Source organism: Mobula hypostoma, chromosome 12 (assembly GCF_963921235.1).
Source record: "Mobula hypostoma chromosome 12, sMobHyp1.1, whole genome shotgun sequence".
NCBI classification, from domain to species: Eukaryota; Metazoa; Chordata; class Chondrichthyes; order Myliobatiformes; family Myliobatidae; genus Mobula; species Mobula hypostoma.
In genome coordinates, this window is record NC_086108.1 from 33,827,776 (window position 1) to 33,971,954 (window position 144,179).

General features: G+C 41.4%; 1 protein-coding gene across 2 annotated transcripts; it reads right to left on the reverse strand.

The window, feature by feature from the left end:
- Positions 1 to 4,349: 4,349 nt before the first annotated feature.
- On the reverse strand, positions 4,350 to 54,680 carry uap1 (UDP-N-acetylglucosamine pyrophosphorylase 1). Of its 2 annotated transcripts, XM_063063828.1 has the most exons (10): positions 54,008 to 54,680; positions 38,904 to 39,108; positions 35,070 to 35,245; positions 34,330 to 34,502; positions 18,802 to 18,995; positions 18,565 to 18,705; positions 15,932 to 16,120; positions 13,173 to 13,220; positions 11,461 to 11,527; positions 4,350 to 5,796 (listed from the first exon to the last, which is right to left on the reverse strand). In XM_063063828.1, the coding sequence occupies exons 1-10, from the start codon at positions 54,303 to 54,305 to the stop codon at positions 5,704 to 5,706; spliced, it is 1,584 nt and encodes a 527-aa protein (XP_062919898.1). In that variant the 5' UTR covers positions 54,306 to 54,680; the 3' UTR covers positions 4,350 to 5,703. The 2 variants fall into 2 exon arrangements, with proteins under 2 accessions (XP_062919898.1, XP_062919899.1); XM_063063829.1 differs by lacking the exon at positions 13,173 to 13,220.
- Between the last annotated feature and the right edge of the window lie 89,499 nt (positions 54,681 to 144,179).

Sequence of the window (144,179 nt, forward strand, 5' to 3'; positions counted from 1 at the left end):
GGACTTCCAGAAGGCCTTCGACAAGGTGCCACACATGAGGCTGCTTACCAAGTTAGGAGTTCATGGTATCACAGGAAAATTACCAACTTGGTTAGAGCATTGGCTGATTGGTAGGAGGCAGCAAGAGGTAATAAAAGAATCCTTTTCTGGTTGGCTGCCAGTGACTAGTAATATTCCGCAGGGGTTGGTGTTGGGACCACTTCTTTTTACGTGGTATATCAATGCTTTAGATGATGGAATAGATGGCTTTTTTTTACCAGGTTTGCAGATGATACGAAGGTTGGTGGAGGGGCAGGTAGTGTTGAGGAGACAGGTGGGATGCAAAAGGACTTAGACAGATTAGGAGAATGGGCAAGAAAGTGGCAAATGAAATACAATGTTGGAAAATGCATGGTCATGCACTTTGGTAGGAGAAATAAATGTGCAAACCATTTTCTGAACAGGGAGAAAATCCAAAAATCTAAGATACAAAGGGACTTGGAAGTCCTCGTGCTGAACACCCTAAATGTTAACTTGCAGGTAGAGTCGGTGGTGAGGAAGGCAAATGCAATGTTAGCTTTCATTTCAAGAGGTCTAGAATACGAGAGCAGGGATGTGGTGCTGAGGCTTTATAAGGCACTGGTGAGGCCTCCTCTTGAGCATTATAAACAGTTTTGGGCCCCTCATCTTTGAAAAGATGTGCTGGCATTGTAGAGGGTCCAGAGGAGGTTCACAAGGATGATTCCAGCAATTAAAGGGTTATCATAAGAGGAATGTTTGATGGCTCTGCGTCTGTACTCACTGGAATTCAGAAGGATAAGGGGGTACTCACTGAAACCTTTTGAACGTTGAAAGGATGTTTCCCATGGTGGGAGAGTCTAAGACAAGGGGGCACAGCCTCAGGATAGAGGGTCGCCCTTTCTAAACAGAGATGCGGAGAAATTTCTTTGGCCAAGGAGTGGTGAATTTGTGGAACTTGTTGCCACATGCAGTTGTGTAGGCCAGGTCCTTGGGTGTAATTAAGGAAGAAATTGATAGGTTCTTGACAGGACATGGCATCAAAGGTTACAGGGAGAAGGCCAGGAACTGGGGTTGAGGAGGAGACAGAAAAAAGGATCAGCCATGATTAAATGTCGGAGCAGAGTCTGGGCCAGATGGCCTAATTCTGCTCCTATGTCTTATGGTCTGCAGTCAGTTATGAGTTTGGAACGAGCTGCCAGGGCAAATGGTGCATGTGAGCTCAATTTCAATTTTAAAGAGAAGTTCGGATGGGTACATGGATGGCAGCAGTATGAGGGCTTTGGTCCCTATGCAGATTGATGGGAATAAACTGTTGAAATAGTTCAGCACTGACCGACATTTCCTTCCGTCATAAGGTCTGAAGTGGGGGTTGTTTGCAGATGACTACGCAATGTTCTGCACCATTCATGACTCCTCAGATAGTGAAGCAGTTCATATGCAAATGCAGCAGGACCTGGACAATATCCAGGCTTGGGCTGACAAGTGACAAATAACATTCAAGCCATGCAAGTGCCAGGCAATGACTATCTCAAACAAGACAGGCTCTAACTATCATCCCTTGACATTCAGTGGCATCACCATCGCTGAATCCCCTGCTATTAACATCCTGGGGGTTACCATTGACACTGAACTGGACTAGCCATATAAACACCGTGGCTATCAGAGCAAGTCAAAGGCTAGGAATCCTGTGGTGCATAATTCATCTCCTGACTCCCCAAAGCCTGTCCACCATCTACAAGGTCAGGTCAGGAGTGTAATGGAATACTCGCCACGCGCCTGGATGAGTGCAGCTCCATCAATACTCAAGAAGCTTAACACCATCCAGTACAAGGCAGCCAGTTTGATTGGTACCGCTTCCACAAGCATCCAATCCCTCCACCATTGATGAACAGGGTAGTGTGTACTATCTACAAGATGCACTGCAACAACACACCGAAGTTCCTACGGCAGCACCTTCCAGACCCATGACCACTACCATCTAGAAGGATGAGAACAGCAGACACCTGGGAACACCATCACTTGGAAAACCCCCTCCAAGTTACTCACTATCCTGACTTGGAAACATATCGCCATTCATTCCTTCATTGTTGCTGGGTTAAAATCATGGAATTCCCTCCCTAACAGCACTGTGGGTGTACCTACACTTCAGGGACTGCAGTGGTTCAAGAAGGCAGCTCATCACCACCTTCTCAAGGGCAACTAGGGATGGGCAATAAATGCTGGCTTAGCTGGCGATGTCCACATCTCATAAATGAATAAATAAAAAAAATGGGCCAAAGAGCCTGCTTCTGTGCCGTACTTTTCTATGACTATTTGATAAAGTAGATGATTAGGAGAGAATATTTCCTTTCAAAGTGGGATTTAAAATTAGTTGCAGTTTCAGAATAATGATGAGATAATGCTTCTTGAGATTCATAGATGATGGCTGAGTTGTTGAGTTCCTTCAGCGTTGTTGCCCAAGGTGTTTGAAGGCCTAATAATGCATTAATTATTGTGACCGTATACATGTTTGTTCTGCATTTTTGAATTATAATGAGTTGTACCATTGAATTTAATAATGATATTAGGTATTCTAATAACTCACCCAATCTTACATGTTAAGTATTTTCTCATCTGCTTTTGAAAAATATTGTGTAAAGGTGTATACAAATGAATGCATGCCCAATTCCGATCATATGGGGACACTACTGTTACACCTTGGGTTACTGTTGTTCCTCTCTGCACCTTGTGGTGCACTGGGCAGCTACCATGCCATTTCTTCAGCATTCGTCTGTTTCTATTATGAGGCCAAGTTGCTGGCTCGATGCTCAACCCTGTACAGATGGAAAACATGCAAGGAGCAGGCCAGAGTCAAACCCAGGATCTCTCGCCTTGAAGTCCAGTGCGGATGCCACTACCCACCTGCTGGCACCCTTGCCCAATTATAGGTAAGCATTGCAGGCACAAATTAGCTAGCATTGCTGAGCAAGCATGTCCAAGGTACAGCTCTGTTAACTGACACAAACTGAAAGATATACAACAGTAAGAACTCCCAGTGCAGTTACATATCATTTATGATACCTTAGCATATTAAACAGCATATTAAAACATTCCTTTAAATTTTTAAAATATACGCAAATAATATTGGATGCACCAGTTAAAAGATTATTTCCTATTTGATTAGAAGTATGGAATAAACAGAGGAAAATATATTGATGTTCCAAAATTCATCCAAACACCCTAGTGCATCTCATCCCCAAACTGTCTATGTTTGTAAATAGTAGGGGTGAGTGAATTTCAGGAGTCCGGGCAGAACCAAAAATCATAGCACCACTGCAGTGGAGGTGGGGTGGAGTAAAAGTCCAAGAGCAACAGTGCTGGAAGACACAAGAGGGAAGAAAACAAGTGCTTCTGTGGCTATAGAAATGAACCTGGAATTGCCTTTTACTTCACTGATGCCAGGGTCACAGATATTGAGTGGCTTGTCATATGGAGAGCATTTGATGGCTCTGGGCCTGTATTCAATATAATTCAGAAGAATGAGGGGTGACCTCATTGAATCCTATCGAATGGTGAAAGGTCTTGATAAAGTGGACATGGAAAGGATGGTGGTAGAGTCTAAGACCAGAGAACAGAGCCTCAGAATAGTGCTTTTAGAATGGAGGTGAGGAGGAATTTCTTTAGCCAGAGTGGTAAATCTGTGGAATTTTGCCACAGGTATCTGTGGAGGCCAAGTATATGTCTATTTGAGGCAAAGGTTGATAGATTCTTGATCGGTCAGAGCATGAAGGGATACAGGGAGAAGGCAGAAGATTGGGGCTGAAAGGAAAATTGGATCAGCCATGATAAAATGGCGCAGAAGACTCGATAGGCCAAATGGCCGAAATCTGCTCCTATATCTTATGGCCTTCAATTAATGAACAGTTTCAGGGCATTCTAAAGGGGATGGTAAACAGCCAGGGGTATATCGTCTCAGCAAAAAGAAAGATAAGAGAATGCTCAAGATGAATAGCGATTTTAGCCAGCTTCCTTGCACAGCATTACACTGTCCAAGAAGATATCTTTAAGAAAATGCACAGAACATGTATCTGAGTGCTTCGACTGGGGGACCAAGTGTGCCATAATAGATCAGTACTCTGAAGGGTAGCACTAAGTGGAGCAGCAGCATGTGACCATAACTAACTAGTTGTTACTCAGTCTCCAACATCACCATTTCCAGCTCCCCCACACATTGCTGTCCATGTTTTGACAAGGGGGAGTCCACTGACCAAAATGCGAATTGTAGAGTGGGTAAATTAGAAGCTGACTTATTTATAAATGATGAACATCTATATTAAAAATCAATATTCAAATGAAGAATTACACCTGATTTTATTTGGTCATGTCAAAATGATCACAAAAAAAGATTGTAGAATAAATAACAAACCATTCTAGTGAAAGCCACATTTACTGAGTTTATCTTTGACAATACATTTTAAGGTCCATGGATGTAAACCAATAGTACCAAGATCCCATTAATAATAATAAAGAATGAAGAAAATTAAATTTTGTGCCAGTCGTGAAAATTATGAATCGTTTTTAAAACACTACAATAGAAGGTCAAAATAGTTCAGTTTCAAAAAATTACACCTACTTAAGCTAAACTTCAAAGTTTCCTGTTTTTCTTCCTTTAAGGAGCTCTCAGATTCATACAGCATGGAAACAAGTCCTTTTACACTAAACCACCCATGTACACTAATCCTACACTAACCCCAGTCTTTATTCTTCAGCATTCCCATCAAATCTCACCACTATGAACAACTCATTTTCACATTAGGGGCAATTTACAGTGGCCAATTAACCTTACCAAACTGCACATCTTTGAGGTATAGAAGGAATCCCAAATGCTCAAAGGGAGAAAAACAGCAGCCAAGTTGAGGAATGATTCCAAACCTCTGGTGCTGTGAGGCAGCAGCTCTGGTAACTCATATCATTCTCATTTTCTAAGTGCAAATCAATCACTGAAATATCTTTAGATTTAACCTGCAATAACAAACTTGGGCAATGCTCAACCTAAAGTCATACAACTTGGGACATGCACAATAGACAGGAATAAAAATGAGCCTGCAATATTTTAAGTTCAGCAGACCAGGGTCATTATAAGAAAACAAACAACAATTCACAGAAATTAATCATAAAAAGTTCAGTTCAAATTATAAACCTTTGTATCAATTAAAGCTCTTCATAAAAATATGTAGTGATTCAATATCACCGTTCAATCGTGAATGGGAAAGAAAAGGGTTGTAATTTTAAAAAAATACAATTTTCCCATGATCCTTCACTCTACACGTTATTTTAATTATTGCATGGGAAGGGTTTGAACAACTTCAATTACTGTCAATGCTTTTTTTTATTACACACTGTATAATGAGAGGTAATATTTTTAATATGTGAAATAATATTTTAGATCTACAAAAACCGTACCCAGAGAACAAATCTTATCTATAGAAAAAATAATCTTTTTTTCTGTAATGATGCAAGTAATGATTTAAATACCAAAAACTAAAATAGTTTACTAAAATATTCTTTCAAAGAAAATAATTCATTTTAAATAATTTAAGAAATTCAGATAAAACTATGACCTCCAATGTTGAACAATGTACAAATGGTGCTAACTGGATTTTGCTCCAGTGTTCAAATCCTGTACAATGATAACTTCAAAAGGATCTTCACGGTCTCATTTCTTCACAGCCCATTCTTGATCAATTCTTGGGCTCCATTTTCATCAATAATCAGGGGAGTACGGAAGTCTCGATTTGCAACGTATTTATCCAGACCCTGAAACACAAATCTGATTTAGTTCCACCAATACAATTGTGCATCAATGAACAAAATATTGCCAACATTATGGAACTAAAGAAAAATTCGCAGGAAGTTGTTATGGTTCTATTATTTTTGATTTGAAATTAAGCAATTTCAGAAGAATACATCCTTTTAATATACTAGCTGAAAAATCCCAGTCCCAAATAAATCAAACGGTGGTGCCTCAATTGTGTTCCTGGCAGAAGCAGGCTTACAGTATATTTGAGTTCATAAGAACCGTTAATGCATTCATGTAGTAAGTAAAGGCCAGTATTAAACAGCCTCAGTGGTGGTGGAGAGCTGCAAAGGGAAGGCAATACATTTTCAACTCCAGGAAATTGCAGGGGAGTCAAGAGATATTTTCCTGTCATTGTCCTTCATAGCAGTGGAGGTTTGGGACATGCTGTCAGAATAGGCCAGACAAATCAAAAAGCTACAGAACCTATGCCTCTATATCTCCCTCTACAACTAGATCCTTGACTTCCTGACGAGAAGACCACAATCTGTGCAGATTGGAAATAACATCTCCACTTGGCTGACAATCATATCTGGCACACCCTAGGGGTGTGTGCTTATCTCACTGCTCTATTCTCTCTACACTCAACGACTGTGTGGCTAGGTACAGCTCAAATGCCATCTATAAATTTGCTGATGATACGACCATTGTTGGCAGAATTTCGGATGATGACGAAAGGGCGTACAGCAGCGGGATATACCAGTTAGCTGAGTGGTGTTGTAGCAACAAACTTGCACTAGAAGACAGAAAGATCAAAGAGCTGACTGTGGACTTCAGAAAGGGAAAGACAAAGGAAAACAAACAAATCCATATAGAGGGATCGGAAGAGGAGAGAGTGAGCAATTTCAAGTTCCTGGGTGTCACTATCTCTCAGGTCCTAACCTGGACGCAACATATTATTGCAGCTATAAAGAAGGCAAGACAGTGGTTGTATTTCGTTCGGAATTTGAGATTTGGTTTGCCCACTAAAACACTCGAAAACTTCTACAAATGTACCGTGGAAAGCATTCTGACTGGCTAATATGCGGGGGGAGGTGGGGTGCTACTGCACCAGATTGAACTAAGTTGCAGAAATTTGTAACATTAGTCAGCTCCATCATGGGTACTAGCCTCCATAATATCCAAGACAGCTTCAAGGAGCAATGCTTTAGTAAGGCGGCATCCATCATTAAGGATCCCCACCACCCAGGACATGCCCTCTTCTCATTGTTACCATCGGGAAGGAGGTACAGAAGCCTGAAGGCACACACTCAGCAATTCAGAAACAGCTTCTCCCCCTCTGCCATCTGATTTCTAAATGGACATTGAGCCCACGGACACTACCTCACTAATTTTTTTTATTTCCGATTTTTTGCACCTTATTTTAACTCAACTGCTTAATAGACATATATATATACCTACTGTAATTCAGTTTTTCCCTGAACTTATTTATCATATATTTCATTGTACTACTGACATAAAATTAATGAATTTCACGACATATGCTGGTGATATTAAACTTGATTCTGATTCTGAAATATCATGTATTTTGTAGATTGTACCTCTTGTAGTTGGCAGTGCATTTGTGATGGAGTAAGTACACATTTAGATCAATTGACAGTCGTCAAAAATCAAATTGCTTTCTTCTAAATGGTGTGAAGTTTCTTATTGCTGTTGGATTTCCATTCTTCCAAACAACTGGAGTGCAGCACAGTGAACTCTCAACCTGTACCCCATTGATGGTGGAAAGACTGTGAATAGTCAGGAGATAACTACTCATTGTAATTGTCCGGTTTCTGAGTGGGGTTCCTGTTGCTACTCCGGCTTCACTTATTAAATATCTGGGCAATAGCGATTTCCAGAAAGAAGATAGTGAAGGAATTAGTAATTGGATGTCACTGCAGTATATATAATAGCACATGCCCAAATGTGTAACGTCTTTTTATGTGCAGTCATACACTATGTTGTTATGTGTAGAACTCTGAATGGAACAGATCACAGAATCAGACATCATCACCATTTTCAAACATACAATGGAGGATAAGTCAAAGATGAAGCAACTGAAAATGGATGGTCTAAGAACGGAGGCGGGGGGGGGCACAATGACAATTGACTTCCATTAATCACAACACCTTCCTTTATGCAAGGTTTGACAATGGTCAGTGCAGGGATAGTTTTTCCCTTTGCTTCGCACCGACTTTGCACATTTCAAGTTCTATATAGTGGACCACTACTAAGAGCAAAAAAAAATTATTTTTGAGAAATATGCATTAAGAAAAAGAATAAGGAGATAGTGATAAATAGAATAAGCTTTCTAGGGGAGTGCTGGGGAGTGCATGTTATCAGGGACAGAGATTGAGTTCGATGAATGGGAAGTCCAGGATATACAAGAAGTCAAGACTTCGAGGTTCAGTTAAGGAAAGAGGAAACAGGAATTGGGGTGGTACATTCATTGTACAGAAGCCTCAGGACCCACACCACCAGATTCAGTTCAGGAACAGTTATTACCCCTCAACCATCAGTCTCTTGAACCAGAGGGAGCACTTCACCGCACCGCATCACTGAACTGTTCCCAAAACCTATAGACTCACATTCAAGGACTCTTTTATCTCATGTTCTTGATATTTATTGCTTATTTATTATTATTATTATTTTCTTTTTTTGTCTTTGTATTTGCAAGGTTTGTTGTCTTTTGCATACTGGCTGCCTAATTTATTAGGTACGGTCTTCCATTGATTCTATAGTGTTTCTATGTATTTACTAAGAATGCCCGCAAGAAAATTAATCTCAGGGCTGTATATGGTGACATATATGAACCTTGATAATAAATTTACTTTGAACATTGTATTAAGATAATGTTCTTGGGTATTGAAGCCAAGAGTAAGCTTTGGTTCAGGGGGGAATGGGGTAGGATGGTATAAAATGAATACTAAACTAAGTGAAGGAGGAAGTTTAGTCTGATAGGAGAAAGCACAGACTTTTTCAGCAGACAGGATATACGCCTCTGCTGCCATCTCATTCTAGTAAAATTATCCTTTACCCAACATGGATCTTAGGAACAACTTATAAATTTGACATTGAGTCAAAGTTGGTATAAGCCATGACTCCAATACACAGTGCTGATGAATGCCCTTGCTCTTGTTACCCATGCTATTCTAACCTGCCTACCTGGATCCCATTTTCTTTTTTTTTTGTAATTTATTTTTTTATTGAATTTCATCAAACGTTTGCAAAAGATGTATTTCAGATACTGTACATATATATCATATAATCGTATTTGTCACAAATCTCCACATAATATTTATCTGAGGTATACACTTATAGAAAGGAAAGAAACAATCGAAAGAAGAAAACTATGTACAGAGTAGGGAGTGTTCTTTTTTTACAACATATTTGTTGACTAGTGAGAATAAACATAAGATATGTATTTTCCAAAATACTTCACAAGTGGATGAAACAAAATAGGATCGAGAACAGGATAAACCTAGGGAGTTCAGGACACCAGATGAACCTTCCCAGCCAGAGTTCTTCACATTGCTTCACCTGAGAAGCACTGCATAGCACAATTTTTGTAGGAGTGGTAAGTCAGCCAGTAATAAGGTTACATAAGTATTTATTTATTATGCATTCTGGGGGTAACTGAATCAAATGACATGCATCATAAATGTGCTGGATTTTGTTGGCTACTCAGATGGACAAACTGGTCATTTTGCCCTAGCAGCAGAGCAGTCTTGCTGGAATTTCCCTGAACTACCCTCCAAAATCACACAGCAGATATTACCTGCATAAGATTCAAGACCCCAAAGGTCAGGAGACAATTTTGCTTCTGCTCTAAATGTTTTGCGCATATAAATTTTACAGAACTATTTGTAGTAATTACAGCTTTATATATTCAAAGCACCATTCAAACTTTCCTGGCAATAAAAAGACAGTGGGGCAATATTAAAGGAGCAGCTTCTTCCCTGTATTATCAAAAAACTCTATTCCCACCCAGAAATGCTGCTTTACTTTGGGGTGCAGAAAGTCAGTGAAAATGCTTTTCCGCATCCAGACCATATAGGCTTAGAAGTGGGAGAACAATGGGCCATAAATCCAGTACAGAGACTAGGCCATCACATGCTCAAAAGTAGTGACAATGGCAGATTCCATAATGAACAATTCCCTTCAGAGTTCATCAGATAACAAAGTAGTATATGGCTATGAAAAAAAAACAGAGCAATTGGGCATGGGTTAATAAACAAATTGCAATGATATTCGATTGCCAACACCTCCAGTCCTGGAATTCCCCATTGAGCTGAAATTTAACATATGCATCCCAGCTGACGCAAGAACCAGCCAGAAACTGGATATCTTGCAAGGAGTGTCTTATTTCCTGACTACTCCCTGTCAATGAAGTAAAAGTTAGGAGCATTGTTCACAACCTTCCCATTGTCTGGAAGTGCAAATCCAATAACCGTATGGCAGCTTACACCATTTAGAACAAAGCAACTTGATTGATTGACAGCCAGTCCACTGCTCTGTAGATTTATTTATTCCATCATCAATGCACTGCTACTATAGGTATTGTTTATGAATGACACTTCAGAAGATTGTCCAGCCAATTCTGGTCTAGTTTTATATCTCCAGCTTTCACTGAGATGTGTAATTCATCTTAATGAATCACCACAATCAGACAGCAAAAATAATTTTCTCATAAATCCTTTAGGCAAAAAGCTCCAGAATTCTGACTGTGAGGCTAGGAATAGTAATTTAAAAGTCAGGTTGGTGGGCAATTTTCTGGTAATCTTGGAAGTGGTGAGTATCTCTATACCTGCTACACTGATTTTTCAATTGTCTTTTGGAGCTGATGCTAAAGACTCAGTGAATTAAAGGGCATTCTGAAGCCAAAGATTCAAAGCCTTTTCACCACTTCACCAGATACAAATGGGGAGTATCATGGAACACTTGTAACTGAACTGATGAGTGCAGTTCAACAGCAAATGGGGCAAACCAGCCCCCTTCCACCATCCTAATCATTCATTGACTGCACTCCTGGTACACTATCACTGGAACCTGCATTACTTTTGGAATACACCACAGTAACTTGCCACGGTTTCTTCAGCAATATCTCCTAATTTCAAACTTTACCACCCGAAGGGGCAAGGGAGTGATACCACATGCAAGTTCTTCTTCAAGTCTACTGCTAGCATTCACTGTTAAAGCTATCTGCTTAAGTCCCTCCATGATAGCACAATAAGGGTAGCTTCACTACACAGATTGTAACAAATCAAGATAAAGTTCACTACCATCTTCAAGGGCAAATTGATTTACTGGTTTTTATAATTATGCCCATGTCCAGTAAATTAAATAAAACATCACAAAAAAATGGTCCCAAACATGAAGCAAGCCACAGAAGAAATAAACTATACTTAGCAGATATCTGTCCATTGTATGTTTGGAATGTGCTCTTCACCACAATAAATATTTACTAAGTTAATAGGTCATTGAAGGCTCACTGATCAGAAATGTTTTCAAATCTGGAATTTCTCAGCCTTAAGAATCTTCTAGACTAAATACCATACTGTTTGTAGCAGCTTGGAATAACTGACCAACAATGTCACTGCAGGATCTGAAGGACCCCCTCTTCCACACTCTACAAGACTCACCTCTCCAGCATAAGATACAAGTGCAGAAATTTCACATTTGATTGGAAGATCTGTCAACTCCTTCAGACTGAAAAGTAAAATTCAATCTTCAGCAACTTAAAAAACATTCAGTCAGCAAATGCAAGTCTCCTTAGAATCTATTCACCACCCTACACAAAACAGCATCAATAATTCATAGTGAATCTCAATAAATTTCATAATACTTTTGGTCAAATTAAGATTTAAGATTACATTTTTTTTTAGGTTAGTGGTTGTATTACCACAAAATGTCACTTGTTTCATGTGATGTGACAATGAAGTATCTATTGTGAAAGGCAAGATTTAATCTAATCACTCTGGATCAATTGCAGCAAAATTGGCCTATAAGGTTCAAAACTCATGTTGTAGATTAACTGAGATCTTCTACATAATGGACCAAAACCTCAGAATAGTGAATAGAGAAAAAATTTTGCATGGAACATATCAAATCAGCTAACATTTTATAATAATGTCCAATAACATTGTACGTCATTTAACCTAAGTATTCAGTTACAATAAATATGCCTTGTAGGTTGAAGGTATTCAAGCCAATTTCTAAACCTGGAAGTAAAGATTGTGATTGGAAGAACCATCAGCACATTTGTGAGCAAATTCACTCTCAGTTAACTTTGTAATCAATGTGCTCTAATTCAGTTTTCTATTCTATTATCCCTAATAATAATGGAATAAAAGACAACAATTTTAAAATAATTTAATTAATAGTGGATAGATTCTTTAGAAGACATAGCACCGCTTAATTAAATGCCCCAAACCATCCACCAATACTTTAGTTAACATGCTAAAGATATTCATGCATGCAAACCTTGTTTTGTGTTAGTATGTGCCTTTTCATCACTCATCTAATAAGATTAGTATTTACCTGAAACTGCCAATGTCTAAACCCTGACGATACTTTTAAGGGATACAGACATGAACTATTTCTTAGGCTCAATGACATTGTGCAGTCAATTAGCATTTCAGATATAGGAAAAAAACGTTTTGGAAACAATAACACAAAAAAAAAATCAATGAAATATTTCCATGGTTTTAGGAGTGAGTGTACAGTATATCCAGAAATGGATCAATATTAAACAGCAAATTAAAAGAAAACTAAAGTACAAAAATTCTCAAACTTAGAACTAAATGTAAAATGGAACTAAATTGGTTTTTATCTCCTAATGTTTTAAAAGGCAGTCTGGCTAAGTACAAAGCAACTTCACATTATTTTTGTTTACAAGAGATACAATGACCTATAAAGAATACAAAATCGGATCAGGTGGTGACTAACCCTCACATTCCAATTCATTTATAATGTAGCTGCAAGAAAACCTCCATTCTACTGCTGTTAAGAGTTCTTTTAAAATTTCCTTGAAAGCTAACTTATATTGGAGGGACAATACATTTATGCTTACTTAACAAATAAATTAGACTCTATACAAATAACAACTACAATTCTAACTTTGATATGTTTCCAAAGTATAATATTACTAACTATTCCAGTGAACCAAAATACTACATTTAAACATATAACCCCACCTCCCAAGAAAACTCATGTTTTCCATTGAGCTTTTACACACTGGCAGTAAGTACATAGTGGCAAGTATTCCCCTTCAGTCTACAGTGTTTTGCTTTTAGTCAGTAGCAAAGCAGCAATGACCCATCACCATGCATTAAACTGAACCCAAAATATTTACTTGTCATTGACAACAGCAGTGACTGCCTCTGACATTCCAGTTGCCGAACTGCCACATGGGAAGAAAGAGCGAGTTAATGGGAAAATAAAATGCAACAAAACCATAAAAGTTACAAATGAATGTGGGACCAAAATAAAAATAAACAAAGCTACTATGTATAAAATGCATTTAAATTTTAGATGTGAATTTTTATAGATTTTAAAAGACTGATGAAAGATGGATAACATCACTTTTCAATCTACAAATTTCTCCTCTATTCAAATAAAAGCAAAACAGGATTATAAGATAAACTGGCTCGTCTATTTTCTAAATCAACATTAAATTAGTTGACTCACCATACACAATTCATAGAGACCTCGAACATGATGTGGATATCATAACAATCATGACATCATAACATAAATAACTAAATAGCACTTTGTTTTCTATGAATGCTCTGTAATAACTATTATTTTTTCGAGATTATACTGTATTAATTTTTATCAATTAAATCAGGAGCCAAAACATGCATAAATATAAACATTTGGGGAAACAAAACTAAAAATGTTTTTGTGTTCACTAACATAACAAAATGGAAATGTGAAATTTAAATTTATATGAAAACACAAGGAAAATCTTAAGTAAAAACATACATAAGTATTGTATTATTAATTTCTTTCCTCTCTTTAGTAAAGTCATGAAGGCTACGACATTGAAAATCTACTTTCAGCTCATTGTTAAATTGTAATAAAAAGCAGCCAGACATCACATGAGAAACATTTTATATGATAAATGAAAAATAAATGGGAAATTAAACATAAATAAATTCTGAATGTAATTATTTATTTCAATGTCATCTATAACAATTAGACTTTATGTGAGAACTACAGCGATGACAAATACTTAGGAAATGGAAGGGAGCAAAGCATAGTGGAAGATTTCAATTAGGAGCGAAGTTGTGGTAAGCAAATTGATGGAGCTGAAGACTAACAAACTCCAGGTCCTGAAGAACTTCATCTTAGAATCTTAAAACGAGTGGCCAATGAGATGGATAATGTAGTTACAAGAGATGGCAGACGCTGTAATTTGGAGCAAAAAGGAAGCTACTGAAGGAACTCTGCAGGTCAAGCAGCATTTGTGCAGGGAAATGGACAAGTGTTGTTTCTGGTTGAGATCCTTCATCTGCACTGCAAAGTTAGAGGGCAGATAGCCTGTATAAATGAGGTGAGGAGAAGGCTTGAAGCAAGAGCTGGCAAGCAAAAGGTGGATCCAGGTGAGAGAGGATAACTGGCGGTGGCGGATAGGGGAGGAAAGGGTGGTCATAGTCAGAGGGGCAGAAAGGTGATATGTGAAAATAAGAAGATGCAGGTTATGGAATCTGATAAGAAAGCAAGGTGGAGTGGAACCAAATAAGGGAGATCTGTGATGTAGTACAGAGCTCTGCAACACCTTGGCAAAAATAAATTTAGTACGTTAGGTACTTGAGCAGTCAGGGTAGCTTACAAAATGTTATCATTTGTTGCTAGGCCAACTGAATACAATTAAAAGTAGAGAAGTTATGCTACATTTAAATAGGACATGGTTGAAACCACATCTGGAGTACAATATACTGCATATGGTGTCCTTAATTAAGGGAGGATGGGAAAGCACTGGAAGCAGATACTGTTTCGTACTGGAATGGACGAGTTGCCTTATGAGGCAAATCTTTAAACACATAATCAGAAAATAAAAGATGCTGCTAGATTGGACAAGGAGAGGATATTTCTAGGGATCACTGTTCAAAAAGATAGAAATGGCCCATATAAAATAGAGATGAAGCTAAAGTTTTTACTCTCAAAGGATCATGAATCTTTCAAACTGTTCCTCAAGTGCGATGGAAGAAGAGGTAGAGATAAACAAATACTTACTAAGGCTATAGGTAGGATTGGGAAGTTGAGGTTATAATTAAGTCAACCATGATCTTATTGAATATTAGGGCAGAAAAACCTGCTTCTATTCTACATGTTTGCGTATTCCTACCTTAAATTTTCCATTGCTGACATTTTAAACATATTTATTGCCATTTATTTCAGCTGTTAAAAGGTAATGTCAATCAGAAAACCTAGATTACTAACTATTCAAATTATTTGTGGTACATAACCAGTGAAGCTAACTGAAAAGCAGCAACTCAATTTCAGGGGTTTGATTTGAGCTACAAACTAATTAACTTAAATTTCTACTTTTCACATTCCATAAGTTTCTGCTTCAGATAATGAAATGCATGTATTGAATAATCCTGTTGTTACAATAATGTGATGACATGGCAACACAATATGTTGGGTGTTTCCTTAAGCCATTTGGCAGAAAACCCAGAAAAATTCTTGTTGCTTCTTTTTAATTTTGGGATCAGCAAATGAGAAACAAGTTTAAAAAAAAACAGAATTTTAAAAATCATGATCTTTAACTTTAAAAATGTTGATTTTTTTCTCAGAATGTAGCATTGCTGATGCTAGCATTTATTGACTCTCCCTAAATAGCCATGCAAGAACTTGTCAAATCACTGCAATCCATCTGCAGGAAGTCCTTCCAATCTATACTTGAATTGGCTGATAAGAATTTTGACCTAGTCACAAACTATGTAAACTGATGTATACCTACATCAACCTGGTATGTATTTGGAAAGAAACCCAAATGTGGTATGTAGACTTAGTTTGCATCTTCTTGATGGTAGAACTTGTAGATTTAAGAACTGCTATTAAAGAAAGGTAAAATTAATTGTAGATCCTCATTTAAATGCATACCTGGGAATTGCAGGAATCCTTGTTCCATTTTCATCAACGAAGTGACCACCTGCATTTAGAACCCAGCGATGGTGGAGAGACATCAATGCATGGCGAGCCGTTGTTGGTGTATCTTTCCCATCCTGACTATCTGCATTCTTCAGTGGAGAAAACTCATCCTCTCGTAAGACTTCAAATGTTACAAATTTCCTATGAAAATATATGCGATTATATGACTCTGAAACTAAAGATACTAAATTCCTACACAGAAAATGAGCATAAATATATCCCAAAATATCCAGTGGTAATACTGCATACATTTCTTGTTAGCTTGCTTTTATCCAAGCAAGTCATTTTTCTCCTTTATTTAAGAGATTGATAAAACTTACAATACATTACTCAACTTATTTGGTTTGATGAGGAATGGATGCTTATAAGTTTCAAAGAGTAACCAAACAAAAACTGTATTCCTGGTTATCAATCCTGGACCTCAGTGGTTAATATATTCCTTTAAAAAAGTAACAGATGAAGTCTGCATCCCTCAAGCTAAGTGGAACATAAGAATGGAAAAGAATTCCAATAAAATGATAGATGAGATGTATATATTTGCAACACACTGATGCAGTTAAAATGGTGGCATGACAGCGGCTATACAGTATTTCATTAGAAGTTTGAGGAGATTTGCTAGGTCACTAAAGATACTCGTAAATTTCTACAGATGTACCGTGGAAAGCATTCTAACAGGTTGCATCACCATTTGGTAAAGGGGAGGGGGGCTGGGAGGAGGGCACTGCATAGGATTGAAATAAGCTGTAGAAACTTGCAAACTCAGTCAGCTCCATCCTGGGCACTAGCCTCACCAGCATCCAGTACATCTTCAAGCAGTGGTGCCTCAGAAAGGCAGCATCCATCATTAACAACCCCCATGCCCCAGGACATGCCTTCTTTTCATCACTAACATCATGGAAGAAGCCTGAAGGAACACATTCAATGATTCAGGAATAGCTTATTCCGCTCTGCCATCAGATTTCTGAATGGACATTGAACCCATGAACACTACCTCACTACTTTTTTCTCTCTTTTTGCACTACTTATTTAATATAACTTTTATATATTATATACATTTCTCACTGTAATTTATAGATTTTATCACGTATTGCAAAGTACTGCTGCCACATGCCACATAACAACAAATTTCACAACATATGCCAGTTATATCAAAACTGTTTCTGATATGCCCTGGATAAATAACATCCTATAAAAGGCTAATGCTACACAAACAGAATGCTAGTGGTTACTGCAGACACCAGTATGATCTCCAAAAGTAAACTCGCATCATAGTGATACAGTGTTCCAAGCAGTAAGAAAAACACATTCACTTCGGAACATTAACCTTTGAAATGGGAAGAGCAACATTTGCCCAAATGCTAATTACCTTCTACCAGCAATAAGGGTGGTTAAAAGAAATCTAGATTGAATCACCAAGCGGGAAATCCAAGAAAGGGTTATCATATTCCTCCCACTAAAAGTCTGCTTCCCCATCTGGAAGCAAAAATTAATAGTTATGGGAAAAAAGTAATATTTTAAAATATCCCTGGTATATTGTACAGCAACATAAAGATGTGGCTTTGGATATACAAAGACACATAAACAATAGTGCATCACAGCATTTGGCTGGTGATCTAACACTGGAAAACTACATCCATATCCAGAATGGATTCTCAACACCAGTGAGAATAGTGGATGCAGGAGTGGAGAAAGGATTTAAGAGAGATACGCCTTAAATCTAGCATGAGAATCATGATGCACCGTATATTAGCTGCTGCCAAGAACTTTGTTTACATGTGCTACACCAAATGTTGGCTGTTTACCTGATTGCTTGAGTAGCAAGCCCAATTTCTTGAATAGTTAAAGCCAAGCTGCAATTTGGAAATTGGTGCTGGCAAGTAATCAATATCTAATACTAACCAAAAAGATATTCATGAAAGGTACAAGCCAGAAGGTGGATTAAAGTCCAATTGGTGTTCTCGTGGGGGAGAGGTATCTTTTAATAGGACTAATATTCTAATTTAACAGTGCACATTTCAAATAAGTGCTGCATTCAAATAGAGGTTATTTGCCCAGTTCCGGCAAAAAAAAACATCTAGTGCACTCAATCAATATGAAATAATGGCTGATGAAATCTGCAATACAAATCTGTGCAAGCTCCAAAAGCCTAAATACTGTGTGTGCCAAGGTAAATTCTGCAGGCTTTGATATCACGAGTGATTCAGCTTTTTGCATAAATCTACTCAGTGAAATAGCTTATATGATGAAAAGTTTTTAACTTCTTTTGGCAATGCACAGTTCGAATCCTGGCATTGAACTCTACAACCATATTAAACTCTTAGAGCTGCTCCTAGATCTGGCTCCCTACTTCTGCAAGACATTTCTCCAATTTAACAGTTCCAGAAACCTTGCAGTCAGCTTTGTCAATAATTGCACTATTCTTCAGCTTTTTTTTGTCAGATTCTTCTCATACATTATCTAGTCTCAAATGAAAAACAGCTTTTCAGACAAGTTATTATATGAACTGTACTAAACTGGGAAGCCCTCTTTACAGGAAACATAAAGAAAGAAAATACATTAGAACATTCCCTACAAAGAAAACTTACTTAGAAAATTGAAAGATGTCAAACACAAATTTTTCCATCTTAATTCCATTAGGCTTGTCTGGTTTAATCTGTTGACCTTGATCATTAACGTAAGGAATTTTCTTTCGAGCAACGTGATGCTGTAACTTAGGCTCATGGATTCTAAAGAAACACAAGATGTAGACTCATTCAGCAAATAGCAAAATAGTGACACATTTGCTTGATGGAACTTGAAGGCAATTATGTATTTTAACTCACTTCACAACATCCTTTAAGAACTGTAGTGTAAAGAAATGGTTACATATGTTCCCTGCATTGAATGTTAAACGCCCATCGGCATTCCTTTTCTGTGCAGTAACCAGAGTGATCTCACTGTACTCCACAACTTTATACAGGCCATTCACTTTACACACGACACCGACAGCCTCCGTTGGATGTGTCTTTTCTACTACCTGAAATTAAATAAAAACAAAATATCTGAAGTTACTTAATAAAAAAAAATCTAACATTTTGTTGCAGAGAAAGATTAATAAATTCTAGAATTCTAGCCACTTAGCCAAATGAACACCATGTAAATTGACGCCGGCAGGTTTTCCACTTCAAAAACAAGTTGGTGATTATTTCTCCAAAGTCAAAGGAGTATCAAGAATATTGGAAAAAGCTGTGAATGGAGATTGATTGGGACCTAATATATGCACAGGTCGATTCATTATATCTATTAGCATAAGTAAAACTGAAATCATGATCAAGATGTTCTTTCCTAATCATTTGCCAAACTTCAGCTGGGAGTTCTAAGTTTACTAGTGCTTTTCTGGGAGGTTCAGGCTTGAGTTGCAGGGAGATATGAACCAGAGCGCCAGCACAGATAGTAGAGTAGTTATGAGGAAAGATACTGTGAAGAAGGGGGCGAAGAAAAGTTATAATGGCGCTAAATGATGACTCCTTTGATGCATCTTCAGAAACAGCTTATTTCTATCTTTGATATCTCTTTTTTCCCTCTTCAAGGTTCTTTTGAAGACCCTGACCTGGAGTTACACTCTGACTTAGGTTCTTTGAGGGAATGGAATCCGCTCTCAGGGGCCTCACGACCAGCCGCCTTTTGATATCCCAAGGGCGTGGCCTGGAAGACTAACACGCCTTCAGGGTGCCAGATTTTCGTGGCTCTGGAGATGGGCTGATTCTAGGCCGGTGCCCCTGACTGAGGTGTCGTGGGAAAACGTGGAACATCAGGAGCAGCAGGTTAGCTGCCATGGGCTGTGTGTCCAGAGACCTGAGCCTTTTTGGGGCTGACTCTCTGGGCGCAAAGCTCGGAAAAAGCGACACGACAGACTTTTAGCATCATAAACCAGCGAGTTGTTTGTTATGTCTACCCTCTCGCTATGAAACAGGGACACCTCTTTTTCCCTTATTAGGGAGAGAGAGAGAGCCTGTGGTATGTAGAATTACCAGGTGAACGAGTAGTCTTTGGGATACTGCAAGTCTGTCTTTATTGATGCTTTGCTGCATGCTTGAGTGCTCGGTGGGGGTGGAGGGGGATGTTGCCTTGCTGCTGCTTGTTCGTGGGAGGGATGAGCTGGGGGGGCCTTGGGGTTCTAACGTTTAACTGTCATTCATTCTTTGGGTCACTCCTCTGTTTTCATGGATGTTTGCAAAGAAAAAGAATTTCAGGATAGATATTGTATATATTTCTCTGACATTAGATGTACCAATTGAAACCCACATACTGTTACATATATGCGAAACAAGAATAACATTGGAGCATCAGGATTAATACTTTTTACTGAATCATGCTAGCCACTGTACACGCTGTGCAACAGTGCAGGAGGTACGAATCAAGCCTGCTGAGATGAAAAACATGCGCAATCAGAAACCCGTGCCAAAAGAGAGCCCTCTACATGTAGGAAGCCCAACCAATCAGTTGTCTACATGCACATGCCACTCTCTCACAACTGATCTGAAATAGTTCACAAGTCAGGAATCGAATGGTTGAGCATGGAATAATTTTCTCAGCTGCATCTATTTCAATACAAGGAATATTGTAGGCAAGGCAGATGAGCTTAGAGCATGGATCGGCACACGGATTTATGGCATTGTAACCATTACTGAGTCTTGGTTGCAGGAGGGGCAGGACTGGCAGCTCAATGTTCCAGGGTTCTGTTGTTTTAGACATGATAGAGTGGGAGGGATTAAAGGGAAAGAGAATCCAATTGCTAGTCAGGGTAAACTTCACAGCAGTGCTCTGACAGGATAAACTAGAGGGCTCGGCTAATGAGGGTATATGGGTGGAATTGAGAAACAAGAAAGGGATTTCCACATTAATGGGATTATATTATAGCCCACCCAATAGTCAGTAAGATTTAAAGGAGCAAATTTGTAGAGAGATCATAGACTGTTGCAAGAAAAATAAAGTTGTAATAGGTGATTTTAACTTTCTCCCATTCTGTAAACGGGCTGGATGGGATAGAGTTTGTCAAATATGTTCAGGCAAGTTTCCTTAATTAATATATAGAGGACTCTACTAGACAGAGTGCAATACTGTATCCCCTATTATGGAATGAGACAAGGCAGGTGACAGAAATGTGTCCCAGGAAAACCTGGGATCCAGTGATTATAATTCCATTAGTTTCAATATAATTATGGAAAAGGATAGGTCTGGTCCTCGGGTTGACATCCTAAATTAGAGAAAGGCCAATTTTGATTGTCTGAGAAAGGATCTGGCAATTGTGGATTGGGATAGGTTGTTTTCTGGCAAAGGGATGTGGGAGGCTGCCGAAAGTGAAATTTTGAGAGGACAGAGTTTGGGTGTTCATGTTAGAATAAAAGGCAAGGATAACATGTTTAGGGAACTTGGTTTTCAAAAGATATTAAGGCCCTGGTTTAAAAAAAAGAAAGAGATAAATAAAAGTTGTACGCAGCAAGAAACAAATGAGGTACTTGAGGCCCTCCATTGGTCAGCGTCAACTATGGATGTTGTGTCTCAGTTGTTTACATGATACGCAAGCCAGGGCAGTATGACATGGAGAGCAAACTGTTGCCCTTGTAGCAGGCTACCCCGCCCCATGATATCCAAAAGACGGCAGAGACTGATACAGTTTGGCACCAGTGGCGTCGTCAGTCAGCACTGAACTCAATTCAGGACTGCCTTAGGGGCTCCACTTCAGATTTTTCCTCGGGATTTATGTCTAAAGCCTTCTCCATGAGTGGGTATAGCCTCAAGGCAGCAGAGGTTTGTGATCAGAGTTTTCCTTATCCTAGATGAGCTGTCAACCACAGCTGACAAGCCCACCTGTCCAAAGTGATTGGTTTTAAGGCAATAATCTGCCTTCGCCACTTCTCCTGTCAGTAGAAATTATTCTGCTGGGCTTAGTTGCTAAGGCCACAAGTGAAGGCCAGGAGCAGGACTTGGTTGTTAGAGGCTACTTGAGGTGCATGCCCTTGGGAGTATTTAATAGGTAATGGGAGCTTATTCTCACTACCATGCTCATCTATAACAACCTGAAGGAACCTGAGGTACTTGAGAGTAAGAAATACAAGAGGGCATTTAAGAGGGAAATCAGGAGAGCTCAAAGAAGGCTCGAGGAGAAAGAGAATCCCAAAAGCCACTACAGATATAGTAAGAGCAAAAGGATGGCAAGGGACAAAATAGGTCCTTTCGAAGATCAGTGTGGTCATCTCTGTGTGGAAGTTAAGGTAAGGCAAAGAGTCACCTCTGCTTACTAGTCAAGATAGGTGGGGGTGACTGTAGCAATGTGTGAGTGAAGCCTCTGTAGTGAGACTTTTCTAGAAAGGTCTTCCTAAATCATAGCGTCCCTTTACACAATAGGGGATTCCAGAGACAGGTGTGATAGGGATAATGGAAGGATGTGAAATACACCCAGCTTCAAAGTGTCAGCTTATAGTTTCCATTGACTTTTAACATCTCTGTTGTAAATGGTGATTGATCCTGCAAGTGTATGTAAGAAATTCAAACATATACAATTTACTAAATTGTCAATAGCTAAAACTGATAAACCAATTCTGTATAAAAATAGCAGTTTCCTGTCCTGACTTCTGAACAGTGTGAGTGACAAAGGCCATGCAATTCTCCTTGTGCACAAGTAAGATAAAAATACATTTGAGTCGTAAGAATGCATGTGTTCTGGGCCCAGTTAATTTAATTATTTTATTTTATTATATTATATTATCGGTGATGGATTGGAAATAACATCTCCTCACTAACAATCAGTGCTGGCACACCTCAAGGATGCGTGCTTAGCTCACTGTTCTACTCTCGTTACACTCACAATTGTATAGCTAAGCACAGCTCAAATGCCTATTATAAATTTGCCAATGATACAAATATTGTTGGCAGAATTTCAGATGATGATGAGGCGGCGTACAGGAGCGAGATATTTCAGCTGGCTGAGTGGTATCACAACAACAACCTTGCACTCAACATCAGTAAAACCAAGGAATTGATTGTGGTCTTCAGGAAGGGAAAGTCCAGGAACCACACACACTAATCCTCATCGGGGGATCAGTAGAGGAAAGAGTGCGCAGTTTCAAGTTCTTGGGTGTCAACATCTCTGAAGGTCTAACCTAGGATCAATATATTGATGCGAGTACAAAAAAGCCTGGACAGAGATTATATTTCATTAGGAGTTTCAGAAGAATTGGTATGTCACCAAAGACTCTTGTAAACTTCCACAGATGTACCATGGAGAGCATTCTAACTAGTTGTATCACCCAACAATGTTGCTGGTGAACGCAGCAGGCCAGGCAGCATCTCTAGGAAGAGGCACACTCGATGTTTCGGGCCGAGACCCTTCGTCAGGACTAACTGAAAGAAGAGCTAGTGAGAGATTTGAAAGTGGGAGGGGGAGGGGGAGATCTGAAATGATAGGAGAAGACAGGAGGGGGAGCGATGGAGCCAAGAGCTGTACAGTTGATTGGCAAAAGGGATATGAGAGGATCATGGGACAGGAGGCCCAGGGAGAAGGCAAAGGGGGAGGGGGGGAAAAAAAACCCAGAGGATGGGCAAGGGGTATAGTCACAGGGACAGAGGGTGAAAAAGGAGAGAGAGAGAAAGAATGTGTGTATATAAATAAATAACGGATGGGGTACGAGGGGGAGGTGGGGCATCAGCGGAAGTTAGAGAAGTCAATGTTCATGCCATCAGGTTGGAGGCTACCCAGATGGAATATAAGGTGTTGTTTCTCCAACCTGAGAGTGGATACTGCCTGGCCTGCTGCATTCACCAGCAACTTGGATGTGTGTTACTTGAATTTCCAGCATTTGCAGAATTCCTCATGTTTGTGTAGCTGTATCACCATCTGGTATGGAACGGCACTTTACAGGATCAGTAAAAGCTGTAGAAAGTTGTAACTTCCGCCTGCTCCAACATGTGTACTAGCCTCCCCAGCATCGAGAGGCCTTCTAAAGATGATGCCTCAAAACGGCGGCATTCATCATTAAAGACCCTCATCACCCAGGACATGCTCTCTTCTCATCACTACCATCAAGGTGGTGGTACAGGAGCCTGAAGGCACACACTCACATTTCAGGAACAGCTTCTTCCCTTCTGCCATCAGATTTCTGAATGGACAATGAACACTACCTCACATTTCCTCCCTCTCTTTTTGCACTACTTATTTAATTTAGTGTTTATATATATTTCTTATCGTAATTTATAGTTTATTATTATTATTATTATTATGCAGCAGTGCAATGTACAGATGCCACTAAACAACAAATGTCATGACATATGCCAGTGATATTAAACCTGATTTTGCTACTTTTTTCCTTGGAGCATTAGGGAATGAGAGATTTGATAGAGGTATTAACAAAATTTATGAGAACTTAGTCCTGACGAAAGGTCTCGGCCTGAAACGTCGACTGAAACTCTTTCAATAGATGCTGCCTGACCTGCTGCATTTACCAGCAACTTTGATGTGTGTTGCTTGAATTTCCAGCATCTGCAGAATTCCTGTTGTTGCTATGAGAAGTATAGATTGGTAAATTCAAACAGGCTTTTTCCATACGATTGGGTGAGACTAGAACTACAGGTCATTGATTAAGAGTGAAGATGAAATATTTAAAGAGAAATTCTTCACTCAGAGGGTGGTGAGAGTAAGAAACAAGCCACCAGCGGAAGTAGTGGATGCAGGTTCAATTTCAACAGTTAAAATAAATTTGGATAAGTATATGGACGGGAGGGGCATGGAAGGCTTTGTTCCATGAGCAGGTCGGTGGGACTAGGCAAAGTAATAGGTTGGTAGACTAGTTGGGCCGAAGGGCCTGCTTCTGTGCTGTAGTGCTTCATGACTCTAAAGGCTCACTGAAAATTAATAAACTCTTTGGAAATAAGCTAATAAACAAGTCATGGAGAAATGTGAATACAAGATCAATACTGAGGACTCAATATATTGCAAGTTCAAATATCTCATATGGTGAAAATTAATAAACATGTCTTCAAATATCACATAGCAACTGTGCCAGTATACTAAATTTGTCACAGACATGATATTCAGCTCCCCAGATTTATTGGCACAATTGGAGGAAAATGTAAGCATTTATCTATCCCTTTTGCTTTCTTTGCCCTGTCTACTTCATTTTTACCTGGAATAAAAGATAGCCACATCAGCCTGCAGATTTCACAGAACCAGCTACATAGTAAGACTCAAATGAGGTGTTAGGCATGCCTCCAGATGTTGGAGATCATTCTGATCCTACTGGGAGTGCTGAAACTATCATAATACCTGATACTCACACTCTCCCCTCACTCTTTCCAGAATTTCTTCTAATTTGCAACATACAAGATACAAGCTAGGTCTCATTTTGGGTATGTTTAGTTAGATGCTGGGAAACATTGTTCAATGTCAAAGTAGCAAACACTAACTTTGCTTTGCTGTGCATATACTTTCCAGTGGGAAATATGCTTGTGGACCCAACCATCATGCAGCAGCATCTGAAAGATCATTTTGCAGCATGTTTGGCTGCACCAGCCATTAATTATATGAATGATACAATGCAAGTATTGACTGTTTGCCTGTTTGGAAACAAGGAACATAACATAATATCATAGCAGTCTTGCAAATTATCCTCTAGTTTTATAGGATTGTTTTGCATCCCCTCCAGTGTGTGGGAATAATTCTGCAGAGTATATTCAGCGTATTTATTGCCCTTTATCAAAATGACATGATTTTTCCTCCCATTACTGCCATATTGCTATTGCTTTTGCAACTACCTGCTAGTCACTCAGCCCAGAGTTGTTGCTGAAGGAATTCTGAGTCTGTATCAAGATCACTGCTAACTCTAATCTGCGTAGGTGCCCAGCCATGCAGTAAATGAAATGCTCCCGCACACATTGTCTTTGTTGCTGCGCAGCTTGAACTTTCTATACATACTGTTAATGTAATTTTGAAATCTATGTTAATATAGTCATGAACTACCCTGTAATTGTGTTCATGAATATAATCCATAAATTTTCCAAATAATAAACATATCACCTTTACTTTGAAACATTTTAGAGTTTCAATGTATTTACATTGTCAGTATTTACATCACTGTTACAAATTGTAACAATAAACACAAAATGGAATTCAGCAGCTCATCGTCAATAAACTACCAGTCCGCTGAACACAAACATTTAAACTTTTAAAGCCTGTGTAGGTTTCAGGCCATGTAAACATTTCCAGCTCAGAGCAATGGTTAGTCCATGCAGCTGTAAATAAATCAGAGGGAATGTTGATCAAGCTATTCCGAATCTAGATTAGTTCGTGGTTATCTTTATCATGCATCTGCTAGGCATAAGAGGTACTTGCAGAATCTGGAAATCTAGAACAATACACACAATGTGCTGAAGCACACCTCCAGCACATTGTGTATCTGCTAAGCATACCTAGCACAATGATAATGAATTTTTCATTAGGACAATGACCCACATAATACAGCCAGTTAAAAAAAAGTGCTCAACGTGCACTAGACAAGCAAAGAAAGGCAGATGACAGGCACCAAAGAAGTTATACTACAACTACATCGACCAAAGAAGTTATACTGGTGATAAAGAACTTTGTTTACAAGGTGGTGTAGTTAGTATTTACAAATGTGATATGGAATTTTTGTTATGTTTTTATTTTTGCACTGCAGTCAACTGCACACTGATAGGTGTAACAGATGTACACAGGTGTAACAAAGGCAAGATGTACAACTACTAGTGCATGAAATTGCAAGATTTTGGAATTCTCTAATAGGAATGTGGATACTCAGTCAAGGAATATATTCAAAGTTAAGAATCAGAGGATTTTGAGATCTGGCACAAAAGTAGAATTCAGATACAGTATCGGCTACTCTCTTAAATAGAACCAACATTTGAGATTCATACAGACTACTTCTATTTCTTCTACTGTGCACCACAACCAGTTATTAAGGTAATGGAATGGCATTGGGTTCTGGTATAAAGACAGTTACCAAGCTGTGCCCTCAAAGACAGCAGCCTGTACTAAGAAGAAAGCAACAATCCTAGAGAAGTCGGGAGCTCTCTTCTGCAGCTACCCTTTAGCAGAAAGAATTTAAGTATTGTAAAATCTATTTTAATAAAGAACCTCAGTAACTATAATCTGGTTTATTATAACTAACTTATGTTGTAAAATGTATTGTGTTGTAGCAGCAGTACAGTGCAAGACATAAAAATCATAGCTACAAAATAAATAAATAGTCCAAAAGACAAATAACAAGGTATGGTTCATGGACCTTTCAGAAATCTGAAGGCAGAGGAAAAGACATTGTTCTTAAAACATTTGCGTGTGGGTCTTCATGCTCCTCTATTTCCTCTCAATGACAATAATGTAAAGAGGGCATGTCCTGAATAGTGAGGGTTTTTAGTGATGGATTCCACCTTCTTGAGGCACCACCTCTTGAAGATGTTCTGGATGTTGATGGTGGTTGTGGGGGAGGGCGTTCTTCCCATGTTGAAACTGGGTGAGTCTACAACCTTCTGCAGCTTTTTGCAGCCTTCTCTGCTTCGGAGGTTCCACACCAGACTGTGATGCAACCAGTCAGAATGCTGTACGTCTATAGAAATTTGTAAGTCTTTGGTGACATACCAAAGCTCCTCAAACTCCCAATGACGTAAAGCCACTGGCATGCCTCCTTTATGATTGCATCAATGTGTTGGGTCAGGATAGATCCTCTGAGATGTTGACACCCAAGAACTTGAAGTTGCCCACCCTTTCCACTGCAGACTGTGGACTGCTGTGTGTTTTTCCGATTTCCCCTTCCTGAAGTCTACAATCAATCCCTGAGTCCAAGGTTGTTGTTGCAGCAACATCACTCAACCATTTGATCCGCCTCACTCCTATAGGCCTCCTCGTCACGATCTGAGATTCGGCCAACGGTAGTGGCATCAACGAATTTATAGAAGGCATTTGAGCTGTGCCTAGCAACGTAGTCATACATGTAGATCACAGCAGTGGGCTAAGCACATATCCTTAAACTGCACCCTTACACAAACTGCAGAAGTCTGCATATAACACCAGCTAAAAACTGTAAGAGCTAAGCACGTTGTTATGGTCACTTTGATGGCCACTAGCAATGAGGTCTTGCTCTGCTCTGAGATTGCAGCAGTTGCCAACTTTCAATGAACGCATCTTTACTGAAGCATAGATATTAAGGAACTTCAAATTATATAACTTCTTGGACAGAGGACACAAATGGCAAACTGAAAAGAACCCTTTTCACCTCCAACAACACATTCTGCATGAGTATTCTCTGTTCATTTTCCCAATCATACTATATTTCAAGGGAAATGCCTGTTAATGCACTCAGGAACAACCCAGGAAAAAAGATTTCCTGCATCTGTCACATCTCACTTCAATTCTTATAACTTAAAACAACATTAAAAAGTGCTAAACACTTGTGGAGTCAAAGCGTTAGCTAATTTAAAAAAAAAGCAATCTACAAGCGGCGGATGATGTGATCAATTAGAAATGGAGATGATAGGTTATTTTACCCAATGTTGAACAAGTTCATGTTTGCAAATTTGGGAGAATTAGCTTACCTATACTCAAGGTGATATCACTTATATTAAAATATCACTCATGTCAAGTGCCGTCTGCTCTGCCAACTTCTGGTCAAATGGGATGATATAGTATTAGCAATTATGCTAACATCATATCAATCCAATTCATCTCACAAATGTGCATATGCACAGTTGATGCCATTTTTCAGCTCCAAGGCCATGCACAGCAGCCTATGAGGTGTTTTAATCAGTTTACTCAGCCAGATCAGGTCCAAACAGGTCACCTTCAACTCTTTAACATAATAAATCAATTTTAATTTCTTGGACTACAGCAACAGATGAGTTAATAAATTCCAACTTATAACTTATCTGTTCACACATATAAACATAAGTCATACATATAAATCAAGCTGTGTATTCCACACAAAAAAAGAAAACTAAAAAAATAAACGAAAAGGATAAGCTCTAAGTGAGAAATAAAATTCAGCTGGCAATTCGTGCTTTATAAATAACAATAACCAAAACAACACTTCAAAAATTGCTGAATATGAAGAACAGCGTTATTTTAACATAAACATGTTTTATTTTCATCAGTGAGAGAAAATTATTGTCACCAGATGTTGATCTGTTTTCTTTGTAGACTATTTTGAGTTTTGAATGCCTTTTGGAACCTTTACATTTATTAACTGTCCCATCAACTTATGTCACCTTCCAGTCACAGCCAATTTGAACGGCAGCTCTAGCTAACTCTTCATATATTCAATACTCAAGGTACATTTTAGAATCAGTAGTAAAAGGAGGATTTCCCCCCTCATTCTGTCTGTGTAATTTAGCAATTTCCAATGAATACATTTAATGTATTTATTCTCTTTGTTCCTGCAATTAACTACTTTTAAATAGAAAACTTTTCTTTGACAACTTATCACATCATCACATCGGGCATTGCATCCTATAATCATAATTTGCTATATTAAATAATGTTACAATAGCTTTTCTTGGCATCCACTAGCAGAAAGAATTTCTCCTTAATCATTTCTGCCCAAGGAGAACAAACTGGTTCCAAGATCTCTCCTAACAGCTGAAGTCAGTCACTTATACAATGTTGGCAAATCTCATTTCCTCTAGTAGGTTTTAACATTCATCCGATGAAATTACAGTACAAACTATTTTATAAATTTATCCATGTGATATACCTCATGAATGGATGCAAAAGATGCTACAGTATCCAGAACAGGTGAGGGTAGCTGGTGTTTAAATGCTGGCTGCCACTACTACTACGTCAACTCAGGCCTAGGAGGCCGGCGTCGGGCACGATGGACTTTCCACTTCTCCCTCTCCCTCAGTGCGTTCAGTTCATCTGGACAAAAACTGAGCTACTGTCTAGCCACTGATTTGAAAAGTTTCAAAGTTCAAACTAAATTTATTACCTAAGTACGTACATGTCACCATATACAACCCAGAGATTCATTTTCTTGCGGGCATACTCAATAAGCCCATAGTAGAATAATTATAACAGAATCAATGAAAGGCCACAGCAACTTGGGTGATCAACCAGTGTACAAAAGTGCACATACAAAAATAAAGAAATAATAATAATAGTAAATAAATAAGCAATAAATATCAAGAACATGAGATGAAATGTCCTTGAAAGTGAGTCCATAGGCTGTAGGGACAATCTAATGATGGAGCAAGTGATGGAGCTCCTGTATCTTCTTCCTGATGGCAGCAGTGAGAAGAGAGCATGACATGGTTGGTGGGAGTCCCTGGTGGTGGATGCCGCTTTCCTACGATAATACTCCAGGCAGATGTGCTCAATGGTGAGGAGGACTTTACCCATGACTGTTGACCCATATCCACTACTTTCAGTAGGATTTTCCATTCAAGGACTTTGGTGTATCCATACCAGGTTGTGATGCAGCCAGTCAATATACTCCCTGCCAAACATACATAGAAGTTTAGCAGTTTTCTGATGTCATCCTGGCTCTTCGCAAACTCCTAAGGAAGTAGAGGTGCTACCGTGCTTTCTTTGTCATTTCATTTATGTGCTGTGCCAAGGACAGTTCATCTGAAATGATAACACCAAAGAATTTAAAGTTGCTGACCCTCTCCATCTCTGATCCTTTGATGAGGACTGGCCTATGGACCTCTAGTTTCCTGCTCCTGAATCCAATGATCAGCTCCACAGTCTTGCTGACACTGAGTGAGAGGTTGTTGCTGTAGCACCAGACTTTCAATCTCCCTCATATATGCTGATTCACCACGGGCTTTGATTCAGTCTATGACAGTGGTGTTGTTAGCACATCTTGAATATGGCATTGGTTGCTTCCGGTCAAGATGACACCAGTGTACGATGCTCCTTTGGTTGACATCTTCCAGACAGCTCACAAAAATGTCTATTTTATTTCTTTTACGTCTACTTTTCACCTAACATGTGTTTCTGGGACTGTTAGAGCCTGTGATTTACAGTTTAGAGATTGTTAGAGTGATTCAGCGCTTTGCTGTCTCCGAGAAGATTCCGGGAAGCGAGCACATACTTGAATGGCTTCGATGCAAAGAAACTTCGAGACAAGACATGAGCCAATGTTCGACTCCATTTTGCCGATTAAAGCGACCATTAATCGCTGATTAAAGCAACGAGGAAGATTGAGACATTGAGGCGAATGCCGAAGGTGAGCCAGAGTTCATCGTTGATTGCCTTCCTTTTGATTGCTGCTGAGGAGTCTGTGCGCAGCCTATTGCTGTGTGGCTCACTGTGGCAGGTGGGTAGGCCTCTCTGCCTCGAGTGGTGATATCGAAGGATGGTGTTTATGTGTTCTGTGTTTATGGATTGTGTTTATGAACTGTGGACTTTTTCAAACTTATGGTTTTTAATATTCAGTGTTTCTTTTAAATTTCCTTTTCCTTTACCATTTTGTTGTATGAGGGGAGGATGCTTGAGGGTTAATGTTCTGTTATTTTTTTGTGGGAGGGGTTTGTTTTTTGGGGGGTTGATGTCCCTGCTCTGTTTTGTGTGAGGGGTAGGGGATTTTGGGGGTTGATGATCTGGAGAAGACAAAATTTCAGAGTGTATATAGATACATGGTTTGATAATATATGAATCTTTAAACCTGTGAACTGCGCTTAGCCACACAGTCATAAGTGTAAAGCAAGTAGAGCAGGGGGCAAAGCACACAGTTTTGTGAAGCACCTGTGCCATTAGAGATCATGGAGGAGATGTTCTTACCAATCTGAACTGACTGGGAAATTAAGGATCCAATTGCACAAGCAGGTATAGAGGTCAAGGTCTTGGAGCTTACTGATTAGTTTTGAGGGGATTGAATGCTGAGCTGTAGTTACTAAAGAGCATCCTGATATATGAGTCTTTGCTGTCCAAATGTTCCAGGGTTGAGTGAAGAGCCAATGAGATGGCATCTGCCGTGAACCTGCTGTGCTGGTAGAGAAATTAAAGCAGATACTAGTTGCTTCTCAGACAGGAATTTATATGTTTCATCACCAAACTCTCAAAACACTTCATTACAGTGGATGTATGTGCTACTGGATGATAGTCATTGATGTAGGTTACCACGTTCTTCTTGGGCACCGGTATTGACCTTTCAAAAAAGAACAATAAGTACACTGCATATGCTCCCCAGAACTATTCCCACACTCTGGAGGGGATACAAAGTTATCCTATAAAACTACGGAGGGTAATTTGCTGGACTGCTATGACAATATACAACATTCCTAGTTCCTTGTTTCCAAACAGGCAAATAATTGATCAGCACAGGTCTTTAGTACTTGGTGGTACCCCGTCTAAGTCGGATGCTTTTCATGGGTTCACCATCCTGAAGGCTACTCAGACACTGGCCTCGAAGAGACTGAAATCACAGGATCATCAGCGGTTGTGGGGGTTTGTGGTGGTTGCTCTATGTTTTGACAATCAAAGTAAACATAGAATGGAAGTAAAGCCTGTAGTCATCTATGTTACTTGATTTTACTTTGTAAGAGGTGATAACATTCAAGCCTTGCCGCAACTGTCCAGTATCCTTTGTTGATTCAAGTTTAGTCTGGAATTGCAAATTCACCTGTGAGATTGCTTTCCAAAGATTGTACATGGGGCTCTTGTAAGTTTTTTGGTCACCAGACTTGAATGCCTCTGATCTGGCCCTCAGGCTGCAGATCTCAGGGTTCACCAAGGCTTTTAGTTGGGGAAGACTCTGAATGGTTTTGTGGGACATGTTCATCTACAACTGTTTTTATAAAGTCCATGATAACCACTGTTCATATTCTTTCCGATCCACAGATGAATGCTTGAACATGGCCCAGTTTACTGACTCGAAGCAATCCCATAGCCACTCCTCTGCCACCCACGACCACCTCTTTGTTGTCTGAATCTCCGGAGGTTTGCTCTTTAGCTTCTGCCTGTATGTAGGTAGAACAGCCAAGTGATCAAATTTCCTGAAATGTGGTCTGGGCATGGAATGATAGGTATTCCTTATTTTAGTGTAACAGTGGTCTAGTGTGTTGGAAACTCTGGTGCTTCTGATTATACGCTGATGGTAACTGAGCAAGAACTTCGTCAAACAAACCTGGTTGAAGTTCCCCGACAGTGATTTGAAATTCATCAGGATGGATTGTTTCTCACTTGGAGATGGCACTGTGCAGTATCTCAAACCTTGATTATAGTCAGGCACTGGTGGTATGTAAACTCTGATAAGGAACACAGATAAGAATTCCCTAGGTAAGTAGAACAGACAGCATTGGAACGTTAGGTGTTCAAGGTTGGGGGTACACAAGTTCGACAAAATCGCCACATTGGAGCACCACTGAGAGCTTATCTTGAAACACACACCTCCACCTTTTGCTACTCCAAATCAGTAGTTTGGTTCAACCTGTGAATCAAGAAGCCTTCCATCTGATCACTGTATCTGACGTGCTGGGAGTAAGCCATGTAAACAGTTAAACATAGAACAGAACAATGTCTCATTTCCCTCTGATACAGCTCAATTTTGTTCTCCAGTGACCGGATATTTGCTAGCAAGATGCTGTTTTTAGAGGGGGTTTCATTCCTCTGTGTTTCAGCCTGGCCTGGAATCACCTCCCCCCGACCCCCGCATCACTTCCAGCCATGGCAATGAATCTTTGATCACTTAAAACGTGGACCTACTTGCCTGAGAGTTAAGTCCACAGAGCTCTTCAGAAGATCATGAAATCAGTAGTTCATTAAGTCAGTTTAAAAGTACATTGGTTAAAGAAAAATTACATGCTGCAAGTTGCAGTGCGAGTAATTCAAAAGAAGTATATTTAGCAGTATTATACGTAGCCCATGTGCTGTGCTTCACCGGTAAAATTTTGCTTTACTTACACTCGATATCTCTATTCCTAACACCAGGATCCTGTAATTTTAAATTTTCATGCTCGCAATGTGGTGGTAACTTGTACAATATAATCTGTAGGCAAATGGCAACCATATTGGGAAAAGAAATAAAAGTTCACGTCCTGGCGACATCCCAAAGAACTCTATTCCCAACCAAGTTCTTCCTAAGTGCAGTTAGCCCCGCAGTATAGTTAAACGTCAATCTATTTTACCACAGTGAAGTTCTACAAATCCAATAGTGCAAATGACCAAATGGATAATTTTAGGTGTTTAAGGTACATTAAAAGATCACCACTGCAATTACTACAATGCAATGTTTCATATGGAACCATTAGGAACTAGTCATCTGAATAAAACTATAACCTGGATTTTAGAGCAAGTTCTCAGTGACAAAAGCTATTGATGTTAACACATACAGTGAAAGAAAACATACCTTAGCTCCACAGTCAGCTTGCTGTTTCACACAAAAGCCTATGAAGACTGGATCTGCAACTTTAACAAGAATATTGTCCACACAGTACACATGAACATAAGCAATGCCTCGACTTTCCATATCCTCCACAATCTTCTGATTTCCAAGGGCACGGTAAAGTCCTCCATTTCCATCTGCAAAACCAGAATTTATGTATATCAACACTCTTGAAACATTTAAACTACGAACTTCAAATTCTGTTTAATTTTGAACCAATTTGTTTACATTTAAGAAGTGGGGCATTACAAATCAACCAAGGTAAAAAATGTTGTAAAATGTTTAATCAGCCATTCTATGATGCCATTAAATTAATGCTTGGAGTGTTGTTCAGCATTGCGGGCTTAACTGTAAATACCTAACTGCAGATCATCTAATCAGTACCTCTTTTTCTCACCTATAACAAAGTTCCCCAATGCGCTTCTAATCTAAACCCAAGCCTTTCGTTTAAATATCTTTTCCAACAAGCCCTCTACTAACTTGTTCTCAGTTTACCCCAGCGCTAATAAACTATCATCTATCAGCTTTTTAAATGGAAGGTAGTCTGCATTCCAAAAAATAAATAATTGTGTTTTTTTTGTGCAAGGAGCATGGCAGATGAAATGAGGTATGCATTCATTATCTGATGATCAGCAACAGATAGCTAGCAATAATTCTGATCCAAGTTAGCATGTATATCAGATATTTTTTGTTTTAAAACCAACCTGGTGCCATTGAAATTTTACTTTTTCCTTCAAGGATCGCCTTCCCATCAAAAGTCATAGCTGGCAACATTCCCTGTTGGAAAAAGATGATATTTTCCTTCTGTAGACCAAAGTAATTATATTTAACAAAAAACTCCATTGTAGAATCCATTGTCCGGCCACTAGTCATAATATACCTAAAGAAATTCAAAAAGATGATTTTAAAAAAGGCAAATAAAGCAAAAAAAAAATACAAGTTGTTGGGTCAATTTTAAAAAGATTTTAAAAGAAATGTACACCTGCACATTATACAGTAGTTATACTTGAGTGGAGGAAGAATAGCAGAAATACTACAAACACAAAATTGTTTTATAAACAGAACAGCGTAGAAATCACACTCCCTCTCGAAAATTCTAGAATGTATTTCTATATACACAGTATAAAACTAGTTAATCCAACAAGAAAATGTTTTAAAAACAAGGAACAGAGTGCCACATAGTGGAGAAATAATTTATTGCCAATAAACAGCCAATAGAAGCTGTTTGCCTTTTTGGATCAATGAATGCATACTATGTATATTAGTGGCTAGTTTGGTGACTCCCCCTCAACCCCCACCCTCCACCAAGGGAGAAAAGAAAAAGAAACAAAATTTGTGATAACGCAAACAACAGGAATTCTGCAGATGCTGGAAATTCAAGCAACACACATCAAAGTTGCTGCGTTCACCGGCAACTTTAAAATTTGTGATAAACTTGATTGATAGCCCATTAGATATTTTTCACCTTGAATCATTCACAAAAAATTTAACTACACATTTCTTGACTGAAACCATGTGAAGTTGAGTCATTGCTGTGCTGAATCCCAGGAAGCAAGTCAGTTTCGATGCAGCCCAAGTACACTAACACAAAATGAGTCAGAAGCAAGAGAAAAAGGACAGACGGCACATGTGCTTCCTTGTGAGTTCAGGTACATACAAGATTAAGGACCTGATGTGATTGATTGCCCCAAACCACTACAATTATGGCTTCATCAAGGGGTTATGACTGCAGCACTTTCAATAGGTGCTTAATATAGAAATGCTATGACTTTCTGGATACTTGTGAACAAAAGTAGAATGATAGAATGATGAGTCTGGCAGAAACTATGGAAAAAATATTGATGTTCCACTGGACATCCATTAATTTCTTTGCTTTCTTTCTGCAGGATTTCCTCCTCCAAGAGCAAGTGGGAAAATGCAGATCATATAGCTTCAGATTCAGAGTTATATAGCAGAATTACACACCTTTCAGCCCCAATTCATCCATGCAACCAAGATGTGTGTCTACACCAATCTCACTTGCCTATGTTTGGCCCTCTGAACAGTTCCTTATCCATGTATCTGCCCAAATATATTTTACATGTTATACTGGTATCTACCTCTATCACATCGTTCCACCCTCTGTGCAGAAAAACTTGCCACTCAGATTCCCTTTAAATCCTCCCCCCTCTTTGGACTTTCCTACCCTGGAGAAGACTCACTATCCTCAGAATTTTATATTTTCCTTTGCTCCAGGAAAAAGAAGCCAGCCTATCCAATCTCTCTTTATACCACAAGCCCTCCAGTTCAGGAAACTTTCCTGTGAATCTTTTCTGCAATTTTTCGTAATCACAGCATTCTTGTAAGATGACAACCTGTAATGTAACTTACTAATCAATCTGTCAGTAAATATTGAAATGGCTGCTGCACACTGAGTGATGTCATTAGATGCATGTCTGATGCCACACCAACATCTGATGTGCCCTAATAAATTGTGTCCGGAAATGCCTAGGCCAATTTCCTTATGGTCATTCCTGTCCCAAAATGAAGGCTACAGCTATCTTGCACACATGAATTCATATCTAAACTCTGCTTTTATTTGTGCAAACTTGACTGATGAATATCAATTATATTACATTGGGTTAAGCACTGATAAACAAGTAAACACTGATAAACAATTTGCTACCAAAGTTTAACTTAAATAATTGCAAACCTGCAGCTTTAGTATTCAGACCACCTACTCAGTAGCCTATCTATAATAACAGTTATTCAACAGACTTCTATCCTAAACCCAAGCCCTTTTTTAAAATGTTCTTTTCCATCAAGACCTCTTCTAACTCATTCTCAGTTTACTCCAGCTCTAATAAACTGATAACTAGTTTTCCATTATAACTTCCCTAGGTAGTTCAATTACTTCAGATGTTGTCCAGCTTTATATTCCAAACCAGTGTTTCTCCCTCTCCTTACAATTGCCACCTGTAACCTTACAAGATGAACTTCAACTCTATCTTCCTTTCTCTCCAAGCAAAAAAACTGTACTAATTAATGTCTTGTTGTCTCCAATATAAATGCTTAACTTCACTACAGCCTTACTATTGAAATCTCTCCACTAGACTAATACAGTACATAAACAGACAATATAAGACCATCTCTACTACCATTGAACACCATCCATATTTCTGTAACACTAAACTATATAATTTTCCTCCAGAGTATGTTGTCCAGATCAGTGGAGCAGTCCTCATACTCCACCACCTCCCGCCCCAACATTCTGGACAATCCTAGCACAGCAACAGCAGACCAAGCAATGACTTCTCTTCCTGCACTGGAGATATCAATGATCCATCCTTTTCTCTCCATCTACATGCAGAATAAACCTCGTATGATGATTGTAGCCCTCATATTTTGATTATAACTGATTACACCTTGGGTCATTTTTCAATTCTACAATAATTGCTGCCACAGCACTTATCAAACATCTATCTCTAGATGAGGCATTATTTTCTAATTTTCCTCCTCCTTCTTGAAGATACATAACTGCTCCACATACTGACAAAGTAAATCCTGAAATAATTATCAGATAAAGTATCAACACAAACTCAAATTTGGCCCAGGGCAAATTCCACGTTTGACCATACAAGACAATCATACAAGCCTCACCACCTTAACTTTCCACCACAATGGAGTGTGAAGATCAGGAGAGAAGGGAGCAGAAGAGCAGACGATAGAGGCCACTGAGTGGACCACCAGGGAAGGGTTTGATAACAGACTGAGATCTTAGGAAGGGGTGAGGTTTAAGGCCCCAGCAATATAGACAGTGAGTAAGAAAGACTAGCAGGGGAATGATAAGAGTTCAGTGAAAGTCAAAAGGTTTAAAAAAAAAATCACCCTTGAACTCTTTGGCTGTGACAATGCAAGATCAGGCTTTTTACACAATGCCAAGGCTGCCCTCAGACCTATGGTTAAGGCTTACTTCAATTGTGAAGTATAATTTTGCATTACATGTTGTCAAAAACTATTGCACACTGTAAAGCATTTACTGTATGCTCATGACCCCAACCTCCACGTACGCAGGGAAAAGTTCTAACCTGTTGTCTACCAAAAGAGCTTTGAATGTTGTGTATTTAATATTTCAGTAATGTTTGAGTAATCTTGTAAGTAAATTGTTTGATTCAGCATTCTCATGGTGTTTATACAATTCATTATTATTATATGTAAAAATAAGTGAATTACATATGTCATGATGCGACCACGTGATATGTGCGTGCCTTGCTTAAACAGAAAGTTAAGCTCATATTTTGCACTCCCGTGTTTTCCTTTTAATTAATGTTTCGGAGTTACAAAACATAATATCTACCTTGACAATAGTTCAGGCACCGTTGAAGTAAAGCAAATTTATACCAAAAAGCTGTGACTGCTTCAATTTTGTCCATAACAAACTGAATATAATATATATAGGTGTTCAACAGAAGGAATAAACTTTACTTATTTGGAATCTTATTCAAATATATAAATACATATAGGTGGCTAAAAGTACTACAGTGGATAGGGATACTGACCATGGAATTGAGCATTTATGTCCAAATTGCTCCGAAGCCAATTGCTGAAGTTTCAAAATGCGTTCAGCTTGAATTTGAAAGAGAGTTTTTTGTGACAACAAACCAACATTGTACATCCCTTTAGGAAAGGTTACTCCAAGACGTGTTCCCTGTCCACCAGCCAAGAGCAGCACAGCTACTTTACTTTGTGAGATTTGAAGGAGACCTGAAAAAAAGTAAGACTTTTGTTAATAAATTAGTATGTTTTTGTTAGTATTTTAGACCATAAGACACAGGAGCAGAATTGGGCCATTTGGCCCGTCGAGTTTGCTCCGCCATTCAATCATGGCTGATCCTTCTTTTCCCCTCCTCAGCCCCACTCCCCAGCCTTCTCCCCGTAATATTTGATGCCGTGTCCAATCAAGAACTTATCAAACTCTGCCTTAGATACACCCAATGATCTGGCCTCCACAGCTGCCTGTGGTAATAAGTTCCACCAATTCACCAGCCTCTGGCTGAAGGAATTTCTCTGCACCTCTGTTTTAATTGGACACCCCTCCATCCAGAGGCTGTGCCCTCTTGTCCTAGACTCCCCCACCATGGGAAATATCCTTTCCACATTTACTGATTCCAGGCCTTTCAATATTCAGAAGTTTTCAATGAGATACCCCCGCACCCTTCTAAATTCCAGTGAGTGCAGTCCAAGGGCTATCAACTGTTCCTCGTATAATAACCCTTACATTCCCCTAATCATCCTTGTGAACCTCCTCTGAACCATCTCCAATGCCAGCACATCTTTTCTTAGATGAGGACCCCAAAACTGTTTGCAATACTCAAGGTGAAGCCTCACCAATGCCTTATAAAGCTTCAGCATCACATCCCTGCTCTTGTATTTTGGACCTCTTGAAATGAATGCTAACATGGCATTTGCCTTCCTCACAACTGACTCAACCTGCAAATTAACCTTTAGGTTATTCTGCACAAGGACTCCCAAGTCCCTTTGCATCTCAGACTTTTGGATTTTCTGCCTATTCAGTAAATAGTCTTCATGAGTGGATGACCATACATTTTCCAACATTGTATTTCATTTGTCACTCACTTGCCCATTCTCCTAATCTGTCTAAGTCCTACTGCAGCCTACCTCTTTCTTCAACACTACCTGCCTTCATTCAAATCATTGATATACAGCATTAGAAGAAGCGGTCCCAACACCGACTCCAACAGAACACCACTAGTCAATGGCAGCCAACCGGAAAAGGATCATTTTATTCCCACTCGCTGAATCCTACCAATCAGCCAATGTTCTAACCATGCCAGTAACTTTCCTGTAATACCACAGGCTCTTAACTTGGTTAGCAGCCTCATGTGTGGCATCCACTGCATCCCATTTATCTATCCTACATGTAATCTCCTCAAAGAATTCCAACTGGCAAGACTTTCCCTTAAGAAAACCATGTTGACTTTGTCCTGTCTCGTCCTGTGTCACTAAGTACTCCATAACCTCATCCTTAACAATTGACTCCATCTTCCCAACCACTGAGGTCAGGCTAACTGGTCTATAATTTCCTTTCTGCTGCCTTCCTCCTTTCTTAATGAGTGGAATGACATTTGCAATTTTCCAGTCCTTTGGCACCATGCCAGAGTCCAATGATTTTTTGAGATATCATTACTAATGCCTCTTCAATCTTTTTCACTATCTCTTTCAGAATCCTAGGGTGCAGTCCATCTGGTCCAGGTGACTTATGTACCCTTAGGTCTTTCAGCTTTTTGAGCACCTTCTCCCTTGTAATAGTAACTACACTCATTTCTCTTCCCTCACACCCTTCACATTGCTCGTGTCTTCCACAGTGAAGACTGATGCAAAATTCTCATTTAGTTCATTTGCCATCTCCTTGGTCCCCATTATTATTTCTCTGGCCTCATTTTCCAATGGTTCTATATCCACTCTCATCTCTCTTTATTTTTTTACATACTTGAAAAAGCTTTTACTATCCACTTTGATAATGTTTGCTAACTTGCTTTAATATTTCATCTTTTCCCTCCTAATGATTCTTTTAGTTTCTCTCTGTAGGGTTTTAAATGTTTCCCAATCCTCTATCTTCCCACTAGTTTTTGCTTTGTTGTACGCGCTCTCTTTTACACGAGCTTTGACTTCCCTTATCAACCACGGTTATACTATTTTGCCATTTGGGTATGTCTTTTTATTTGGAATACATCTATCCTGCACTTTCCTTATTTTTCCCAGAAACTCAGGCCATTGCTGCTCAGCTGTCATCCCTGCCAGCAACTCTTTTGAGTCAAATTTGGCCAACCCCTCTCTCATACCACTGTAATTTCCTTTACTTAAATGATCCTCCTCGCTGACGATCAACAATGGTGCACCTCAGGGGTGTGTTCTTAGCCCACTGCTCGACTCTCTATATACACATGACTGTGTGGCTAGGCGTAGCTCAAATACCAACTATAAATTTGCTGATGACACAACCATTGTTGGTAGGATCTCAGGTGGTGACAAGAGGGCGTAAAGGAGTGAGATATGTCAACTAGTGGAGTGGTGCCGCAGCAGTAACCTGGCACTCAATGTCAGTAAGACGAAAGAGCTGATTGTGGACTTCAGGAAGGGCAAGATGAAGGATCACATACCAATCCTCATAGCGAGCTCAGAAGTGGACAGAGTGAGCAGTTTCAAGTTCCTGGGTGTCAAGATCTCTGAGGATCTAACCTGGTTCCAACGTATGTAGTTATAAAGAAGGCAAGACAGTGGCTACAATTCATTAGGAGATTGAAGAGATTTGGCATGTCAACAAATACACTCAAAAACTTCTATAAATGTATCATGGAGAGCATTCAGACGGGCTGCATCACTGACTGGTATGGGTGGGGGGGGGCAGGGTGCGGGCTACTGCACAGGACCAAAAGAAGCTGCAGAGGGTTGTAAATCTAGTCAGATCCATCATGGGTACTAGCCTACAAAGTAGCCAGGACATCTTCAGGGACCAGAGGTCTTGATTAAATTATGGAAATTAGGGGTGACAGGAAGATGATATAATTTTTTGCTTTTTTTTTATTTGGACAGTCTATGCAGCTAAGGGTAGGTATATTTGGGTTTCTGAGGGGGGAGAGAGAGGGGGGGGGGGAGAGAGGGGGGGGAGAGAGGGGGGGGAGAGAGGGGGGAGAGGGGGGGAGAGAGGGGGGGGAGAGAGGGGGGAGAGAGGGGGGAGAGAGGGGGGAGAGAGGGGGGGAGAGAGGGGGGAGAGAGGGGGGAGAGAGGGGGGGGGAGAGAGGGAGAACCAGACCCTACAAAGTGGTATTTATGGTTTAATATCATGATTAATAACATTTTCTGAGATGGGTACTGGGGTGGATAAATCACTTTTTGCAGATGATGGAACTTTATGTATCAGAGGTAGGAATTTCAATTTAGCTGTATACAGGAGGCAATTAGTGATTAATAAGGTTGAACAGTGGGCAATTAGATGGAGTTTTAAGCTTTCAACAGCTAAAACACGTTATGTGTTTTACGAAGAGGATCAACAGACCTGCACTTGATTTGAAACTACACAATCAAACTTTTGAAGAAATGTCAGTGGTAAGATTTGATTGCATGTGGCTGGATAATAAGCTGACATGGAAGCACTGTATCAGTAAAATAATTGATAAAGGGGCATTAAATATCCTTGGGTGTCTATGAAATTATTCTTGGGATGCTACACGAAAATCTCTAACCATTTATATTTGTTTAATTAGATCTGTACTTGATTATGGCTGTGTGGCTTATGGATCAGTTTCATCTTCAAATTTAAGATGTTTGGATGTGATGCAAGCACAGGCTTTAAGACTGTGTTGTGGTGCAGTAAGGTTGTCTCCTATTTCGGCTTTACTGGTTGAAATGGGACAATTGTCCTTGCAGTTATAGAGGCTGAAGTTGATGTTAACATATCAGATTAATTTGTGGGGACAGAGAAATGATCACCCAGTTAAAATGTGTTGGAAGACTGCTGGGAACATCGCAAGAATAGGGTTTTTAGTCTTGGGTGGTTGGGTTCTTATCACGCTAGGAATATGGGTTCGCTGGATTATGCAGTATGTCCCATTGTAGATTTAAGGAAGTCCAAGCATCCTGATATGCCTGAGTCTGTTGGTTCGTCAATATGTTAGGGAAAATTGCTGTGATATGTTAACCATTTTTTTTACTGATGGATCAAAAGATAATTTAACTGAGAATGTTGGTGTAGCTATGTTTGTGCCTGAATTACAGGTAATAATAAAGAAATGTCTTACTTCTGCTGTAAATGTCTTATATACAGCAGAATTGGTTACCATTTTTTTGGGCTTACAGAAGGTGGAGGAAATTTGTCCTTGAAAAGTTGTAAATTGTTCAGATTCTTTTTTTCTTAAATGGGTCATTCTAGCAGTAGGTCAGATTTACTTCTGGAAGCTCTTCAAAGTTCATTTCATATTCAAAGTATTGGTTTACATGTCCACTGCACATAGAGGGGTTGAGGGGAATGAGTAGTTTAGTTGTTGGGCCAAAAAAGCTGTTAAAAGTTCAACTGTGAATATAGACCTTCCACTTAGCAAATCAGAAGCTAAGGGATTGATGAGGCTAAGAATTAGGGGATTATACCAAGATATGGGATAATGGGCAGGAAGGGAGATACCTTTATAGAATACATAAAACTTGCATTGATGGGAGAAGGGGGGTAAAACAAGAAGGGAAGGAATTGTATTGACTTGAATTAGTATTGGGCATACTGGGTTTAATTATTCCTTGTTTCTTGTTGGAAACCATCACTCTGGGGTGTGTAGGTTTCGTTTTCATTATGAAACATCTGAACATGTTCTTTTACAGTGTGAAGCATACAAGGTTGATAGAAAGCAAATGCAGGCTGTGCTATTATCTTTGGGGGTTGACAGTTTTCATTTTAAAAACTTAGTTATGGAAGTTAATTTAATTCAAAATATTATCTTTCATTATTTACAATCTATAGGGCTTTTGGGGTAACTTGGGTTTTCCTTTGATAAAGGAATAGTAGGGGTTTTATTTCACAACTCTCTACACCACACTCCAGCCCAGGTGGTGGTGGTGGTAATGGACCAAGTTGGAAATGTCAACTGCCATTACAAGGCAGAAGAAGGTGCAACTGTATAGTAGAATTTCAACAGACCAAACCAAAATGAAGACAAAATGGCGTTCAAGACAAGTCAAGGAAATTATGATAGAGAAGCACAAATCTGGGTAAGGGTACAAGACCATTTCAAAGGCACTGAACGCATCTTGGAGCCCAGTGCAGTCCATCATGAAGAAATGGAAAAAATGTGAAAGTACAGCCACACTGCCACCCCTCTAAACCTAGTCACCGAAGAAGAGTGTCTCTTGTAAATGAGGCAATGGTGATACCAACAGTCACTCTGAGTGAGCTAAAGTCAGTGGCTGAACTGAAGATGAAGTTCATCGCTCTACAATCTCAAAGGACTTGCACAAGAGACATTTCTAGAAGAGTGCCAAGGAAGAAACCCTGACCTAAAAAGCAAAATATTGTCTGTAAAGACTTTGGAAAGTTTCATTAGAAGATGCTGTAAAGATGGGGAAGAAGGTCTTGTGGTCGGATGAGATGAAAGTAGAACTTTCTGGCCTCAACACTAAGTGGTACTGCAGCAGGGAGTGGAAACCTGGTCAGGATTGATGGGAAGATGAATGCTGCTAAATACAGGAGATCCTGGATAAAAACCTGCTAGTCTCTGCCAGAAAGTTTAAACTGGGGAGGAAGTTTGACTTTCAGCAGGGCAACAACCCTAAGCAAACTGCCAGTGGAGTAGCTTCAAGAGAAGAAAATTGATGTCTTTGAGTGGCCCAGTCAGATTCCTGACCTTAATCTGATCAAACATTTCTGGAAAGACCTTATTACTGCTGTCCATCGCGGCTCCTCAACTAACCTGACAAAGTAATGGGGAAACCTTGCTCCACCACATTGTGCAAAGCTAACAGTCTTATCCAAACAGACTGCTGGCTGTAATAGCTGCGAGAGATGGTTGAACTAAGTGCTGAGCAAAGGGGGATGAATAATTTTCAACTGCAGACATTTCAGTTTTTGAACTTTTAGTTTTCACGCTTTACAATTTCTCCTTTTATGGCTCTACTGTGGGGGGAAAGGGGCATGTGATTCACAATAAAACTCTCAGTTTAATTTATCAATATCTCTGGTTGTAATACACATTTATGTGAACAAAGGGCTGCATACTTTTTCAAGGCACTACAAGCAATTTCTATTTTTAAAAGAGTAACTTCCAATCTGACAAGGTGTTCCCTCAGACCCTGTAGAAGGCCAGTGCTGAAATTGCAGGGGTCCTAGCAGAGATACTTAAAACATCCTTGGCCACGGTTGAGGTGCCAGAGGATTGGATAGCTAATGTCGTTCTGCCTTTTTCAGAAAGGCTCGAAGAATAAACCAAATAATTGTTGGCCAATGAGCCTAACATCAGTAGAGGGAAAGTTATTAGAAAGAAATCCAAGGGACCAGATATACAAGCATTTGGATAGACAAGAGACTGATTAGGGATATTCAACATGGCTTCATGCGTGATAGGTCAGATCTAACCAGTCCTATGGAGTTTTTCAAGGACAAGGTAGTGAACTTTGTCTACATGGATTTTAGCAAAGCCATGTGGGAGGTTGGTCAAGAAGGTTCAGTTGCTTAGTATTCAAGATGAGATAGTAAATTGGATTAGACATTGGCTTTACAGGAGAGAGTGGTAGTAGAAGGATGCCCTTGACTCGTGGTGTGCTGAAGGGATTGGTGCTGAGTCTGTTGTGGTTTGTCATCTATATCAATGATCTGAATGATTGTGATAAACTGGATCAGCAAATTTTTTAGATGATCCCAAGACTGGTGGTATAGTAGGCAGCAAGGAAGACCATCAAAGCTTTCAGTGGGATCTGGACCAACTGGAAAAAAAAAATCACAGATAAAATTTAATGCAGACAAGTGTGAGGTGTTGCACTTTGGGTAGGGCAGGGAGGAGTGCGGTAGAATGAAGGGATAAGGGAATACAGATCTATAATTCCTTGACAGTGTCATCACAGGTAGACAGGGTCATAAAGAAAGCACACTGGCCTTCATACATCAAAGTCTGACTATGGGAGTTGGGACATTATATTGAAGTTGTGCAAGATGTTGGTGAAGCCTAATCTGGAGTATTGTCTGCAGTTTTGGTCACCTACGTACAGGAAAGATATCAATAAGATAGGAAAAAGTACAGAGAAAATTTACAAGGATGTTACCAGGATTTGAGGACATGAGTTATAGGGAAAGGTTGAATAGGTTAACACTTTATTCCCTAAAACATAAAAGATTGAGGCGAGATGTGATAGAGTTGTGCAAAATGAGGGATATAGATAGAGTAAATGTAAGCAGACTTTTTCCATTGAAGTTGGGTGAAACTAAAACTAGAGGTCAAGGGTTAGGGGTAAAAGGTGAAATGTTTAGCAGGTACACAAAGTTGAACTTCAGTTAGAAGGTGGGGAGAGTGTGGAACAAGTTGTCCAAAGAAGTAGAGGATACAGGTTTGATTTTAACATTTATGAGAAATTTGGACAGTACATCGAGGGCTCGTTTTCAGGTGCAGGTCAATGGAATTGGACAAATTAATAGTTTGGCACAGACTAGATGTACCAAAGTACCTGCTTCTGTGCTGTAGTGTTTTAAGACTCCTTACAAATCAAGTACAGAGTCATAAGTCAGGGCATATCAAAAGATACAATTAGTTAAACTCATAACATTGGCATTTGATTCAACCCATCAAATTCCTCTAGCTTCCAGCTGCTCCAGTCTCATCTCCAAGGTAATGATTAGGTTAGATCTATACTCACTGAAGTTTAGAGGAATGAAGAGAGATCTTGTGGAAATACATGATCCAAATGGAGACTGACAAATTGGATGTTATGATGATATCCACAACAATGGGCAGAGTAGGGGGTCACCATTTACGAAAGATGAAGTGAAATGTCTTCTCTCCCCATGGAGCCGTTGTGGTAGTCACTGAATATATACAACGCCAAGACTGAAGGGCATCTCAACTACAAGGGAGTCAAGGGTAAAATGACTTTTCTTTTCTTGAATTGTCAAAGATTATGACATTGTATTAGTGGTTGAGGAAAATTTAAAAGTTGCATTTAGTGAGAAGTTAATTGTGGGATTTCTGCTTTCAATATCTGCAATTTCAGATCCAATTCAAACATATGATTATGATGAAAACATTCAGCAAAAAATACACACCTTTTTGATGTCAATCATGGACTCTAATTACTATGCAATACCACCTGACATATCTATCGATGCACTTAATTACCACAGAAATAAGATACAAAAAGACAGAAAGAAATATTTCGTATGGCAACACATTGGCTCCTGAACCAAAGCTATTGGAAATATCCCCCCCCCCATTAAAAAAATCCTCTTAGCCTCTTGTTGATAGTGTAAGAAACATTTAAAGTTAATGATAGAGTTGTAATATAGAGGATCCTCACAGCAGTCATAGAGTCCATTCTCACGTATGGATGCGAGACATGGACACTCACCAAGACTATGTGAAAGTCTCTAGATGGTTGCTATACACGAATCCTCCAGATGGCTCTTGACGTGAGTTGGCAACAGCACATAATGAACGTTGAACTCTATGACGACCTACCGATATTCACCATTAAAATCGAGGCGAGAAGACTGCAACTAGCGGGGCACTGTCTACGCCACCCCAAGCTACCTGCCAGCCTAGTCATCATATGGGAGCCCAAGCATGGGAGGATGAACCCTGGGCGCCCTCCCAAGACTATGGTCAACACGTTCCTAGAAGACAGCGGCGCGGCTACTGTAGACGAACTGAACACACTGATGAGGGAGAGGGCAAAGTGGAGAGTCGGTCATCGTGCCCGATGCCAGTCCCCTAGGCCTGAGTCGACGTAGTAGTAATGTAATATAAATCTTCTTCTTCTGGACCTCTGGAATGGTTAGTACAAGTGGAAAACTTACTTTCTTTACTTCTTGACTGTATATTTAATTGTTTCCTTTTGCTCTTTCAGACTATTGAAGTCAATGAGACTAAAACACAAGCAATGGCCAGAAAAATATATAATGGGGAATGTTTGACCACTGAGCAATAGGAGCCAGAACATAGAATATACAACAATTAAGTTGCGTTTCATTTTGAAAATGCAGTTGTGCATATCTAGTACTTTTCCGAATTACTATAGAAAGGAACACTTCAACTGCTACACTATGCAACAGAACCACCACTCTTAATATATCTGGCAATGTTAACCTAACTTAAAACAAGAAATAAAACTTATTCCAAACAAGGTTCATTTAGCTTTAGCTGGATTTCCCAGCAGAATTCTTCTGAGAACAATTCTGCTATTTAGTACAACTACCATGAACAATGAACCTATTCCTTAATGGAAAGGATAGCCAAGGCAATTAATCATACAAATGGATGCAGGATTTCAGCTTAGAGGGAGTGATTAAGTAATAGCTACAGTTTGTAATCGAGCTTTTTCACATGCAATTTATATTACTTTTATTGAAATAGGAAAGGATTCTTAATATTATAAGACTTGGGGCACAGGATCCATGGAAACTTCACTGCATAGATTTTAAATTGGCTTGCCCACATAAGGCAGACAGTAGTAACTGATGGAATGTATTCTGCCTGGAGATCTGGAGATCAGTGACCAGCAGTGTTCCACAGGGATCTATTTGGGACCCCAGTATTTTGTGATTTGTATAAATGAATGAAGAAGTAAAAAGGGTGGGTTAGAATGCTTTCAGGTGACATGAAGTTTGGAGGTGTTGCGAATAGTGTAAAAGGTTAACAAAGGTTTGAACAGACCCCCTTTAGAATAGACAGGATGCCAAGTTGAGTGGAGAAGTAACAACAGATGGCGTTCAATCCAGAAAAAAATGTGAAGTGATGAAGTTTGAAAGCTCAAACTTGATGGTGGAGTTTCAAGGAACAGAGGGCTCTTGGGGTCTTAGTAATATTGCAGTTCTATAAAACTTTATTAGACCATAGTTGGAGTACTGTGTTCAGTTCTGGTTGCCTCAATATAGGAAAGATGTGGAAACTTTAGAAAGGGTGCAGAGGAGATTTGGAGAACATGTGTTATGAGCTCACACCTAGAAAGTTGTTGTGCCTAGAAATATCAAATGTGGTAGAATTTATATCAATAGTCATCGAAGAAAATAGCCTAGATTTTGGAATCAGTAGCAAAATGACATCAGTTCTCCCAGAAATCTCCAGAAAGACCTAATCAATGATGTAAACTTCTCTTTCTGTGATATTGGTTGCTGTCAAGAATCAGTTCATGGGAACCCTTGGCACCCAGCAACAGTACGTCATCAAGATGAATGAGAACTCATTACAGACAGCAAAACACTAAATAAAAAGCAAATTGGCTTATCTTAAATAATTCACAATCCACAAAATAATGATTTGGATACAAGGTGAAGAGGAATGGCCAAAGAAACATGTTAGAATCCACTACATCCTACAAGTTTTGTAGGGTCAAAAGGCTTAAAATATCTTTTGCTTCTATTTAAAAACTTCAAAGCCTGTGGAACAAAAGTAATAATTTCATTTTACTTCACAGTGAGAATAGTTTCAGAAACTTACATTTTTCTCGGGCAGGGAGCTTCAAATGAATATGCCACAGGGAGAAACTTTTGGAACTTAAGGTCTTCTATATTTAATTATCCAACTGCACATCCAAGGAGTTGATGCAAACATCAAGTTTTACCATTAATACAATTACAAAATAACACCCTCTGTATGAAAACCTTTCCTTTCAGAACCTCTATACATCCTTCCTTTCTCACCATAAACCTATGCCATCTAGCTTTAGACTCGGCTACCCCGATAAGGCCATTGAGCTGAAACCATAACCATTTCTTTCCGTTATTACCTAATCTGCATAATGTTTTCCTAAGCCTGTGCTCATTGACTGCCTGTTCTCATTTATCAGCCAGGGATACGCCTACTCTCAATAATTCTGCAACAATAAGAGTGACGTATGAAGTGTGAATGTCGAAGGTAGCACAGAAGAAGTGAAATTAAGTGAAACCAGTGCTTATATATAATATGCTTAGGATGTTAATTTAAACAAGGTTGCCACAGTTGCCTTCCCTATCCCTTCTGCTCCCTCCCCAAAATAAAGTACATTACTTACAATTGGTGAAGTCCCACTTCCTCTTCAGGTACCTTCACATCACATTTCATTTGCTAACACTTGTCTGAAGCACTTTGGGATATTTCAAGTGTTATGGAGTCATGGATTCCAGGCAGAGACAGGCTCTTCAGCCAACCATGGTGCCCAACCAGCTAACCCTTGTTTCCTGCATTTAGTCCATATCCCTTTAAGCCCTGCTCCTCCATGTGTCTATACGAGAGCTTCTTAAATTATGCCTTTATACCAGCCTCAACTATTCACCCTGGCAGCTTCTTCCAAACACTCACCATCTACGCAAAAAAGTTGCCCCTCAGATCTTTTTTAAAATCTTCCCCTCTTAATGTAAATCTAGGGCTCTAGCTTTCGCCTCCCCTACCTTGGGGAAAACACAGTTACCATCCACTAAATCTATACCTCATAATATTAAACATTCCTGTAAAGTCACAGCTTGTTCTCTCATGTCGTTGATGGAGAAAATCAAAATTCTTTTGAATCTGCATAATTAATCAGGATTTCACTGCAGCAATTTAATAATGCCTAGATCTATGTTTAAGACAGATTGAAAGTCAGGCAATAGGAACTCGAAACCTGGAACACGAAAGATTTGTACCAAGTCAGGAAGTGTCTACAGATAGAGAAACAGGCTTCATGTCACAATTTGATAATCTCCCATCTTAAAAATGATTTCTCCATAGACAATGCTTGACCTACTGAATATACTCAGTACTTTCTAGCATCTGCATCTGTTTCTTTTAGAATTATATCAAATGTTTCTCTGGTCACTTTCCCACCCAAGTACAATAACTTTCTCCTCAATTTTCTTTTACGAAGAATGAAAACTATTAGAACATTAACTCCCAATATTACATACAAGGTATGTCTATTGAAAGATCGCACCGAAAAGTTATGCAACACTATCCCAGGATTTACAGTAACTGGTAAAGTGGTCACATTTTGAGTATGGCCTTAAAAGGTAAATTTATTTACTTATTGGGTTAGAGTGCGGAATAGGCCCTTCCAGCCATTCAAGCCATGCCACCCTGATAATAACCCTAGCCTAATTAATCACAGGATAATACAATGACCAATTAACCTATCAACTGGTATGCCTTTGGACTGTGGGGGGAAGCCCGAGCACCCAGAGGAAACCCACGCAGTCACAGGGAGAACGTACAAACTCCTTATAGGCAGCAGTGGGAATTGAACCTGGGTCACTAGTAGTGTGAAGTATTGTGCTAACCACTATGCTACTGTGCTGCCCCAGTTTATCTCCCAATAGACCAAATTGCTGAATGCAGTTTGCTTTAAGCTCAGCAAAGTTGTGGGACAGAGGACAGTAGAGACAGAAAGAATGCCCAGAAAATGCTGAGAAAACTGACTGTCTGTTCACCCCATCATGACTTAACCAGCAGTCATTGGTCAAAAGCAGAATATTCCTGTACTTTCATTCAAGAACTAAAAATATTCAAATAATTAACATTTTTCTTAAATTCATATTCCCAAGTACACCGTAAAACAATTAAAAACATCTAAAATAATTCAACATCTAAGCCCTTCCCACTACGTAATCATCTCCTTTCAAATAAATAATGTTCCTGTGCAGGTCTAATCTGCTGCAGATTATTTATATTTTTTATCACCATTATCCAGTAGGGAAATGTAGCAACTTCTCACTTCACCTCTAAACCAGAAAGTATTCTGTTGGAAAATGCCAGTGTAACTGTAACCAGGAATTCTGACATATTGGCACCAATGCAGATTGCCTTAAAATAACAAATTAACTCTTCCACACAGATCATGTATAAAATACAAAGAATTCCTACTACAGTATGACTTATGTTCAATTAAAGCATCTACCTGAACAGAATGGCCCAATAAACTATTGAATTATTAAATGATCAGCACACAAAAAAAAGGCTAGTCAGTAAAGCTCTTTATTGAATAACTTTGATTAAGGTAACTTAACACAACTTGACGATCAGGTAAAGATAACTGCTTTCCTTCTGAAAACAACATCAACGGATCTATAAACCAAATGGTCACTATATATTATTTGCTATTGCATACTTAAGTAACTGAAATTAAACATTCCCATTGTCATGGCTCATATCTCTAATAACCTTCTCCAGCAAACATAAAGCTCCATTTAACCCATGGACCTTTAGCAGCTGAGAACACAGCTCAAAGCTACTCCCAGAATGAAGCCTGGTCAGTTTCAATCACACTATATTAGGCTTAGTGGATGCTGTGGTAATCAATTTCTCCATGGGTGATCAGGCTCAAGATCACTCCAGATAAAGCTTAAAAGGCCGGGAAATGAACCTAGGTGACTCATCAGTCAGGGGAAAATCCCTTCCTTTTCTTGCTTTCTCCTATCATGGCATTCTGAGTATATGATTTATCATTTTATTTATCTTCTTCATCACTGCTCAAGGCTTTAAGCATTCCTTTGACAAATGGTACACAACTGGATGGCCATTTGAACAATCATTCCAAACTCATGTCCTTCTAGAGTAGTTGCTTCAACAATTTTCCAGAACAGATTTTCTTCAAGCCATTTGCAATCTTTCAATGAAAACAATCACATTAGTATCTTGTTCAATCTTTTCAATTTCATCAGCCTTACCATTTATCCAATAAGATACTCTTAGGTCCTATTCCTGTAATCATTTGGTTTCCAAGCATTAGAAGTCTGGACCCAAAACATTAGCTTGTATGTGTTTTCAATTAACAATGATTGGTCTAATCTGTTCCAGGGCATTATGTTTTTATTCTTGATCATGTATTTTGTTTTTACCTCACATCCTCTGTGACAGGTCCTCTCTTCACTCTCTCCAATATTTGTAAAACTTAGTAAAGAGTGAACACAGCATTTCCAGAGCAAGCTAAGCATTAAATGAAAGCTGTTACTTTGCTGTTCTTGAAAATTATTATTTGCTTACTTCTGGAAGTGCTTCTTCACAACAAAAATAATGAGCTTATCAATACATTAAGTCAGCTTCAAATCTTAAAGTCATTGTGTTTAATATATACAATATTTTAGATTTACTATACAATTTAACTTATTTTATCAATAAAAAAGAGTGGGTTGGGAGAATATTGTATTGAGATGTAGATGATCCCAAAGTCTCAACGAACTGTGACACTGTAATGCAGTTGGATTGCTGGGGGATATCTTATAGACATGCTGAACTTTCCTGGAGAGACGGTTTGTTATGTATTGGAGCCCATTTGGTACACCTAGCTTTCATGAAGTGATCCCTAAAATACCAAGTTACTTTTCCTCTAGTGATCAAGTTTTTTTTTAAGCCTTGATCGATTATGCTTCTATCAGAAAGCAGGAAGTTTCTCATCGTCACAGTGCATTTTAAACATCTGCAACAGGTCACTCAGTTCATTCAGTTGATACCAATTCTCAGGAGTTTTCACGTTCTCTTACTCATTTTACTTTAACCGATTTTCTCACGTAGCTATCTACACCTGATCTTCCAGACTTCAGTGTGGCAAGCAGCAGCGGCCAGTTAACCAGCCAGCACATCTGTGTGACCGGGGGTGGGGTGGGCGGGATGGGGGTAAAGCCGAAATCCCCGGGTCAGGATTGAACTGGGGGCTCGCTCGAGCAAGAAACCCCAACTTCTGCATGCATCTTTCTTTCATCCGCCCCGTCTTATCGCGTCGACTACTTTCCGCCGTGGAAATTTACCAAATGAATTCGCACTCCCGAGGGGGCGGGGCGGGAAGGGAAGCCCTCAGTCATTTGATGGCCGGAGGCACCAGTGTGGAGCGGATGTGTTTAAGGACACGTTTTACTACAGAAGGGCCATTCACGCGCTGCTCCCATCTTCCAGCTACAGAGGTTTTATTCCCCGCACCCATCCACCCAAAGCCTGGGCCGGTTCGCTCTCACCTTCCGCTTCCCACGTCGGCAGTTGCTCCCGATCCCGGGTGATGCTGCCTTGTACTTCCTTGGGCACCGGCTCCATGTGCTCGTCCACTTTCTGCTGCTCCTGCAGCGCTTCCGAGCCCTGCACGGCCTGGCGGAAGAAGCGCATGATTTCGGGGAAGTGGCAGGCGTCGAGATCGGCGAGCAGCTCGTCACGCTCGGCCTCCTTCAGCCCGTCCCAGAAGTGGAGCAAGTGAGCCTGGCCGTCCGCCGCCAGCCGCTCGCGGAGCCGGAGCCCGTTCCCGTCCCCGTCCCCGTCCATCGCGGGCGGGCGCCCGGGGAGACTCGAGCAACCGCTTGAAAAAGAGCGCGATCCGGCCCGGGCGCGTCCCAGTCGCTCGAGCGGGGAAAACGCTCGCGAGCCGGTGCAATACCTACCGGTGTAAGAAATGTATAGCAATTTTGGCTAGAATTGAACGAAATATCAATATAGGGGAGTGGGAAGAGTGCAAAATGAATGATCTTCCGCACTGCGGCCGCCTTTAAACGGTGAACAGGGCCCGGGTTTTTAAAGAGAGAATAATTTTACAAAATTGCCTTATTAGCAACAGACAGAAATAGTCAACCCACAGCGCTGATGGTATTTCTGCCACTCCACGTCCGCTGCAGGATATTTAAAGTCAGTCATCAAAGGTGCCGGCAGCCAGTGAGAGCTGGTGAACTGGGATGATCGGGGCCGGGTCCGACCCGCCTCCCTGCCCTTGTTCGGTGTCAGGGCCGCCTCCTCCCACCCACAAACATACATACATACTGGCATATTCATTCCTGACGTGTGCCATTGCCTAGACACCGGATTGCCACTTTATATTTTAAAAAAGCACAATAGATTCTAGAATTCGAAAAGAAAAGCAATAGATTTTGCAAACAATCAGCAGAAAGAGAAAAAAAGAGTCCCTGCTTCAAGTAAGGGACCCCGGGTCGCGTTTGGTTCACATTCCTACTCGACACGTAGGATTACCTCTCTACAACATTACTTCTGTCGGGGATTCTGGGGGAAGAAGTGGTGTGCAAAATACTCTCAAAATGTCTGGTACTATCACGGGGAAATAAAACATTGTCTTGTCAATTACCTCCCAATACAAGCTAATGATTTATCAAGGGGAAATAAAAGGAGCCGATTGATGACGAATTCTTCCATCAATTTCCTGGTCATGAAAACGTATAGTATACGTGTCCTTTAGACAAACGAATAGATGTGGGCACATGCAGGCTATTCCCTCAACTCATTTTTTTTTGGTCTGTAAGCTCATAACAGAGAGGATGATCAGGTCCACGCGAGTCCTCGGAGTTGTCAATACTCAAGGGTGAAAGCAATATTTTAAAAAAAACATGACTAGGGTTTGCGAGTAGCATTGGGAAGCATTTAAAATGTTTCGAAATTCTCAACAAGAACTGGAGTGTTCAATTCTCAACGAGAAAGTGGATGACCAACAAGGTCATCCACTTTATTTCTAATGCTGCGTACATTTGTATCAGTCTTCACAGTGGAAGACATTAGCAACATACCTGATAGCCAGAGATCTCAGGGAACAGAATTAGGTACAGTCAAGATTACCGGAGAGAAAGTGCTTGGGAAGCTAAATGGACTAAGAATAGATAAGTCTCCCGGACCGGATGAGGTGCACCCACGGGTTCTGAAAGAGGTGGCTTTGGAGATTGTCGAGGCATTGGAAATGATCTTCCAGGAATCAATAGACTCTAGCATGGTTCCGGAGGACTGGAAGGTCGCAAATGTAGTTCCACTGTTTAAGAAAGGAGGGAGGCAGCAAAAAGAAAATCGCAGACCTCTCAGTCTGACATCGGTAGTTGGAAAGTTATTGGAGTCGATCCTCAAGGAAATGAAATACCTCGAGGTGCATGACAAGACAGGCCCTAGCCAGCATGGTTTCATGAAGGGAAGATCCTGCCTCACCAACCTATTGGAATTTTTTTAGGTAATCTCAAATAATATTGACAAGGGAGAGGCTGTGAAGGTTGTGTATTTGGATTTTCAAAAGGCCTTCGATAAGGTGCTGCATAAGAGGCTGCTTAATAAGATGGGAGCTCATGGAAATATAGGAAAGATATTGGAATGGGTGGAGCATTGGCTGATAGGCAGAAAGCAAAGGATGGGAATAAAGGGATCCTATTCTGATTGGTTGCCGGTTACCAGTGGTGTTCCGCAGGGGTCGGTGTTGGGGCCGCTTCTTTTTGCAATGTATATCGATTATTTAGATTATGGATTAAATGGTTTTGTGACTAAATTTGCGGATGACACCAAGATAGCTGGAGGAGCAGGAAGTGTTGAAGAAACGGAAAGGTTGCAGAGAGACTTGGTCGGTTTAGGAGAGTGGGCAAAGAAATGGCAGATGAGATACAATGTTGAGAAATGTACGGTTGTGCATTTTGGAAGAAGAAATAATCCGGCAGATTATTATTATTTGGATGGGGAGAAAATTCAAAAGTCGGAAGTGCAAAGGGACTTGGGGGTCCTCGTGCAGAATACCCTAAACGTTAACTAGCAGGCTGTATCGGTAGTAAGGAAAGCGAGTGCTATGTTGGCCTTCATTTCAAGAGGAATAGTGTATAAGAGTAAGGAGGCGTTGATGAGGCTCTATGGGGCACTGGTGAGACCTCATTTGGAATACTGTGTGCAGTTTTGAGCCCCCTATTTTAGACGGGATGTACTGATGTTGGAGGGAGTTCAGAGAAGATTTACGAGGATGATTCCCGAAATGCAGGGGCTAACATATGAGGAGCGTTTGTCGGCTCTTGCACTGTATTCATTAGAGAATAGAAAAATGAGAGGGGATCTCATAGAAACATTTCAAATGTTGAAAGGGTTAGACAGAGTAGATGTGGAAAAGCTGTTTCCCTTGGTGGGTGAATCCAGGGCAAGAGACCACAGTCTTAGAATTAGAGGGTACCCATTTAAAACAGAGATGAGGAGATTTTTTTTTATTAGCCAGAGGATCGTGGATTTATGGATTTCGTTGCCACATTCAGCTGCGGAGGCCCGATCACTGAGGATGTTTAAGGAGGAGATTGATAGGTATCTAATTAGTCAGGGTATCAAGGGATATGGGGAAAAAGCCGGAAATTGGAACTAGATGGGAGAACAGTTTAGCTGATGGTGGAGTGGCGGAGCAGACTCGATGGGTCGAGTGTCCTACTTCTGCTCCTTTGTCTTGTGATCTTGTGAACTGTCTGCCCAGAAATAAAATAACTCCTCAGGAAAAGTAATTAATTCCTGTCTAACAATAATGAGTAGAAATGACATTGGATAAAGGACGCATAAAAGTTGCCAATATACGTAGGAACAGTCCCTTCGTTCCACAATGTTTTGCCGAATTATTTATTTATTTAAAGATGCAGCGCTCGGAAAACGGTAGTCCTTAAGGCCCTTCGAGCCGCTCCCCCAGCAACACACCAATTTAACCCTAGCCTAATCAAAGTTCAAAGTAAAATTTATTACCGGAGTACATACAAGACATCGCATACAACCCTGAGATTCATTTTCTATTGTAAACACCAGTAACTATAATCTGTGCAAATGCAGATATAAATAAATAGCAACAAATAACGAGCATACAACAGAATCCTTAAGTGAGTGTAGCTATCCCCTTTTGTTCAAGAGCCTGAAGGTTGAAGGGTAGTAACTGTTCTCGAACCTGGTGGTGTGAATCTGATGTACCTGTGCCTTCTACCTGATGACAGCAACCAGAAAAGAGCATGGCCTGGGTGGTGAGGATCTTTCATGGTGGACGCTGCTTTTCTACGGCAACTTTTCATGTAGACGTACTCAATTGTTGGGAGGGTCTTACCCGTGATGTACTGGACCGAATCCGCTACATTTTGTAGGATTTTCCACTCAAAGGCTTTGGTGTTCCCATACCAGGCCATAATGGTTAAGCATCACGCTTTCCACCACACATTTACAAAAGTTTACCACGGTTTTCGATGACATGCCGAACCTCCGAAGACTCCTTAGGAAGTAAAGGCGCTGTCGTGCTTTCTTCGCATTAATATTGATATGATGGGTCCAGGACAGATCCTCTGAAATAGTGACACCCAGGAATTTACTGACCCTCTCTACTTCTGATCCTCCGAAGGTTATTCTGGACCTCCGGTATCCCTCTCCTGAAGTCTACAATCAGTTTCTTGATCTCATTGACACTGAGTGAGAGATTGTTATGACACCACTCAGCCAAGTTTTCAGTCTCCCTCCTGTATGCCCCTGTGATGCAGCCCACAACATTTGTGTCATCAGCAAAGTTGTATATGGCGTTGGAGCCGCACAGTCATGGGTGTAAAGGGAGTTGACAGGGGGCTAAATACACATCCATGTGGTGCTCCTGTGCTGATGGAGATTGTGGAGGAGATGGTTTTGCCAATCCGAACTAACAGGTGTCTACAAGTAAGGAAAAACAGGATCCAGTTGTACAAGGGGATGTTGAGGCCCCGATCTTGGAGTTTTGAGGGGACGATGGTGTTAAATGTTGAGTTGTAATTGATAAAGAGCATTCTGATGCATGCATCTTTGCTGTCCAGATGTTCCAGAGCTGTGTGAAGAGCCAACGAAATGGCAGCTACTGTAGACCTGTTGCTTCGGTGGGCGAATTGGAGCGGATCCAAGTCGCCATTCAGACAGGAGCTGATATGATTCAACACCAGCCTCTCAAAACACTTCACAGGATAATTTACAATGACAAATTATCTACTGTCCGGTTCGTCTTTGGACTGTGGGATGAAACCCGCGTAGTCACAGTGAAAACGTACAAACTTCTTCACAAGTGACTTCAGAATAGAACTCCGAATCGGACACTCCGAGCTGTAATAACGTTGCGCTAACCTCTACGCTACTATTATTATTAGTAATCAAATGTCCTTTCTGCCCACACAATGCCCATATCTTCCTATTTCCTGCACATTTATCTGCATGTCTAAGTGCCTCTTAAACACCTCTATCGTATTTGCCTTCACCACCGACCCCGGCCGCGAATTCCAAGCACCAACCATTTGCCCCGCACATCTCTGAATTTACCGTTTCTCACTTTAAATGCACGTCCTCCAGCTTTAGGCATTCAGATGAGCAGTAACTCCGAGAGTTAAGATATTTTCAGGCCGGTGATGAATTGATAAGATAAAATATGAAAAACAAATTAGCAAACTAATACATAAAATTGTGTAGGAACTCATACAACATTGAAAACTATAGCATAAATAATGAGCCCCAGAGATACCACAAAGAAAGTTTAACGTGTAACAGAAATTGTTGACTTAGAATTTACAATGAAATATGTTGCACCTCTGTTTTATTGCTGTACCTTCCAGATTTAACCACATCTCTATTGAAAAGGACGTCGCAGCCTCATTCACCAACATCCCAGTGCCTGTTCGCTGATGAACCTCCGGGAGCCGGAATCTCTCGACCTCTGCCATCAGCAACACGAGAAAATCTGCAGCTGCCGGAAATTCTGTGCAACACACACAAAATGCCGGAGGAACTCCAGCAGGCCAGGCAGCATCTATGGAAAAGAGTAGACAGTCGACGTTTCGGGCCTGGTGAGCTCTGATGAAGGATCTCGGTTTGAAACCTCGACTGTTTACTCTTTTCCATAGATGCTGCCTGTCCTGCCGAGTTCCTCCCGCACGTCGTCTGCCATCAGCAACCCTGGCTCTCAGGATTTTTTGAAGTAGCTAGGCCTTCGACAAATCAGTTCAGGGGATTAGATGGGAAACTATACTTTAGGGTCTGGTACTGTGAGTTGCAACAGCTCAGGGTTGTAAATTAGCGCTGAGTGAGTACAGGCTCCAACCTTACGTGAAGAACGGCAGGACTGATAGCGATAGTCTACCATCTCCCTCTGCTTTCCCTTTACAATCTATTTTTCGGCAGTGAAATACACTGCGGATTTCTACTGCTGTTACTGGATAGTAATGTCAAAAAATACGACCATCTTACATTAGAACTAATTCAAAATGATTGGACTTGATAACCAATGTTTGAAAGATTAAGCAACACAAATATTGGAAGATCTCAGTATTTTGTTTCTGTTTCTCAAGATTTCCAGCGTCAACAGATATCGTGTGTTTATGATTTGGAAGAGTAACTTAACCAAGCAAAGAATATCATATCTAAAATATAAATTGAATGCTGCCTTTTAAGCTTCTACGAACACTACTTTATTTGCACTGCGTATTGCAATAAATCCTAGAGATAAGAATGATCTAATCAAAGATCAAATTAAAACGCCAAAATGCCTAAAAAATTATCTATCCAATTATCTACAGAATTAAACATTCTAATTGAGATAGAATTATCTAGTTATGTACGCCGATTAGGTACTCGACATGTAAACAATTGTCCGTGCTATTGCCTTTCCAAGGGGAGTCCTGTGTTTGGCTCGATAAACCTGTTTGGTGTAAGGCTGCTTAAAATGTTGACATTGAGCGCCCACGTGCTCTGTTTTACTAATCAATGAGATCAGCGCGGCGTATGATTCGCCAGCTGGAGGGTGTGTCAGAATCTGCGGGGAGATCATCTTGTTGAATGAGTTACTGAAAGATCTGTATGAGTGCCATTACTGCCTAGCAGGACGCCAGATGTACTGTAGTCAACTTGCTGATGCTACAAAGTCAAGAAGGAAAGTGAGCCGCAAAGAAAATGAAACAGTGTCACAAAGGATGGACATCAAAACTGCCAAAGTAGCCAAAAGTATTTCTGCAAGAGTGTTAATATATCTTAGATAAAAGTGCAAAAACTGCCTCTTTAATTCACATCGGATAATTTTAAACACAGCCATTGGGTAAAACTGCCATGCCGTCTTCGGATCGTCAATATGATCCTATCTCTTAAATTTCAAAGAATATGGAGCCAACTTGTTTAGCCTGTCTTGTTAGAACATTACAGCACGGCACAGGCCTTTCGGCCCATGATGTTGTACAATCTATAGTTTCTCAATGTGAAAGCTAAATGGTACAATGACTTATAACATCTCTGAAGTTTCTTGAGAACCTCCTCATCAACGAGTGAGTGTGAATTTCATTGCTTTGCCTTGCCATAGCTCCTCCATGCATCTTCCTACCCAATGCATGCCACTTATTATGATACGCAATACATGCAGCTGATTAGTTACCATGGTGAATGGCTACCATTAATTTTAAAGACTCCTGATTGCTGTTTAAGCTCTTGGCTACTTTTAACACCCGGAGAATGGAATTATTTAAAGGAAAGTACATTTATTGAAGAAATCAAAGTTCTTTAAACAAGGTATCAATACAAGAAGTAGCAATTGACACAAACCAAATGATTTTGTTGTAATAATGGAAATGTGCAGGAAGTTTCTTGGTTTCATCTTGGACTGTCATTTTGCAGGTTTCTTAGAAACAGTATCTCATTTAGGGTGTTCCCTATTGTCCAGGTGGATATTTCTTCCTTCCTTCAGCTGAGCCGGAACATGATTCTAGTAGCCTTTATCTAATCTTCTGTTCTTCTTGACCCCTGTAGCCCTCATCATCTGGGTCTCCTTGCTGTTGTTCCTGTAGCACCAATTTATGGTTTACAGACCTATGCATCAGGTAGCATAATTCAGTGAATGTTCCACACTTCTTTGCCCATGTACTCCTGGACTGACGTGGGCAATAGAATCTCATTTCATCAATGACGTTTCCCATTATTACCCAGAATTACCTAGATATTTTCATTGTTCTTGTATCTGCATTCAGCAGGCATGGTGAACTATGAAGTGGCATGGACAATTATAGAAACCAGCCGTTTTGGAATTCTCCTCATGATTCATCAACAGCTGATAATTTAGGGAGTGGAAACTGGTTCTATTCATAAAAAAGGTCTAAGTTATTAATCATAGACCTTACGGACATAAGTGTGAACTTATTCCAATGGTCTGAGATTAACTTTCTGAATCACAGTGTAGATTCCATTTATCCAGATTCACAGTGGATATTGTCTTCATTGCATGACAATTCAATGAAAGATGAACTGAATAATATCAACCACTGTATACAACCTTTTTTTACCACTCTTAATCATTCAAAAGGATGGGACTTGTACTGAACATCCACAAGTCAATGGTCCTCTCTGATCTGCTCCTGGGAAACCATTCTTCCTTCCAATAATAAGGTTCAGGGCAAGACCTTGGAAGATGTGGATTACTTCCTGTATTTTCGATGCCATCTCTTGATGAAGGCAAACAACAATGATGAAATTCACCATTGTGATCAAGCTCTCAGATTTGGCAGAGAAAAACACCTTGTCTACTGAGCAGCAATGATCTCTGTCCTCTGAGAGCTGGACTAATTTCAGCAGGAACTGAAAAAAAAAATCTCACCAATGCTGTTTCTGAAAATTCCTCGAAATTCATTGGAAAAACAAGCAAATCAACATCAATGCCCTCTCCCAGGCCAATATCCCTTGGAATAAAGTCCTCGTCTCTCATTCAGTGACACTCAGAAGGTCACATCATTTGTCTAACCTGCTGAAACAATCTTGCTATTCTGAGCTCTCTCATGCAAAGAATTTACCTGACAGATTCAATTATATCCTCAAAGTCCCCTTGGAGAAGTGCAACATCTCCATTGAGTCCTGGGAATACCTGGGCCCTGACTCCTCAGATGTTGGAAGGAGAGTTTGGGATTATCTTGAGAAGTACATTAAGAGCACACAGAATCCCTGATTAGGAGGCAAAAGGAGCCACTGTTTTTCAATTAACTATTGACTCCTTCTCCATCACCCTCCTCACCCCCCCCCAACACACACATACCCTAGAGTCAGCTGCCACCTGCACCACCTGTGGACAAGTTTGCAGTCCCCACATTGAGCTGCCAAAGGAAGTGGAGGATACAATTCAATTTCAACATTTAAGTGAAATTTGGATGTTTATGGAGGGGAGAAGTGTGGAGGGCTATGGTCCAGGTGTGGGTTGACCACGCTAGGAAGAATAATATGCTGGAGGAACACTGTAGGTCAGGCAGCATCTATGGAAATAAATCCATAGTTGATCTATCAGGCCAAGACCCTTCATTGGGACTGGATAGGAAATGGGAAGCAGCCAGAATAAGCAGGGAGGCGAGGGGATGAAGGATAGCTGGAAGCCAGGTGGGTGAGAAAGGGTAAATGGCTGCAGAGGAAGGAATCTTATAGGAGAAAAGATGGCCTGAGGAGAAAGAGAAAGAGGAGGGGCAGCATGGGAAGGTGATAGCCAGGTGAGGAGAAGAGGCAAGAGGGGAGCCAGAGTGGGGAATGGAAGAAAGGGGATAAAATTACTGGAAGTAAGAGAAATCGATATTCATGCCATCAGGTTGGAAGCCACCCAGACAAAATATGAGGTGTTGCTCCTCTAACCTGAGAGTAGGCAGAATAACAGTTTGACATTGACTAGATGGGTGGAAGGACCTGTTTTCTGTGCTGTATTGCTCTGTGACACTTTTGAGCTCATTCGTAGCAACTAACAGGGATTGTGTTTTCCCCAGCAGTTAGTTGTTAAGCACTCATCCAATGCATTCCTCAGAGATGACAGAGCTGGAAGCATAGCATTACTGCAGGCATCTGGATGGGTGTGTCGGGGACTTAAGGAAATTGGGATAGATGTTGTTCTCTCACTTACGTAGTCCTTCTGGAGCAAGGATGATGGAAATTCACTTCTCGGCTTTTGCATTTCTTCAAGGCAGTTCTAGACATTTTCTTGTCAGCCTGGTAATCTCTTCACGTGACAGAGCTCAGAAGAACATCAGTTTCAGGACTTGGACATCAGACGTGCAATTAGCAAGCATTGACTTGTCCTTCTGGTGAAGTTAATGTGTTTATCTCATAATCCCACCTCAGAACCACAAATCCCAGTGTGAAAATGCTATAAATAACCCTTGATCTTCAGCAACTGCCTAAGAAAGAGGTGAAAAATATTTTTGTCATCTGCTCAGAGACTACCCAGCCCTCCCTAGTGGCATGTCACACCTCTCCCAAAGCCTCCAGTGATGCCATGCAGTCTGCAGCTTTTGCTCTGTGGAAAGCACTGAATAAACAGCTCAGCAGATAACTGCTGGAAAAAAACACTTCCTGTTAGTTGTTGCATGTGTTGCAGGCCTTGAATGTTGCTTAAGCAGTCTGTAGTCATTCAGAAACTGTCCACCAAGTCTCTTGATATCAGCAGGTTCTGACTTTAAACAGTAGGAGAAATAAAACAAATGCATGTTATGCTTCTGATTCTGCAAAGGCTGTCCCAATGCAATTGTTGTGCAAAACCTTGAGCTCTTATCTATGCTTGAGCTCCAATTTATGTCACAGTGGAAACTTATATTGCATAATGAATGATCTCATTAGGTGTAGTCCTGACTTTGTGAGAATGGGTTGTGTGATAATATGTGTCACACACAAAATGCTGGAGGAACTTGGCAAGTCAGGCACCATCTACGGAGAGAAATGATCGGTCAAAGTTTTGGATCAAGTTCCTTCATCAGGACTGGAAAGGAAGGAGACAGAAGCCAGAATAAGAAGGTAGAGGGAGGGATAGGAGTAAATACAAGCTGGCATGTGATGGGTGAGACCAGGGGAGAGGAAAAGACAAGGGCAATGAGAAGGTGAATAGGAAGTGAGGAAGTGGGATAGAGGATAACCAGATTGAGGAATGGAGAAAGAGAAGGGGAGGGAAGAGAAATTGCCAGAAGTTAGAGAAATTATATTCATGCTATCAGGTTAGAGGCTATCCAGATGGAATATAAGGCATTGCTCTTCCAACCTGAGTGTGGCCTCATTGTGATAGTAGAAGAGGCCATGGACTGACATGTCGGAATGGCAATGGGAAGTACAATTAAAATGGGTGGCCATTGGGAAATCCTGCCTTTCGTAGTGGACAGAGTGAATGAACTCGACAAAGTGGTCTCCCAACTCGCATTAGGTCTCACCGATGTAGAAGAGGCTGCACCAGGAGCACCAGATAAGTAGATGACACAGATGAAGTGTCGCCTCACTTGTAAGGATTCTTTCGGGCCCTGAATGGTGGTGAGGGAGGAGGTGTAGCACTTGTCACACTTGCAGGAGTAAGGGAAATCTTTGGTTCTCCTCACATTTCTTCTCCTCTCCTATTGGATTCCTTCTTCTTCACCTCTTCACCTTTACCTCTTCTACCTATCCCCTTATATCATTTTATTTCAACCCTCTTCTTCCACCCACCCACCTTCCCACCTCATCTGGCCTCACCTATCACCTACCAACTTAAACTCCTTCTCCTCCCCTTCACCTTCTTATTCTTGAATCACTTCTTCTTTACCTTCTAAACTTGAATCACTGAAGGACACAACAGTTGTAGCAGGGCCTGAATGTTTTTTACCTCTTGAAAAGTGAAACCAAATGACACAGGTGACAAGGCTTTCCTTCCAGATGAACTCAATGCCTTCTTTACTTGCTTTGACTATTAAAACACAAACTCCCACAGCTCTCAGTGACCCTGTGATTTCAGTCTCTGAGGCTGACATAAGAGCATCCTTCACGGTGAGTATCCAGCCCAAACCTAACTGGGTACTGTGCTGATGAACTGGCTGGAGTGTTCACCAAATATATTTAACCTCTTGCTTTAGCAGTCTGAGGTACGCAACTGCTTCAAGTAGGCTTTATTTATACCAGTGCCTAAGAAGAACGTGGTAACCTGCCAGTAGCACTTACATCCACAGTGATGAAGTGCTTTGAGAGGTTGGTGATGACCCATATCAATTCCTGCCTGAAAACAACTCGGATCCACTCCAAATTGCCTACCCATACAACATGTCCACAGCAGATGCCATTTCATTGCCTCTTCACTCAACCCTGGAACATCTGGACAGCAAAAATGCATACATCAGGATGCTCTTTATCATTTACAGCTCTGTATTCAATACTATCATCCCTCACATCTAATCAATAAGCTTCAAGACCTTGGCCTCAGTACCTCCTTGTGCAATTAGATCCTTTATTTCCTCCACAATCTCCATTAGCGCAGGTGCATCGCAAGGCTGCGTGCTTACCCCTGCTCTGCTCACTTTATACTAATAACCGTGAGGCTAAACACAGCTGCATTGCCTTAGTCACTGCAAGTTTGCTGACAGCACCACTGTTATCGGCTGACTCAGAAGTGACGACGAACCGGCAATAAGGACAGAGATTGAAAATCTGGCTGAGTGGTGCCACAAAACAACCTCTCACTCAATACTAGTAAAACCAAGGAGCTGATGATTGACCTCAGGAGGAGGAGCCTGGAGGTCCATGTAGAGGTCCTCATGGGGGGATCAGAGGTGGAGGGGGTCAGCAACTTTAAATTCCTCAGCGTTATCATTTCTGGGGATCTGTCCTGGGCTCCGCATGGCAGCGCTTCTACTTCCTTAGAAGTTTGCAAAGATTTGCTGTGACACCTAAAACGTTGACAACCTTCTGTAGATGTGTGGTGGAGCATACTGACTGGTTACATCAAGACCTGGTATGGAAGCACCAATGCCCTTGAACGGAAAATTCTACAAAAATTAGGGGAGACGACCCAGTCCGTCACGGGTAAAGCGCTCCTCACCATTGAGCACATCTATAAGGAGCACTGTTGCAGGAAAGCAGCATCGATCATCAGGGACCCCCACTACCCAGGCCATGCTCTCTTCTTTTTGCTGCCATCAGGAAGAAGGTACCAGCGTCTCAGGATCAACACCACCATGATCAGGCACAATCATTACCCCTCAATCATCAGGCTCTTAAACTAAAGGGGATAACTTCACTAAACTTTACTGGCCCCATCACTGAATCATTCACACAATCTATAGACTCACTTTCAATTAGATTAGATTCAACTTTATTGTCATTGTTCCAAGTACAGATACAAAGCCAATGAAATGCAGTTAGCATCTGACCAGAAATGCAAAGAATAGTGTTATTTACAAAATAACTGTGAATAAAAAGTAGTGCTACAGCACACAAATATAAAAGTACTGAGACAGTACAATATGGGTGCAATACTGCTTAGCACTGTGATGTGAGGTTCAGCAGGGTCACAGCCTCAGGGAAGAAGCTCTTCCTGTGCCTGCTGGTGCGGGAGCGGAAGCTCCTGTAGCACCTACCGGATGGGAGGAGAGTAAAAAGTCCATGGTTAGGGTGAGATGCATCCTTGATAATGCTTTTCGCCCTGCCCAGGCAGCGTTTATGGTAGATGTTCTCAATGGTGGGCAATTGGGTGCTGATAATCCGCTGGGCAGTTTTCACCACAAGCTGGAGTGCTTTGCGGTCTGATACGAGACAATTGCCATACCACACTGAGATGCAGTTGGTGAGTATGCTCTCAATGGTACAGCAGTAGAAGTCCGTCAGTATCCTGGGACAGAGGTGAACTTTCTTGATGCTCCGCAGAAGATAAAGGTGCTGTTGCGCCTTTTTGATCAGGATGGAGGAGATCAGAGACCAGGTGAGATTTGGAAATGTGGACACCAAGGAATTTGAAGCTTGATACACGCTCCACTACAGTTCCGTTGATGTAGATGGGGACGTGAGTGTGGCTCCTAGCATGCCTGAAGTCCACAATGATCTCCTTGGTCTTCTGGGTGTTAAGGGCCAGATTGTTGTTGGCGCACCACGCGGCCAGGTGCAGGACCTTGTCCCTGTACGCCGTCTCGTCATCCCCTCTGATCAGGCCAACCACCGTGGTGTCGTCTGCGAACTTGATTATGGAGTTACAACCATGTACAGGAACACAGTAATAGGTGAAAAGGGAGTACAGAAGAGGGCTCAGCACACAGCCTTGAGGCACGCTGGTGATCAGGGTGAGAGTGGAGGAGGAGAGGTTGTCTAACTTAACAGATTGGGGTCTGTTAGTCAGAAAGTCCAAGGTCCAATTGCAGCGGGATAAGCTGATACCAAGCTGGCGAAGTTTGGCGATCAGCTTGGAGGGGATCACAGTATTGAATGCCAAACTAAAGTCAAAGTCAATGAACAGTATTCTGAAGTAAGAGCTGGGGCTGTCCAGGTGGGCCAGGGCAGAGTGAAGTGCCGTGGAGATGGAGTCCTCTGTTGACCTGTTGGTGCGATAGGCAAATTGATGGGGGTCTAGGGTAGTGGGCAGACAGGTTTTCAGATGTGATAGAACCAGTCTCTCAAAGCATTTTGCAATGATGGGGGTGAGTGCAACTAGGCGGAAGTCATTCAGGCCAGTGGCAGTGGAATGCTTCGGCAATGGCACGATGGTGACAATCTTGAAGTTTGTGGGAATAACTGCCTGAGCTCGGGACAGATTAAAAATGTCCGTGAAGACCCTGGCCAACTGCCCTGCACAGACTCTGAGCACACGGCCAGGTATTCCATCCGGACCAGCTGCCTTCCGTACATTCACCCTGCTCAGGGTGGCGCAAACATCAGAGGTGGAAAGTGAGGGAGGCAGTTCACCAGGTGGGAAATCCGCTTTGAGGGTGACCTCCTTGTTCTCTCAGTCAAAGTGAGCGTAGAAGTAATTGAGCTCATCAGGGAGGGAAGCAGAGCTGGAAGGGGACACAGTACTAGGTGGTCTGAAGTCTGTAATGACCTGTATATCATGCCACATGTGCCGGGGGTCCAAGGAGTTGAAATGCTCCTCGATTCTCTGTTTGTTTAGCCTGAGAGATTCCCCCCTCAGGTTGGCCCTGGCTGAGCTGTAAGCCTCCCGGTCTCCAGACCTGAAGGCTGAATCTCTGGTTTTAAGCAGGAGGTGAACTTCTCTGTTCATCCATGGTTTCTGACTCTTCTGCTCATGTTCTCGATATTATTTATTTCTTTATTTCTCTTTTGTACTTTGCTTAGTTTGTTGTCCTTTGCACATTGGTTGTTTGTCCATCCTGTTGGATGTGGTCTTCCACTCATTCTATTCTGTATCTTAGAATTACTGTGTCTGCCTGCAAAAATGAATCACAGATTGTATATGGTGACATATATGTACTTCGATAATAAATTTACTTAAAACTTTATTCTAGCTTCTGCCCCTTTCCTTTCTAGTCCTAATGAAAGGTCTGAGCGCGAAGCGTTGACTGTTTATTCCCTCCATATCTGCTGCCCGACTTGCTGAGTTCGTCCAGTCACACAGACAGCTCTGGAGGTCAAGATCAAACTGGGCTTATGGAGACACTGAGGCAGGAGCACTATTTGCTGTGCCACTGTTCAGCCACTGCTATTAAGTGACATTTAACAGATGGCAAGCGTGTTCTCTCAGGATCCTAACCCTAACCTGAATCCCCTTCAGGTTAAGATGTTTGCAGATAGATATAAACATGCTCTTCACTGGGAAGAAAGATGGAAGATATGGTATATTGTAAGAATGTGAAATTATGCACTTTAATTTGAAAAATAAAAAAAATGTCTTTTAAACAATGAGATTCAATAAGAAACAATCAAACAATTCAAATTCTGGTTCTTGGAATTTTTCAGGTTTGTGGTAATGAGATGGGAGATATAGAAAATATTAGGAAAACAGAACGCAAATGTTGGCCTTTATTCAAAGGGGTCAGGGTACAAATGCAAAGAATTCTTTGGTGAATTCTCATTTGGTGCTATGTAAGAGTATGGCCCAAACACTGGATTTTTGAAGAATGATATGATGAGCACACTTCTGAGGGTGGCTGAGAGATTATTTTCTGTAGTTGAAAGTTCTAGAGCCAGCAACTAAAATCAGTATAAGGGAAGAGTCACTTAGAACTGAAATAAAGGAAAATCTCATTTGCAGAGTGTTGTAGGTCTTCAGAATTATTTACCTTGCAGATTGTGAATGCTTATATGTAAATATATGTGATTATGATTTCTTACATATGAGAATAATGTAAATATTCTCCATTGAGTAATGTTTTAACAGTTAACAGTCTCATAGCTTTTTAACAGCCTTTTTTATTTTGAGGTACAGGATCCATCATGATTATATAGAGAGACAGATCAGGTTTAAGAACTACTGTATGTGGCCAACTCCTGTTTCTATTAACATACTTATGAATTCAAGGTGTTTCTGGGAGTAATTCAGTGTACCTTTTCAGGTTGTGTTACCCAAGGCTTCTGCACTTCAATGAGCTGCAATAAATTGACTAAGTCACGCACCCTTCCGTAAAAAAATGATGCCTAGTTACATAAAGTTCAACTAAATTTTTAATGGTTTACTTAGCCATAATGCTCAAACAAACTGCTTCTACAAAGCTAACATAATGTACTTACATTTCATTATTTGCTAGCAGCTTTCTTGCTTGGATATTTCAAAATACTAGAAGTTTAAAATGTTCACTTCATTTCAATGTTTTCAAAATGTTTGTTTATGATAACAACTGATTTTTTTGTTTAGCTTTGTTACATATAAAAAGTTAAATAAAATAGATTGCTGATTTGTTGTAGAGGGTGGTAGGTCTCTAAAATCCTCTGCCTTGCAGGATTGTGAATGCTTACATAGTCCTAATAATATAAATATTCTCCATTGAGTAATGTTTTAACAGTTAACAGTCTTTTTAACAGCCTCTTTGATTTTGAGGTACATATAGAGAAGCAGATCAAGTTTATGAGCTGATTTTCTCCCAGCTTAGCTGCTGCCTGTGACACTCACTACACAGGAGCAACCTGACAAGCAGAAGCTATGAGGGAAAGGTGAATAGCAACTCATTTTAAAATCACAAACGAAAGAAAATCTGCATTTAAAAAAAATCTCTCTGTTGCAATTACCAACTTGAAAATCGGTGTAGAGGTAAAATGTACCATCTTAATGACAGCATTGTTATTGCTACCACTGGGAAGAAGAAATAGCAGAGAAATATTGCCACAAGACCACAAGACCTAGGAGCAAAATGAGACCATTTGTCCCATCGAGCCTGCTCGGTCAATCATCATGGCTGATTTATTATCCCTCTTGACCCAATTTTCCTGCCTTCTCCCTATAACCTTTGGTAGAAGAGTACGGCACAGGAGCAGGCCATTCAGCCCACAAGGTTGTGCCGAACCAGCTAAAAAGCAAATCAAAAACACCCAGACACTAATCCCTCCTTCTGACAGCATGACATACCAACCCCCCCATCTTCCTTACATCCATGTGCCTGTCCAAAAGTCTCTTAAAAGCCTCTAATATGTTTGCCTCCACCACCATATCAGGCAGCCCACTCCAGACATTCACGACTCTAAAAAACTTAACCCTCACATCCCCCTTGAACCCCGCCCCCTTCCCCCACCTTCAATGCATGCCCTCAGGTATTAGACATTTCAACCCTGGGAAACAGATACTCTCTATCCATGCCTCTGATAATCTTATAAAGCTCTATCAGCTCTCCCCTCAGCCTTCAACACACCAGAGAAAACAACCTACATTTAACCAGCCTATCATGATAGCACGTGCTCTCTAATTCAAGCAGCATCCTGGTGAGCATCTTTTGCACCTTCTCCAAAGCCTCAACATCCGTCCTACAGTAGGGTGACCAAAGCTGTACATAATACTCCATATGTGGCTTAACCAGAGTTTTATTAGGGTACAACATAACCACTTGGCTTTTGAAATCAACGCCTCAAGTAATGAAAGCAAGCATTCCATAGCCTTCTTAACCACTTTACTGACCTGTGTAGCCACTTTCAAGGAGCTACAAACGTGGATTCCAAGATCTCTCTGCTCAGCAACACTGTTAAGGATCTTGGCCTTAATAGTGCACTGTCTCCTTGAATTTGCCCTACCGAGGTGCAACACCTCACATTTATCTGGGTTAAACTCCATCTGCCATCTTCCAGCCCATTATCTGCAACTGGTCTATATCTCTAAATACATACATACATACTACCAGCCCTGGCAGCATGTTCTATGCACATACCGCTCTCAGTGTAAAAAAAAACTACCTCTGACATTCACCAGATTGATTCCTGGGATGGCAGGACTTTCATATGATGAAAGATTGGATCAGCTAGGCCTATACTCTCTGGAATTTAGAAGATTGAGGGGGGATCTCATTGAAATGTATAAAATTCTAAAGGGATTGGACAGGCTAGTTGTAGGAAGATTGTTCCCAATGTTGGGGCAGTCCAGAACGAGGGGTCACCGTTTGAGGATAAAGGGGAAGCCTTTTAGGACCGAGATGAGGAAAAACTTCTTCACACAGAGAGTGGTGAATCTGTGGAATTCTCTGCCACAGGAAACAGTTGAGGCCAGTTCATTGGCTATATTTAAGAGGGAGTTAGATAAGGCCCTTGTGGCTAAAGGGATCAGGGGCTATGGGGAGAAGGCAGGTATAGGGTTCTGAGTTGGATGATCAGCCATGATCGTACTGAATGGCGGTGCTGGCTCGGAGGGCCGAATGGCCTACTCCTGCACCTATTTTCTATGTTTCTATGTTTCTATGCTGTATTCTTTGCCAGTCACTATTCAGAACTCCACCAATCTTGGTATCATCTGCAAATTTATTAATTTACCCATCTACATTTTCATCCAGGTCATTTATATATATTACAAACAGCAGTGGTCCCAGCTCAGATCCCTGCGGAACTTCACTCCACAGACCTCTAGCTTGAGTAAGTCCCTTCAACCACTACCCCTTGTCTTCTACATGCAAGCTAGTTCTGAATCCAAACAGCCAATTTGCCGTGGATTTCATGCATTTTAATCTTCTGGATTAGCCTCCCCTGAGGGACTTTGGCAAATGCCTTACTAAAATCCTTGAATGCAACATCCACTGCCCTACCCTCATCAAGCTCTCACTGGTTTGTCAAAAAACTCAATCAAGTTGGTAAGGCATGACTTGCCACACACAAATCATACTTGTTCTCCCTAATTAGGCCGTGGGTTTCCAAATGCTCATATATCCTGCCCCTAAGAATTTTCTCAGCAATTTCCCTCCAACTGATGTGAGACTTGCTGGTGAATAGTTTCCGAGATTTTCCCTTGTTCCCTTCTTAAACAGAGGTGGAACATTAGCCCCTCATCAGTCCTCCAGGACCTTACCTGTGGCTAGAGAAGAAACAAAGATACTAGTCAAGGGCCTAGCAATCTCGTCTCTTACATCCTTCAATAATCTGGGGTAAGTCCCATCAGGCCCGAGGGACTTATCCACCTTAATACTCATTAGGAGGCCCAACACTTCCTCGTCCTTGACCTCTAAATGCTTTAACATATTTATACAGTTAGCACTGATTTCCTGGTCCTCCATATCCTATTTACTGATAAGTACTGAACCAAAGTACTCATTAACTACGTCACTCACATTCTCTGCATCCAAGCAAATGTTCACCACTTTATTGTAGATTGGTCCCACCCTCTCCCAGATATCCTTTTACTCTTGATGTATGTATAGAATGCCTTGAGATTCACCTTAATCCTACTTGCCAAGGACTTTTCATGCCCCCTCCTGGTTTTCCTAATTCCCTTCTTTAGTTCTTTTCCGGCTTCTTTATACTCCTCACATGCTTCATTTGATCCTGACTTCTGAAGCTTTACATACTTTTCCTTTTTCTCCTTGACTAAATTTGTCACCTCTCTGGACGTTCAACGTTCTCTTATCCTTCCATCTGTCCTTCCTTCTAACAGGAACATAACTTTCCTGTACACTGTGCAATTGATCTTTAAACACCCTCCACATGTTTGATGCAGACTTAACAGAGAAAAGGTGTTCCCAATTAACACTTCTTAGTTCCTGCTTTACTCCAATTTAAAACTCTCTCCCACAAGGACCCAACACCAGGTCCAGTTCGGCCCTTCCTCTTGTTGTACCATCCACAAAATGATTTCAGAAACCTTCCTGGGTACACTTAACAAATTTTGCATCATCCATACCCCTTACACAAAGAATGTCCTGGTTTCTACCAGGATGGTTGAAATGCCCCATGACAACAACCCTATTATTTTTATTCCTTAATCTGATTATGTATCTGTTCCTCAATGTCCTGGTGGCTATTAGGGGGCCTGTAGTACTATCACATCAGTGTGATTGCACCCTTCCTATTCCTAAATTCTACCCAAATAGACTCAGTGTATGACCCCTCCATTATGTCTCCTCTGAGGGCAGATGTGATATTGTCCCCAATTAGTAGTGCAACTCCACTCACTTTTACCTCCTCTATCTTTTCTAAAACTTTGAAAACCTGGTACATTAATCACCCATCCCTTCCCCTCTCTCTACTAATTTTCAGTAAAGACTGCAACATTGGAGTAGAGTAGGCGGCTGCAGTTGTAACCTTGTGAGAAACTGACGTTGAGGATAATCTTTAAGCCCCAGGTCAAGGAGTCTGGAGATGCATTTTCTTGAAATTACAGTATTGAAGGCAGAGCTGTAGTCAATAAAAAACAGTCTATCATAGGTGCCTTTACTGTCCAAATGTTTGAGAGCTGAGCATCGGGACAGGGAGATGATGTCCACCGTGGAGCTGATTTGGCAGTAGACAAATTGCAGTGGATTGAGGTTGTCTGGGAGACTGGAATTAATGTTTGCCGTGACCAGCTTCTTGAACACTTCATGATGGTGGATGTCAGGTGGTAGTCATTAAGGCATATGACCTTATTTTTCTTGGTATCGGGAAGACGGTAGTCTTCTTAAAGCAGGCGGGGACCTCAGGGTGAAGCAGGGAGAGGATAAAAATGCCTGCAATTACCTCTGCTAGCTGAACAGCACAGGATCTGCAGACACTTGAAAAGGCTTTCTTGTGAGTTTCACAAATTAAGAAGTGGCAAGTTTTAAGTTGTTAATTGTAAGTTGATTGGCTAATTAGGTAATTAGCAGCAGCAAAGCAAATGAAAGCTGGCTCAAGCAGAGTGTCTAATTTGTCAGTGGTCATTGTGACAGTGGCCAAATGGAGGAGTGGGGAGCTGAGTAAGTGGCCGAGGAGTTGGGTGTTGTCGTAAACCATGTATATATGTTGTAACTCGGTTACCTGCCTGGACACACCCCTCTGCTGACTGCCCCTGTGGCTCCTCCCACAGAGTCCTGTATAAAGGTGTTCGCCTTGCCCCTCCCCTTCAGTCCGGGGGCAGACACTCACTGTGGAGGTCGTATTGTACAGTGAATAAAAGCCTTTCAGTATTTTACCAAACCTCAGTCTTTTGGAGTAATTGAAGGTGCTTCAGGTGTGTGGCACAAGTAAAGTTTTATATTGCTATTGATCCTTGGTACTTGTTGATGGGATGGTAATTAGGTGGAGGAATGCTCCTCCTGCAATTTAGACCATAAATAAAGAAGCAGAATTAAACCATTTGGCCTATCAAGTCTGTTCTACCATTCCATCATGGCTGATTTATTATACTTCTCAATTCTTCTCCTTCCTTCTCCCCATAACCATTGACACTTATTAACCAAGGATCTATCAACCTACACTTTAAATATACCCAATGACTTGTCCCCCACAGCCTTCTGTGGCAAAGTATTCCACAGATTCACCAGACTGTGGCTAAAGAAAGTCTTCCTTGTCTTGGTTCTAAAAGGATGTCCTATTCTGAGGCTGTGCCCTCTGGTCTTAAGCTCCTCCGCTATTGGAAAACGTCCTCTCCAAAGCCATTTCAGCTAGGCCTTCCAATATTGGATATTGAGGTGGCCTCATTCTAAACTCCAGTGAGACCAGGCCCAGAGCCAGCAAGTACTCTCTTTATGTTAACCCGTCATTCTCATGAACCTCCTTTAGACCCATTCTAGGTATGAGAAGTTGGGGAACCTTACAGTCTTCCTGATGACTTCATCTACGAGTGAACCAGGTCCACAGCCAGAGTAGTAAAGGCAGCAGTGAGTCACTATAGTGAAAAAGAGCTTTAACCAGCAACCAATCTGGACATTGGAAATTTTGAAAGGAGGGGATTTAAATCGGGTACTCTGCTTGAGTAGAAAAGGCAGCAGCGGGTCGCTACAATGAGGAAGAGTTTTGACCAGTGACAATCGGCATTTGGGATTGATTAGCAAGAGCAAATTAAAGGAAGTCAGGGCAAGTGCATGGCCATTGTCATAGTAGCCATCGTCAAAGTGGACAGAGTTAGAGTGGTGATCATAATGCTTTAGCTCTTTCGAGATTTCAGTCAGAGAAAGAAAAGAAAAGCTCAAGGTTAAGTTTTTTTCCTTCTGTTCTTTATATCTTCTTGGCTAGGACAGTAGAGATGTCAGGCAGGATAGCTGAATGCTCCTCTTGTGGGATGTAGGAAGGCAGAGAGACATCCAGTGTCAGTGATGTCTACAACTGCGAGAAGCTGCAGTTTCTAACAATCCGCATTAAGGAGTTGGAGCTGGAAATGGATGAACTCTGGATCATTCAGGAGGCTGAGGGGGTGATAGACAGGGTGTATAGAGAGGTAGTTACACCCAGGTACAGGATGCAGGAAACTGGGTGACAGTCAGGAGGAGAAAGGGGTTGACAAGCCAGTGCAGAGTTTCCCTGTGGCCATCCCCTCAACAGCAGATATATCACTTTGAACACTGGTAGGGGGTGGGGGGAAGGGGTTGACATCACAGAGGAAGGTCACAGTGTCGGGTCTCTGGCACTGAATCTGCCTCTGACTCATAAGGGAAGGGGAGGGAGAAAAGGCACACTGTTGTGAGAGGGGATTCATTAGTTAGGGGAATGAACAGGAGGTTCTGTGGGCGAGAATGATTTTCGTGGATGGTATGTTGTCTCCTGGGTGCCAGGGTCCAGGACATTTCGGATCGAGTCCTCGGCATTCTTAAGTGGGAGGGTGAACAGCCAAATCTCGTGGTCCATGTAAGTACCAATGATATGGGTAGGACGAGTCCTGAGGTTCTGCATAGGGAGTTCAGAGAGTTAGGTGCAAAGTTAAAGGGCAAGACCTCCAGAGTTATTATCTCAGGATAGCTGTGTGAGACACATGCTGCTGAGGCCAAAACTAGGAAGATTATACAGTCTAATACATGGCTAAGCAGTTGGTGTAGGAGGGAGGGCATAAGATTTTTGGATGATATGGCTATCTTCCAGGGAATGTAGAACCTGTACAGAAGGGATGGTTTGCACATGAAGTAATATACTAGCAGGAGGATTTGTTAATGCTCCACAGTGGGTTTAAACTAGAGTTGCAGGGGGATGGGAACCAGAATGCCAGAACAGATAGTGGAGAAGTTGTGGATGCAGATGTTGGTAAGACCTCAGACAAAGTTAGGAATCAAAGAGTTGAGCATGGTGTGACTAGTGATCTGAGCTGTGTATATTTCAATGCAAGAAGTATCGTAGGAAAGGCAGATAATAGTGCTGAAGATGAGGTAGCTGGTTTACAAAAAGAGGCGTGTAGCGAGGAGAGGCTATTGATAGGGCAAAATTGCAGTCAACAGGACGAGTTGCAACACAAAAGGTGGACAGTCAAAGGATGCTTACAGGACTGGAGGTGTTATATTTAGATGAGGGCAGTATAAGGAATAAGGTAGATGAACTTGTAGCGCAGTTGCAGATTGGCAGGTATGATGTAGGCATCACTGAATCATATCTAAAGAAAGATTATAGCTGTGACCTTAATGTCTAAGGATATATTTTATGCTGAAAGGACAGGCAGGAAAGCAGAGGGGGCCGCGTTGCTCTATAGGTAAAAAATTAAAATCAAATAATTAGAAAGAGGTGACATAAGGTCAGAAGGTGTTGAATCATTGTGGCTAGAGCTAAGGAACTGCAAGGGTAACTGATGGGAGTTGTATACAGACCACCAAGCAGAAGCAAGGATGTTGCCTACGAATTACAATGGGAGATAGAAAATGCATGCCAAAAGGGCAATGTTACAATAGTCATGGGGATTTCAATATGCAGGTAGATTGGGAAAATCAGGTTGGCGGTGGATTCGAGGAGGGGGAATTTCTAGAGCGCCTACAAGATAACTTTTTAGTGCACCTCATGGTTGAGCCCACTAGGGATCAGCTATTCTGGATTGGGTGTTGTGCAATGAAGCAGATTTGATTAGAGAAATTACGGTAAAAGAACCCTTGGGTGAGGTGACATAATATGATTGAATTCACCCTGAAAGTTTAGAAGGAGAAGCTGAAGTCCGATCTCTCAGTATTATAGTGGAGTAAAAGGAATTACAGAGGCATGAGAGAGGAGATGATCAGAATTGATTGGATAAGAACACTGGCAGGGATGACAGCAGAGCAGCAATGGCTGGAATTTCTGGAAGCAATTTGGAAAGCATAGGATATATCCACCTCAAAGAAGAAATATACTAAAGGAAAGATGACACAGCTGTGCCTAACAAGAGAAGTCAAAGCCAACACAAAAGCCAAAGCAAGGGCATAAAGTAGAGCAAAAATTAGTGGGAAGTTAAAGGATTGGGCAGCTTTTAAAAACAACAGAAGGCAACTAAAAAAAATTCATTAAGAAGGTAAAAATGGAATACAAAAATAGGCTAGCCAATAATATTAAAGAGGATACCAAAAGTTTCTTCAGAGACATAAATTGTAAGTGAGAGGTTAGCATGGATATTGGACCATTGGAAAATGATGCTGGAGAGGTGGTAATGGGGACAAGGAAATGGCGCATAAACTGAATAAGTATATGCATCAGTCTTCACTGTGGACACACTAACAACATAGTGAAAGTTCCAGCTGTCGTGAAGTGAGTGACGATACCATTATTAGAGAGAAAGTTCTTGGGGAAACATCTGCTCTCACTCCATCCTCCGGCCACCCCACTAGGAATAGGGTTCCCCTTGTCCTCACCTACCACCCCACCAGCCTCCGGGTCCAACATATAATTCTCCGTAACTTCCGCCACCTCCAACGGGATCCCACCACTAAGCACATCTTTCCCTCCCCCGTCTCTCTGCTTTCCGCAGGAATCACTCCCTACTCGACTCCCTTGTCCATTCGTCCACCCCATCCCTCCCCACCGATCTCTGTCCTGGCACTTATCCTTGTAAGTAGAACAAGTGCTACACATGCCCTTACACTTCCTCCCTCACTACCACTCAGGGCCCCAGACAGTCCTTCCAGGTGAGGTGACACTTCACCTGTGAGTCGGCTGGGGTGATATACTGCATCCGGTGCTCCCGATGCAGCCTCCTATATATTGGCGAGACCCAACGCTGAACACCTACGCTCCGTGCGCCAGAGAAAGCAGGATCTCCCAGCGGCCATACATTTTAATTCCACGTCCCATTCCCATTCTGATATGTCTATCCATGGCCTCCTCTACTGTCAAGATGAAGCCACACTCAGGTTGGAGGAACAACACCTTATATTCCGTCTGGGTAGCCTCCAACCTGATGGCATGAACATTGACTTCTCAAACTTCCGCTAATGCCCCACCTCCCCCTCGTACCCCATCCATTATTTATTTATTTATATACATACATTCTTTTTCTCTCTCTCCTTTTTCTCCCTCTGTCCCTCTCACTATACCCCTTGCCTATCCTCTAGGCTTCCCTCCTCCCCCTTTTCTTTCTCCCTAGGCCTCCTGTCCCATGATCCTCTCATATCCTTTTGTCAATCAACTGTCCAGCTCTTGGCCCCATCCCTCCCCCTCCTGTCTTCTCCCATCATTTCGGATCTCCCCCTCCCCCTCCTACTTTCAAATCTCTTAAAGGCATCTGTTAGTCTTGCTAGACCATGGATCTGCGCCTGGAAAGTCTTCACTCTCCAGGGCGCAGGGCTGGGCAAGGTTGTATGGAAGACCAGCAGTTGTCCATGCTGCAAGTCTCCCCTCTCCACGACACCAATGTTGTCCAAGGGAAGGGCATTAGGACCCATACAGCTTGACACCAGTGTCATCGCAGAGCAATGCGTGATTAAGTGCCTTGCTCAAGGACACAACACATTCCCTCGGCTGGGCCTTGAACTCACGACCTTCAGGTAGCTAGTCCAATGCCTTAACCACTTGGCCACGTGCCCACCAAAATCTCTTACTAGCTCTTCTTTCAGTTAGTCCTGATGAAGGGTCTTGGCCTGAAACGTTGACTGTACCTCTTCCTAGAGATGCTGCCTGGCCTGCTTTTATGTGTGTTTCTTGGGAAACTGAAAGGTTTGAAGGTAGATAAGTCACCTGAACCTGATGGTGTACATCCAGGAGTTCTGAAGGAGGTGGCTGAAGAGATAATGAAGGTATAGCTAATGATCTTTCAAGAATCACTAATTCTGGAATGGTTCTGGAAGACTGGAAAAATGAAAATGTCACTTCACTCTTCAAGAAGGGAGAGAGGCAGAAGAAAGGAAACTATAGGGCAGTTAGTCTGACCTCAGTGGTTGGGAAGATGTTGGAGTCGATAATTAAGGATGAGGTCTCGGGTACTTCATAGCACAAGATAAGAGGCTGTGGTCATCATGGTTTCCTCAAGGAAAAATGTGATGTTAGCATTCACTTCAAGAGGACTAGAATATTAAAGCAAGTTTGTAATGTTGAGACTTTATAAAGCACTGGTGAGGCCTCACTAGGAGTATTGTGAACACTTTTGAGCCCCTAATCTTAGAAAGGTTGTGCTAAAAATGGAGAGGGTTCAAAGGAGGTCCATGAAAATGATTCCAGGATTGAATGGCTTGTCATATGAAGAGCGTTTGATAGCTCTGTGCCTGTATTCACTGGAATTCAGAAGAATGAGGGGTGACCTCATTGAAACCCACTAAATGGTGAAAAGGCCATGATAGAAATGGATATGGAAAGGATGTTTCCTCTGGTGGGAGAGTCTAAGACCAGAGGACACAGCCTCAGAATAGAGGAGTGTTCTTTTAGAACGGAGATGACGAGCAATTTCTTTATCCAGAGAGTGGTGAATCTGTGGAATTCTTTGCCACAGGCAGTTGTGGAGGCCAAGTCTTAGTGTATATTTAAGGCAGTATTTGGTAGATTCTTGATTGGTCAGGGCATAAAGGAATATGGGGAGAAGGCAGGAGATTGTGTCTGAGGGGGAAATTGGATCAGCTACGATGAAATGGTGGTGCACTTGACAGGCCAAAAGGCCTAATTCTGCTTCTCTATTTCATGGTCTTGCAACTTGGAGGCCATGTGTTGAAACAGGATCTGCGGACACTGGCCACGGACAGATGAGTGGATGAAATGTGAAGGAGCATGAAAGAATATGGCAGCAAATTGGCAATCATACTTACTCAGTGGCAAGTCAATTGTTTCTGGTCAACCAACTCAGTTTACATGTTGGAATGTGAATTCCTTTGGTTGATTCTCATTTATTTCCCACACTTCTCACCACCTCTTCCCAAACAAATCAAAGATGAAATTCCACTGGTTCACTTTTTCTACCCCACCAGCCTTTGTATTCCCCATTTCATCTTTCACTCTTCCCCTAACTCCCTAACTTCAATGGAATTCATCTTCCCTAACTACGAATGGGCTGTTCACATTTTGCCTTGTATTAATTTTGTCATATTGCACCCTTTCTGACTTTCTATAGAATTGACTAACTTCAGATAATTTGTTTTCTTAATATGTATCAGGTCTACTATAGGTAATCCTTCAGCATTAAAACTTAGTTTTTCTATCTCCGCTAGAACAGCTTAACCTCCATTTTCTTCAGCTGTGCCTCTGTACTCCTGTGAACTACTTCCAACTTTTCCTGTTTCTATTTATACCTCTGTGGTGTCATCTATGGTGCTATATCTGATGGCTGGCGTTGCAGAATTCTTTGCAGATGCAACCATTTGTGGGATTCAGCAGTCCAATAGTCTTACCCCAATAGTTATTAGTATTGTTAAAGAAAGATTCTGCTGGGGAGAGTTTCAACAGCTTAATGAAGAACATATCTGCTATCCTTCCTTGGTTGCCCATAAATTTGGCTCCTTTGTGATGTCTTTTAGTTTTGCCCTTTGGCTAAATTGATATTTTACATGTTTCCTCTTGGGCGTGGATTGAACTCATTTGTGGCAATACATGGGTTTGGAGGGTTCCAAAGTGAAAGGAGTTATTCTTGGTTAAATTGACACTATATAAATTCAATACACATGCTAAGTGCCTCCCAAGTTTTGAAGCAAGGTCTTCTGTACATTTGGCAGCTTAACATATTGCATACAAAACAGCTTTAATGGAATTTTAAAAATTGTGAAGTTCTACCAACACCCCCAATATATTCTTCATGTGCAACATTTGCAAATGGAAACAATGAACAGACTGTGGCTGGAATAGCAGTCACAGTGACTGATTTTGACTCCTTTGCTTATTTTCTTCAATGCTCAGCAAGTTGAGCAGAATCAGAAAGTGATAAATAGTTAACATTTTTATCAGAAACAGAAAGTGCTACAGATAAAGCACATTTTAGTTTGCAGAAAAAGTTAAAATTTAAAAAAATCGAAAGCAAGGTTTATTATAGAATGGAAGACAAAAGATTAAGTTGTAATATAGACAATTGTTTTGGCAAAAGATGGTGTTAATGGATAAATAATCCATCAAATGGACATAATCTTTAATATGTGTTAATACCAGACAAAATGTAGGGAGCAAGATTAAAAACAGGACAAAATCTGCAGATGCTGGAAATCCATGCAAAACACACAAAATGCTGGAGGAACACAGCAGGCCAGGCAGCATCAATGGAAAAGAGTATAGTTGACCTTTCAGGCTGAGATTCTTTCATCAAAACGTAAGAAAAACAATGAGATGTCAGAGTTAGGAGGTGGAGGGAAGGGAGGAAAAACACAGGGTGATAGGTGAAACCAGGTGAGGGGGGGAGGCAAAGTAAAGAGCTGGGAAGTTGATTGGTGAAAGAGATACAATCTGGAGAGGAGGGAATCTGATAGGAGAGGACAGAAGGCCGAGGAAGAAAGAAAGAGGGAAAGAGCACCAGTGGGAGGCGACGGGCAGGCAAGGAGACAAGGTGAGAGGGAAAAGGGAGTGGTGAAGCGGGGTCATCACTGGAAGTTAGAGAAATTGATGTTCATACTATCAGGTTGGAGGCTACCCAGACGGAATACTAGATGTCATTCCTCCAACCCTTAATTCTATTTTGACCAGACAACTTAAAGAGATTTTGGTAAATTCTTCTTGTCTTTAACAGCCTGAAGAACTTTGTTTTCATTCTGCATCTGTTAGCGTTATGAAAGCTGTGATACTAATTTGTGGCTGGCCTCCTAATACAGACTGGGATTGAGGCTGCACCAACAGATTGGCAGGCACTGTGGAGACCAGTGATCCCCAGGTCACCGAACCTTGAGTTGGAGTTCCCTACTGTTGAGTGTCATAAAGGCCAGTGACCCTTCCCCAACCTCCAGTGACCGAATGGAGGTCAGTGTGAGGCTTGAGGCACTCCACGGTGGAAGGTCAATGATCTCAGAGGTCAGGGTCGAGGCCCAAAGGTCAAACCATAACTGGTGAGTCCCGGGATTGATGCATAAAGGTCAGTGAAGTCTGGAGAGCAAAATTGAAGGTTGAAGTCCAGAGCTCAGTGAGTTTGGACATAGAAAACTCGGAAGGTTGAAGACTGAAGTCCGTGAGTCTGAGCCCGAGAATGGAGGTTGGAAGTCAGATGTCTGAGTCTGAGAGTCTGGGGCTAAGGATTGGAGGCCCAGAGGCAGCCTGTCCTGTAGTTAGAGGCCTGTGTGTGAGGGTGGGAAAGGGGCTTGCTTTGTTTTGTTGTTGTTGCTGCTTGTGTTGTCGTGTTGGACATTGTTGGCATAGTATGTTGGAACCATAATGTTTGACAACTCTTGGTTGTCCCCCAGCACATCATTGTGATCCTCAGCGGCTGTGCAAGGGCACTTGGTGAGGGACGGTACAGGTGGAGGCATGATCAGGTCCTGAAGACCATCGCTGAAGCCGTCAGCGCAGGAGTTGAGTGGGCGAAGCAGTCCCGACCCTCCAAGCAGACCATTGCCTTTGTCAGAGCTGGGGAGCAGCCAATACCTGCCAAAAGAACATCTGCAGGCATTCTGACCTCTGCAAGGGACTGGCAGCTGTTGGTGGACCTCGAAGGGCAGCTGAAGTTCCCCAACCATATCGCAGCCATCACCCTGCGACCAGACATTGTCCTAGTGTCTGAGTCTACTAAGCAAGTGGTGCTGCTGGAGCTGACAGTCCCATGGGAAGATAGCTTGGAAGAGGCCTTTGAAAGAAAGCTCTCCAAGTACGCAGGACTGGTCAGCAACTGTCAGCAGGATGGATGGAGAGTGAGGTGTCTCCCAGTGGAGGTTGGTTGTAGGGGATTTGTAGCCCATTCTTTAGTTAGAGCCTTCAGCATTTTGGGCATTGAGGGAGAGAGGAAGAGGAGAGCCATCCGCAGTACCACCGATGTGGCAGAGAGGGCCTCAAGATGGCTGTGGCTCAAAGGAGGGGAGCCATAGAGTCACAAGTAGCTAGCCATCTGGACACAAGCTGGGGTCTGATCAGCCCCGGCTGGATCACCTGGAGGAGGTTGTATGATGTTGAAAGACCCGAAACACCCAATGATTCCAGGAACATCACTGAAGACGTGTCCAGAAGCATCAATAGATGTTTGTACACAGCTTACACCCTGAGTTCATCAGTGACAACCAGGAAAGACTGGGTGACAACCGCGAAAAGAGTGGTGACGACTGGAGAGTCAGTGACAGCCCGGAGAGACGGCAACTGGGGCAGAACGGGCTGGCAACCCAATCTGTGTCCTCTGAGACGAGGACCCCCACAAAAGCTACAATGAATCTAAGGGAAAGATACCCCCAGGGGTGCCCGAGAGGTGGGGAGGATGAGCACCTCAGTCAGATGGACACAATGACATCAGACCCAGGCAATGAACAAACGACAATGAGGAAGCAGTGTGCATGTGGCATAATCTGCAAGAACAATCGCGGCTTGAAGATCCACCAAGTGAGGATGAAGTGCTTGGTGGGAGCAGGAGCAGCACAACGCGCAGGTGTCCAACCTGGTGAGACGAAGGAAGGGCCAGGCCTGGAGTCACCCCATAGTGTCCGGAACCTCCAAGTGTTGCAAACTAATCCCTCGAACATGAAGTCTAACAGGAGGCGGATCAAATGGCCTGCAGCTAACATGACTTCACTGTGAAAGCAGCTTAATGAAGATGTTAACCAAATTCTGGAGGCAATGGCAAAGGGAGGGGTTGATAGGAAGCTGCAAACCATGACAACAATTATTGTTAGTATCGCAGCTGAACGGTTCGGAGAAGAGGTGAAGGAAGGCTCCAAAACATCTTACTCGAAGAACCAAAGAGCATTGAGGATCCACAACATCAGGCAGGAGATGAAAGCGCTGGAGTCCCAATACAAGGAGGCAGGAGAAGAGGAGCGCATTGGCTTGGCCCAGCTGATGTGCATACTACAAAAGAAGATCAGGGTCCTCTGCCGGGCAGAGTGGCATCGGAGGCGTCGTCGTGAAAGGGCCCGAAAACGTGCTGCCTTTATCGCCAACCCCTTCAAGTTCACCAAGGAGTTGCTGGGGGAGAAGCGCAGTGGGAAACTGACCTGTTCACATGAAAACATAGACCAACAGCTGAAGAAGATATACAATGATTCTGAAAGAGAGCAGGAGTTGGGAGAGTGCGACATCCTAATAGACCCACCTGAATCGGATGTGCAGTTCGACGTGTCAGAGCTGCAACTAAAGGAAGTCAGAGAGATCGTCTGCAAAGCAAGGGCAAGCTCGGCTCCCGGACCAAGCAACACCTCGTACAAAGTGGACAAGAACTGCCCCAAACTCCTGCTGCGTCTGTGGAAGTTCCTGAGAATCTTCTGGAGAAGGAGGAAGATCCCAGAACAGTGAAGAGTAGCTGAAGGGGTGTGGATCCCGAAGGAGGAAAATGCCACCCAGATAGATCAGTTCCACATCATCTCCCTGCTGTGTGTCGAGGTGAAGATCTTCTTCAGTGCAGTTTCCAACTGGTTGTGCACCTACCTGGCAAAGAACACCTATATTGATACATCAGTCCAGAAGGGTGGCATTTCAGGGATGCCGGGCTGTCTGGAGCACATTGGTGTGGTGACACAGCTCATCAGGGAGGCCAGAGAGAACAAGGGCAACCTGTCAGTGTTGCGGCTCGACCTGGCAAATGCATATGGCTCCATTCCGCACAAGCTGGTGCAGCTCACACTGACCAAATATCACGTCCCCAGCAGAATCAGAGACCTTATCGCTGATTATTACAGCAACTTCAGGATGAGCGTCTCTTCAGGAGCAATTACATCAACCTGGCACAAGGTGGAGGTCAGCATCATCACAGGGTGCACTATCTCAGTGACACTGTTCTCCCTAGCCATGAACATGCTCACTAAGTCTGCTGAACCAGAGTGCAGAGGGCCCAGAATGAATTCCGCTCAATGGCAGCCACCTATCAGGGCATTCATGGATGACCTCACAGTCACCACAGAATCAGTCCCAGGCTGCCGGAGGATTCTGCAGGGGCTCAAAAAGCTGGTGGAGTGGGCCCAGATGCATTTCAAACCTGCTAAATCAAGATCGATGGTGCTGAGGAAAGGGAAGGTGGAGAACAAGTTCTGGTTCAGCATCGCAGGCACAGCCATCCCAACCATCACAGAAAAGCCAGTCAAGACCTTAGGCAAAGTTTTTGACAGATCTTTAAGGGACACAACATCCATTCAGGCAACCTGCACCAAGTTGGATGGCTGGCTGAAATCTGTGGATAAGTCTGACCTACTTGGGAAGTTTAAAGCCTGGGTGTATCAGCATGGCATTCTTCCCAGAATCCTGTGGCCCCTCCTCGTCTATGCAGTTCCGATCTCGACAGTCGAAACCTTAGAGAGGAGGGTTAGTAACCACCTCAGGAGATGGCTGGGGCTGCCAAAGAGCCTGAGCAGCATCGCACAGTGGAGGTTGGTTGTAGGGGATTCGTAGCCCATTCTTTAGTTAGAGCCTTCAGCATTTTGGGCATCGAGGGAGAGAGGAAGAGGAGAGCCATCCGCAGTACCACCGATACGGCAGAGAGGGCCTCAAGATGGCTGTGGCTCAAAAGAGGGGAGCCATAGAGTCACAAGTAGCTAGCCATCTGGACACAAGCTGGGGTCTGATCAGCCCCGGCTGGGTCACATGGAGGAGGTTGTATGATGTTGAAAGACCCGAAACACCCGATGATTCCAGGAACATCACTGAAGATGTGTCCAGAAGCATCAATAGATGTATGTACACGGTGTATTGGTTGTTAATGCAAATGACACATTTCACTGTGCATTTTGATGTATGTGTGATAAATGATTCTGAATCATTATTTCAATCCTAATCTTCATCTTCCACAATATGGAAAATGTTGGATCCCTTTCCATGTATCAAAAGCAACCACTATTGAAGGCAGCTATCAATGTCAAATATATTACTGACTCCAGTGATCCACCAGTCTTTGGTCATCGAAGGAGAACAGATCTGAGTCTAGGATTGTCTGGTATTTGTTAAGCAGCAGTAATACCAGATTTCCTGTATGCTTTGGACATGAGATGACCCACAGAGATAGGAGTTAAGTGGAGGCAAGTTCCAGGTTAACTTGCAGGTTGAGTCGGTGGTAAGAAAGAGGACTAGAATATAAGAGAGGATGTAATACTGAGGCTTTATAAGACATTGGTCAGACTGCACTTGGAGTATTGTGAGCAGTTTTAGGCCATTGATCTAAGAGACAATGTTTTGGGATTGGAAAGGTTCCAGAGGGGAGTCACAAGAATGATTCTGGGAATGAAAGGGTTATCGTATGAGAAAAGTTTGATGGCTCTGGCCCTGAACTCACTGGAATTTAGAAGAATGAATGAGGAATCTCATTGAAGCCTATCGAATGTTGAAAGGTGAAGATAGAGTGGATGTGGAGAGGTTGTTCACTACGGTGCGAGAGTCTAGGACCAGAGAGCACAGCCTCAGAATAGAGAGGTGTCCATTTAGAAAAGTAATGAGGAGGAATTTCTTGAGCCAGAGGTTGGTAAATCTGTGGAATTTGTTGTCACAAGTGGCTGTGGAGGCCAGGTCATTGGGTATACTTAAGGCCGAGGTTGGTCAGTTCTTGATTAGGGCGTTAAGGCTACGGGGAGTAGGCAGGAGAATAGGTATACAAGGGAAAATGGATTAGCCATGATCTAATTCTCCTACTATCTCTTATGGTATCTTGTATGGATTCTACAAATTCCTTCTCTTGGGATTCAGCACCAACCTAATTTTTCCATTTTACTTGCATATTGAAATCCTTCATAATGATTGTAACATTGTCCTTTTTACATGCTTTTTCTATCTCCATTTGTAATTTGTGCCCCACACCCTGCCTAATATATAGGCCTCTGAATAGCACTCCGGTCTGGGTCTTTTTGTCCTTCCAGTTTCTTAACTCTACCCACAAGGATTCTACACCTTCTGATCCTGTGTCACTATTTTCAAAGAATTCAATTTCTTATTTTTAAAAAAACTAATCAAACCACCTTGTCCACCTGTCTGTCCTTTTGATGTGGTCTATATCCGCACAGAAGCGTAATGGTTAGCTGTAAAGTGTTAACTTTACAGCACTGGCGACCCAGGTTTGATTTCCTCCACTGTCTATAAGGAATTTGTACGTTCTCTCTGTGACTGCATGGGTTTCCCCGGGCACTCCAAAGACGTATAGCTTCATAGCTGAATTGGACTGCGTGGGCTTGTTGGGCCAGAAGGGCCAATTACCGTGCTGTATCTTGAAATAAATAAATCTTTGGGTATTACTCTCTGAACTGTGATCTTCCTTTAACCACCACTCAGTGATGCCCACAGTTACTAATTTAACTGTGCTTCAAAATTATTTATTAACATGTACTGCACATTTTCGTATATAGCACAAAGTCCAGTATTCATCACTCTTTTCAATTTTGTCTCCACGTTGTCTGAAATTAAACTCTCATCTCTTTCTGAACTTTGTCTTATTCTTTATTTTAGAGAGTTCTGTTACCTCTCCTGCACTCTCCTACCCTTTTACTTTATTGATACTTTTCCAGGTTATTTAACCAACCCCTCCAACTATTAGGTTCAAAGCCCTATGGACAGCTCTAGGTAGGCAATTCATCAGGATCCCGTTCCCAGCATGGTCCATCCACCAGAACAGCAACTTCGTTCCAGAATACTGGTGCCAATCTCCCATGAATTCAAACCCACCTCTCCCACACCAATGTTTGAGCCATGTATCTAGCCCTGAACTTCTTCACCCTGTGCCACTTTCCATATGGCTCAGGTGATCATCTAGAGATTTCCTTTTTGATTCGCCATTTTAATTTACTCCCTAGCTGCTCAAATTCCCTTGGCAGAGCCTCAGTCCTTGTTCTTCCTCTGTTGATGGGACCCACATGTTCCATTACAACTGGATCTTTCCTCTCCCACTCCAAATTCTTCTGTAGGTGAGATGAGATGTCCCAAGCACCAGGCAAGCAACCCAGCCTTTGGGACTGTCGATCCTTGCAACAGAGAAGTGTGTCTCTAACTGACTATAGTATCCCGAAATAAACCACATTTTCTTTCTGTTACGTAACCGGCAACAATGAATATCAATCGAGACAGGTTATATAAAAACAGCCAAACATTTATTTAACCTGGATAAACGATAAGGAAAAAAACGAACGAAAACTTTAACCGGAAGTTAACCACTATGCGGCCGTTCAACACCTCGTCACTCAGCACTAGTTCTTAAAGTGTTAAATACGAAAACAGTTCTTAAATCGATACAGTCAGATATAGTTCTTAAAGTGATAAATTCGAAAGTCCAACAGATTTATACGTTCAATTGGGGAGAGACTTCACTGGAGAAGGATTTCTTCATAGACGTGACTTTCCTACTGGTTCTGTCCAAAGGATTCATGATGCTGAAAATAAACAGTTTAAAACAACTGACCTTAAATTCTTTTAGAGAGACAGAGCAAACATTTGTATGAACTCTTTTCTCTTTTTGGCAAGAGTTATCCCCGATGCAGGTCGCTACTCCTCCAACGAAAACTCAACAAGGTCGATCCTTTATTAAACTGCCAAATGATGCCGACTCCTCTCGATCCTTTGGTTCTGTACTTTGACAAATTCTTCACTCTTCCTTCTACGGTTGGAATTGAGTAAATCAGCACATCTAGCTAACAATTCCCAGTCCAATAATATGGTATCTTGCAACTGAGCGCAACGCACTGTTTTAAAAATGAAACTGCATCACAAAAACAAACATGCAACAGAAATGGAGACACAGCACATTCTACCCAGAAATCTATAAACTAAAAAACCAACTGCGTCATCCGAGGTCGACCCTTGTATACAGGTGTCCCCCGCTTTTCGAACGTTCGCTTTACGAAACCTCACTGTTATGAAAGACCTACATTAGTACCCTGTTTTCACTTTCAGAAGGTGTTTTCACTGTTACAAAGAAAGGCAGCGCACGATAAAAGGCAGCGCGCACCCCAAGCTGCCGCTCTCCCCCGGATTCGGAACAGCATTGCTGAAACACGTTGCATTGAGCAGCCGTTAGCAAGATGAGTTCTAAGGTGTCGGAAAAGCCTGAAAGAGCTCGTAAGGATGTTACACTTAGCGTAAAACTAGACATAATTAAGCGTTTCGATCGTGGTGAACGAAGCAAGGACAAGGTGAGTTTGGCTTGTGGAAGTTGAAGAAGATGATGTTGAAGAGGTTTTGGCATCCCATGACCAAGAACAGATAGATGAAGAGCTGATGCAATTGGAAGAGGAAAGGATAACAATCAAAACCGAATGCAGAAAGTGAAGCAACTGCGTGAGATTTTCGCTGCAATGATAAAGTACGACTTTAATCTTGAAAGGGTACGTAGGTTTAGGGGATATTTGCAGGATGGTTTGAGCACTTACAAACAACTGTATGATAGAAAAATGCGCGAGGCTCAGCAGTCAAGCAAGCCTTCCACATCAACCACAGCAGACGACGAACCTCGACCTTCGACATCGAGGCGGGCAGTCATAGGAGAAGATGAGCTGCCTGCCCTGATCGACAATGAGATGACACCCCCATGTCCCACCACCCCAACACCTGGGCCCCAGACAGATACCGTACCGATTCGCGAAGAACGCAGCAGTAGCCGGGAGGCACACAGCACATCTTTAAGAATAAAGCAGAAATAAACATGCTAATTAACTAGGTGCCGCCAACACGTAATTGTCAGCCCAGATCAGTGCCAATTTCCAATTGCATCGCCTCTGATCTGGGCCAACAATTACATGTCGGCGGCACCTAACTAATTAGCATGTTTATTTTGGCTTTTTTCTTAACGATGTGCTGTGTGCCTCCCGGCTACTGCTGCGTTCTTCACGGCAATGTAGTGGGTCGGCGGCCCGGAGGTTGGGGGGCCACTGCACCACCCCACCCTCCGACGACTCAGCCTAACACACCAACATCAGTGTGTTCGATGTCTTCCCGATTCCCGTAAGTGATGCTACACTGTACATACATTATTTACACTTATAGGCTGTGTATTTTTACGTGGTATTTGGTAGATTTGGCAGCTTCATAGTTTAAAGGTTACTGGAGAGCGCATTTATGCCAACAGTGCTTGTGTGAGATTTTCGCTATGGAGATCTGTGCAGGCAATCATTGTAGAGAAGTATTTCTACTTTATATAGGCTGTGTATTTATCTTATCATTCCTGCTTTTACTATATGTTACTGTTATTTTAGGTTTTATGTGTTATTTGGCATGAGTTGGTAGGCTATTTTTGGGTATGCGAATGATCACAAAATTTTCCCATATAAATAAACGGTAATTGCTTCTTCGCTTTACAACATTTCAGTTTACGAACCGTTTCATAGGAACACTCTACCTTCAGAGGGTGGGGGAAACCTGTACCCATGGTGCACATGTCATCACGTGACCTCACATTGGCAGGAAAATTACATCAGGTGACCTCCAAAAGACCATTACACCATTCTCACCAAAAAAAACAGATCTCCTTGAGCATGTAACACCTCACTCCAAAAAAAAATTTTGGTCTCTTAAAGAACAAAATTTTAACAATTTATACAAAAAAAATACAAAGGTATAAAATTTACAAAATACACAATATATACAATCTTATCTTTCAGTCCTTTACAAACTAATGTACAGTAGGAGTGCTACAAATGTGAAAATATCACTTCAAAAAAACCAAATTTTCATTGTACATTTAACATCTAGACAAACAATCAGCGGTCACATTATCTTTACCCTTAATATGAGTGATCAAGATATTGTACTCTTGTAATATTAGACTCCAATTTAATAATCTTCTATTTTTGTTTTTCATCTTACTCAAAAACACTAATGAATTGTGATCGGTATAAACTGTGAGTGGTTTATAAGTAGTACCAACATACACTTCAAAATGTTGTAAAGCCAAAACAAGAGATAACAATTCTTTTTCTATTGCTGAATCATTTATTTGATGGGCAGTAAATTTCTTAGAAAAATAAGCTACCGGACGATCAACTTCATCACCATCATCTTTTTGAAGTAACACTGCTCCTGCAGCTTTATCACTAGCATCTACAGCTAATAAAAATGGTTTTTCAATGTCAGGAGATTTAAATACAGGTTGATTACATATTATAGCTTTCAATTTATCAAATGCCTCCTGACAAGACTCTGTCCAATCAAACTTCTCATTTTTCTTCAAGAGATTAGTTAATGGAAGAGCAATGTTTGCAAAATGCTTACAAAATTTTCTGTAATATCCTACCATACCCAAGAATCTTCTGAGAGATTTTCTACCAGTTGGAAATCGCCTGAACTTTTGCTTGAACAGGTGCTAATTTCCCCTGACCCACAACATAACCAAGGTAAGTCACTGTGGCATGACCAAATTCACTTTTAGCTAAGTTAATAGTTAAGTTAGCTTTTGAAATTCTCTCAAATAATTTCTCCACCGCCGTAATATGTGCTTTCCAGGTATTATTCCCTGTAACCGAATCATCAATATAGGCATCTGTATCTTTTAATCCGTGAATCACGTTATTAATCATCCTCTGAAAAGTACCTGGTGCATTCTTCATCCCAAATGGAAGAACATTATATTCATATAACCCAGATGGGGTTACAAATGCTGAAATCTCTCTACCTCTATCCGTCAATAGAACACACCAATAACCTCTTAACAAATCAATTTTTGTAAGGAATTTGGCCTGTCCAACTTTATCCACACAATCATCTATCCTAGGGACTGGATATGCATCAGTTTTTGTCACAGTATTCACCTTTCTGTAATCCGTACAAAACATAGAAACATAGAAACATAGAAAATAGGTGCAGGAGTAGGCCATTCGGCCCTTCGAGCCTGCACCGCTATTTATTATGATCATGGCTGATCATCCAACTCAGAACCCAGCCTTCCCTCCATACCCCCTGACCCCTGTAGCCACAAGGGCCACAGATTATGTTACGTAACCAGCAACAGTGAATGTCAATCAAGACAGGTTATATAAAAACAACCAAACATTTATTTAACACGGATAAACGATAAGGAAAGAAACGAACGAAAACTTTAACCAGAAGTTAACTGCTATGCGGCCGTTCAACAACTCGTCACTCGGCACTGGTTCTTAAAGCGTTAAATGTGAAAGCAGTTCTTAAAGCGATATAGTCAGATATAGATCTTAAAGCGATAAATTCGAAAGTCCAACAGATTTATACGTCCAATTGGGGAGAGACTTCTTCTTTTCTTCATAGACGTGACTTTCCTACTGGTTCTGTCCAAAGGATTCACGATGCTGAAAATAAACAGTTTAAATCAACTGACCTTAAATTCTTTTAGAGAGAGAGAGAGCAAACCTTTGCATGAACACTTTGTCTTTTTGGCAAGAGTTATCCTTAATGCAGGTCGCTAGTCCTCCAATGAAAACTCAATAAGGTCGATCCTTTATTAAACAGCCAAACAATGCCGACTCCTCTCAATCCTTCGGTCCTGTACTTCGATAAATTCTTCACTCTCCCTTCTACTGTTGGAATTGAGTAGATCAGCACATCTAGCTAACAATTTCCAGTCCAATAATATGGTATCTTGCAACAGAACGCAACACACTGTTTTAAAAATGAAACTGCATCACAAAAACAAACACGCTACAGAAATGGAGACACAGCACGTTCTACCCGGAAATCTACAAACTAAAAAACCAACTGCGTCATCCGAGGTCGACCCTTATATACCCATGGTGTACATGTCATCACGTGACCTCACGTCGGCGGGAAAATTACATCAGGTGACCTCCAAAAGACCATTACATCATTCTCACAAAAAAAAACAGATCTCCTTGAGCATGTAACATTTCTCTACCCACCCCCCCTCCACCCCCGAATAGTTCCCTGAAACATGGTGCCATGGTTTGGTTTCTCTGCCTTCTTATAGCCCCTCTGCTCATCCTCACAGAGAGTAGCATTCCCAGATCTGCTGGGCAAGCTCAAGGGCTGAGATCTGTCCGGTATTACCTTTTGGACTCCCTCACCAGTCTCTCTCTCTTTCACAGTCACACCCTCTTAACCTTGGCCACAGATCGATTAAGGTAGACATTGTCAAAATCATAGATATTGTTAAACTAGTATAAAATATATAATTAAAAAATGAATACAGCAATTCTCTTCTTATCAGTTTATGAAGAGAAAGGAAAAAAACATTGAGTTTTAGATGAAGGGGAAAAAAAACCCACTACACTATATATATATATAAAAAACTAAAAAAAAAAGGGACTGGGCAGTCCATGCTGAGGATACAACCAAAAAGAAAGAAAGAAAGAAAGAAAGACTTTCTGATCAAATCTAAAACTTCAAAACCAAAAGATTGAAAGAGTAATAAATCCAATGAAATGAAAATATTGGATAAACGGCTGCCAGATTTGCTCAAATTTAAAGGATGTATTAAATGTCTGACTTCTTATTTTCTCTAAACTTAAACAGGACGTAATGGAGGAGAGCCAATAAAAGACCATAGGTGGATTAGAATCCTTCCACTTCAATAAAATGGCTCTCCTAGCCAGTAAGATTTTGGTAACTTTTTAGTTAACTACTCATTTAAAAAAAAACCTTACCTGCTCTTACCTGCTTCTCACCTGTGTCTCCTTGCCAAAGTCTCTTAAGCCAAAGCCTTGGATCTTAGATTCCTCCACTGCTCCAGTCACATAACGGCAGATCCAAAATGATCTCTGTGACATAGAATATAGAAAACCTACAGCACAATACAGGCCCTTCGGCCCACAAAGTTGTGCCGAACATGTCCTTACCTTAGAACTACCTAGGCTTAACCATAGTCCTCTATTTTTCTAAACTCAATCTACCTATCCAGGAGCATCTGAAAAGACCCTATTGTTTCCACCTCCACCACCAATGCCAGCAGCCCATTCCACACACTCACCACTCTCTGTGTAAAAAAACAACTTACCCCTGACATCTCCTCTGTACCTATTTCCAAGCACCTTAAAACTATGTCCTCTCGTGCAATCCATTTCAACCCTGGGAAAAAGCATCTGACTATCCACATGATCAATGCCTCTCATTATCTTATACACCTCTATCAAGTCACCTCTCATCCTCCGTCGCTCCAAAGAGAAAAGACTGAGTTCACTCAATCTATTTTCATGAGGCATGCTCCCCAATCCAGGCAACATCCTTGTAAATCACCTCTGCTATGGTTTCTATGGTTTCCATGTCCTTCCTGTAGTGAGGTGACCAGAATTGAGCACAGTACTCCAAGTGGGGTCTGACCAGGGTCCTATATAGCTGCCACATTACCTCTCGGCTCCTAAACTCAATCCCATGGTTGATGAAGGCCAATGCACTGTATGCTTTCTTGACTCCATAGAGTCAACCTGCACAGCTGCTTTGAGTGTCCTATGGACTTGGACCCCAAGATCCCTCTGATCCTCCATCCTGCCAAGAGTCTTACCATTAATGCTATATGCTGCCATCATATTTGACCTGCCAAGATGAACCACCTCACACTTATCTGGGTTGGACTTTGACCTCCACCTCTCCTTGCCTCAATGTTCTTGCCTCTTGAGCTAAAGCTTCGGTTTCCCACTCACACTATGGCTCATCCCACAATGGCTACTCTGCTTAAACCTTAATGTTCTTGGCCAAAATCAAACTCGCACGCATCAAAACTTATACCTTTTCAATGCTTCCCACTTTCACATGGTTCTCCAAAGTGAAAGCTTGGGAAGTGAAATGCAAGAGAAGTATTTACGAGATGGCAAATTATATTATTCCAACTAGATGTTGGAAATTTTGTTGTTCAGAGGCAACTCCCTGAAAGTAGTGACACAAATGGATAGAGCACTGAGGAAGGCATTTAGCTTGCTTGCCTTTATAGGCATAAGGTATTGAATATAATACAAACTGGAATATTATATTGCTACTTCCAAGACAATGGTTAGGCCATCACTTGGAACATTGTGTACAGCTTTAGTCACTAGACAATAGAAAGGATGTGGTAGCACTAAAAAGAATGCACCAGGGTGATGTCTGGAATGGAACGTTTTAGTTACAAGGTGAAATTGGAAAGAATCATAGAGAAGTACAGCACAGAAACAGGCTCTTTGGCCATCTAGTCCATGCCAAAACTATTTAAACAGCCTACTCCCATCAACCTGCACCAGGACCATAGCCCTCCATATCTCTACTCTCCATGTACCTATCCAAAGTTCTCTTAAACATTGTGCTGGCAGCTCATTCCACACACTCACATCCCTCTCAGTGAAGTTTATCCTCGTGTTCCCCTTAAACTTCTCACCTTTCATTCTTAACCCATGACCTCCAGTTGTTGTCCTACTCAACTTCAGTGGAAAAAGCTTGCTTGCATTTACCCTGCCTATACTCCTCATAATTTTATATAACTCTATCAAATCTCCCCTCAATCTTCTACGTTCTAAAGAATACTGCGCTAACCTATTCAATCTTTCCTTATAAATTGGGTCCTCCAGATCTAGCAACATCTTTGTGAATTTTCTTTGTACTCTTTGAACCTTTTTACATCTTTCCTGTAGGTAGGTGACCAGAAAGGCACACAATACTCCAAATTAGGCCTTATTAAGGTCTTGTACAACTTCAACATAACATCCCATCTCCTGTACTCATACTTTGATTTATGAAGGCCAATGTGCCAAAAGCTTTCTTTATGATGGTATCCACTTGTGATGAAACTTTCAAAGAATTATGGACCTATATTCCCAGATCACTTTGTTCTACCACACTCCTCAGTGCCTTACCATTCACTGTGTAAGACTTACCCTGGTTGGTCCTACTGAAGCACAAAACCTTAAATTCCATCTGTTATTTTTCAGCCCATTTTCCAGCTGATGCAGATCCCTCTGAAAGCCATGATGGCCTTCCTCATTGTCTATTACACCCCCAATCTTGGTGTCATTAGCAAATTTGCTGATTCAGTTTACCATATTATCATCCAGATCATTGATATAGATGACAAACACCAAATGGCCCAGCACCGATCCCTGCTGCACACCAGTAGTCACACACCCCCAGTCAGAGAGGTAACCATCTACTACCACTCTCTGGTTTCTCCCACAAAGCCAATGTCTAATCCAATTTACTACCTCATCCTGAATGCCAAGCGACTGAAACTCATGACCAGCCTCCTATGCAGGACCTTGTCAAATGCCTTACTAAAGTCCATGTAGACAACACCCACTGTCTTGCCTTCATCAACTTTCCTGGAGAGTTCCTTGGAAAAACTCTAAGCTTGGTTAGACATGACCTACATGCACAAAGCCATTTTAACTATCCTTAATCAGCCCATTCCTATCCAAATACTATTTATCCAGTCCCTAAGAATACCTTCCAATAACTTTCCCACAACTGATACCAGACTCACTGGCCTATAATTTCCTGGTTTATGTTTGGAGCCTCCTTAAACAGCAGAAAATTATTAGCTATCCTCCAATTCACTGGTATCTCTCCTGTCGCTAGGAATATTTTAAGTATCTCTGCTGGGGCCCTGGTAATTTCTGCACCTGCCTCCTGTCGGGTCCAAGGGAACAACTTTTCAGGCCCTGAAGACTTAGTCACCTTGATCTGCCTCAGGTAACAAACACTATCTCCTCTGTAATCTGTACAGGGTCCATAAAGACGATGCTGCTTTGCCTTACTTCTATAGACTCTGTATCTATCTCCTGAGTAAATACAAATGTAAAAAATTCATTTACAGTCTTCCCCTATCTGCTTTGGCTCCACACATGGATTACCATACTGGTCTTCCAGAGGACCAATTTTGTCCCTTGCATATCTATAGAATTCCTTAGGATTCTCCTTCACCTTGTCTGCTAGAGCAACTTTGTGCCTTCTTTTAGCCTTTCTGATTCCTTCCTTAATTGTTCTCTTGAATTTCTTCAACTCCATAAGCACCTCATTTATTCCTACTTGCATATACCTGCTATGACCTCCTTTTTCCCCCCTCTTAACCAGGGCCTCAATATCTCTTGAAAAATAAGGTTTCCTACACTTGTTATCTTTACCTTTTATTCTGACAGGCACATACAAGCTTTGTACTCAAAATTTCATTTTTGAAAGCCCCCTACTTTCCAAGTACGTACATTCTTGCCAGAAAACAGCCTGCCCCATCCACACTTGCCAAATCATTCCTGATACTAGCAAAATTAGCCTTTCTCCAATTTAGAATCTCAACCCAAGGACCAATCTTTTTGCATATTTACTTTGAAATTAATGGCATCATTGTCACTAGATGCAGCATTCCCCTATGCAAACTTTTGTCACGTGCCCTGTCTTATTCCCTAATAACAGATCCAGTATCACATGATCTCTCACTCAGACTTCTACTGACTGATGACGGAAACTTTCCTAAACACATTTAACAAACTCTATCCCATTTAGTCCTTTTACAGTATGGGATTTGCAGTCAATATGCGCAAAGTTAAAATCACCTACTATAACAACACTATGTTTCTTGCAACAGTCTGCAATCCCTTTACAAATTTGTTCCTCTAAACCACAAGGACTGCTCGACAGTCTGTAATATAGCCCCATTAACATGATCATATCTTTCTTATTTCTCAGTTCCATCAATAACATCTGTGACGACAAACCAAGTTATCAGACGATTGATGCTGATGAGAGAGATAAGGGAGACAAATGGAGAAACGTTCAAAATGTTAATGAGAGAGATAACGAAAAGAGACACAATTCAGAGTATTGACAGACTGGTTGCTTTGAACCTGAACTGTTTGAAGTTTGATGGACAGGCGATACCCCAGCAGGGGGATAAAAAGAACAGGTTCGCTAAGGCACGACACACACCACGAGATCACGAGATAACGAGACCCTGGAAGAGCGGGGTGCCCCCAAAAGTTGTTGGGAGTTGGAGGTCTGGTTCGTGGGAACCGACCATAGACGCACAGGGTGAAAAGGTTATCATCGGTGGGTAGCTGGTGTGTGTGTCCGCCCTTGCCTTGGTGCCGGGTTCACAGCAGATGAACGGTCATATCCGGAACGGAGGGGTCACAGTCGGTGACCACAGAAGACATAAAAGGGTCTGCCCGATACCACCTGTGAACATCAAAGGTCTGCCTGAATCCAATTTGCATTTCTCTCGCTCTCACTCTCTCCAATGGCACAACAGCGATTACTGTGAACTGTACTAAGCTGAACTGAACTCTGCGTCACTTAATGCTGATCATTTTACCCCTAGACTGCGATAGACCTTGGTTGATTCCTATTACCCTACTTCTGTGTACATGTGTGTTTTATCATTGCTAACCTGTTGCATTTATAGCCTTGTGATTAGAGTACTGTATTACTTATTTCTTTAATAAAACTTTATTAGTTTCCAGTAATTCAGACTCCAACTAGTGGTCCATTTCTGCTGGTTTGGCGACCCAGTTACGGGGTACGTAACACACCTCACTAGTCAAGTTCTTCTGTCTGTTCTGATGGAGCACTACCATGACATTTACCACCTCTCCTCCTTTAATCCCTCCCACTCTGTCATGTTTAAAACAATGGAACCCTGGAATATTGAGCTGCCAGTCCTGCCCCTCCTACAACCAACTCTCACTAATGGCTACAGCATCATAATTTCAGGTGTTGATCTATGCCCTGAGCTCATCCACCGTTCCTACGATACTAGATTAGCTCAGGAGATTAAATACACCACATTCAACATTTTGATTCCTGCCTTTGTCTGAGGTCTTACCAACCTCAGTCATCACAACCTCTCCACTATCTGTTCTGGCATTCTGGTTCCCAGTTCCCATCTCCCTTGCAACTCTAGTTTAACCCCCCCCCTACCCCCATGCAGCTTTAACAAACCTTCCCACTAGATATTAGTCCACCTCCAGTTCAGGCACAAACCATCTCTTCTGTACAGGTCCCACCTTCTCTGGAAGCGAGCCCAATGATCCAAAAATTTTATGCCCTCCCTCCTACACCAACTCCTTAGCCATGTATTAAACTGTATAATCTTCCTAGTTCCGGCCTTATTAGCATGTGACACGGGTAGCAATCCTGAGATCACAGACCTGGCTATCCTGCTCTCCGACTTGTCACCTAACTCCTGAACTCTCTGTGCAGAACCTCATCACTCACCCTACCCATGTCATTGATATCGACATGGACCATGGCCTCTGGCTGTTCACTCTCCCATTTCAGAATGCTGAGGACTTGATCCGTGATGTCCCGGACCCTGGCACCCAGTAGGCAACATACCATCTAGGAATCTCGTTTTCGCCCACAGAGCCTCCTGTCTGTTCCCCTAAGTAACAAATCCCTTATCACTACACCACACCTCATCTCCCCCTATCTCTTCTGAGTCAGGGGCAGACTCGATGACAGAGGCCTGAGCACTGTGACTTTCCTCTGTTAGGTCATTTCCACCCCCACCCCCAACAGTACCCAAAGTGATATTACTGTTGTTAAGGGGTGTGGCCACAGGGGTTCTCTACACTGGCTGTCAACCCTTTTCCCCTTCCTGACAGTCACTGTTTCCTGTGTCCTGCACCATGGTTGTAACTATCTCTCTATAGGTCTTATCTGTCACCCCCTCAGCCTCCCGAATGATCTGGAGCTCTAGTTCCAGCTCCAATCCTTAACACAGATTTTTAGAAGCTGCAGCTGGATGTGATTCTCACAGTTGTAGTTATCAGGGACACTGGAGGTCTCCCTGCCTTCAAACAGGTGCATTCAACTATCCTGCCTGGCATCTCCACTGTTCCAGCTAAGCAGATACAAAGAAGGGAAGAAAAAAAATCCTTGAGCTGTTCTTTGCTTTTTCTGACTGAAGCCTCAGCATCACCACTCTAACTCTATCCACTGCACTTTCCCCTGCCTTCCTTAATTTGCTCTTGGTAATCAATCCCAAACATCAATTGGTCACTGGTCAGAGCTCAGTTATGCTGCAATGATCCAAAGCTACCCTTTGCTGCTCATTCTGTGGACCTGTTTCATATCCGCTCCTCTCAAACTTCTGATGTGCAGATTGGTCGCTGGTCAGAGCTCAATAGGCTGGGATTGTTCTCATTGGAGTGCAAGAAGCTGAGGTATCACCTTAAAAATGTTCATAAAATTATCAGAAGCATAGATAGGGTAGATAGTTAATGCCTTTCTCAGAGGAGAGGGGTGTCTAAAGGATATAGGTTAAATGCGAGACAGGAAATATCTGAAGGAGATCTGGGGGGGAAATATTTTGCACAGAGGGTGATGGGTATATGGAACATACTCTTAGAGGAGGTGATAGGTGCAGGTGTTATGTTTTGTAACTTCAAAACATTAAGCTAATTGCAAGAAAAAGATAGATGCAGGAATAAGAATCTAACTTCGTGTTTCCTTTAAACAAGGTGCTCCACATATCACGGAGTAGCGTCATGACGTATGCAAAACTCATAGTAAATTATATAAACAACAAGGAATGCTTAATCAAACAATATATTTACAAGATTACTCAGATATTACTTAAATATTAAATACACAACACTCCTCTCTGCTTAGCTATAAACTCTAACTCAACAGAGAATGCATCTCAGCTATATACACAGTATACTATCCACAACATAATAAGTTTTAAATTATCCCATTCAGGCCTGATGATTTACTCACTATGGAGGATTTCTTATTCTTGTGGGATAATATCTTTCCTGACAACAGGGGTCACTTGGCTTGGCAACTGAGACCCGTGGCTGTGAAATAGCCTCCTCCGTGGTGGAGCCAGGATCGATTCAGGGACTGCAGGAAGTGGTTCTGACTGCGGCAGCCTCCATTCCTCTCTTACAATTAACTCTGCTCTCATCAACCGATCAATGATATCAGACATAATCTCCGTGGTGTAGGGGATCCAGTTCTGTCCTTAACCTTTCTGAGTACCCAATAGTAACAGGGACATCAAGGAGCAGATAGGGAGACAGATTCTGGAAAGGAGTAATAATAACAGGGTTGTTCTGGTGGGAGATTTTAATTTCCCAAATATTGATTGGCATCTCCCTAGAATGAGGGGTTTAGATGGGGTGGAGTTTGTTAGATGTGTTCAAGAAGGTTTCTTGACACAATGTGTAGATAAGCCTACAAGAGGAGAGGCTGTACTTGATCTGGTATTGGAAAATGAACCTGGTCAGGCGTCAGATCTCTCAGTGGGAGAGCACTTTGGAGGTAGTGATCACAATTCTATCTCCTTTACCAGAACATTGGAGAGGGATAGGAACAGACAAGTTAGGGAAACGTTTAATTGGAGTAAGGGGAAATATGAGGTTATCAGGCAGGAATTTGGAAGCATAAATTGGAAACACACGTTCTCAGGGAAACGTACGGAAGAAATGTGGCAAATGTTGAGGGGATATTTGCGTGGTGTTCTGCATAGGTACGTTCCAGTGAGACAGGGAAAGGATGGTAGGGAACAGGAACCATGATGTACAAAGGCTGTTGTAAGTCTAGTCAAGAAGAAAAGAAGAGCTTATGAAAGGTTCAAAAAACTAGGTAATGATAGAGATCTAGAAGATTATAAGGCTAGCAGGAAGGAGTTTAAGAATGAAATTAGGATAGTCAGAAGGGGCCATGAGAAGGCCTTGGCGGACAGGATTAAGGAAAACCCCAAGGCATTCCACAAGTATGTGAAGAGCAAGAGGATAAGACATGAGAGAATAGGACCAATCAATTGTGACAGTGGAAAAGTGTGTGCAGAACCGGAGGAGATAGCAGAAGTACTTAATGAATACTTTGCTTCACTACGGAAAAGGATCTTGGTGATTGTAGGGATGACTTGCAGTGGACTGAAAAACTTGAGCAAGTATATATTAAGGAAGAAGATGCACTGGAGCTTTTGGAAAGCATCAAGTTGGATAAGTCACCGGGACCGGATGGGATGTACCCCAGGCTACTGTGGGAAGTGAGGGAGGAGATTGCTGAGCCTCTGGCAATGATGTTTGCATCTTCAATGAGGACAGGAGAGGTTCCGGAGGATTGGAGGGTTGTGGATGTTGTTCCCTTATTCAAGAAAGGGAGTAGGGATAGCTCAGGAAATTATAGACCAGTGAGTCTTACTTCACTGGTTGATAAGCTGATGGAGAAGATTTTGAGAGGCAGGATTTATGAACATTTGGAGCGGCATAATATGATTAGGAATAGTCAGCATGGCTTTGTGAAAGGCAGATCATGCCTTACGAGCCTGACTGATTTTTTTTGAGGATGTGACTAAACACATTGATGAATGTAGAGCCGTATATGTAGCGTATATAGATTTTAGCAAGGCATTTGATAAGGTACCCCATGCAAGACTTACTGAGAAAGTAAGGAGGAATGGGATCCAAGGGCACATTGCTTTGTGGATCCAGAACTGGCTCGCCCACAGAAGGCAAAGAGTAGTTGTAGATGGTTCATATTCTGCATGGAGGTTGGTCACCAGTGTGCCTCAGGGATCTGTTCTGGGACCCCTACTCTGAGGAAGAGGAGGGATGGGTTAGTAAATCTGCTGATGACACAAAGGTAGGGGGCATTGTGGATAGTGTGGACGGCTGTCAGAGGTTACAGTGGGACACTGAAAGGATGCAAAACTGGGCTGAGAAGTGGCAGATGGAGTTCAACCCAGTTAAGTGTGAGGTGGTTCATTTTGGTAGGTTAAATATGATGGCAGAATATAATATTAATGGTAAGACTCTTGGCAGTGTGGAGGATCAGATGGATCTTGGAGTCCGAGTCCATAAAACACTCAAAGCTGCTACACAGGTTGACTCTGTGGTTAAGAAGGCATACGGTGCATTGGCCTTCATCAATCGTGGGATTGAGTTTAGGAGCTGAGAGGTAATGTTACAGCTATATAGGACCCTGGTCAGACCCCACTTGGAGTATTGAGCTCAATTCTGGTTGCCTCATTACAGGAAGGATGTGGAAACCATAGAAAGGGTGCAGAGGAGATTTACAAGTATTTGCCTGGATTGGGGAGCATGCCTTATGAGACTAGGTTGAGTGAACTCGGCCTTTTCTCCTTGGAGCAACAGAGCATGAAATCAGAGGCTTTTTCCCAGGGCTGAAATGGCTAGCAGGAAAGGGCATAGTTTTAAGGTGCTTGGAAGTAGGTAGAGAGGAGATGTCAGGGGAAATGCTTTACGCAGAGTGGTAAGTGCATGGAATGGGCTGCCGGCTGCGGTGGTGGAGGCGGAGACGATAGGGTCTTTTAAGAGACTCCTGGATGGATACATGGAGCTTAGGGAAATAGAGGGCTATGGATAAGCCTAGGTAGTTCTAAGGTAAGGACATGTTCAGCACAGCTTTATGTGCTGAAGGGCCTGTATTGTGCTGTAGGTTTTCTATGTTTCTACCCTCTTTTGATCAGCTCTGCAGTCCCTTTCCAGGTGCTTGTCCAGAAGTGAAACATCGAACCTCCTTGTTTGAGGAACCTTCAATTTTTCAGCTGCTTGTCCTGTAGACTGCTGAGATTTGGTTTGAGGAGATCCAAGCATGAGCACAAGGGATGACCCAGGAACAGCAGAGTTGGTGAATTGTTGAATGTGGAGGGTGCTGCATTGTGATATGCAAGGAGGAAATTGGCAAGCTCCTGATTTACTGTTTTGTGTCCCAATGACATTGCTCACAGTGTGTTCTTTAGACTCTGGACAAAATTTTCCACCAATCCATTTGTAGCTGAGTAGTACAGTACAGCTGTAATGTCATATTCCATCGATTTTTGGGAATGACTGAAACTATTCTCCCACGAGCTGTGGTCTATTGTCACTGACTAAGTGTTTGGGAATACCAGCCCTTGCGAAGAGGCTTTGCAACACGTCAACAGTGTGCAAGGCTGTAGTGGAGGCTATTGGCAACACTTCTGGCACAACACTTTGTAGCTCCACCCAGTAATACCAAGAAATTTGGACCCATGAATGGTCAGGTAAAATCCACATGAATCCTCTGCCAGAGCAATGCAGACCATTCCCAGGGATGGAGAGGCACAGTTCTTGGCATCTTCTGGACTTGTTGTCATCCCACACAGTGCATGGCAAGCTGTGTGATTTACTGATTTATCCAAGGTCACCAGATAAAAATTCAAGCTAACACTTTCATCTGAACCACACCTAGATAACCAGCATGTAGCCCTTCCAACACTTCAGCTCTCAGCTTGGATGGTACAACAACTCCTAATTTCCACATAAAGGCAACATCCATCAAGGACAAGTTCATCCCAGCACTGGTAAAAATGGGGAAGTGGGATTTCTGTTGTACATTCCAGCAACTTTGTGTGCCCTTGTAGACCTGAGACAGTATGGGGTCTTTTCTGGTTTCCATTTGGATCATCGCTGCTGTCATAGGGAGACTTTTGATGTGGGTTGGGGAGAATACGTCAAGAGGAGTGCCTGTTTTGTTTTTTTTTGATATTTTTTCCAAGAATAAACAGGACAATTCATCACAATTTGCATGATTAGTTGTCCTCTTGAATTCAATCTTGTAATTGTGTCCTGCAAGAAACAAAACCCAGCTCTGCATTCATGCCCTTCTGTGAACTGAAAATGGACGCCACTAGTTGATGATCAGTAACAAGGATAAACTCCCTCCCCTACAAGTACTTGCTTAAAATGTTTTACTTCACAAATCGGACTCGAGTCCTCTGTGTAACCTTTCTCTGCAGTGGTAAGGGAAACTGATGCAAAGGGTTTGGGGCGTTCACTTCCATCACTCGCAATGTGATACGACTGCACCTTTTCCTTAGGGTGAGGCATTGCAGGTAAGCTTCACTGGGCGATGTCAATCATAATATCTGAGTACAGTGTCTGACATCACCATTTCCTTTACCTTTTTGAAAGACACCTCATACTGCTTTATCCATTGCCAATCTGTAGTCATGAGTTCAAGGGGTGGAGCACAGTTGTTGGGTTTGGCAGGAACCTGTTGTAGTAATTGACAAATCCTAATAAAGGGCTGCATCTGTGACATGTCCTTTGGCCCTGGGGCATCCACCATTGCTTGAATTTTCTCAGCACACTTGTGTAATTCTTGTGCATTAATATTGTGATCACAGTCAGTAATGCTTGTTGTGCTGTGCTCTGAGGCCATAATCTGCTAACCTTTTAACACTGAGTGCCTGGACAATCTTGCAGCACCTGGTACATATTTTTCTGTTGGAGTGCAGGTGCAAATGTTACTTCAAAAATAAGCCTATTATTGCAGTAAAGTCCTTTGAGTGTGTATGGAGAGAAACACTTTGGACTCTTCCATTTCCATCTGTAGGTAAGCCTCAGCTAAATCCGCTTTGCTGAAGTGATCTCCCATACAGAACACAAGAAGCAGGAGTAGGCCACCCAGCCCGTCAGGCCAGCTCCACCATTCAATAAGATCATGGACTCGTCTCCACCTACCTGCTTTTCCCCATATTCCTTAATTCCCCTACTCTGCAAAAATCTATCCAACTTTGTCTTGTATATATTTACTGAGGTAGCCTTCACTGCCTCACTGGACAGAGAATTCCACAGATTCACCACTCTCTGGGAAAAGCAGTTCCTCCTCATCTCCATCCTAATTTTACTCCCCCAAATCTTGTGGTTATATCTCCTAGTTCATCTCACCTACCAGTGGGAACAACTTCCCTATCTATCCCTTACATGATTTTTTGTTTCTATAAGATTATCTTTCATCCTTCTGAGTTCGAGTGAGTACAGTCCCAGGTGACTCAATTTCTCCTCACAGTCTAACCCTCTCATCTCCGGAATCAACCTGGTGAACCTCCTCTGCACTGCCTCCAAAGCTAGTATATCCTTTCTCAAATAAGGAGACCAGAACTGCACGCAATGCTCCAGGTGCGGCCTAACCAGTACCCTATACAGTTGCAGCATTATCTCCCTGCTCTTAAATTCAGTCCCTCTGGTAACGAAGGCCAACTTTCCATTTGCTGCCTTGATAGCCTGCTGCACCTACAAACCAATTTTTGTGATTCATGCACAAGCACTCCCAAGTCCTTCTGCACAGCAGAATGCTGCAATTTTTTACCATTTAAGTAACCTGCTCTTCCATTTTCCCTTCCAAAGTGGATGACCTCACATTAAACAACATTGTACTTCATCTGCTTGGATACATTACACTCGGTCCCTGTGATACACCGCTCACTGCTGATTGCCAACCAGAGAAACACCCATGTATCCCGACTCTCTGCTTTCTATTGGTTAACCAATCTTCTGTCCATCACCACCAACTCTATGCATCCTTATCTTATGGATAAGTCTTTCATGTGGCACCTTATTGAATGCCTTCTGGAAATCCAAGTAAATAACATCCATCCTTCCCCTGCCACCCCACCCCCCCCCCCCCGCCATCCACTGTGTTTGTTATATCCTCAAAGAGTTCCAGTAAGTTTGTCAAACAGGACCTGCCTTTGCTGAATACACGCTGCATCTGCACTTTGGATCCACTTCTTTCCAGATGCCTCACTATTTCTTTAATGATAACTTCAACTACAGATGTTCAACTAACTGGCCTATAGTTAGCTAACTTTTACCTACATCCTTTTTTGAACAGTAGTGTAACATTTGCTGTCTTCCAGTCCACCAGGACCTGCCCAAAGTTCAGAGAATTTTTGTAAATTATCACCAAAGCCTCAAATATAACCTCTGCCATTTCTTTCAGTACTCTGAGATGCACTTGTCTATCTTTATTAAGGTATGTCGCACCCGGAATTTTCCGGTTAGCGGGCAATTTCCTTCCATCTGCTCTGATGTATTGGTAAATTGTGTACGAGGCAAGTTACAGCAGTGGTTTGCCATTGCTTTCCGCCGGATGATTTTTTTTTTAAAAGAGATCACCAACTCTTAACCCAGCACAGATGGAGAGCATGCAAGGGTGCTATCTGGAATCGAACTCGGGACCTCTCGTCCCAAAGTCCAGCGCTGAAGCCCCTACACCACCAGCCGGTGTCTATCTTTAGGCCTACAGATTTGCTCAGCACTACCTCTTTAGTGATTGCTCTTGTATTGAGGTCTCTATGTCCCAATACATCCATGTCATCTCTCTTCAGCATGTTAGATGTGTCCTCCACTGTAAAAACCAACAGAAAATAGTCATACAAAGCTTCGGCCATTTCCTCATTACCCAATATCAATTCCCCCTTGTCCTTCAAGCGGCCTATGATCAGTTTGACCACCGTTTTCCACTTTATACAATTATAGAAACCTTTACTATCTGTTTTTATATTTTGTGCTAGTTTATTTTCATAATCTATCTTCCCTTCATTGCTTGCTTAGTGGTTCTTTGTTGCTTTTTTAAAGTTTTCCCAATCTTCCAGTTTCCCACTACTCTTGTTGACTTTGTACACATGAGCTTTTAGTTTGATGCCCTCTTTTATTTCCTTAGTTATCAATGGCTGGCTCTCCCCATCCTTACTGACCTTGCTTTTAACTGGAATATAAAGTGCCCTCTCATTCATTGTGCCTTTAAATTCTAATAATCTTTGTCTCTTATGCACTTGACTTTTCTGCACTCCACCCTTACTTTTCTCTTTTTTTAACTTTTGCTTTTACTTTATCTTTATCCACACATTTCTTGTTTACTTCATCCATACTTCTCCAAACTGCTGAACCCACGCCCCTGCCATTTTGTGATTCGCCAGGATCCAGGACCCATCACGGTTTAGGTGGAGCTTGTCCCAATGGAACAGCTCTGTCTTTCCCCAATACTGGTGCCAGTTCCCCATGACTTTAACCTCCAGAAAGGTTTGCAAAAGTATCCTCTATCCTTTCAGAACTGGGTTGACAGTGACCTTAAAATCACCACAGATCCCAACAGCCCAATTCTTCTTGGCTACCGGGTCCGCTGGCATTGATCATGGGCTTGACCCAGCCTTGGAAGGCATTCCTTCAGTCTCTATGCAATCTTGTTTACTGGCTACTTCATCATGGATGGTATAAGAATTGTATGGGCTTTGCCAAACTTGGGTGCAGCATTTCATTTAACACTATTTTACCCTTGATGTATTCCAGTTTTCTAATCCCATTCTCATTGCCACTGTTATGATGTGTAACTTCAGAACATTAAACTAATTGCAAGAAAAAGATGGAGCTGGGAATGCAAGCCGAACTTAATGTTTTACTTTAAGCAAGGTGTGCCATGTATCACGTGGTAGCATCGTGACATAAAACCCGTAATAAATTATAGAAACAACAAAGAATGTTTATTCAAAGATATTTTAAAAAATTACATAAATATTACTGAAGCATTAAATACACATCAGCAGGAACAATCACAACATTTAAAAATCATTTTTACAGAGACGTAGGAAGGGAACAGAGGGACGAAGAATGAAGAAAAACAAAATTAGCGTAGATCGTCTTCTCAGTTGGCATGAAAAAGTCAGGCCAAAGGGCCCCTCTCTGCGCTCTACAATTCTATGATTATTTTTGACGCAGTTGAACACTTATTCATTATGAACGGCAGCATCTGATGGAATTGAAGGGTGTGCAAGAAGCACAGATTCTCTTGTCATCTCTATATTACTGAGGAATATAATTACTCATCAAAATTCTGCCTTGATTCACCAAATGTGGCAAAAGGTTTTGACAATCTGCTTGATCGACCATTGTCCTTCTGCTGGGCCTGCAGGACATTCCATGCTGACCATTGCTTGATGAGCTTGTTTTAAAAGGTATCTTCATCATCAAAATTTTCCTATGATGGACAAGCAGGATCTCATTTCAACAGAAGGGAGTGATAGAAAGTAAACCAACCAATTTCTATTTTTTTAAGCTGAAGGAAGGATAATCAAAAATATCCTGTCCCTTGGACCAGTATATTTGGGCTGAGTTCAGAGGCAATTAAATTAGTCAGATACACAGGCATTAGACCTGCAGTTTGTCTCTGATTTGATTCTTGTAAGCACAGAATTCAGAGGCGAGCTGAATTATGAGGCTATCACCAAAGTCACAGTCATTAATATAACCATATAACCATATAACAATTACAGCATGGAAACAGGCCATCTCGGCCCTTCTAGTCCATGCTGAACTCTTACTCTCACCTAGTCCCACCGACCTGCACTCAGTCAATAACCCTCCATTCCTTTCCTGTCCATATAAATATCCAATTTAACTTTAAACGACAACATCGAACCTGCCTCAACCACTTCTGCTGGAAGCTCGTTCCACACAGCCACCACTCTCTGAGTAAAGAAGTTCCCCCTCATGTTACCCCTAAACTTTTGCCCTTTAACTCTCAACTCATGTCCTCTTGTTTGAATCTCCCCCACTCTCAATGGAAAAAGCCTATCCACGTCAACTCTATCTATCCCCCTCATAATTTTAAGTACCTCTGTCAAGTCCCCCCTCAACCTTCTACGCTCCAAAGAATAAAGACCTAACTTGTTCAACCTTTCTCTGTAACTTAGGAGATGAAACCCAGGCAACATTTTAGCAAATCTCCTCTGTACTCTCTCAATTTTATTGACATCTTTCCTATAATTTGGTGACCAGAACTGTACACAATACTCAAAATTTGGCCTCACCAATGCCTTATACAATTTCAACATTGCATCCCAACTCCTATACTCAATGCTCTGATTTATAAAGGCCAGCATGCCAAAAGCTTTCTTCACCACCCTATCCACATGAGATTCCACCTTCAGGGAACTATGCACCATTATTCCTAGATCCCTCTGTTCTACTGCATTCTTCAATGCCCTACCATTTACCATCTATGTCCTATTTTGATTAGTCCTTCTAAAATGTAACACCTCACCTTTTTCAGCATTAAACTCCATCTGCCATCTTTCAGCCCACTCTTCTAACTGGCCTAAATCTCTCTGCAAGCTTTGAAAACCTACTTCATTACCCACAATGCCACCTATCTTAGTATCATCTGCATACTTACTAATCCAATTTACCACCCCATCATCCAGATCAGGGGTCCCCAACCTTTTTTGCGCTGCGGACCGGCCGACCCGGGGCGGGGGTTGGGGTAGGGTTGCCAATGGACAAGAGTAGCAGTCAAGAAAGACTACAATGACAATGAAGCCTTGCGCGGGCACCAGTGCGCATGCGTGACCTGCGCATGCGTGTACCTGTCGATATTATTCTCTGCAAAGCGTTTTTGGCGATTCTGTTCGGGGGCGGGTGTTCATCACGACCGGAATACTGGTAATAAGGGGCTAATACACTCAATTTCGTTTCTAAAAGGGTTTATCTAACGAATTTAATATTAAACACACAGAGCATATTTTCCTCGCATGAATATAATGATAAGTCAATCATCAGGGGAGGACGGGGGGCTTGAAGTAAGTGTTGAAAGAACTTCCAGTAGAAGTGGTAGAGACAGGTTCGATACTATTTAAAGAAAAATTGGATAGGTATATGGACAGGAAAGGAATGGAGGGGTATGGGCTGAGTGCAGGTCGGTGGGACTAGGTGAGAGTAAGCATTCAGCGTGGACTAGAAGGGCCGAGATCGCCTATTTCCATGCTGTAATTGTTATATGGTTATATAAGTCACTTATCAGTCAACAGCATCATAACATTTTAAGTAACGTTTGGATATTAGACACAGCACATATTTTCCCCGTATGAACATATAAAATCATTGCAACACACCAGTATCGCTGAATCAGTGGGAGCCCTGGGCTTGTTTCCCTGCAACAAGACGGTCTTATCGAGGGGTGATGGGAGACAGCGATACTCGAAGGGGTTCCTTATGTCCAGTCTATTTAGTTTTCGTTACATTCATTGCAGAGATATGTTGGAAATGGAAGCAACGTTTTCAGTGCTTTCGTGACTGTCTCAGGATATTGAGTCTTGACTTTGATCCAGAATGCCGGCAGAGATGTTATGTCAGACATACTTTTCAGCCTGCCGTCACTTGCAAGCTCGAGGAGTTGATCTTCTTCCTGCGCTGACATGGATGATGCGTGGGTAATGACCTCACGTGCATTCAAGCTCAACAGTGGGCGTGACAGGGAATGAGGAAAGGTGCAGCTGACACATATCGCCAAATCATATTGTTTCCTCGCGGCCCGGTAGCAAATGCTCTGCGGCCCGGTGGTTGGGGACCACTGATCCAGATCATTAATATACAAAGTTTGTATATGACAAACAACATTGGACCCAGTACAGATCCCTGAGCTACACACACATCATCAAAGTTTTAATTTTCATCAATAATCAGCTACACACACATATGATCAATGCCTTACTGTTCCAACAGTTCTGCTGTAGATGTTGTTCAGGAAGGGAGCTGGTAGTTAATATAAAAAGTTACAAACACAGGCTCACAACTTAAAGTAACTTCTGATCTTGTATTCAATGTCAATGTTGTTAGTTTTAATATTTGTAATTCAAGAGCTGTAGCACTGTATAGCATTGAATAACTATTGTAGATTTGCATATCTCAAGCTGGTTTCAATTTTACATCCATTGCTTTTGTGGAACAAGTGGAATTGAAATTTAAACAAGCATATGTGTATGTCTAATACAAGCACATCTGATAAATGCAAATCACACAAGATGCTGGAGAACTCAGCAAGTCAGGCAATACCAGTTTAGGGAAATAAGCAGACAAAGTTTCAGGCTGAGACCTTTCATTAGGACTCATTACTGATGAAAGATCTTGGCCTGATGCATCAACTATTTATTTTTCTCGGTATTGGTTGACTGAACTGCTGAGTTTCTCTGGCATTTTGTGTGTGTTGCTCAAGATTTCCCACATCTGCCATGTCTCTTGTGTCATAAGTCTGGCTGAATTTTCAAAATGATTCAGTTGAACTGAACTTGGCAATATTCATTGCCTTACACTCTGACAAGAGATGTTAATGTTCAAGTCTGTAGTGCTGGAAATTATAACAAACATTGTGTGAGTGAATTTCCAGGCAATGAAATCTGAGGAGCACAGTGTGAAAAGGGAATGCAAAATGGGCCACCAGATGGGGCTATTGCTAGAAAAACTCATAGCAGCAGAAGATCGACCTTTGGTCTGCAGTTCTGGTCTACAGCAGCACCTGACATGGGACACTATAAAGTCTATTTCTCTTACCACAGATGGTGCCTAACCTGCTGAATGTTTCCAGTAATTTCCGTTTTCTAGATTTCTACCTGCAGCTTTTTTTTGATTTTTGTTACAAACCTTAACTGGGAAATTGTATAACAATTACCGAGTACACAGAAAATCTTCACAATTCTCAAAACACTGGAGGAACTCAGCAGGTCAGGCAGCATCCATGGAAGTGAGCAAACAGTCAATGTTTTGAGATTCAAGCTTAATCTTAGAAAGGGAATTAAACTTGAAACAGAAAAAGTAGGTCTGCATGGAGAAAGTGAAGAGAGTTAGTCTCTTTCAAAGAGTAGGCCTTAGCACAGTGGTCCAAACAGCTTCTAGTTTTTTGTTTGATCCTAAGGGTGGTGCTGTGACCTGATATCACATGAATGTACTTTGGAAATAATATGGTAGTATTACTACTTTTAAATTGGTTTCATTAGTTGGTGGTATTATTTGCTCAGCCTTCAAAATCATCCATATAACACATCAGCACAAGAAGGAAGCTGTTCAGTTAAAAACAGAACTCTGCAGATATCAAAGATAAAAATTAGAAAGATTTTCAGATAGATTTTGTCTCCATCCCCAGGGCAAATTCCAAAAACTCCTTTGGTTGATTGGTCAACAAAGGAGGTACATCATTGTTTTCTTCTGACGCAAGTGCAAACAATGATGACAAACCTGTTTTATTTCACATTGGCTTAAATCTCTGCATGCTTTAGCAGTTTAGCAGTGCTGCAATTTGGTGGAAATCATTAGATCATGCTAATTATCCCAACTTGTTAATCAACTTTTAGAATGCAGAAGTATTTGTGTTTTGTAAGTGGGAGACATATCATGAAGTTTTTTGGCATTTATGGTTGTGGGTTCAAGCCCCTTTCTAAGATGCAAGGGCCCACTTCAGGCTGACATTCTCAGGGCAGTAGCGAGGAAGAAGTGAACCTACAGAAGTGTCATCTTTTGGTTCACTTGCCATGGAGATTTGCTTTCTGGGATGAGGGGATTGTGTAAAGAACCATGAAGCCATTAGCCCTATACTTAGGAGTTGAGAAGAATGAGAAGTGATTTTATTGAAACACAGGACTCTGAGGGGCCAGAATGGGGTCAATGGCTCACTGGTGCCTAGGCGGACTGGTTGTTGGGTATCTGGGCTATGATATTGAGTTTGTAGATGGTGGGGTTAATAAAAGGATTGCCTGCCTGGTTGCTCTGACTGCAATTGCAACGAAAGACTTCATTATAAAACCTGTTCTAAAATTCACAGAATGGATCGAATTGTAGAACCGGGTAGGGCAAACGGAGAGGGATGTGCTTTGTTGTCAATTCCTGTCGGTGCTTCAAAGTGGCCATTCTGTCAAACTCATGTTCCCTTGACTTGGAGTACCTAATGGTCAAACGCAGATCATTCCATTTACCTCGGAAGTTCACACCCGTGATCCTCTCGACAGATAATATACCTACCTATAAGCAAGCACTCATATATAACACAGCATGATGTCGTCTGCAAACAAGAAAGAACCCATTCCGACGCAGTTCAAATTATACTCAGAAACTTCAACCAGGCTTGTTTGAAGAAAACCCTGTCCAATTATCACCAGCACCAGAGGTCCCAACTAACTAGACCATTTCTATACCATTATAAGGAATGCCTACCTTTCCTTGCCCAGACTGTATTTTGGTAAATCAGATCATTTGACTGTCCTACCTGCATACAGGCAGAGCCTAAAAAGCAAGGCTCCAGAGATTAGGACAACTAAGCGGTGGTCACAGGAGACAGAGGAACAATTACAGGATTGCTCTGAGTTAGTGGACTGGGCTGCTTTCCTCATCTAGAGACCTGAATGAATATACAGTACCATGGTTGTAACAGACTTTATTAAAACAGCTGTAGATGAGTGTATCCCCACAAAGTCATCCAGTCTTCCCCAACCAGAAGCCTTGTGGATGAACCATGAGATCCAGAATCTATGAAGGAGCAGATCAAAAGCATTCAAGTCTGGAGACCGAGAGAGCCATGAGAGGTGTAGGTATGATCTCTGGAATGCCATCTCATGGGTGAAGTGGAGACTCTAGATGAAACTTAAATCAACGAGGGATGTTCAACAGTGGTGGCAAGGCTTGAACGTTATCACCTCCCACAAAGTTAAATCAAGGGACGGGAGAGAGAGCAGGGCTTCACTTCAATGAGCTGTAAGGCTTCTATGCTCGCTTTCTCTGTCAGAACATAAAGGAAACATTACGAACCCTGACACCTCCGGATGATCTTTGATCTCGGTTTCTAAAGCTGACGTGTGGGATGCCTTCAGGAGGGTGAAGCCACGGAGATCATCTGGTCCGGACGGGGGTACCTGGCCATGTACTAAATACCTGTGCTAACCAACTGGCTGGTGTGCTCACTGAGATCTTTAACCTCTCGTTTCATCAATGTTTAGTACCCATCTTCAAGATGGCTTCAGTTCTGCTGATGCCCAAGAAGAGTTTGGTGACTTGCTACAATGACTATCTCTCAGTTGCACTTACATCCTCAGTGATGAAGTATCTTGAGAGGCTGGTGATGAAACCTATCAGCTCCTGCCTGAAAGGCTACTTGGATCCGCTCCAATTTGCCTACTGGAGCAACAGGTCCACAGCAGATGCCATCTTATTGGCTTTTCACTCCATCCTGAAACATCTGGACAGCAAAAGTGCATAAATCAGGATGCTCTTTATTGACTACAGTTCTGCATCAAATATCATCATCCCCTCAAAACTAATCAATAAACTCCAAGACTTTAGTCTCAATACTTCTTTTTGCAATTGGATCCTGGATTTCCTCACATATAGACCCCAGTCAATTCAGATTGGCAACAGTATCTCCTCCATGATATCGATCAGCCTGGGTGAATAACAAGGCTGTGTGCCTAGCCCCCTGCTCTACTCACTTTATACTTATGACTGTGTGGCTAAGCACAACTCCAATGCCATATTAAAGTTTGCCGACGACATCACTTCTGTAGGCCAAATCAAAGATGGTAATGAATCAACATACAGGAGAGAGATTGAAAATCTGGCTGGGTGGTGCCATAGCAACAAACTCTCGCTCAATGCCAGCAAGTCCAAGGAACTGATTGGAGATTTCACGAGAAGGAAACCAGAGGTCCATGAGCCAATCCACATTGAAGGATCAGAGATGGAGAGTGTTAGCAACTGTAAATTCCTAGGTGTTACTATTCCAGATGACATGTCCTGGGCCTAGCAGTAAGTGCAATTGCAAAGAAAGCACAGCAGTGCCTCTACTTCCTTTGAAGTCTATGGAGACATCTAAAACTTTGACAAACTTCTGTAGGTGTGTAGTGGAGAGTGTATTGACTGGCTGCGTTGCAGCCTGGTGTGGAAACACCAGTTCCTTTGAATGGAAAACCATAGTGGATTTAGCCCAGTATATCACGGGTAAAGCCCTCCCAACCACCAAGGACAAGCACAAAGGGTTGAATTCAGGATTGATGGTCAGCAGAGTCTTCAAAGTTCAAAGTAAAATTATTATCAAAGAACCTACAAGTATATGTCACCATATAAAACCCTGAAATCAATCTTCTGTTTGCAGACAATCACAGTAAACACAAGAAACGGAATAGAATCATTGAAAGACCATGCCCAAATGGATGGTCAGCAAACAAAGTTCAAAACTAAAACTGCAAATAAAAAGATAGAGAAAATAGAACTAATAATAATAAATATGCAATAAAAATCGAGAACATGAGATGAGTCCTTGAAAGTGAGTCCTGTTCAATGGGAACAGTTCAGTGATGGGATGAGTGAAGTTATTCCCCCAAACGAGCCTAATGGTTGAGGAGTAATAACTGTCCTAGACCAGTGGTGTGGGACCTGGCTCTTGTCCCACCTTTCTGTTGGCTGTAGCGAGATGAGAGTATAACCTGGGTGATGGGGGTCCTTGATAATGGATGCTACTTTCCTGCGACAGCACTCCTTATAGATGTGTTCAGTGGTGGGAAGGGCTTTACTCATGATGGACTGGGTTGTATCCATTACTTTTTGTAGGACTTTCTATTCAAGTACACTTTTTCTTCCATAACAGGCCAGTCAATATACTCTCCAGTTAAAATATATAGTAGCGAGCTAGTGTTCTTGGGTTCAATGTCCATTCAGAAATCGAATTGCAGAGGGGAAGAATCTGTTCCTGAATCACTGAGTGTGACAGTGGAATTTAAAGTTGCTGACCCTCTCCACCTCTGATTTTTCTGCCCCCCCCCCACAACCCCCGTGCGGACTGGCTCATGGACCTCTGGTTTCCTCCTCCTGAAGTCAATAATCATCTCCTTGGTCTTGCTGACATTGAGTGAGAGGTGGTTGTGGCACCATTCAGCCAGATTTTCAGTCTCCCTCCTATATGCTGATTCTTCACCACAGTGATTTGGCCGACGACGGTGATGTTGTCAGCAGACTTAAATATGGATTTGAGCTGTGTTTAGCTTCAGTCATTAGTATAAAGCAAGTAGAGCACACCGACTTGGTGGATCAAAGGGTCTTTTTTTGTGCAGCATAACAACAACATAATCTGTATCAATTCATAATTGTCTACTAAACAACATGTACATCAGTTCTATACAGTTCTTTTCACTTTCAGATAAGAGCAATTTGCCATAAATAATGCACTGATAGTTTGTATGTTACACCATCATCTCCATAGCAGCTTTAATGTTGAGATTGTGGTCCCCTTTTTTGAATTATAAATGTTCTTATGAGCTTGTTATTTCATCATAACAAAGCAATGTAATATTTTCCATTTTCATTATTTTTAGCTCACACGTTACCAAATTTAATAGAAATCCCAGTGATCTGATTTGAACAACACGGGTATCTCTCATAATATGAAATCAAATTCTACTTCCTATTAAAAATAGTACATAAATGCACTGTTCTTTATGCTGTTAAACATTGTTCATGTACTTGATGGAATTAGCATTCTTTCTATAAGAAAATTACTAGGTACTAATGACATTTTTTTTTAAAAAAGCACCTAATTATCTAATGTTCCACATGAACCACAGCACCTCCAACAGTAGAGTAAGCTTCAGTTTCAGCCTTGAATTGTCATCCTAAATCCGATTTTCAGGTGTCTGGAGTGCAATAAGAATCCACAATTTTCTTTGATTACTACCATTTACACTGAGACTGACAAGTACCAGTTACAAGTATTTGGAACTATAGAGTGGTTCATCTCAGAGATGGGAAAAACTCCCAAGAGGTCTTGTTATTCTGCCAAGAGAAAGCTCTTGTTAACTGATGAACAAACACAAGTTAGTTGTTTGTTGTTTCATAATTCTATCAAAATAAATGAATCTCTATACTTAAAGTCAAGTGAAAATTGCTACATATTTTTTCTCTCTATTCATCAATACTTTCATGTAGTATTGAACTGCTGATAATCATTTTACAAAGGTTTGTACATGAACAGAATTCATATGCCGGTCTTCTGCAGGTGACAACAGGGTTCATTGCTGTGAATATCCCTCATGACAGATGATGGCAGCAGCCACCATTTGTCCTTAAGTGAGGCATTTGTAACCTGGGGACGGTGGCTTAATGCTCATTCTGCAACTAACACCCAACCTATGATCTAATAATAGACAAACTTTGAGAGGAATAGAATAGCATGGATGTAATTTTGAGACTTTGAGGCATTTGTCACTGTACATTTGGAGTACTTTGAGCAGTCCTGGGCCCCATATCTAAGAAAGGATGTGGGCCCCATATCTAAGAAAGAATGTGCTAACATTAGAGATGGTCAAAGAAAGCTCAGAAGAATGATCCTGGAAATGAGAAGGTTAATGTTTGAGGAGGGCTTGAAGGCTCTGGGCCTGCTCTCACTGGAGATGAGAATGAGGGGTTGGGGGAAGGGGGAATCTCATTCCAAATTACTGAATATTGATAGGCCTAGGCAGAGTGGATGTGGAAAGTATGTTTCCATCTAGCACCAAAGGAAGCGCCTCAGAATAGAAGGATGCCCTTTTAGCAATGAGGAGGAATTTCTTTAACCAGTAGATGATGAATCTATGGAATTCATTTCCACAGATGGCTAAGGAGGCCAATTCATTGGGAATATTTAAAGTGGACATTGGTAAGATTTTGATTAGTATGGGTGTCAAAGATTATGTATCAGTATCACAATGGAATAAAGGGAATTGCAGAGGCATGAGAAAGGAGCTTGCCCAGGTGGATTGGAGGAGGATACTGGAGGGGATGACAGCAGAGCAGAGGTGGCTGAAGTTTCTGTGAATAGTTTACAAGGCACGGGATAGATATGTCCCACAGAGGAAGAAGTTCTCAATTGGCAGGAGTAGGCAACTGTGGCTGGCAAAGGAAGTTAAGGACTGCATAAATGCCAAGGAAAGGGTATATAAGGTAACAAAAGTGAATGGGCAGTTGGATGATTGGGAAACTTTTAAAATCCAACAAAGGGTAACTAAAAAGCTTTAAGAAGGGAAAAGATAAAATATGAGGGCTGCTAGCCAATACTATATGGGATACCATAAGTTTTTTTTGTTATATAAAGAGTAAAAGGGAGGTGACTGTTGATATTGGACCACTGGAAAATGATGCTTGTGAGGTAGTAATGGGGAACAAAGAAATGGTAGATGAACTTAACGAGTACTTTGTATCAGTCTTCACTGTGGAAAACACTAGCATAGGTCTGTGAGTGTCAGAGAACAGGAGTGAGTGCCATTGCTATTACAAAGGGGGAAAAGTGCTAGACAAACTCAAAGGTCTTAAGGTGGATAAGTCACCTGGACCAGGTGGACTGCATCCCAAAGTCCTGAGAGAGGTTGCTGAAAAGATAATGGATGCGTTGGCCACAATTTTTCAAGAATCACTTGATTCTGGCATGGTCCCCGAGGACTGGAAGATTGCAAATGTCACTCCACTCTTTAAGAAAGGAGGAAAGCAAAAGAAAGGAAATTATAAGCCAGTTAGCCTAAGCTCAGCGGTTGGGAAAGAGATGAAGTCCATGATTAAGGATGAGGTTTTGGGGTACTTGGAGAATAATGACAAAGTAAGTCAAAGTCAGCATGGTTTCTGGAAAGGAAAATCTTGCCTGACAAATCTGGTGGAGTTCTTCGAGAAAGTAACAAGCAGGGCAGGCAAAGGAGGGGCAGAGGATGGCATTTACTTGGATTTTCGCAAGGCCTTGGATAAGGTGCCATAAATGGGGCTGCTTAACAAGATAAAATCCTATGGCATTACAGGAAAGATACTGGCGTGGATAGTGAAATGGCTGACAGGCAGGAGACAGTGAGTGGGAATAAAGGGGGCCTTTTCTGGTTGGCTGCCAGTGACTAGTGACAGTCCCTCAGGTCAATATTGGAACCGCTACTTTTCACATTGTTTATCAGTGACCTGGATAATAGAATTGATGGCTTTGTGGCAAAGTCTGCAGATGATACGAAGATAGGTGGAGAGGTATGTAGTGTTGAGGAAGCAATGCGATTGCAACAGAACCTAGACAAATTGGAAGAATGGGCAAAAAAGTGGCAGATGGAATACAGTGGGAAATATATGATGCATTTTGGTAAATGATACAATAATCTGGACTAATATCTAAATGGGGAGAAGGTTCAAACATCAGAGGTACAGAGGGAATTGGGAGTCCTCGTGCAAGACTCCCAGAAGGTTAATGTACAGGTTGAGTCTGTGGTAAAGGAGACAAATGCAATATTGGCATTTATTTCAAGGGGAATAGAATATAAAAGCAAGGAGAGTGACATAGTTAATTCAGAAACAAAGGTTCTGAGAGTGACATAGTTAATTCAGAAACAAAGGTTCTGAACTTAAAGAGGGGTAACTTTGAAGGTATGAGACGTGAATTAGCTAAGATAGACTGGCAAATGACACTTAAAGGATTGACGGTGGATATGCAATGGCAAGCATTTAAAGGTTGCATGGATGAACTACAACAATTGTTCATCCCAGTTTGGCAAAAGAATAAATCAAGGAAGGTAGTGCACCCGTGGCTGACAAGAGAAATTAGGGATAGTATCAATTCCAAAGAAGTAGCATACAAATTAGCCAGAGAAAGTGGCTCACCTGAGGACTGGGAGAAATTCAGAGTTCAGCAGAGGAGGACAAAGGGCTTAATTAGGAAGGGGAAAAAAGATTATTAGAGAAAACTGGCAGAGAACATAAAAACGGACTGTAAAAGCTTTTATAGATATGTAAAAAGGAAAAGATTGGTAAAGACAAATGTAGGTCCCCTGCAGACAGAAACAGGTGAATTGATTATGAGGAGCAAGGACATGGCAGACCAATTGAATAATTACTTTGGTTCTGTCTTCACTAAGGAGGACATAAATAATCTTCCAGAAATAGTAAGGGACAGAGGGTCCAGTGAGATGGAGGAACTGAGTGAAATACATGTTAGTAGGGAAGTGGTGTTAGGTAAATTGAAGGGATTGAGGGCAGATAAATCCCCAGGGCCAGATGGTCTGCATCCTAGAGTGCTTAAGGAAGTAGCCCAAGAAATTGTGGATGCATTAGTGATAATTTTTCAAAACTCGTTAGATTCTGGACTAGTTCCTGAAGATTGGAGGGTGGCTAATGTAACCCCACTTTTTAAAAAAGGAGGGAGAGAGAAACCGGGGAATTACAGACCGGTTAGCCTAACGTCGGTGGTGGGGAAACTACTGGAGTCAGTTATCAAGGATATGATAACAGCACATTTGGAAAGCGGTGAAATGATCGGACAAAGTCAGCATGGATTTGTGAAAGGAAAATCATGTCTGACGAATCTCATAGAATTTTTTGAGGATGTAACTAGTAGAGTGGATAGGGGAGAACCAGTGGATGTGGTATATTTGGATTTTCAAAAGGCTTTTGACAAGGTTCCACACAGGAGATTAGTATGCAAACTTAAAGCACACGGTATTGGGGGTAAGGTATTGGTGTGGGTGGAGAATTGGTTAGCAGACAGGAAGCAAAGAGTGGGAATAAACGGGACCTTTTCAGAATGGCAGGCCGTGACTAGTGGGGTACCGCAAGGCTCAGTGCTGGGACCCCAGTTGTTTACAATATATATTAATGACTTGGATGAGGGAACTAAATGCAGCATCTCCAATTTTGCGGATGACACGAAGCTGGGTGGCAGTGTTAGCTGTGAGGAGGATGCTAAGAGGATGCAGGGTGACTTGGATAGGTTGGGTGAGTGGGCAAACTCATGGCAGATGCAATTTAATGTGGATAAATGTGAAGTTATCCACTTTGGTGGCAAAAATAGGAAAACAGATTATTATCTGAATGGTGGCCGATTACGAAAAGGGGAGGTGCAACGAGACCTGGGTGTCATTATACACCAGTCATTGAAAGTGGGCATGCAGGTACAGCAGGCAGTGAAAAAGGCAAATGGTATGCTGGCATTTATAGCGAGAGGATTCGAGTACAGGAGCAGGGAGGTACTACTGCAGTTGTACAAGGCCTTGGTGAGACCACACCTGGAGTATTGTGTGCAGTTTTGGTCCCCTAATCTGAGGAAAGACATCTTTGCCATAGAGGGAGTACAAAGAAGGTTCACCAGATTGATTCCTGGGATGGCAGGACTTTCATATGAAGAAAGACTGGATGAACTGGGCTTGTACTCGTTGGAATTTAGAAGATTGAGGGGGGATCTGATTGAAACGTATAAGATCCTAAAGGGATTGGACAGGCTAGATGCAGGAAGATTGTTCCCGATGTTGGGGAAGTCCAGAACGAGAGGTCACAGTTTGAGGATATAGGGGAAGCCTTTTAGGACCGAGATTAGGAAAAACTTCTTCACACAGAGAGTGGTGAATCTGTGGAATTCTCTGCCACAGGAAACTGTTGAGGCCAGTTCATTGGCTATGTTTAAGAGGGAGTTAGATATGGCCCTTGTGGCTACAGGGGTCAGGGGGTATGGAGGGAAGGCTGGGGCGGGGTTCTGAGTTGGATGATCAGCCATGATCATAATAAATGGCGGTGCAGGCTCGAAGGGCCGAATGGCCTACTCCTGAACCTATTTTCTATGTTTCTATGTTTCTATAATGCTAACCCTTTATAAGACACTAGTCAGGCTGCACTTGGAGTATTGTCAACAGTCTTGGGGGCCATGTCTCAGAAAGGATGTGTTGTCATTGGAGAGATTCCAGAGGAGGTTCACAAGGATGATTCCATGAATGAAGGAGTTGACATGAGGAGCGCTTGGCAGCTTTGGGCCTGTACTCACTGGAATTTAGAAGAATGTGTGGGATCTCATTGAAACTTACCGAATGTTGAAAGGAAAGGGTGGATGTGGAAAGGATGTTTCCTATGGTAGGGATATCTAGAACTAGAGGACGCAGCCTCAGAATTGAGGGGCGACCTTTTAGAACAGGTAAGGAAGAATTTTTTAGCCAGAGAGTAGTGAATCTGTGCAATGCTCTGCCACAGACTGCGGTGGAGGTCAAGTCCATGGGTATATTTAAGGTGGACGTTGATTGTTTCATGATCATTTTAGGCATCAAAGGATAGGGTGAGAAGGCAGGTGTGTGGGGTTGAGCCGGGAATGATGGAGTGGCAGAGCAGTGTCGATGGGCTGAATGGCCTAATTCTGCTCCTATGTCTTGCGACCTTATAATGGGGAGGAGGCAGGAGACTGGGTTTGAGAAGGAACCAGCCAGCATTGAATGTTGGAGAAGACTCAATGGACTGAAAGGCCTAATTCTGCTTCTGTGTCTTTACTCCTGTGTCTAACTCGTTCTCAGAACATGGAGGTCACTTTATTTAAGCTATTTAGCATTTTTGAGTCAATTGCTAATCCCATTAGCTTTGGAATTAAGTTACAGGAACAAATTTGATTTTATGGTTTAAACATTTTTCACAATGAGCATTTTTCTGCCATATCGGGAAATAACTCGTCATGTTCAATAAATTAAATAAAGTTCGAGAGTACTCTGTTTAACTGTTGTGCAATGCTAACATACCATGTCATGTGAATATGAGTAAAGCATATGAACACTTGCTTGGTATTTCATCAGGAAAAGCCAAGACCAAATCATAGAAAAACTGGTGTTGTGGGCTTTGAACAAATTTACTGTAGGTTGCCAAGTAATTGGCAAGGAAGTTAAGATATTTTGAGTTTCTATTGACTGACACACCCATCCATCTATATCCACCCTTTCTTGGAAATGAATTTACTGCATAATAATGAAATGTGAATTGATGAGCTTTCAGTGACTTGTGCATTTTGACATCCAGTTCTCTTGAATATAAACACTTACCACTCTGCCACCATTTAAAATTACTCACTCTTTTCTGTTTGGTTCAATGAAGTGATAACAATTTCATAATCTCCATCTGCCATATTCTCACTAGTTCACTCAGATTCCCTGTTATATTTTCCTTTTACATCTTCCTCATTATGCACGATCCCATCTAATTTTGTACCATCAGCAAGTAATTTCCTCCAATGCACCTAATCCCACAGTCACTGTTGCTGACGTAAGATCGCTCTTCCAGACAGTGGACCCGTGGTAAGCTTTCGGGTTGAATGTTGACCCTGACAGTGCCCTTAGATCCCATGTAGGTCATCTGGAAGGGATGTTTGCAGATATTTAATCCTCTCCCTTCAGTCTGTTGTTCCCATCTGCTTTAAGAAGACCACTATTATCCAGGCTAACTGTGCCGGTGGTGTAGTGGCATCTGCTCCAGCCTTTGAGGTGAGCGGTGGCAGGTTCGAACGCAATCGACCCCTTGCACTCCTTCCATCTGTGCTGAGTTGTGTGTCGAGCTAGTAACCCGGCCTCGTGAAAACAGACAAACACTGAAGAAGCAGCAAGGTTGCCACCTGATATGCCATTTGGCGCAAAGAGGAGCAACGACTACTGTTAAACTAGGTACCTAAGAAAATAAAGTAATATGCTTTATTAAGCATTTTTGTGTTGATTGCTGATCTCAATGGCTTTGGAATAAAGGTACAATACCAAATTTGATCATATAGTTTAAACATTTGTTCATAATGAGTGTTTATTCTACCACACCAGGAAAGAATGTGTCATGTCGAAATGGCTCTGACATCATGAGTTGCTTCGGGAGGCTGGTTATGGCATGCATTGGCTCCAGTCTCCCAGACAATTCGAGCCAGTGCAACTCCCTCACTGAAACAGAGCTTTGGCAGACACCTTCTCCATGACCCTACAGTCACTTCTGGAGCATCTAGTTAGTAAATACACTTATTTTAGTCCATTGTTTATGACTAAAACTCCACCTTGAGTACTATCATTTCAAGCAAAATCATTTATATTAAGACATAAGAGTCTGAGGTGGATTGACAGTTTAGAAACTGGAGGTTGTTTCCTCCTGTAGATAAGGTTATAAAAGGGATGTTTGCTTGGGTAAGGGACTGAGTTCTTTTGCATTAACCTCATGGCTTTAACTATGACTTGGTTGACTTAGTTCAATAATTGAGCCATTGCTTATTCGCTCAGTTATCTGGAGGTCAATTTTTTGACAAAATCCATTAAAGTGCCAAGGGATGTTTTGCTATTTTAAAGATACAGTACAAAAATAAGTCATTATTATTGTTGAAATGTATTTGGCAATGTGTATTTAAATTTATATTATTGATGAGGAGGGAGGTGCAGGAGCCTCAGGACTCTCACCATCGGGTTCAGGTACAGTTATTACCCTCAACCATCAGGCACTTGAACCAGAGGATATAACTTCACTCACTCCAACACTGAACTGTTCCTACAACCTACTGGCTCACTTTCAAGGACTCTTCATCTCGTATTTTCTATACTTATTGCTTATTTATTTATTATTATTTTGTTTGTTTTTTAAAAGGTCCTTTCGTATTTGCACAGTTTGTTGTCTTCTGCGCACTGGTTGTTTCCCCCTGATGTGTGCTGCTCTCATTGATGCTATTGTCTCTTTGTATCTACTGTGAATGCCCACAAGGAAATGAATCTCAGGGCTGTATATGGTGACGTACAAGTACTTTGATAATAAAGTTACTTTGCACTTTGAAAACAATATGAAAACCACCACTTGATGGCAACATTGTTATGGTTAGCAGTAGGTGCAAAGCACAGGAGCAGATCTTGCATCTCCTGATGTATGTGAAGAGCATGATGCCAAATTATTCCATTCTGCCTGCATATTATCTATATCCTTTCATATCCCGCAAATTCATGTGCCACTTGAACATCACTGTGTTATCTGCTTCCATCACTCCCCATGGTAGTACCTCCAGACACCCACCACACTCAGTTAAAAAAAATGCCATTCACTTCCCCTTAAGCTTTCTACATCTTACCTTAACACTATGCCCTTTAGCATTAAAAGCTTCTACCCTTGGAAAAAGATTCTGGATGTCTCCACTGTCTGTGACTCTCATAATTTTCTAAACTTTTACTAGGTCTCTCCTCAGCCTCCAATGCTCCAGAGAAAACAATCCAACTATTCAACCAGATAGACTCAAATTAGAATGCTTATTGATCTATATTACTATGATAATCGTTATGTTTATAAAGATAGATGGGAGATAAAATTATGTTTACTGTTGTTTTTCCATTGAGTCTCTGCCCTCGATCTGTGAGTAATTGGCGTGGTTACAGGCAGTTGTTTAATAAATAGACAATAAAAGTAAGTAATAAACATCAATCATGAATATTCGAAGGGAAAACAGTTTAAACACTTGCAGAAGGAAATTTATCTTCTGAAGTGATGATGAAAAGTTTAGATTAACGAGAAAACAAGGAAAATTAAAACTTATCACAAAAGCAAGAAGTTGCAAGGCATTACTGACAATTATGCTAAGCAAGTACCTTATCAATTAAGGTTCAAGAACATCTAATTTCAACATTTAGGTAGTTCTTAAAAATATTCCAAAATTTTCTGCAAAATGCATATTCAATTCTCTGCCTAATTTTCTGCAGATCAGCAACTCATGTTCTTTGGCTGTCCCTTGGAGTTGATAATGTTTACTCTTTTGGTTTTGGGGATTTTTGAGGTAGCTAATGAGGCCAATGTGGAAACTGCAGTTCCTTCTATACATGGGGCAGGAAGTGAGTGATGAAGTGGACGAGTGGGTAGTTTCTGAGGTGGTTAGGTTCTACGTGCTCCTGATGAATGGCCTCAAGTTTCTTAATGCTCCAATGCTCCAGTCCTGACGAAGGGTCTTGGCCTGAAACGTCGACTGTACTTCTTCCTAAAGATGCTGCCTGACCTGCTGCACTCACCAGCAACTTTGATGTGTGTTCTTCAATGCTCCTTCTCCAGTTTAAGTGGTCACAGACCAGAGATTCCCATGAGTCAGTGGTGACACTACACTTCTTTAAGGGCAGTTGTACCATATTCTTGAATCTTTCTGTCTATCTCATAAATCTCATGACAGAGATTGAAATAGAATGTCTGTTTTAGGAGCTTGTTGTCAGGTGTGCAGGTGATGTGAGCTGCCCAACATAGCCAGCTAAGGCAACACACAGAAACGCTGGGGAACTTGGGGTCAGACAGTATCTCTGGTTGGAAATGAACTGTCAGTGTTCTGGATCAAGAGCCTTCATTTGGACTGAGTGTGATGAGGGTGACAATGATTTTGGATTGGGAGTGTTTAGTTTTCTTATCCTTCCAGAGAATTTAGAGGCTTTTGTGGAGACAGTATTGGTGACATTTTCTCAGATTCTAGATATTATTATTTAGATAATGCAGGACTCAGAAGCGTACATAGGACAGACATCACTGTTCTCTGGTTTACTAAAAGATTTTGTGCCAAGTCTGAAGTTTGATCTTCAAATACCCTTTTATTCAGTTGAGGTTGTGCTGGCATATTAAAGGTTAGGGTGAAGGTGGGAGGAATTTCATTGATATCTGCCTTCACTGAGAATAATGATTTCAAGGATCTTATTGTGAAGCTTTATTGTTAAGGGTTAGTGCAGTTCAAATTGGTAGAGGACCTTCATCTAGTGGATGCTGAATATCTTCTCATCTGGTTTGATGTTTGAGTTAACGATGTCTGGGAGTTCAATCTCTGAATGTGCTCAGACACAAGTATTATTTGCTTACTGCTGCAGTTCTAAGTGGTTAATATACATGACACAGAAACATTTAGCTTATTTTATTCAAAGAATACTCCATATGGAGTTTTCTTTTTAAATTAATCCAAATGCTTTCCCCATTCCAGCCCCTGGTCCCAGGACGGTGGTTTCATAACTGATCTCCAAATCTGAGATTTAGTCCAAATTCCCTGGCGGAATCTGGGGATTTTAGATTCAGATAATTAATGAGAACCTGGAATGAGAAGCTAGCATCATCAATAGTTGCCATGAAACTGCTCAATATCTTGTTTACTTATAGCTTTTAAAGAAGGAAATCTTCATCCTTATCTGAACAGATCTTTAGGTGCCCCCAAATGCAGAGCAAAGAGGCTGATTCCTAACTGTTCTCTGAAATGACGTAAAAGGCCGATCAGTTCAAGGACAATGCTGGCCTTTTTAATAATGAATAAAGGCATTGAAGTTTCAGTGAACAGCTCCTAGAGATTATATTCTATTCTTACTTACAGTGAATGCCATTATTTCCAAAAATTGTGGACTTGGAATTGTAACAGTGATTCCCGATGTGTAAGGCTTTTCCATGTGATTCATGGTTGTAATATTTTCAGGTACTGTTCTGTGCTTGTTCAAGACGCAACAGAATTGCCAAGGTTTCAAAAAGAAAATGAAGAATGTTTTGCATCAATTCAAAGGTCGATTGGCTCACGGCACATTCATTTTTTTCTCCAAAATGTCTTTCTCTCACTTTCGAGGTTAAAGGAAGAAAGATCAGCAAAGCATTCATAATGTATAGCAAGTGCATTGTGGCTTCACAATGTTTGAACTATATTTATCCTATTAAAATGTGAATATCCTTAATGGTTTGAGAATTTACCTCTGCAAAGGAAGTAGTATTTCCTATTCCTGCTAATTTCAGCTCCACTAAGAAACAAAATTTAAAAGAAAATCAATAATGCAATTTTTTAAAAAATCTGTATTTTAGTTCTCTTATTTCATTCTTTTATATATATATATATATATACATATTAGGTCCAGCAATAATCCCTATGGTGTCCAATGGTCTCAGAGTGCTAATCATGAAAACAACCCTCGATTGTTGACCCTGCCTCTTATCACTAAACCAATTTTAGATTGGAATTGTCTAATTGTTTTGGACCTATGGGCTCTTACCTTTTGGACTAATGTTCCATGTAGGACTTTGTTAAAAGGCTTACTGAGTCCATGTGCACTAAAGCGACTACAAACACCCTTAACAATACTGTCAGACATCTTTTTGAAAAACTTAATCCAATTAGTCACACAGGATCTCTCTTAACATAGCCATATTGATCAATCTTTGCATTTCCAAAGGCAAATTAATCCTGTCCCTCTCAATTTTCTCCAATAATGATTCTAACCTGACCTGGCTTCTTCCTGTTTCCCCTCTTTAATAACAGTAGTACATTCATGGTCCTCCAGACATTAAGCACCTCTTCTGATTTGGATTAAGATTTCAAAATTCTTATCCGAGTCTCAACCATCTCCTTTGTATCCCACAGTAATTTGTGATATATTTCATCAGGCCCTGGGGTGGGGGTTTAATCCACATTCAAGACCACAGTAGCATGTAATGTCTCTTCCTTTTAAATGGTAATTTGGCTACTAATTCTACTGTCTGCCTCCATGAATTCTCCATTGACAATGTCCTTCACTATAGTGATTACAGATCATTCCTGAGAAAAAACAATTACAAACAAAAACGTTCAATTATAACCCCTTGGAAATATAACCAATACCTCGTCAGCATTGCACTGGAGTACTAAATTGGATTTTGAACTTTGGGTGCTGTGGGGAAATTTCAACGCTACAACCTCTGACATGTGCGTCGGAGAAGTACCAATGGGTCTTTGCACACTGGAACATCTGGACAACAAGGGTGCATAGATCAGGATGGTCTTTACCATCTACAGCTCAGCCTTCAATAGCATCAACCCTTCAAAACTAATCAACAAGCTACAAGACCTTGGCCTCAATACCTCCTTGTGCTATTGGATCCTTGATTTCCTTGCTTGCGGATCCCAGTCAGTTTGGATTTGCAACATCTCCTCCATGATCTCGATCAGCACAGGTATGCCACAAGGCCGTGTGCTTAGCCCCCTGCTCTATTCGCTTCACACTTATGACTGTGTAGCTAAGCACAACTCCAACGCCATATTGAAGTTTGCTGATGACACCACTGTCATAGGCTGAATCAAAGGTGGTAACAAATCAGCATATGGGAGCAAGATTGAAAATCTGGCTGAGTGGTGCCTTAACAACAACCTCTGCTCAATGCCAACAAGACCAGCCAGAGGTCCATGAGCCAGTCCTCTTCAAAGGGTCAGAAGTGGAGAAGGTCAGCAACTTTAAATTCCTTTGTGTTATTATTTTGAAGGGCTTATCTCGGGCACAGCACCTTGTGCAGTTATGAAGAAGGCATGGCAGCATCTGTACTTTCTCAGGTGTTTGCAAAGATTTGGCATGATATCTAAAACCTTGACAAACTTCTATAGATGTGTAGTGGAGAGTATATTGACTAGCAGCATCACAGCCTGGCATGGAAAAATCCACAAGGCCTTTGAATGGAAATTCCTACAAAAGGTAGTGGATACAACCCAGTCCATCATGGGTAAAGCTCTCCCAACCTTTGAGCATATCTACATAAATCGTTGTCGCAGGAAAGCAGCATCCATTATCAGAGACCCCTATCACCCAGGTCATGCTCTCTTCTTGTTGCTGCCATCATGAAGAAGGCACAGGAGCCTCAGGACTCACACCACCAAGTTCAGGAACAGTTACTACCCTTCAACCATCAGGCTCTTGAACCAAAGGGGATAACTTCACTCGCCCATCATTGAAATGTTCCTATAACCTATGGACTCATTTTCAAGGACTCTTCATCTCATGTTCTTGATATTTGTTAGTTATTATTAATATTTTTCTTTTTGTATTTGTTGGTTGTTGTCCTTTGCACACTGGTTGAACGCCGAAGTTGCTGCAGTCTTTCATTAATTCTATTATGGTTATTATTCAATAAATTATTTATTGAGTATACCTGCAAGAAAATGAATCTGTGTTGTGTATGGTGAGATATATGTACTTAGATAATAAATTTACTTTGAACTTTGAAGGCAATTGCTCATGTTTAATACCTAAAGATTGTCAGTACCCTGATTCTACAGCAGAGGGAGCAATGATCAAACAATTTAGTTGGAGTGTACTCGTACACAAATGAAGGGTATAGTTAATTCCAACATTATAAGTGAGAACTATTGATAATATTTAAGTAGATGTCAATCAATTCAATTTTTTTTAAAAGTCAAGTAGTAGTTGCAATGATGCAACTGAAGAAATGACCTTATGTTCAGCATTCTGAAAGTGTGTATTGAACACTGCCATGGATTAACAAAGAGTTCGAGAGAGTGCCAGAAGCAGAGTACTTGCTGATAACAATGAATGCACAGGTTCTTTAGTCCGGTCAAAAACCATTCATGGTTCAATCACCAAAGACTCCCCTCATGAGAGTTAAGATTGAAGGTGAATGAACTATGGCAGAGAGGCAGTTTATGATCACAGGAAGGAACACTTCAACAAGCTCCACAAAAGTAACATGTGTTGTCTTTGTAAAATCTTCCATATTATTCACTAAAAAAAATTTAGATGAGCTGACGTCAATATCCTCTCTTGCCCTAACATCTCAGTAGTGAGGTTAAATTATTTTTTTGCAGGTTTAGATTAGATTATGAGAACACTCAGTCCTCTTTTATTGTCATTTAGAAATGCCTACATGCATTAAGAAATGATACAATGTTTCTCCGGAGTGATATCACAGAAAACAAGACAGACCAAAGACTAACACTGACAAAACCACATAATTATAACATATAGTTACAGCAATGCAAAGCAATACCATAATTTGATGAAGAACAGACCATAGGCACAGTAAAAAAAATACTCATTGGTGAACTATACATTGATTGCATGTCTGATGATAGACTCCAATTCATGAAATCTATTCTGAGCTGTCTGATGGGACGAAATTATCAGCAAGACAGAGACAAGAATTCAAGAAGATACTCAAAGTTTCCTTGAGGTGATACAAAATCTTCACTGACTCCTGGGAACCTGCTTAAAGTAAAGATGGAGAATTCAGATGGTATTGAAACTATGCATCAAAAGCAGATAGAAGCTCTACAAAAGCTGTAAGGAAGCTACTACCTCACAAACATCCCATGCCTGTACGGTCAGCCACATCCTGCCCACTTGTGGAGGGGGTATGGCTCTCACTGTGACCTGATTAGCCACTTCAGAACCTACAGAACTAGACCGGAAGCAAGTCACCCTTAATGCAGCTACTGCGAAGAAGATGGACTGCATATTTCATAAAAAGACTATTTATAAAATATATTTAAGCTTAAACACTGCTAAATTTGGAATATTTTACATGGGTACTTTTAGCTGAAGAATATATTACGGCCTGGATTTTCCAGGAAACTGTTGGGAAATTTGGAATTTCCACATTTTTGCACAGAACCACGAAGTGTCAGGTCACCATCAGGAGTTTAGCCCATATTTCAAAGCACAACTTCTGTTGGCCAGCAGGAGTGTGGGCGGTTGTGAGGATTTACTACCGCTTAGGATGGGAAACTACATAAACATAATGTACCAAGTTGGACTTGCTGCTAGGAGTGTGTCTGTATTAATTTAGTTAATGGTGGTGATAGGGTGGGGAAGGGCTGGCGGCAGAGAAGTTGTGCATACAAATTTCAAACTATTTTATTGTTTTAATTTTCTTTTTTTATGTACTTCAATCATAGTTTGTAACTGGTTCTTGTATGTCAGAAACATTAAATCCACCTAGTAAGCTTTCCTCTTAATAAATTCTGTTTTATTTAGGAAGCCATTGCAAGATTGGGTGTCTTCCTTCTGATTATGAGTTCTGTCCCATGATATTTCTGACTTTCCAGTGTAAAGATTCATTCAAAAACAATGCATCACCACACCTATAACACACAAAAAGGTTCTACATCCCAGAAGAGGCTTAGCACCAACTCATGCATATTCATTCCTGTGCTGAAAATTGTAGTCGTGGAGCCGACTAGCAAAGATGTTAAAGGGAAAAAGAATCAAATACAGGAAGGATGCTACATCCATGCTAATTGCTAAGCAGAGCTTGTGAAGCAGAGGGAAAAGATAGAAGTGGAGAAATTCTGCTCTATGGGAGATAGAGCAAGGAATTTGTGTCAGTCAAGTTCAGATACTGACACATTTGCATAGTATCTCTCACTGTGGTGTGAATACAGAAGAGTAGTGATGATGTTCCGTCCCTCACTATTCCAATATCACTTTTTAGGGCACTTTTGATAGAATACCGATACTTATCTAAAGTTCCAATCATCTATCCACTCATTCAGCATATGTAATTGAAATAAACCGGACGCGTCCAATGTCTACTTAGACAGATGGAGCCATTAATAATTAATTAATACACTCCGCAGTGTTGGCTTCAGATTACAGTAATTCTTAAGGATCAGTTTCCATTCAAGTATGAATTTAACAGATAAACCTCCAAGGGGACTACAAGCTTGTTGTGGTTTGGAGGCTTGAGTACTTCAATGATCCAGAGAGCTATGCTGGCTGGAGTCAGGGCTTTATGCTTTGGCTCTCGGTAGGGTCACCCATGCCAAACCGATCACAGAGTAGCCGGACTAAGACAGGTTCGGGGGGTTCAGTTTAGGGCTAACAACCCTGACTGGTAAAACAAAATTGTTACAGAAACAGCAATGAAGAATCCTTCTGCATCTGAGTGCGATGGTATTCCCGAGTTCCCACCCAGGACTTGCATGACTGACAGTAGTGAAAATTGAGAGGAGGCTATTGACACAATGAAGAAAGCCCTGAACACCACCAGATCCTGGGGACCTTCATTGCTGCCCTAAACTCCAGCAGCGTAAAGGGCAGTAGGTAAGTCATTTAACATATAAATGATCTCCAACGCAACATTTTGGAGATTAAAGAAAAAAAAGCGGAAATGTTAACTTTGTTTCTCACTCCAGAGTTGGCAATTGAGAGCATTTCTAGCATTTCTGTGATTTATTTTAGATTTCCAGCATCTGCAATATTTTGCCTTTGGAATGTTTTGGGGACATTGTGTGGCTTCACTATATGAATAATTCAGTCAGTGGCAGTTGGAATCTTCAAGTCTTTTTTGCAAGAAAGGATAAATTCCTGCAAAGGGGGATGGGGGGGACATGGTAGTGAGGTGGTTAGCGCATCATTTAACAGTACAGGCGACCTGGGTTCAATTCCCTCCACTGCCTGTAAGGGGTTTGTACGTCCTCCACGTGACCCTGTGGGTTTCCTCTGGGTGCTCCGATTTCCTCCCACAGTCCAAAGGTGTACTGGTTGGTGGGTTAATTGGTCATTGTAAATTGTCGCGTGACTAGGCTAGGATTAAATCAGCGGGTTGCTGGATGGCGTGGTTCAAAGGGCCAGAAAAGCCTATTCTGTGCAGCATCTCATTAAATCAATCAATCAATCAATTGCTTTTCAATTGAGGAAGAAATACTGTGACATAAACTGGTCCCTTAATCAACACACGTAAAAGTTGCTGGTGAACACAGCAGACCAGGCAGCATCTCTAGTCCAGTCGAAGTTTCGGGCCGAGACCCTTCGTCAGGACTAACTGAAAGAAGAGAGGGTAAGAGATTTGTAAGTGGGAGGGGGAGGGGGACTTAATGTTATTTTTATCTTCCAAAATAGAAGTGAGCACATTAAGTATGATTCTTGCTGCATATCTTATCCAAAATAATATTCTATGAAATATGTAGGACTGAAATCTCATTTTTAAATTGTGGAAAAATTGCCATAGTGTCTCAATGTATTTACAGTCTGCCTTTGGTCTCAAAATTTGCAGACAATTATCCATATTATTTTTGACCTTTTCATGGACAGCAGAAGCAGATGTTCTCAGGGACAGCGCAAATGGGTCATGTCAGAAGCAATTAACCAATGTGTATTATGGCTCTTTACAATGCACTGTTTACAAAGTACTCATGGCAACACAAGGGAATGGATGTACTTTGGAACAGCCTATAAACTGAAAAACTCATTAAATCTATAATCTCATGTAACCTTTAAAAATGTTCCCAGGACATACAGTAAAGTCATTTGGAACCAATCAGGAGTTACTGGATAGTCAATGATATTTGCAGGGCATAAAAATAACTTTTATCCAAAATATATTCTTAAATTATTTAAATATGATGATAGATTATTATAAATTAAAAGTTGGCAGCTAAATTCTGGCATGATGAGCACTATTTTTAAACATTTAAGTGCCATGTTGATATCATTTAATTAGTGTATTTATTTCTAGACTCAGTATAGTGAGTAACACATGACAGACTATCTGTATAGGCACATGCTTTGATTATCTACAGAAGGTCGTACTTAAATTTAGTTGTGCTAAAATCCAAAAGTGCTGAATGTAAATTAAAGTCTAAAAATTGGTTCACATTGCATTAATTTTTCAGGGTCAGAGTAGCAGACTGTGTTCTAGAAGAAATAGCCAAAAATGCATACCATGAACAGGAGGAGTCCTTCAGAAGCTGGAATTCCAGAGCACCACACACCTCAGCATGTCAGGCAGCATCCCTGGAAATAAATAAACTGTTGACATTTTGGGCTGAGATGCATCTTCAGGACTGAAAAGGAAGGGGGGAGATGCCAGGATAAAAAGTTGGGGGGAGGGGAAGGAGGATAGCTAGAAGGTGATAAGTGAAGCCAGGTGGGGGGAAAAGGTAAAGGGTTGGAAGGGAAAGAATCTGATAGGAGAGGAGAGTGGATCATGGAAGGAAGGGATGGAGGAAGGGGTCCAGGGGGAGGTGATAGACTGGTGAGAAGAGGTAAAAGGCCAGAGGGAGGAATAGAAGAAGAGGGGAGGGGGAAGGAAATATTTTTTCACTGGATGGAGAATCAATCTTCATGCCATCAGGTTGGAAGTACCCAGATGGAGAATGAGGTGTTGTTTCTCCACGCTGAGGGTGGCCTCATCATGGCACAAGAGGTGGCCGTGGATCAACATGGTGGAACGGGAACGAGAATCAAAATTAAAATAGTTGGACACCAGGAAGTCCCGTTTTTGGCAGATGGAGTGAAGGTGCTCAATAAAGACGTCCCCAATTTACAACGGGTCTCACCAATGTAGAGGAGGCGGTTTCAGGAGCACCAGACACAATAGACGACCCCAGCAGATTCACAGGGGAGGTGTTGCCTCAACTGGAAGGACTTTTGGTGGGCATAAATGGAGGTGATGGAGAGGTGAATGGGCAGGTGTAGCACTTTGGCCACTTGCAAGGATAAGTGCTGGGAGGGACAGATGGACAAAGGAATCACGGGGGGGGTCAATCCCTACGGAAAGCTGAGGGTGGGGGGCAGGTAAAGATATGTTTAGTGGTAGGATCCCTTTGGAGTTAACAGAAGTTGAAGAGAATGATATGTTGGATGCAGAGGCTCGTGGGCTGTAGGTAATGACAAGAGGAACCCTATCACTGTTAAGGCAGTGGGAAGATTGGGGTGAGCGCAGATCTCTGATGTCCTGGAAAGGAAAGCCGCATCCTGGGGTCAGAGGCGCTGGAGATGAAGGAACTGAAGAAATAGAATGGCATTTTTATAGGAGATGGTGTGAAGAAGTATAGTCAAGAGAACTGTGCGAATCAATAGGTTGATAAAGGATGCCAGTCGACTCTTTCTCCAGAGATGGAGAAAGCGAGATTGAGAAAGCGAAGGGAGTTTGCCAGAAAAGGACCAAGTGCATTTAAGGGCAGGATGGAAGTTCAAGGCAAAATTGGTAAATTTGACATGTTCAGTATGGGTGAAGCAGCACCAATGCAGTCGACAATGTAGTAGAGGAAGAGTTGGGGAGCATTTCTAGGGAAGTCTTGGAACATGGGCTGTTCTACATAGCCAATGAAAGACGGGCATAGCTGGAGCCCATGGCTACCCCCTTGAGTCTAGAGAAAGTGGGAGGAGCCAAAGCAAATATTGTTGAGGGTGGGGTGAGTTCTTTTGCCAGGTGGAGGAGGGTGGTGGAGGGAAACTGTTCCCACCACTGTCTGTATGGGGTTTGTTCGTTCTCCCCATGTCTGCATGGGTTTCCTCCAGGTGCTCTGGTTTCCACCCACAGCCCAAAGATGAAGAGGCTGGTAGGTTAACTGGTCATTGTAAATTGTTCTGTGATTAGGCTAGGGTTAAATCAGGAATTGGAATCCCTTACTCACTCTTCCTTCAGTTAGTCCTGACGAAGGGTCTCGGCCTGAAACGTCGACTGCGCTTTTTCCTATAGATGCTGCCTGGCCTGCTGCGTTCACCAGCAACTTTGATGTGTGTTGCTTAAATCAGGAATTGCTGGGTGGCACGCCTCGAAGGGCCGGAAGGGCCTAGTGCGAGCTGTATCTCAATTAATAAATAAATATATACACACACATACATAGACATTGTTGAGGGCGAGGACCAGTTCTGTCAGACAGAGGAGGGTGGTGGAGGAGAGGAAAATGCATATGTATTTCCATTTAGATGTGCACCACAATGCATATTGGGCAAGGACAAAGAAGCATCCTTTACTGAATCCCAGTGATCCTTCTGAATTTATAGAAAAGGAATCTAACAGTTTGACATTCTGTTTGTTATACAGACACATAAACCTGGAATCCACACAGACTTAAAGATTTATTGTACTCTTTAAAATAGTGAAATATATTGATGTAGTACATAGAATAGGTTATTTAAGTAAACAGGGTTAATTACTATCACAGAACAGCATGAGTTAATCCTGTAGAGCACAGAAAAAGTAATCCCTCGATTTGTGGACATTCAGTTTCTGTGTTTTTGCTACAATGTCATTGACTCTTTAGGATATGTATTTTTGACTTGCAAAGCTATTTATCACTGTTACGAATACTGTGCTACACTCCACACAAATTACCTTGACCCAAAGTTTTAATAATGCAATTGGCCCAGCCTTTTCAATTTTCAGGATTTCACTAATAGAAACAATTTTCAAAAATATATTCACTTTATAAATTGAGAAATAGCTACACCATAAGATATTTCTTTTGACATACTGTACACTGTGAAAATTCAATGCTACTACATTGCTGTTTCTGTTGTTAAGATCATTGTAATTTGACTCAAAGTCACTGAAATTTCCTGGAACTTGCCTCCTAACTTTTGTGCATTAGGGTGGAATTTTCTATAGTCTGTTTCAAAAGTGAATCTGCCCCTCAATAGCTAGTGATAAATAAATAAGGTCCTCTTATTGTCAACCACCAAGACTTCCTTCCATATTCTATTGATTTACGAGAGAGCTTATCCAGGATAATCAAATGAAGAAACATTCTGAACTCAGTGAACAACTGTTTTGATCTTCCAGCTCTTTAACACATTATAATGTGTTAACATATGATAACATATTTCAATTCAGTTAGTTGCACATCTTTTATCTACCAATTTAAACACTTGGGACACAGGGGCTTCGACATAAAACAAGCAATCTCCAAGTGATTTTGTTCTGATGATATTGCAAATATCAAATTGAAAAGTGTTAGTTTTTTCATCAGTTTCATAGTTGTTTTACCATCAACAGTATTGTCAATAAACTTTAATTAGGACGTCATGTTCTCAGCTATATGCATTGCTCACTTTACTAAAACCCTCAATGGTATGATTCAGGCAATGCTGTTCTTTATTATAAACCATTTAATTAAAGGTTATGCAGTATTTTAATAGGAATCCAATGGAAGTTCTGTTTAGCATATCAGAATGCTTAGTTAAACAATATTCTTGAGTGCTGTCTCTCTACACCTTTGCAGTTAACCCTTTATCTCTATTGCAATATATTAAATGAAAATAACATCTGAGTTAATGATATGTATGCTCCATTAATAGATGTTGAAGTGAGCAGTCACTGAATTGAATCAACAAACCAGTTATGGGAAATAGCACTACAAGGTGTTCCTTATAATCACTACATGTCATTTACAGCACCTTTTCATGACTTAATTGCACAGGCTACGCAAAGTTAAATTCCAGTGTAGCTGGTTGTAAATATTGATTTTTCATCACTAACATTAGAGTATATTTGTTTGTACTTACCTCCTAACATTTAGTTCCATTGATGTCTGACAAAGACTGGGTTACAATTTGACTGTTTCTCCTTCCACAGATGCTGCCGAAGCAGCCAAGTTTATCTGATACTTTCTGATTTTGAATCTGCAAGTTAATGTGTGTCAGTCATTGTGCGCTATGACCAAAGCTGAATTTCTCCTTTTGTTTTCAGATGTGCAGCACTAGTCTCTGCTAACTGTAAGATTAATCTCTAATTTCATATGCAGTTTTATTTTTTTTATCCTTACATCATCACTAGATCACATTATCTTGTTGCCACAGTGCTGCTTGTGAGGATTTGGTGTGGGCAAATGGCAAATGCATTGCCTATACTCATTAATTCAGAAAATTAGTTGTGAAATGCTCTGGAATGCCCTTGGCTGATCATAGATGCTACCAATGACTTGTTCCTTCTTTGTGTTTTGTTATGCCACATTAAAATGCCTGTGAAATGAATGTAACCTTCAATGTTCTTCTCTGTCATCTGACGACAGTGATCCAAAACTCTCCTGAAGCTTGAACTGCTAAAGGTGATGCTGTCTTATGAGATTAAAATGAACTGATGTAATTAGAAAATGGAAGGCTTGTTTGCTATGTGCCAATGGCCCACTCTACCTGCAGACATAAAGATTCTGAGCTGACAACTGGTAAGAGGTGTAGAAATGAGCTGTCATTAACTAATTGCAGTATAAATCACAGCCATCTGGACAAAGTCTTGATGAAGACATGCCCTGATTATTTCCTTGTCCAGATACTGTATATACACACACTTAACAAAATAAAATCTTTCAAAAATGGTGGACAACATGGGTTGGAAGTGAATAGGAAGATGAAAGATATTAGCATTGGTTTAAAAAAGAAAAAGTGTATGGGACAGAAGTCCAATAAATCACCAGAATCTGATGACCAGAATCACAATGAAGATGTGGTTATTGAGATAACAGCAACCATATACTAGCTTGAGATTCATCTTCTTGCAAACATTTACTGAAATGAATGTCACCTTTCAAAACTGCACAAATTTTAGATTGGAAGATAGTAAATGTTCCTACCTTGCATATGAGAAGCAGGCAAGAGAAAATAAGGAACTGTATACCCGTTAGCTGATATCGATGGGAGTGAAAGTGCTGTTATTAAGGAAGTGGTAACACTAACACAATTGGGCAGGTCAACTTGAATTTATGAATGGGAAGTCATGTTTGACAAATCTTTTCTGCCAGACATAACAGAACTGTAACTAACAGAATAAGTAAAGGTGAACCACTTGATATGATGTCTTTGTCCTTTCAGAAGGCCATTGAGAAAAGTCCTTCAAGCATTTGGAATTGGAAGTATTATCCTCATATGGACTGAGGATTGGTTAACAGACAGAAAGCAGATAAAGTTGTAAAAGTTATTATTTGGTTGGGAGGTTTTGCACATTGGTTGCTTGTCAGTCTTTATGTATAGTTTTTCATATTCTATTGTTTTTCTTTTTCTCAGTAAATATCTGCAAGAAAATGAATCTCAAAGTAGTACATGACAACATACTGTATAAGCACATTGATAATAAATTTTACTTTGAACTTTGAGGTGAGATAATTAAAGTATAGAATATCATAAGAGAATTGGATAAAGTAAATAAGAAGGCCACTGTTTCCCTATGCAAAAGGATTGAGAAACCACAGTTCATAAAACAATTGATTGAAGGATTAGACAGGAGCTGAGCAAAAGTATTTTCATTCAGTGGTTGGTTAGGGACTGGAGCTTACTACCTGAAGAAGTAGTGAAGGTAAAAATCTTGATCATATTTAAACAAAAATGCATGGACCATATGTTTGATGAACTTTGATCTGCTGGGGTCTAGATCAAGTGCTGCAAGGCAAAATGAGCCAATGTTGATCCTTTCCAACTGGCATGGAGACAAAAAGCTGGAAAAATCTCCTTGAGGGTTGTGTATTTCTATTACTTCGTAACTTAAATGAGACTTTTATGTATCAAGTTGACAGGAAATTTCTCTTAGTTGGAGCATTGATAAGTATACTTCTACACTATTTATCTTGCTCGACACTGGTCATAGCATGTTATTTCTAATGTCCTTGCACTTGAGTCGGGAAGGTGGAGAGGAGTGGGGAAAATAGCTCTACAAGAATACTTGCTGTAACTTGAGCCATATATACATGCATGTTAGAAAATGTTTGTAAGGTGTGTTCAACTTCAACTTTTATTGTGAAACAGTCGTTAATAGAGAGTTCAGGTGATCCCTTTTGATTCAGAAAATAGTTTGAAAATGAAATTCATTATTATATAGAGTAGATGACATAAACAATGCACCTGCATTAAAGCAGATCTTGTGATACTAAATGATAGATAGATAGATAGATAGATATACTTTATTAATCCCAAGGGAAATTTGGTTTCATTACAGCCGCACCAAGAATAGAGCGTAAATATAGCAATACAAAAAAACCCAACAATCAGACACCAAAATGCAAACTATGCCAGATGGAAAATAAGTCCAGGACCATTTTATTGGCTCAGGGTGTCTGACCCTCCATGGGAGGAGCTGCACGTTCGATGGCCACAGGCAGTAACGACCTCCCGTGCCGCCAAGTGTTGTATCACGGTGGAATGTGGCCGAAGTCCAACAGTAGAAAGTTCAATATCCAGTCTGCAAACACGTTCCTCTATCATAATATACCCTGGATTGCACCATCCGTTGTTAACCAGATCAGTAATCAGTACGCTTACCGTTCTCAGTGCACTTCCGGTCAGCCGGAATGGTGTTACCCACCGAACTCCTCTTCTCCAGAAGTCTCTGTTGTCTTGACCCGGTCCTCTTTCCTTGGCTTTGTGATCCCCCTCTGCGTGTTTTCCTGGGGCAGTATAGTGTGTCTCATGACTAATCCCGACAAAAACATGGCCTGAGATCATATAAGGTAATTGGACTGTTTCGGTACAGTATATTGTGTGCGAAATCCAAGTAAATCTCGAATTGAAGAGACTGTGGAAGAAGCTGTGGGCTCACAAATAGAGAAAGCTTGGAGACAGTGTGTGAGGGAGGATAGGCAGGTGATAGAGAAGGGACGTGCTCAGTCAGACGGTTTGAGATATGTCTATTTTAACACAAGGAGTGTTGTGAACAAAGCGGATGAGATTAGAGCGCAGATCAGTACTAGGAGCTATGATGTGGTGATCATTACAGAAACTTGGATGGCTCAGGGACAGGAATGATTACTTCAAGTGCCGGGTTTTAGATGTTTCAGAAAGGACAGGAAGGGAGGTAAAAGAGGTGAGGGTGTGGCACTGTTGATCAGAGATAGTGTCACGGCTGCAGAAAAGGTGAACGCCATGGAGGGGTTGTCTACAGAGTCTCTGTGGGTGGAGATTAGGAACAGAAAGGGGTCACTAACTTTACTGGGTGTTTTTTATAGGCCGCCCAATAGTAACAGGGATATCCAGGAGCAGATAGGGAAACAGATCCCGGAAAGGTGTAATAATAACAGAGTGGTCGTGATGGGTGATTTTAATTTCCCAAATATTCATTGGCATATCCCTAGTGCATGGGGTTTAGATGGGGTGGAGTTTGTTAGGTGTGTTCAGGAAGGTTTCTTGACACAATAAGTAGATAAGCCTACTAGAGGAGAGACTGAACTTGATTTGGTATTGGGAAATGAACCTGGTCAGGTGTCAGATCTCTCAGTGGGAAAGCATTTTGGAGATAGTGATCATAATTCTATCTCTTTTACAATAGCATTGGAAAAAGATAGGAACAGACAAGTTAGAAAAGTGCTTAACTGGAGTAAAGGGAAATATGAGGCTATCAGGCAGCAAATTGGAAGCTTAAATTTGGAACAGATGTTCTCAGGGAAAGGTACGGAAGAAATGTGGCAAATGTTCAGGGGATACTTGTGTGGAGTTCTGCATGGATACATTCCAATGAGACAGGGAAGTTATGGTAGGGTGCATGAACCGTGGTGTACAAAGGCTGTAGTAAATCTAATCAAGAAGAAAAGAAAAGCTTACAAAAGGTTCCAAGAGCTAGGTAATGTTAGAGATCTAGAAGATTATAAGGCTAACAGGAAGGGGCTTAAGAAGGAAATTAGGAGAGCCAGAAGGGGTCATGAGAAGGCCTTGGTGGACAGGATTAAGGAAAACCCCAAGGCATTCCACGAGTATGTGAAGAGGATAAGATGTGAAAGAATAGGACCTATCAAGTGTGACAGTGGGAAAGCTTGTATGGAACTGGAGGAAGTAGCAGAGGTACTTAAATGAATACTTTACTTTAGTATTCACTATGGAAAAATATCTTGATGATTGTAGTGATGACTTGCAACAGACTGAAAAGCTTGAACATGCAGATATTAAGAAAGAGGATGTGTTGGAGCTTTTGAAAAGCATCAAGTTGAATAAGTCACCGGGACCGGATGGGATGTACCCCAGACTACTGTGGGAGGCAAGGGAGGAGATTGCTGTGCCTTTGCCGATGATCTTTGCATTATCAATGGGGACGGGACAGGTTTGGAGGGTTGCGGATGTTGTTCCTTTATTGAAGAAAGGGAGTAGAGATAGCCCAGGAAATTATAGGTCAGTGAATCTTATTTCAGTGGTTGGTACTTTGATGGAGAAGATCCTGAGAGGCAGGATTTATGAACATTTGGAGAGATATAATATGATTAGGAATAGTCAGCATGGCTTTGTCAAGGTCAGGTCTTGCCTTACGAGCC

What these genes read in the sequence shown, in the direction of transcription:
- uap1 (XM_063063828.1), bottom strand. Translation starts at nt 54,305, where the DNA reads ATGGACGGGGACGGGGACGGGAACGGGCTCCGGCTCCGCGAGCGGCTG. An exon ending in AAGCTGACTGTGGAGCTAAG is followed by an intron (nt 18,996 to 34,329) that starts GTATGTTTTCTT and finishes ATTTAATTTCAG; the next exon opens with GTAGTAGAAAAGACACATCC. An exon ending in TTGTATCTTATGCTGGAGAG is followed by an intron (nt 5,797 to 11,460) that starts GTGAGTCTTGTA and finishes TTTGTGTTTCAG; the next exon opens with GGTCTGGATAAATACGTTGC.